Source organism: Oenanthe melanoleuca, chromosome 1A (genome assembly GCF_029582105.1).
Source record: "Oenanthe melanoleuca isolate GR-GAL-2019-014 chromosome 1A, OMel1.0, whole genome shotgun sequence".
Classification (NCBI taxonomy): Eukaryota; Metazoa; Chordata; class Aves; order Passeriformes; family Muscicapidae; genus Oenanthe; species Oenanthe melanoleuca.
This window is the reverse complement of record NC_079334.1, coordinates 37,064,734-37,207,708: the sequence shown is the minus strand read 5'-3', so window position 1 is coordinate 37,207,708 and position 142,975 is coordinate 37,064,734. Positions and strand designations below refer to the sequence as shown.

The window sequence follows — 142,975 nt, the reverse complement described above, 5'->3', positions numbered from 1 at the left end:
TGGCTAAATGCAGCTCGGAGTGTGCCTGTTTTGTGTCCTTTCGCACATTTTACAGCGCGTCCTGCTTTGAAGACGTAGCACGGTGCTCACTTTTCAGCCGATAATTGGGATCTTTGGCTGCTGAGCACCCTAGGCGCTTTGACTGTGCTGGGGCTCCCTTCCTCGGAGCGAGGAGTGCGGCAACGAGCCCGCAGGCCTGGCACGGCACAGCACAGCCCCGCCGAACCGGGCCGGGCCGGGCCGGGCGGGAGCGTGAGGCGGCCCCGGCGGACGGGGAGCCGGGCCGGGCCGGGCGGGAACGTGAGGCGGCCCCGGCGGGCGGGGAGCCGGGCCGGGCCGGGCCGGGCCGGGCCGGGCGGGAACGTGAGGCGGCCCCGGCGGACGGGGAGCCGGGCCGGGCGGGAACGTGAGGCGGCCCCGGCGGACGGGGAGCCGGGCCGGGCCGGGCCGGGCGGGAACGTGAGGCGGCCCCGGCGGGCGGGGAGCCGGGGCGGGCCGGGCCGGGCGGGAACGTGAGGCGGCCCCGGCGGACGGGGAGCCGGGGCGGCGCGGCGCGGGGCGGGGCGGGAGGAGCGGCCCGCCGCCCGCCGGCAGCGGAAGCCCCGCCGCGCCGCCGCGGAAGTGACGCCGCGCTCCGCCTCCCCGCTCCCTCCCCCTCCCGGCGGCGGCTCGGGAGCCGGGCGCGGCTGGCGGCGGCCCCGGGCAGGACCATGGCGGACGGCGTGGACCACATCGACATCTACGCCGATGTGGGCGAGGAGTTCAACCAGGTACGCGAGGCCCGCGGGCGCGGCCTCTCCGCTGCCCTCCCCTCCCTCGCCCGCCCTCGTAGCCGCGCCGCCTGCAGGGCCCTCAGCGCGGCGGCCGCGCCGCCGCCATTGTTCGGGCGCTCCCGCCGCCGCCGAGCGCGGGGCTGCGCGGGGCCGGGCCGCGGGTGCGGGCGGGGGCCCGGCCGGGCGGAGAGCGCGCCTGGCGCTCGGAGCGGCTGCTGCCGGCGGGCTGGACGCGCCGCGGGGAACGCCTTCCGTCCTTCCCTCGCTTTTTCGCTTCTTACCAGCCTTCCTCCCTCTCTGCCGTTCCTTCTCTGAGGCCGCTCCGGAGGGCTCTCCCGCGCCGGCCCGGCGGACGGGACCCTCCCGGATGCGGCGGAGAGCGGCCCCTTCCCGCCGGCGGCGCAGGGGAAGCGCTGCCATTGTTCGCAGATGAATCAAAAAGCCGCCGAGCGGTGGCTGTTTCTCGGCCGCGCTTCGCGGGGGAGGCGGAACTAGTGTGGCTTTATTCTGTAGCACTAGAGAAAGTATCCAGCTTTTTATATTTTCTCTTTTTTTTTTTTTTTTTCTTTTTTTTTTTTTTTTTTCCCTTTATTCGTTATTATGTTCCGTTTTAAAAAGTGACGCAAGCCTTTTTTAGAGGGCGAGTTCGTATTTTATTGAGGAAATGTGGATGAAATAAGTAACTTCTCTGGATTACAAATAGTCCACTTTTCTAGTCCTTTATTTATTTATTTATTTTTGCCCCTCGTCTTTATCAAATAGCCGTGTGCCAGCTTTCCTACCGAAGCGCGATATTTGTATCAGTTTTGCGTGCCATCTGTCCTCTTAGTGAGCCCTGCGCTGTTCCAGGTTGAGTTGCCCCAGATTGCTTTGTTCCTGCACTTTCACGCACTTACGGGCCCCAGCTGTATGCCAGCTTGTCCTACAGAGAACTGGGAAATAGGTAATGGCTTTGGAATTCGCAGGTAATTTGTAACTTTCTCAGCAACTTGTATCTTTTTCAGAAGACTATTTCTTCTGATATGGATTAATACAGTAATTCTAAATATTAATAATCTCATAAAGGTATATTATGAAAGAATGCCATACTAAAAAGAGATGATAAGCTGATTGGCTGTTAGTTTGTCTGCATATGAAGGTTTCTCCCTTACTGTTGAATACCTACTATATGAATTTTAACAGGAATGAGCCCTAGGACAGACACCATTCAGCAGAAGAGTACATTTTTTGAGACTCTATGATAACTTGAATTTGGTTTCTCCAATTCTAGATAAAATTGATAATAGATCAAAATTTTTGGGGGAAAAAACCCCTTACTTGAATCTGGTAGTGTTTATGTAAATTCATCTGTGCAGAAGCCCTCACAGTAGAATAGTTATGTGCTGTAAGTATAGTGGAAAGAGAGAGTGCCAGAACAAAAGTGATGGGGATGATCTGTTTTGCTGCTCAGGTTGTCATTACTATTGATATTCTCTTTAGCCATGGTGGTAGGAATGAAGAGAATCTTTAACTTAATCCAGCAGGCAGGGAACCCTTTTGCTTTTTTCACTGTATTCGCCACAGTAGCTTCCCTGTTGGCTTTGCATTTCTGCAGTATGTTGCTTCAGTTCATAAATCTTGAAAAATATAGGGCAGAAAAGTGAGAACACGCTAGTGCGCTTTTTCCATAAGCTTGAATTTGGGCGTTTTGTTTGTTTTAGGGGGTTTTCTTCTGTGTTTTTCTGTGTCACACACCCCCGAAAAGTTGCTGTTTGTTCTCATCCAAATTTAATTTCTGTGACTTTATATTTAAAGTAATATTGTTGAATTGAGCAAGTCTTGGGACAATATGAAAGTTTTACTGTGAGAGATTGATGCCTCTGCACTTTCCCATTTCCTTCTGTCATATATGAAAGAAGGCGAGTTGTATTAGTTACTACCTCTTATTTCTGACATGAGAAAAGTTGTCTAGGAACTTTTTTTCATGAATTGCTGTTCCTGGTTTGAAGCTGACAGCTTAAATGGATAAGATGGAACATAGTTCTATGGAGGTGTGAAGATGGCAATTAAGAAAATGCTTTAGGGAGAAAGTGATTTGCATTATTAATTTGTTTATGTAGAGGGCATTTTACAGAACACCACATTTGTAAAATATATTATCTTTTATTGTCTATATCTGTTCAATGGACTTGGTTTTTGGTTTTGTTGTTTTACAATAATGTGACTTACTAATTTTTTTTTAATTGGACTGTAGAAACCCTTTCCACTGGTCTTGGCAGTAACAGGGACTGAAAAATATACTGTGGAGCTTGCTGTTCTGGGTGCAGTGCATAGCTGTATTTATACCCAAGCTGGGACAAAACTTTTGTGTACATCTGGAGTTAATCCTCCATTTAAGACTTGTGACTGGATAAATTTCCCTTGGTTGTTTTGTCTTGTTCTGCACCTCAAGGTACTCGTCCTTGAGGCTATTCTGGGATTTTTTAATGCCTTTTTTCCAAGTAGGAGGAGGATAGGGATGTTCGGCTTGATTGGTGCTAAATGAACCATAAGTTACAAAGCTGAAATAAAGACCACAGAGCCAGGGGTTTACAAGCTAGCTAAGATGGATGACAGCTGTAAACTGTCTTGTCTTATTTAGTGTTGGTTGCTGACTAGGTTGATATCAGAGCTTTTGAGTAAAAATGCATCTTTCTTATTCCATCTGAAGCTCATCATCTGCAAGTGTTGCCTCTTACTCTTTTATTAACTTATTGTTCATCATAAAAATATTTTTTGCCCTTGGGCTGATAGCTTCAGTCAATTTGTCTCTGACCAATTACATTTTTGTTTAAATTGTGGTTTCTTTTTTTTTTCTCTCTTTTTCTTGGAGAACTTGGTTGTGTAATTTTTCATTTTTTTTCTTTTATGCTGACTTCTCCATCCAGCAGTCTTTTCTATTTATTTAAAGTCTCATTTTGAGATGATAGCCTCATAAACATAGTACTTTCTGCATGCATTGCTTGTGCCCTGTTAGAAATAGGTATTGCATGGAATATTTCATCTTGAGCATCTCCCCACGTCACATTCCTTGCTTTTCAAGAGAGGGAAATCTGTGATGCTTGTTAGGACTGTTACCTGTGTACAAATAGCTGAGGATGGCATTGTCTCAAGGGCAGAAGACCCTCAGTAAGGTTGGGGTGCTTGGGCAAATATTGGGGTGTGGTTGTATACACAAAACCCTAGAATATTGCTGTGTGGTAACAGAGATAATAAGGAGCTTGTGCAGGAGGCCAGTTTGGCCAAACAAACTGGGTTGCTTTATTATGGTTATGCAGATTTGACCATGCATTGTCAAGTTCCCTGATGCTCTAATCAGCTTTGCATTTTCAAGCCTGGGGTGTTTTTGTTCCACATGTGCTCATGAATGCAGTTAAACATGCATTTAAAAACTTTCATTATATGTATAACAATCTTCCTGATCAGAAGGAGGATGCAAGAGAATTTAAGGATATAATATTTTAATGCTGTGGAAAAGGTGCTTGCTTTGTTTATACTCTCAATGAGTAAACTTGGATAGTTGCATTATTGATATGTCTAAACATGCCTGTAGTGTTCTATTTTGATGTTTAAATGCTAACAAATTATAACAAATTAGGGATGAAAGACTATTCACTTTTTATTTTGTAACTGGATAATAAAATGTATTTAGATGGAATAAGCAGTTAAGAGGCTAATTATCTGAAAACTACAGTGTATCTTAGGAATGTGTTAGTTACTGTCTTGACTTCAGATCTGTAACACAAAGGAAATTTTTAGTGTGTGTGATAAATAATAAAAGCTAGCATTTAGTGGCCAGTAAAAGCTAGTTATTAAAAACAGCCTTTATATTGGAAAGACAGGTGTCTTATCATGGGAGGGGATGGACACATTGTGGTATAATAAATTTCTACTCAGTAGGGTTGTCCTGGTCAGAAAAAGCATGAGCTGGCAGACCTGCATGAGTTATAAAATATGTCCACAATAGGTGATATGGTGATATGACATATGCATTTTGTCAGTTCTGTTGAAAGGGAACACATAACTTCTATATGTTGGTCAATATCAAACTCTGGAAAAACTTCAGACCTTCTTATGTGGCACCTCTTCACTTTGTTTTAATGTGAACAGTGATACTATGTATGTTTAGTTTGTATTTTTGACTACTTGTAAATTTTTAGTTATTCTTTGTAACTCTGTAATTGCTCTGTAATTTTTAGTTACAAGGGATCAGGTTGCTTAAATTTTAGTGCTGCGCTGGTTGTAGGGCCAAGATCATTTGGCCTGTAGAGTAAACATGAATCCTGTGGTCTAACAAACTTGTCCACTTCTGCCATAGGCAGTTTGCTATCTCAGAAGTATCAAAGGCTGCCTTTTTGGTTAATGTTCCAGTTTGTATGTTCAGACAGTTAATCAAGACCAGAAATGTGTTTGTTTGTGTCTTTAACTTGTTATTCTTCAGGACCTACAATTTTATTTTTTTTTTAAGTGAGGATACTAACGTGTTTAGAGTTTTTGACCACAAATATGGTAACTTGAGTGGAAAAAAAACAGTATGGGGGAAGCTGGATAGTTTAGTTTGTTTTGTTTTGGCTTTTTTCCCCAGAAGCAACAGTAAATATTTTTCATTAAATTCACCCCACTGGTGTTTTTTTAATTTGTTTTTGGAGGTGTAAGTTAGTGTTTAACTCTTAAATTAGACTAAGTTCTGCAGAAGGAGCAAGTTCTAACATACATATGGACAGCTTAAAGAAATTTTCCTGAACAACAACAAAAGCCGTTTCCAAACAGCATTGGTAAAGGAAGTAAGTGGTTCTTAGCAGCTCAGAGGAATATGACCACTAAGTTCCAAAGAAAAAATAACATGTTAAGTTTGTCCCTTCTGGACGTGAAGTTCTTTGTGTTCGTGGCTTTCATATGGGAATGTTTCACCCAATTCTGTCTATTAGCGCAGAATGTGAAATTTCAGTCCTGATTTTATGATCCAAGTATTTCAGACGGTGGTCTAGTTAAAACATGGACTTTGGAAATGCATTTCTGTCCGATTTGGTTTTAGAGGGGACCAGAACAGCAGTGCTCACTGTTTCTTAGCATGTTTATCTGCAAGATTGTGATGTACTAATTGAGAAGAAATAATTTCTTTTCATGTTTGATGTCTTTCTTGTAACTAAGTTAGAAGAGGTCAACTGGTTCCTGATACAGACAGAGCATTTGTTTAAATAGCTGAGAGTAGAGAAGTAACATTTCCTGTAGTTTTTTCCTCTTCTGCATCTGGGAAGGAAGGGTGTGTTAAGTCAAGTTCCCACAGAACACATATGAAGGAGAAAGGGTTGTTGGGTCTTGTGCAATGTCCACCAGGACACCTCTCTTCTGTCTACACTTAGAGTTGCTGATTTGGATAATTTGTAATCATCTATGCACACACCTTGCTGGTAGGTTGGTAACTGAATTAATTCCATGCTTGATGCAAAACCAGCATGATGTGAGAAGAAATTCTAGTGAACAACATCAGGTTTTCTCTTGTGTCTTTATTTATTTAAATTAAGAACTGGTGCTTATTGGGACTGCCCTGCCCCCCTCTCAATTGCATACAGGCTCTGCTGCCTTAATAATTCTTTTTCTCCACTGATCCAGACCTGAAAGCCTGTGTGATACAAACGATCTGTTTCAGAGGAGTTTGTTGCTAGGGCAGTGCAGCAGAGCTGTGGACTGCTGCGTACTCTGGTGTTTTGGCAATGCTGACCTCAGGCAGATAGGTTAGTGTGCATACATCTGCTGTAAGTTTGGTGTTTTAGCATCTGTGTACCGAGACTAAATTCTAATTCCCTGGAGTCATCATATACATATATCATTCATATACACAGATGACTAGAGTTACTGCACATTTAGCAGAGGACTTCTTTAACTGCCTTTTGGCATCAACCTTAATCTACCTAAGATGTCATGTTTAGGCAGTTCTATGAACCTGATTTCATTAGCTATGGTGATAGGAGGAATCAAACTGAGAACTGGATAGACTAGGTGAAATATGAAACCCTTCATTTAATTGTGATAAGCCTGCCTTTGGAGAGAGATTTTTTCTATTGAAGTTTATTGGGACAATGCAGTTTACTGAGGATTAAATATACTTGCCAAAATGCAGCTTACCTGTTTGTTGGATTTTAAAAAAATTAATATTATTTATTTTAGTTACACTTTCCTTGTATGAGCAGTAGTTGATAATATTTTTATATTTTCAAGACAGTGGATCTTTTGATCATGGCTGTGGATATCTTAGGTTTACAGCAAGGATTCCCTACTTTGTGGCCTGTATTTTGTGGAGTCCAGCTTGGTTCTCTCTAGCTGCCATATTCAAGTATTCTGTCTAGGATGCTTCTGTTAATTTCTGGATATAAATTCATAGTGGATACTGAAATACCTCTGATACCAAAACCTGGTGAGGCAGTTTCTATTCTGGAGCCAGGTATGAGAGTGCAGTAAACTGGGGGAAGTTGGCTCAGAGGGGCTATTGCTGCTTGCAGATGGACTGGGTGGGCATTTGGTGAGCATCAATAGTTATGCATCACTTGACTCGCTTGTGCATCATTTCATCTCTTTTTTTGTCTTCTTTTTCATCATCCCCATTATTATTTTTATATTTGACTGTATTTCAGTTATTAAACTGTTCTAGTCTCAACCCACCAGTTTTACCTTTTCACGGATTCCCTTCCCCTGTTCACAGGGTTTGGGTGCGGAGTGAGCAAATGCCTGTGTGGTACTTAGTTACCAGCTGGAGTTAAACCACACAGCCCTTTTTTTGTTACCCATCGTGGGGCTTGACAGGTTGAGAAAACAACAAATCTGACTAGAACATGCTAGAACAAAATTCTTATATGCATTCATTATATTAGTTCGGTAGTTGGACACAACGTTGATTTTATGTTCTCAGTTGTTCTGCTTGTTCTCAGAGCTCCATCATTTAACTCCTTACTTCCAGTGTGTGCTCCCTGTTGTGCTGTTTATCACCCGTGGAAACTGGTCTAAAGTTACTGTGTTGTGTTTTAACATAAGCAATCTGGTCTAGTGGAAGATATTCCTGGCCACAGCAGGGGCGTTGAAACTAGAAGAACTTTAAGGTTTCTTCTAACCCAAAGCATTCGATGATGCTGTGAGCATTTGTGTATGGTACAACAGAATTACTGGTTGTGAAAATAATCTGCTACTTGTACTCGGCTCTCCTGTCATCTTTGTACTTTGTGAGTGATCTGTTGGAAACTATTAATGATTACACCTTTTACCTTTAATCCTCTGAGAGTTCACCTGTGGAGGAGGCATGATCCTGCATCTTCCCCATCTCTGCCAGGCTAATGACAGTAGCTCTTGAAAGTTTTGAATATTCTAGGGATGTTGAAGCAAGCATGGCTCTATTGCCTGGAGCCATGATTGTGTGCCAAGTCTTGTTTAGGGTTAAACAAATATTTGCAGCTACTCAAACCTTGGTTGCATGTGCTTGTTCCCTTGCGATGGGTGATGCAGCTGAACCAGAGTACCAACCCCTGCCAGTATCAGTCACCCCTTTTCACCAGAAGAAATGGACGCAAGAGAGCTTGTTTAAGAAAGGAGAACCAAGCAGGGCCATCACAAGAACAGGAGGAAGAGGCAGAACAAGAGAACAATCCCTATCCCTGAGAGAGCTGTGCAATATGCAAAAGATTTCAGCCATCACCCAGGTGAGCAGGTAAACACCTGACTGCTCAGATGCTGGGTAAGAGGGATAGGAGCCTGGAATTAGACGATGGGGAAACCAACCAGCTGGGATCACCTTCTAAGGAACAGAGGCATTGACAAGGCAGTTGGCAAAGGGCCACAAGTCCTAAGCCTCTGTGAGGTGACTCCTGTGGAGAGCGAAGGAAAGACGTCCCTTCAAGGAAGATGTTCCATGTCACCCAAGGCCACTTGGGTATCCAGTACCTTTATGACCCAGACAGTGCCCAGTCAGCCACAGACCCAGAAGAATTCCAGTGCATGTGATCCTTGTGGCAGAAACTTGTCCAGAGCATTCCATTTTCATATGTTGGGTTTGTGGGAGTGTATGGATGTTGTGGCCTGGCATGTCAGGCCTGCAGGAGTGGAAGGCTCTAGTGCACAGGGTACCCCAATGCCATCAAGCTCTGCAGGAGCAGAACCTATTTCTATTTCTGGAGAGAGGGAGGGGGAACCCAGCATCTGACAGAACTGGAGGCTGAGGTGTGTCTGACTGGAAATGTGTGGCAAAAGCACCCCACCATGTCTGGCCCGGAGGTTCTGTGCATCCTTGGCATACACTGTTTTGGGAGAGGGTATTTCAAGGACCCAAAGGGGAACTGGTGGGTGTTCAGTACCACTGCGTTAGAGGCTCAGGAAGTTAAGCAGCTGCCTGCCTCGCCTGTTCTCTCTGAGGACCCTTCTGTTGGGTTTGCTGAAGGTCAGAGAACAGGTGCTGGTTGCTGCCACAGCATTGCAATGGCAGCAGCATTGCACCAACCGAGACTCCACGATTCCCATTCACAAGCTGAGTTATCAACTGGAGAGTCAAGCAGTGATCAGCAGGACCACATGGCCAGTGTGGAAATGTGACAGAGAGTGGAGACTGACTGAACTATGGTGGCCTGAATGTGTGCTGGAGTGCTGCTGTACTCGACATGCTGGAACTCCCTATGTGAGCTGCAGTCAATAGCTGCTAAGTGGTTTGCCACAATTGGCATTGCTAATGCCTTTCAATACCTTTGACAGGCCACAATTTTTTTCACTTAAAGGAATGTCCAGTAAGCCTGGAATCCAGTGCCCCAGGCATGGAGACATAGCACTACCAATTTTATGGACTGATCCAGACTGAATTGGAACAGGGTGAAGTTCTGGAAGACCTGGAATACATTGATAATATCATCATGTGGGACCATACAGCAAGAGAAGTTTTTGAGAAAGAGAAGAAAACAATCCAAATTATTCCAAAAGCGGATTTTACCATAAAACGTAGTATGGTCAAGGGACTTGCATGGGAGATTGAATTTTTAGGAGTAAAATGGCAGGATGGTGGTTGTCAGATGCCAATGGATGTGGTCTACAAAGCAGCAGCAATGTCTCCACCAGCTAGTAAGAAACAAACACAAGCTTTCTTAGGTGTTGTGGGTTTTTGGAGAATGCACATATTCCAGTTTGCAGTCTAATTTTAAGCCCTCTCTCAAATGAGCCAGAAGAAGAATGATTTCAAATGAGGCTCTGAGCAATAACAAGCTTTAGAACAAATTAAGTGGGACATAGTTCATGCAACAGCCCCAGGGCAGGGCAAGATGTAAAAATGTGCTCTATACAGCTGCCAGGGCAAATGGCCCTACCTTCAGTGTCTGGCAGAAAGCACCAGGGGAGACTCTAGTCCCTCTCCAGTCCTCTCTTTTGGAACTGGGCATACAGAGGCCTCCTATACTCCAGCTGGAAGAAATACCAGAGTCTAATCAAGGGACTTGAGATTTGAGCTGCTTTGGAAAGAAGCTTCTCCAGCTCCCCAGTGACTGCCAGTGCTGGGCTGGATGTTCAAAGTGGGGGTCTTCTCTGTGCATCGTGCAGCTGGTGCTACATGAAATGAGTGGGTTACAGTGACCATATAATGAACTCAAATAGGAAATCCCAGTTGCCCAAGAATCTTGGAAATGGTCATGGACTGTATAGAAGACAAAGTTTTCAGAATGTCACCAGGGGAGGAGATACCATGTGCTGAAGGGGCCCCATTGTATAATAAACTACCAGAAGATGAGATGCAATATGCCTAGTTTATTGATGGGTCCTTCTGTATTATAGGAATGCATCAGATGGAAGAGCATGATGCCCAGTACATCAGCTGGTGGGGGTTGGGTGGAAGGGGCTGATTACTGCTCAGGACTGGCAGTTTATTTTATTTCAGTTTTTAAACTGATCTTTGCCCACTGGTTTTACTGTTTTTCTGATTTTTCTCACCCATCCCATAGAGTGGTTGGGGAGGGAGAAGTGAGTGAGCAACTGTGTGGTACTTAGTTGCAATCTGGGATTAAACCATCACACTTCTGCATTCTGCTGTATACAATTCTGGGAGTAGGGTTTGTGGATTTTTTTATTTCTGCTTATATTACAATGGCAAAAGTATTGGAATGGAAAACAGTGGCCAGAAGTGTTTTTTTCCACATAAGTTTAAAATATAATAGGAGTCATAAGAATTTTATATGTTTTGGTATGGATGAAACTGGCGCTTAGCTTTTCAGCAGGGATGTTGTGTAGGTGGTCAGTCAGACTCACTTTGCCTGTGGAACATTGCAGTTACCACAACTTTTGCTTCAATAAGTTTTAGGAATAATATTAATTATAATCAAGATGTATTTTTATTTCAGGAGGCTGAATATGGTGGGCATGATCAGATTGATTTATATGATGATGTAATTTCTCCATCTGCAAATAATGGAGATGCTCCAGAGGATCGTGATTACATGGATTCTCTTCCACCATCTGTTGGGGATGATGTAGGTAAAGGAGCTGCACCAAATGTTGTCTATACCTATACTGGAAAGAGAATTGCCTTGTACATTGGAAATCTCACTTGGGTAAGTATCTTCCTGCTGTTTAGTTGTAGACAGGAATTTAATTACAAGTGTAACTATTTGTAAACTTTTTTGCTTTATGTTTTATATAATGTTTTATAAAATGTTTTATATAAAATGAGTATCAAAAACAGGTTGTTATTGTTTTTTTGTTTGATTTTCTTTAATTTTTATTTGTGGTTGTGGTGTCATTTTTCCTTTTACCTGAAATTCGGAGAGCCGGTCTGGATCTATCATGGTATCGTAAAAATCAGGAAAGTCTTCAGTAAATATAAACTTCAGAATTTCTGTCATGTTTTAAGTGTTGTGAAAGGAGACTGTGTTCTTAGGGTTTTCAGAGAACCGAATGAAAGAAGAGAACAAGTTTAAACTATTAAATACTTTGTGCCTGTAAATACTTCAAGGTTACTAAATAAACTCAGTTTTTAGTAAACTCTTGCTGAAAGTTTTAGTTTAAAAGGCGGTTGAAGGTTCTCTGTGATTTTCTTGAAATTACTTTTCACATTTTTCCAGGGCCTTTTCCATGGGCAGTGACTCTTTCAGCATAACTGTTTTCAGGTATTTGTCTTGAGGTTTATTTCTCTGTCCAAGAAGAACAGGTTTATGATAAAACTCACTAAACTGCAGTCATCTTTGGGACAATTACCTTTATTAGAATTAAAGCATTTTTAGATCAATTGCAGTTAAACAGTGAAAGAGCTGGTCAGTAGCTAAATTAAGTGGAGCTTTTATGTGTTTACATGAAATCAAGTTCTTCAGGGCCCACATATGCAAAATTCTAGTTTAAAGGATAAATAACAATATGAGGTTTTTTTGTTTCTGATAATTTCTTACTGTAGGTGTTTTTTTCATTAGTTATTACAGTATTTCAGGAGCTAATAGGTAAGTAAAGGACCTGACTGTTGACTTAAGTTGTTCCATTTTGAAGTACATGAATGGAATCAGTAAAAGGTGCATGAATTAGCTGAACTAATTGTTGAATTGTAAAATAAAAATGACTGCTCCAAAAGTCAGAATATATTGACAGCCTGAATAAAGTATTTCTCTGGATCAATTTCCCGCACACACACACTCAAAAATCCATGGAAAATTTACTTGCCATTTGCCTGGTGTTTTAGATAAGCTCTCATAGTTGAATATTAAAAATATTTTTCAGTGGACAACAGATGAAGACTTAACTGAAGCAGTTCATTCACTGGGGGTAAATGACATTTTGGAGATTAAATTTTTTGAAAATCGTGCTAATGGCCAGTCTAAAGGGTAAGAACTTGTAATTTGTTTTTTCTATAGGTGGACTGAAGTTTGGGAGGGGAAGAAGTTCTCAATTTTCTTAATTGTCAGTCTTTGAACTGCTCATCTTAGCTTATTGATGCAGAAATTATTTGGCATATAATTTCATACTAATGACTTAAATTTCAGGTATAAATTTTTATGATGGTATTGCGTGTCTCATTATTTTGTGGGTTAAAGCTTGTTAGTCATCTTCATTTAAGACTATTCCTAGTGGAATTCCTATTTAGTTGGTGTGGTGGTGATGCTTGTTTTTCTTCAGTGTAAATGCTGTTATCCCAATCTTCATTATTAAATTCTTCTATACATCTTTATTTTCCGTTAGCTGTTTAAAGTAAATGCTTGAGCCCATTTTTCACTGACAACCTAAATTTCACTGCGTGAATGTGCCTTTCTGTCTCTTGGGCAGCAACGAGCACACAGTTTATGCTTAATAACCTGGTCATATGCATTCATTATGTAATCTGTTGATACTCTACCAAAAAGCTGCCTTTGTTGTGATAAACTTTGATGCATCTTGTACTTGCTCTTTTGTTTCCTTCTTTTATGGCCTAGGATATATTGTTTTATCTGTTCTGAAAACTGCTCTAAGACCTGTGGGACATTTTCAGTGTCTAGTTGTCAAGTATTCTTTTGCTTACTGTGTGTAATCTTTTTCATGAGGCATCAGGATGTCAGAAAATGAACAAATTGTGGTGTGACTTCTTTTGTTTCCTTTCAGATTTGCCCTTGTGGGTGTGGGATCGGAAGCATCTTCCAAAAAGTTGATGGATTTGTTACCTAAAAGAGAATTGCATGGGCAGAATCCTGTTGTAACTCCGTGTAATAAACAGTTTCTGAGTCAATTTGAAATGCAGTCAAGGAAAAGTAAGCTTTCCTTAAGTGCTGTCTTGGAAAAGCAGAAAAAGTAGAATGGCAGGTTTTTAGCACAACATCTTGTAATTTCTACGCAGTTTAAAACAGGCATAAAATACTTAGAGCCCAGGTGAATGAAGTTGTATCTTTGTTTAAAGAAATCACTTCATACACTGAAGAGCTGCTGTATTCTGAAAGAAGGTTGCAGCTTCGTGCAGCTCTTGTCTTAACAGCTGGAGATGCTTTCTCAGTTTCTTGCAGATGTAATTTAAAAAAAAAAAAAAAAGGCACCAGAGCATTTAGAAATTTACCATTTGTAGACAAACTGGACTAAATTCTAATGTGTGGATGGTCTGTATTTATGATAGCAGGGGGAAGAGAGGTTCCATGTAGTACTTTAACACCATATCTTATGTTTCCCAGTGTGGCCTTGGGCTTCATTGAAGGAAGGACTGGCAGTCTCTCCAGATCCTCTTCCTTTAGTATTAGGCATAGTATTTTAACAAAGAATCCTCCCCAAATGTACTGGGTTTGGGTATGGGGAGCAAGTTGGTACTCATAAGGTCATGCTTTAGCACTGCATAAAGCTTTAGACCAAGTGTTGAAATACTTCTAACCTATTCTGATCTATGTAATGACACTTCTGCTTTTCCATTGCAGCCACACAGTCTGGCCAGATGTCTGGGGAAGGTAAAGCTGGTCCCCCAGGAGGAAGCTCACGAGCAGCATTTCCACCTAGTAATAGAGGTCGAGGCCGTTTTCCAGGTGCCATTCCAGGTGGAGACAGATTCCCTGGACCGGCAGGGCCAGGAGGGCCACCACCACCTTTCCCAGGTAAAATTTTGCACATATGGAGTTCCAATCTTAATTGTGTTTCCATGTGGCATACTTATTTGGGAAAGGGTAAGGATCAAGGCAATTCAGTTTTGAGCTATAATTAGCATTCACAGCTAGACTGTAGGATTTGACTGTTCCTTTGTTGATATTCAACAGGAAGTTGTACCTAGTAAATTTAGTAGGAAGACAGTAGTTTTTTTAGATATGTTATTTATACTGTGTCAATATACATATTTATGAAAAAAATTAAAATAGATTATGTTAGCAAGTAGATTTGGCTTTAGTGTAGTGTAGTTGAGATTTTCTGATTTGCTATATGTGCTGAGAATGCCTGTGTTGCAGACTGTAAAGTAGCTGATTTTCTTATTGTAGTACAAGTTTGCACATGATCAGAAATTCAACTTTGATTGATGCCCACTGACAGGTCAGTTAGTAGGCACTTAAAACACCAGAAATTTGAAGAGGAGGTCTTCGTGTTTAGTTAGGTATCAGATGTAGGAGAAATATGTTAAACAATTAGGTTGGCATTGTAGTGAAGTTCTTCTTTCAGCTGACATATTTTTTAGAAAATGTAATTCAGTAATGGATTGTCTACCAACAGTCCAGGGGATGTAATCAAATTTTAAAAACAATAATGAGAATCTAAAAGAATGTTTGGATACTGCGTTTACATTACTTTCTCCAATACAGCTTCTCTATATATTTTTTTATAAATATCTTTTCTTAAGCCCCATATGAAAGAGTAGCTGCAGTAAAATGCAACGTTTTCTAGCTTTTGTAATATTGTTGTGGGTTTTGGAAATAACAGCAGGTAATGAAGTGATTTCAGGAGGGGAGTTGTCAGTGTTCAAGATAATGTTGTTCTTTTAGGTATCTCTGGATATCTAGTATTAATAGATACAGATAAGTTAAAAATTTTCTGAGCTACTGGACCCGAAGCAGGAACGTACATGTCTTGTGCATGTTGTGTAGTGTTCAGGGAGGGAGGGTTGGTTTATTTTTTGTCTTTTTTGTTTTTAAGAATAAAAAAAGGAAGAATTTTAAAGAATTTTATTTCTTTGTATTTATTCACTCAATTTTGTTTGTTTGTTTTGTTTTTTTTAATTTTAGCTGGACAAACTCCCCCACGTCCACCCTTAGGTCCTCCTGGCCCACCAGGCCCACCAGGCCCTCCACCTCCTGGTCAGGTCCTCCCACCTCCATTAGCTGGACCTCCTAATCGTGGTGATCGTCCACCACCACCAGTTCTGTTTCCAGGACAGCCTTTTGGTCAGCCTCCACTCGGGCCACTTCCTCCAGGCCCTCCACCACCAGTTCCAGGCTATGGGCCACCACCAGGTCCACCACCACCTCAGCAGGGTCCACCTCCACCTCCGGGTCCATTTCCCCCTCGTCCGCCTGGCCCTCTTGGGCCGCCCCTGACTCTTGCTCCTCCTCCACATCTCCCTGGGCCACCGCCAGGTGCTCCACCACCAGCACCACATGTGAATCCAGCTTTCTTCCCCCCACCTGCCAATAGTGGCATACCCACTTCAGACAGCCGTGGCCCACCTCCGACAGATCCGTATGGCCGACCTCCACCATATGACAGAGGTGACTATGGGCCACCTGGAAGGTGAGTTCTTTTCGTCTAATGTGTTTGGGTAGCAGATTTTACTCCTCTTGGTGGAAGCATTTGATTTTTCCCTTTTAATGCAAATGTTAGGAACAATTAGAAGTAGGGCCAGAAGGGATCCCACCAATATTGTAGTTTGTCCCTTTTAATTTCTCCAAGGGAATAAATCTGAGAAACATGTTTGCAACAGGAGGAAAATCCTGAAATGCAACACCAGTAATCTCACTTCCCTTTTCAGTTCTGAACTGTTTGTCTTCACTGTATTTGACAGTGTCATCATTCCATGTGGTCTACATGCAAACTTATGTATCACTTCTTACGCAGCAGCTTCTGGTTGTGCTTCTGTCTTAACTTGGAATTCTGACTTTTACCTGTATCATCATGCTTTGCAAGGTGCCTTTTAAGAATGCTCTGGAGTTTTCTTTTTCATGTATGTTCATATGTTGAGGTCATACCAAGATCATACCATTTTCATCTTTCAGCAGCATTGCTTGTCCCTTTTTTCTTGAGGATTTAATTAAAACTTGGTGTTTGTCTTAAAAGCCAGGTGTGAATTTACTGCAAGACTTTTACCTTCCTTTGCTATCAAGATGTTTCAGGATGCTCATTTGGTGCAATCTTGCTGTGTTTGTAGCAGTGGCTTTTCCTGTGGTTAATCCTGTCTGCGACAGAGTTCTTAAGTCCCTGACTTGACTTGCCAAGTTTTTCACATCTTGTTTGAAACATCTTTTTCATCTGTATTTCAAGCATCTCTGTCTTGCTGCTGTTTCTTGATTTTCACCATATTTTATATTGGTCAAAAATGTTGGCATAAATTGTAAGAGAGATGATTTTACATAGTTAGATTTGAATTTTTCAATAGTTATTTTACTGCTAGCATGAGACACACTTTTCTGGCTTAAAATGTTTCCTGCAAAGATGTTGTGCTTTGATTCTTTTTTTTACCACAAAGTTTAAACCCCCCCAAGCATTTGTACATGTGATGTTCATACAAAAAAAAAAAAAACCTGTAGAAATTCAAGAATTTGGCTTAATTGCCGGAAATATAAGACTATAAGGTGTTGGGTGTTTTTGGATGGACAAAATCAAGGTTGTCTGCAGTTTATAGAATGTCTGGGGAGGGAAGGAGTGGGAATAGGACAGTATAACTTACTGTCCAGTATTTTCATTAATAATGTTGAAGCTATCATCCGTAACTATTTAAATTGTCATTAATTATATATCATAGGCGTTTCACTGGAAATAACATGTCCATAAGAGAAAAATTACATATTCCATTCTATGGGAGGCACACGAAAAATAATACTCAAAACTCAGGGAGGTATGAATTTTTAGACATTTCCTCTTATGCTAAACTGGCTATAGGATCTTGTTCCACTTCTTGCAATTAAGAGGATAGCATTGCTTATTATTCTGCATTTTCTTTCTACCAGAAGAACTAACACTGTTCTAGAAATATCAAGCAGTGGGCCAGTTTGACAGTCTCAGCATTTATCTCTTAACACATTTATCCAAATTTTCTATATTACACAGAGACTGGCTAATAGGACACTGCAAAACCTTTGGGAAAATTTAGGTTTACTTCTGTTACTTTGCAAACCCTGTATAGGTAGCTGATAATTAAAGTGCAATGAGTATGAGGATTCTGCTTTGTTTCCTCCTTACTGTGACTAGTAGGGAGATTAAATTGGACTACTGTGAACTTGACCAGAAATTAAAAAAAAAAAAAAAAAATTTGCTGTAAAATGCTGACAAATACTGTAAAATATCATTAGAAAATTGAGTGTTTTAAAGATGATAACTATATTTGTTTTTCAAAAGTTGCAGCATTCTGGTCTTAGTTAAGATCTGGGAAACAGGATCATATAGTTCTGATTCCAGTACTGTTATGAAAATTTTCTCTAATTTTGCTCAAAGCTGCATTGCCTAGTACATGTATTTCCACATCCATTCAGTTGGGAATATCTATTTTTGTTTCTTGAAGGATTTTACAAAAATTGTAAATATTTGTCAAGCACAATATTAAGTGCTGCTGAAATAGATGGGATGAACAAAGAAAAAGTATTTATACAGCAATGTCTTAATTGGGTTTTTTTGGGTTTTTTGTTTGGCTGGTGTGTTGGGGGTTTTTTGGGGTTTTTTTTTAAGCTTTCAGGATTTTATACTGTAATGATGGTCCTTAACAAAAGCCAAAACCAAACCCAGATCCTGCTTTCTTTTCTGTTTGTCACTGCTTAAAGTTGCAAACTTGGATTGTTGAAATTGCAATGATAGCTTCTGAAGTTCTTCTTAACCTTTTAAATACTAGTTTTGTTGCTTGCAGAGAAATGGATGCTGCGAGGACACCTCTAAGTGAAGCAGAATTTGAAGAAATCATGAATAGAAATAGGGCGATCTCAAGCAGTGCCATTTCAAGAGCTGTATCAGATGCCAGTGCTGGTTAGTAAAACTCAATGTGTTTGCTATTCCACTCGACTGAAAAGAGTTTATAGGGTTGTTTTTTTTTAATTAGGAATCTGAAAGGTTTGAAACCACATTTTCCTGATAGGATGCTGAATTTAGGTACAGCTTATGACTGATTTTGTACTGTGCTTCAGTTAGTTTCCAAGAAAGCCTTCTTATTTTAATATTTGGTGCTACTGTAAATTATCTAGATGGCTGTTTAAGAGAAGATACTCAAAATGGTAATACTGTTACAGATAAAAATCTATATTTGCATAATTTTCTGATCCTGATCTTACATCATTTTCAGGGGACTATGGAAGTGCTATAGAGACCTTGGTAACTGCAATTTCCTTAATCAAACAGTCCAAAGTATCTGCAGATGATCGCTGCAAAGTACTTATTAGCTCTCTTCAGGACTGTCTTCATGGAATTGAGTCCAAGTCTTATGGTTCTGGATCCAGGTAAAACTTTCCTCTTCCATCTGCTCTTACTTAAAAAACAGAAGGTGTAGTGCAGGACTAGTTTACATAGAAGAAACTGAAGTGTGTATGAAATTACTATGATTTGCTGAGTTGCACAGGAAATACATGAAGGAACCAAACAAGGCTTTTTTGAACCTAAGAAGCTGTCTTTTAATTAACCCTATTTTCAAAATTCACCTGACTAGCTTCAGTTTAACTCTTAGTTTTCATTTAGTGGTTTTGGCCCACATTTTCCATATGCAGATTAGTAGCCATGTTGTAGTGATTGTTTGAGATGAGGTGCATTTCCCTCAGCTGGTTTCAGTCATCCTCCATTCTCAGTATGTACTTTGACTTTTCCTTGCTACATTAGAAAGTGGGTGCCCCTTACTACCTGTAGCTGAGTTCTTAGTCACCAGTGTTTGTACCAGATATCTTTAATGTTATATCCAAATATACACCTCAGATCTTTCCCTCATATCTCATAAGCAGAGTACAAAACTGGCATGGGGATGACAAGTATTTTGAAGAAAAAGTTTAATGAAGTAATTTCTTTTAGAAGACGTGAGCGATCCAGAGAGAGGGACCACAGTAGGTCACGAGAAAAAAGTAGGCGCCACAAATCACGTAGCAGAGATCGTCACGATGACTATTACCGGGAAAGAAGCCGTGAGAGAGAGAGGCATCGTGATCGTGACAGAGATCGTGACAGAGAACGAGACAGAGAGAGAGAATATCGTCACCGTTAAAGGTGAGCATTTCTTTCATCTTCTTGAACTTTACTGACTTACTAAAATAAGCACCCTAGGTTTGAGATTATTTATACCATTCATGTCTGTATTTAAATGATCCTGCAGTATGTACTGAATCACTTTCTTCTTGCAGCACCTGACATGAACGTAGGTAAGTAACAACAGGTAATTAACTGGTCTTGGGAGGGAGCAAGTATTTGTGCAATTATCTTCTACATTCTGCATGCCATTTCTTTTATTTTGGCTGATAATAGTGTACCCAGTTTTATGAAATGTGATTTAACCACTTCTTTAAAAGGCAATAAGTCAGACTGTTCTTGTAATCTTAAAAGGTGAATTTTATAGTTTTATTTCTTAATTGTAAATAAAAATACTAATTTTGTATTTTAAAATATACTTCTGTAAGGACTGCAGCATTTAGCCCTTCATAGATTGTGTGTGGATTATTTCAATGTCCATACAGTTATTGTCCTTGCACAGGTATGGTGGTGATTTTGTGGGTTTTGGTATTTGTGGGTTTTGTTGTTTTGTTTTGTGTTGTTTTTGGTTGTTTTTTTTTTTTTCCCTGGTGAATTTTAATCAAATTCAGGAAATACAAGCAGATTTTGCTCTTTATTTTATGAAATGTGACCTGTCAGTATCTTCTGCCTTCTAGCTAAATCCAGGTATCAACCTTAAGTAAAATTTATTATCAGTTGTTGCCCACCACTCTGATTTTTCAGTCTGTCACCCCTTCTGGTAGTAAAATCATTTTCCGAAGACTAGCAAACGAACATATGCCACTATAATAGATTATTCTCTGCTTGTTCACAAACTAATGCACTTTTTATTCCATGGATCTGAAGTCTTGTATGCATCAGAAGTCTAGACAGCTAGAGTAGGATGCTAAATAATTATTTTTTCAATGTACTGCTTTAAAATACATAGAAGTGTTTACATTATGTAATGTACCTTTTTGAGGGTTGGGAATTAAAGCCACTCATGACTCCTTACATTTGACAACTGAAAAAAAAAAAACTACGCCCTACCTAATAGTGGCTCTCTAGTGGTCTTTTCCCTTTTTGAAAGAACTTCCACTACATCTAGACTGAAATTGAAGCTTGCAGATGCGCCTGTCTGCCTAGCTTCCATTTCTTACATTTAACCTCAGATTTAGTTTCCAGATTTGCATGTGTTTTTTGTTCATGGAAGTTCATTTATAAATGTTACAGAGCAAAACTTACAAAAGTCAGATAAATGCAGTGTAGTCCTAAGAGCAAATACAGTTCTGAATGTGTTAAATGTCAGTTTTTCAGTCAGGCTTTTTGTGTCACTGGCACTCCTCTGGGAGAGAACAAATTATGATAGTAAATGCTCTAGTGGGTTGAGAATTAAGTGGGATGTTGTCTCAGGTTCATATACCAGCAGGAGGCAAAAAGAAATAACTGACCTAGAGAAGGGGAGTCAGAGGCTTAAATAGGAAGGTGAAACATGGCAGCTGAAATAAAGTTAGCAGTATATTTCTGTTAATTTTTTTGCCATTAAAAATGGATTGGTGGAAATATTTCTGGAATTTAGTAAAAATATCAACTCTGGTTCTTAATTGTAAAATAAAAGAACGTAAAAATATATAACAGAAGTAAATGTAATTTCTTTTGTTGAACTGGGCTTTTACCTTTTATAATAACTGCATATTTTTGATATTTGCAAATAGTTGTTACTAGTTGCCAATAGAGGTAACCATTGAGCTGAGTAATGGATGCATTTCCAGAGTGTTTTCCTTCTGGTGGACATGAGCAAACCTTACTAAAAATTGGAAATAGTCTGGAATGAAAGAATTTTTTTAACCTTTGTCATAGTTTACTAATCTAGCTTTAATTTTTTTGTATTTAGTGTTGTGCAAGTAGATATAGATTTACTGTGCCAAGTACAGATTTCCTTCTCTCTTACCCCAAGAATATGTATCAGACAGCATTAGGTTGCATTTTATAATTTCCAAAGCACTATTTACACTGAGGCTGTGATTTCAGTCTCAGTTCAGGTGGGATTTATATTTGCAACATCCTTCAGCTTTGTTGTGTGCTGGGACTTCTCTTTTCTTTCAAAAGGGTGTCTTGGTAAGATTCCCTTGTGCAAAGAAAATAGGTCCTAAGAACTTGATTTAAATAGCAAATTTAGCATATTACATGTAAATGAAAGCATTTGGTATTTTTTTTTAAGTTGTAAGCATTTTGTCTTGTTGCTGTCTTTATGAAGAAGAGCTTTATTGTAGTTTTGTTTTTATATATTTATACACACACACATATAAAAGAAATACAGTTATCTCTTGGTTTGTATGTTTCATTTTCACTAAGATGTATGTTCCCATACATTTTGTTTCATTTTTTACATTGAATAATATTCATAAACTGATTTAACACTCAGTCATCTAATAAATATCAACAGTGCTGAAATGAGTTATTCCCCATATTACTGTGTTTTGCCAGAAAACATGAAGTTGCCTCTGTGCCTGCACTTTATGAATGGCACCTATATTTCTCCTTATTGTGTACTTATAGTCATGACTGTGATACTGTACTGGCATTTTTTCCAAAGTGTTACACGTCTAGTTCAGAAGGATTCTAAGGGTCCATTGTGAAAACTTTTGTAAACAGTGAAATTCGGTTTGTACTGTATTACATTTATAGAGATGGGTTAAATTGGAATAACTTACAAAATATGTTCATAACAGTAAAACTCTAAAAGTTTAGTTGTACCGTATCAGGTGTTTGCACTTCTGTTTGTACACTTCATGATTTAATATTAAATTGTTGCAATATTTTTGTGCCTTGACTTAAATGTGCATTGATAATCCATTCTCCTGAATTACTATAAACTGAATGCTTCCTTGGAATATATTGCCTTTGCTCATAGAAAGCCTGTAAATACAAAAGATAACAATGGATTTAAGACAAGTGTCTAACCTGTATTAGTCAAAAAAACTGAGAACCCAACAGAATGACATTTAGAAGAATTAACAGCAAAATTAATGTGTACAAACAGAATATTAATTTAACTTTCAGCATGAGTCCTGACTTACTAGGCAGCATTTTTTTTTAAACTGATAATCAGTAATGTATTTCTAGCTGATACTTTGTCCCAGTCTTAATCTGTCTGAATTTCTATAACTGCTGAATGTTAAATTTTTCATTTTATGTTTTTGTTACTGGGTTGATTGATTATTTCCTATTTAAACTGGATTTGGATTGAATTGCAAAGACAAAACCACAACATTGTAACAGGTGATATGTATGTAGACTTTGTACTCCTTATTTCATGTTTATTCTCTGATTTTTCTGCTCTCAAACCACTGTAAGCAAAATAATTTGAATTCTGAGGCTTATATGCTTCTTCAAAAACTGCTCTCAGATCACTCTGAAATTACTTTCACCTTTTGAGTGATTCAAGAAGTAACACGGTTGGAATTGTTTGTGTCAGTAGGAGGGGAAATGTTACTGATGGCTTACATAGTATTCATTATATTATTGCTTCTCTAAATTCTAACAGTCCTGGAAGTGCGCTGTTAATCACTTTAAGTGAAGAATGAAACTAGCCTTCTTAAAAACCTTGTAATAAATTGGCAAATGCCTGGCTTTAGTAGGCTATTTTAATAATGAGCTTCTAGTTAATAGTAAGTGAATCGTGTGGTAACATTGTTCAAAACCTGGGTATATATACCTGTCTAGAATTATATCTTAGTCTTAAATTATTATGAATATTGTTTACCTAGTATTTTTTTTTCTCCAATTGTGTGTTTTGTGTGGGGCTAGCACTATTCTGTATGTAGCATTCACCAGAGAAATAATGATTTGTGCATCTGATTCAGTATTTGAAATCCGGCATAGCATGATAGAGGCAAGCAGTGCCACTGGTTTATGTGCTTCTTAAAGTCAGTTTTACCATTACTCTGCTGCTTTGCAGAAACATAGTTTGTCTGTTAATGTTCAGTGTCGAATCTGATTTTCTTGAGGGTGAAACAAGGATTTAAAAAATGAACGGAATATCTTATGCTACTTATTTTCAAATGCGTAAGTTCTATTACTTTTTTGCCATGAGTATGTTGCTGTAATTTTATTGACTTCTGAGGGGTCTTTAAACACACTTGTATTTTTTTGTTCCTCATATCCTGGGCTTTTCTATTTGTGAATTCATTAGTTTTTGCAAATTTGATCCATGTGAAAAGTTCCCCAAGAAACTTTTAGGCATATGAAACACAGAAGTGAAATTGTTGGTTTGATGCAATTGTTTTTCAAAGAATGAAAAGGAAGTCACTTTTTTACTTTTGCTCATTGTGGTTTGAGAACTAAGATTTCTTTCTACCAAAAAAAAAAAAAAAAAGGAGACACATGAGAAATCTTCATTTTTATGTTTTCCTGTGGCAGCTTGATCTACCTTTTTGTCTCTTCCTCAATTATGAATGTGAAAAATACTTGCCAATGATTCATATCTTTTTAATTTGTAAACTAAAGATTAAATTTTCTGAACACACCTCTCTGTTCATCAGTTAGTTTTGGTCAATAGACAGGCTGGGATAATAGAAGAAATATACCTGACAAATGAAATTAGTTTAGGAGGATTTTCCCCCACATAAAATTATTTATAGAGTCATGAAATTGTTGTTGTGTTGATCTTAAATTATACACTAAGACTGAGCAAAGACAGCAGGTAAGTACACTCATAATAGGAGGTGGGAGCAGGCAGCAAATGTGAGAAGATTGTAGTGCTGATAAAATATTCTGTATGTGGATGGTGAACAGAACAGAACCACACATGTATCTCTGCTTACATGCTGAAAGACAAATAGAAAGTCAAGCTTGAAATTCCTTCTTTCTCACTATGTTATAGCTAAAGCATCAGAATATTTGGGGTATTTTGTGATGTTCTGGAATGTAGGTTAACTTAAAAAGAAGTTTTTGGCTTTTAAGCTGATACTTTCTGGGACTTTTGGTGTTTCTAGGATATAATAACAAATGTATATTGTGCATTTTACTGAAATGTGAACATGTGGGATTGAAATTCAATCTCTGAAGATAAGCTACTATAATAAAACTTGATGGGTATATGTATATGCAGCTCTAAGATTGCTGTAGAATTTTCAAAATTTTAAAGGCTGTTGAAAGCTTTTATGTGAATATTTGGATAATTGGAATTAAAGTAAAAAAATAAGAGCTGCTATTGCAAGATGCTATTCACATATATGAATAAGAAATCTATTGGGCTTTTGTTGTAAGAGTGTGTCTTTGTGGGTGAAAAAGTGCTCCAGTTGCATCTTGCATAAATACAGAAATGTTTGATCACTCAAGTTCTGGATTTCATTTGTGAAATGTTCTGGCATAAATCCCTAACTTTTAAACCAGAAAGTTTCTATTCAACACCTAAGTCTGAAATTTGGATAGATTTGGTAAATTTTAATAGAAATACTGAGAAACTGATTGCTGTCTGGTGTTAAATTGTACAACTCTTAACACGTGCATGGGACAGATAGCTTAAGTATGAGCTTGAGGCAGATGGAAAGATGCCAAGAAATACTGACTAGAGATTTAATTTTTTAAAAAGTTTTTTTGTTACTTCAGTATTCTACTTGCTTGTAGAATACTGAAAAGGGCTGAGTACGCAGGTATAATCCATACAGATTTTTTCTTTTTGGAACCATAAGAGTTTCCAGTTTTGCCAAGATGTAATGGCAGAATACTTGGAACCAAAATGTGCACCACTTTGGATTTTAGTTGGTCATGTTTTTAAAAATGAAGACTCAGTGTGATACTGACTATCTTAAGAGTCCTATATCAAAAGGCATTAATCCTAAATTCACTTTATTGTGCATTCTTTAGGGTTCCTGTAGTTTTATAAGTACCTTTACGAATATAGCAAATTATTCCCAGGAACTGAAGCTTTTTTATGGTAGTATTATAAACCGTATATAGGGCGCTTTGGATCTGGTAACTGTTGACATAGAATAAAGATCCATAATTCTGGCTGCAGCAATTGTATGATGAGAGCAGCAAATTCTGATGTGCAGTCTCACAGCTGTCAGGTACTGACTTCCTCCACTAGAAAACTGAGATTCTCTCTTGGCTGTCCTAACTTAGCTCACATCTTCAAACATATTTTTCTTGTGGGGGTTTGCTACTAATTAATTTCAAAAGTACATAACTCCTATGGAAACATTGGCCTCTGGAGAAAGAATTTCCCCAAAAGTAGTTACTGGTTGGTGCATTCAGGACCTGGGGACAAAATCTGTGAATAAGAGAAGAAATTTCACTCATTGATATGGATTCATTTATGTGCATACTGTAGTGTATAGGGTCTACTTGGTTATATTTTGGATTTTTTTTCAAGTTATTTTTACAATCCCTTTCAGGAAGTGAAGAAGAAAAATCACGTATTTAGTTTTCCCAGCCTTGAAATTATTGTACTAGTAGAAGAATATTTGACAGCTGTGTACTGATGCACGTTCATGAAATTGCTTCTCTAAATGTCTTGGTTTTCAAATGAATAATTTAATGTGTTGAGTTTTTAAAAGAATTTGATTGAAACTATTTTGAAATTATTGAATGTTGAAATTGTGAATTATTAATGAAATTAAGATAGCTAATTGTTTTGTAATGGAATTCAACTGAAATCCAGTGTATGGAATTACACCATCCCAAATATTTTGTGAAATCTTACAGTAATTAACTTTGAATTGTGTGGTTCCCTGATTTGCCAAAATAGATGAGGGTAGAAAGTAGAACTTGGGGTTTTTTCAAGGGCAAGTAAGTGAGGAAACCTGCAAATCTACATTGTATTAATTGAAAAGTGGGTTCTTGTGCATAACTGCAAGTGTGTATTTTTAGATGTGAACCCCATCCAGCTTGCCACTAGTCTTTTGAAGTACTGGTGTCAGATTCTGTGTGCTTTTAAATGTTACTAAGCTATGAGCCATCCACTTCATTATACAATCAATTACTTAAATGTCAAACCAGCTTGAAACTTATGTAAGTGGGCAGGTAAAAATGTAAAAATCTAATTGTGGTTAAATTACTTTAAATTCTCGTTCAGTTACTCTTGCAGAATGCATACTTTAGGAAGTGTTATATACATAAAAGTTTTGCAGACAGTCACAGAAGCAGTAGTTACTTCTTTCTTTATCATCAATACTTTAACTATGAATTTTATATTCTTTAAACTTTGTTGTACAACAACACTAATCTTATTTTGAATTACTGTAATAGAGAACTACTTCAAATGAGTAACTACTGCTTCTGGGTGTTTTGTGTTAGTTAACATCATGGTGAAGTAGATGCACGAGTTGTGTATGTATAGATAAGCCAACAGTTTTCTGTGTGTTTTGGGGACTAGCAAAATCTACATCACAAATTTTGACACATTACAGCTGAAGGAAGAGGAACAGCGTGCAAGAAAAGATACATTCTTCAAGGAAAGATGCTTGTCCAGCAGTTTGCTTCATGTGATTGAACTGAGCCTGTAAGGATTCATGGATAATATGAACAGGAATAGATCTGAATAAAGCAAATCTGCATACATGGTAACCAGTAGCTCTTTTACTTTTTTATGTTGCTTAACTGTTTTATTTGAGGGAAACCTGTGTGATTTAAACCTTATAGCTTTTGCAACTTTATTACTGGTTATATACATTTGGCAATTATAATGTGCAAGCAATTGAAAAAAGTCAAGTAAATGCTTGTTTTTATAGTAGTTTGTTCATGTTAAACTGTTCATATAATGTCTGTATACAGCACCACTGATTACAGTAGATGTAGTGTTGTAATAAACTGTTTAATGGGGCTGATGTGTAAAGCTGTTCAAGTTATTTGATGTTTACACCTCAGGGAAAGTCATGTGTTCAGCAATATTTAAAGATAATGTTACAATGAAAACATTGATGCTGTCTTCAAAAACATCGCAATAGTTCTTGCATATGCCTCAACCTAATCTTGCATTCAGCGAGTTAAACGTACTAATGTTGCGCTCTCCCACTCAATTTTGATACAAAAATAGGTGGTTACGTAAAACATTTAATTCTGTTTTGCTTTTTAGCAGTGTTTACCTAGGTGGCTTGTGAATTTGCTAATTGACTTATAAAACTGTAAAAACTGCAGCTCTCTGTGGTCAGTTACTCTGGGGAGAGATAGACCCAGGTCTGTGATTTTTAGCACACTGAAAATTCTGTCTCTCATACAGCCTTGATCCTGATTGACACTACAGTTAATGTAAACTTAAATTGTTCATATGAACTTAAACTGCCCATAACAAGGGGTAGAAAATGCTGCAGTTGTTTACAGTTTTATAGTAATAGTGCTTGTGTGTGTTCCCTGTCCACCCCCAAGGCCGTAGCAGTCTGTACATAGTTGTATATTAGAAATGTGCCAGAAGAAACAAGATGTTACCATTTTTATGACTTCATGGGTTTGGTATTTTCTTAATACTTCGGGGTTTATTCACACATGCATATAAAAGAGAAGGTACATTTGTATGTCCTTGTACACCAGTAGGCAATATTTAAATGTCTTAGCAAAAAATGGCACTGATGAAATTTGTCAGATGAGGTTTTGTAAATTTACCTAAAAACAAATTAATGGAGCACTCAGTGCAAGTAGGCGTCAAATTAAAAAATTTGTTTTAAATTTTATCAAGTGTGAAATGCAAGCTAATAGCAGTTTTGTCAAAGCTGCAAAAGCTTTGTTTCCGTCAGCCTTGCACAAAGGCTCACTTTTAGTCTATTGCAAAGCATTGTGTAATAGACACGCTCTTGGAGTTGTCACTCGTTCAAATAGCTGCACTTAATGTTTTAAGTTAAGTTTCAAGACCTCAGATGGCTTTAAGAGGCAACTCTTAGAAGCCTCTTGATTTCTTTTTTACCAATTTTGAAGATTTTACAGCTGACTTAAAATGTTACCCTGTTCAGGAGAGCATTTAAATCTGTTTGGTTGGTTTTCCAGCACATAAAGCATTGCTTATATTTTATAGATTTCAAGGAATGTAAACATATGCTTTAAGTGTCCTATTTGCATACATGAGTGATTTTTATGCTTTACTGAGTTGGGACCAGTAGCTTGTGCAACTGCAAAAGTTTTGCATAAGCCTGAAATGCTCTAATATTTTTGGCACCTACTATTCAGCCAGGTTTCCTGCAGCCAGGTTGATGCTGTTGGACTTGGCTACAGCTTCAGACTCTCCCCTTTTTCCTTTTTTCTTAAATTGTGTACCTCAATTCCTCACACATGGGATCACTGGTGTTTATTGAACTATTTGCTACTGAGAAGATATTTCACGTGTTTGTTTATCCTGTTTGAAAACGAAAACTGCCTTTAAAAATTTTGTAAAACTGAAAGTTGTATCAAGCAAGTCATGAATCACTTCCTGCTTTTTTTGTGAATAGGTATTGGTTACAAACAGTACTGTTGTAACTTTTTTTTCTTTACTTAAAAACATTGTTTACTACTGTGTGTAATAAGTTTAAGGAAGAAATTACCTGCCTGTAGCAGTTAAATGGGGAATAGCTAATACTGGAAAAGCAGCAGGTAAGTAATGTTCCATTGCATAGATATATTAAATTTTAAAAATAATGTTACAAGCATTTTATGTAGGATCTGATATTTTAGTCCACATTGAAATAGATTTGAAACTGTTGCTCTTTTTACATAGAGTGTAATTTCTCACTCATATATTTCCATTGCTGGCAATGGGAATAGCAGGAGGTAAATAACATAAGTTAAACAGAATGACCATTGTGACCTGAGAGATGAGATCCCTGTATGAAGCCCATTATTTCTGCCTGTTCTGCAAATTCTTACTTTTAACTGATAAATGTACTGTGTTGCAATTTAGATAATACCCTCTTGTTGTTGTGAGCTTTCTTTGTTAGATTTTTTTTATAAAACTAAAAAATGTACAGAAAAAATCCAAAGACCCTAATAGACACCAAAAAGGAATATACCTAATGTAAATCATGTATAACTGGATCTGTAATAGAATTTTTACCAAGTCTTGGTTTACTAAAGGTTCCTGCAATTTCCTGTGCACACAGAGGAAATGGCAGTTTGGAAACTTGCTGTCTGATGGTGATGCCATGATGGCTACTGCTGTTTAATATTCATTCAGTTGTATTCCATTTCCTTTTGCTGATGAAAGGATGAAATAATCTGTGAGGAAAGACTTTTTTTTCAAAAATTTTTTTCAAATATTGTGTTTATAAGTAACCTTGAAAATATTATCTTACGGCTATGTCCTTTATCTTGAAAGACAAAACTAACAAGTGGTGACTTAGATGTGATAGTGTTTTACCAACAGAACTTGTTTTGGTGGTTTGTTTTTTAGAAGTAGAGGGTGGTTTTTTTAAAGTAAAATTTTTACAGGACTATACGTTTTGACAGGTCAAAGTACTTAAGAAGAACATAGCATTTTGGAAACTGTACAGTCTTTTTTTTTTTTTTTCCTCATTCCCTTTTTGCTTTCTGTGCCAATAATTTTTGTTCTGATTGCATTTTGAGAAATGTTTGTCAGAACTTCAAATTTTTATTTACAGTGTGGCTTATAAGCTTGGATAGCTGTTGTTTTTCGTGTTAAACAAGATATTTTTATGAAATTTAGACATTAGCTTTTTCTTTATGGACTGAGTACTTTCTGATTTTGTTCCTTTGAAACTGGTGAGGCTTAGTTTTTCTAACTGTATTTTTTTACCTGATTGTTTAGTTGCATACCCAAACCCTTGTAAATGTTTTTTTCCTAGTTGTATGTGGATAATTGGAGATTTAAATGTTGTATATACTTGTCATCTGTGTTTCTAGTAAAATACATGCCATTCTTTGTAGAAATACTTAATTCCTGATTTTTCTTTCCTTATCCACTTGCTCTTTGTGTACAGGTTAAACAGACACTGCTCCCATATTTATTTGTGGAGTTTTATACATAGCCTGTTAAAATTGTCTTTGGTTCTTGTGTGAACTGAGATGCAGCCTTAAATTTCCTAATACAATGCTCACTAAGATACTGTCAGTCATGGAGATTTCAATATAAAACATGCACGTTTAGACTGGTCCTCTTCAGAGATCTGAGACATTAAATTGCTTCTGCGTTGACATATAAACCCTTCAAGATTTTAGAGAAGGAAAGTGCAGGTCAGTGTCCATATTGAAAAATGAATTAATTTGGATTCTTTCCAAAATAACAATTGCAACATAGAAAAGAAACAATGTGATTTCAGTTGAGATTCAAATTATTTTGGTAATTGATTGCACAGGTCTTGAACATAATCGTTGCAGCATGCTGATGAATCATGATGTTTATGCAGAAATACTGTCTCTTGCAATTATGATGCCTTGCAATTAATACTTCAGACTGGCTTGGGGTGGATGGGAGTGTTGAATTTGGGAGTTTTTTGGTTTTGTAGTTGTTTTTCCACCCTCCCCTTTCCTCCCCATACCCTGTTAAGGTCTGACATCCCATGTGTTTTTAGATTTCCATTTAGCTTTAGAGAATAAATTTACTAAGGAGCAGTTTTGGGGTATAGAAGTTCATTGGTTTGATATTCTTATGGGATTTGTTTTCCCCCATGTTGGAGAAAATACAGTAAAGCTCCTTATTCCATTTGTATATGATACATTTGTTAATTCTTGAACCCTTTCTGTAGTCCCAGTGATTGCAGTGGGTTCGGGGATGATGCCTATGCTTAAATCTTCTAAATACATTAATTTTACAGAAGTCTCTTGAAAACAGTAAACAGTATACCTTTGATCCTGATGGAATGGAGCACTTAAGTTGTAAAAATTCCCATCTATTCATACCATGTGATGTGATTTTTACATGATTTCAGAAATAACATTTTAGAGTATATTCAATAGACTTCAGCCCCACCCTCTTGTACACAGTATTTTGTAATAGAAAATATTTTAAACTGTGCATATTATTATCACAATATGAAATTGACATTCCTTTGATCTTCAGATGTAAGAAAATGAGGAATGTTTGTGCTTTTATAAATATAAGTGGTTGCAAATTCATATTCCTTACTACTGCAGTTGTCATTTTTTAAAATAATAAAGGAAAAAAGCAAAAAGCCAGGTGTTTTAAAGGTGAAATACATTCCTATTTGGTAAACTGTAACATTTTTATGATGATTACCAGCACTGCTGACTTGCTAAACAAAAGGCTGTATTGTCTTCCTGTACCATTCGATTTCCTGGTTCCTGGTTTGCACAAGGGTAAAATATTCAAGAAATGGTTTGAAACACAAGAGAGGGGTTGTCCAAGTTGGAATGCAGGATTGCAATGCAAAATGTAAGCAAATGGATGCCTGTCAGAATGCCTAACTCCAAAGGATTTTATATATATAGTAAACAGTTCCCTGATGCTGGCAGACCAAAGAGTCTGTTGAATACTGGAGTTTTTTGAGACCTATGTTTCTCCACAAGGTAAGATGGTATCCTAGCAAATGTGGTTTTCAATACATTTTCAGCAGAGGTACTTAATCTGTAAGTTTAGGGATAATTTCATTTTTTTAGATGTTATACTTGAAATATTGCACAACTTTAGCTTTCATAGGTTTCTTTTTTTCAGCCTTTAGGAGACTGTTAAGCAATTTGCTGTCCAACTTTTGTGTTGGTCTTAAACTGCAATAGTAGTTTACCTTGTATTGAAGAAATAAAGACCATTTTTATATAAAAAAATACTTTTGTCTGTCTTCATTTCAGCTTGTCCAGTTTCTTAGCAATCCTTATTATTACCAGACTTCAAATTTTCAGACATTAAAACTTGGAGGGTGGACATTCTAAGATTGTTAACAGCTAGAGTCTATGCTGTAATTAATACTGAATCTGTAAATAATTTATACTAGCTCTTGTCCTTATCTGGACTTTTTGCAGAGTTTACAACCAGTGAAAAGTGCAGACTTTTTTTTAAAGCTAATATTTTTTTTCTGTAAAATACAGTGATCCACACAAAGTGTGTTAACTGAAGGCAATAAAATGAGCATGTACATAAAGCAATTTCAGTCTCTTAATATTACATTTTCAGACTCAAACCTCAGTGTAGTAATGTTTGGAGCTGTGGGCTTTCTCTGCAGGAGACATTAAACTGCTGATGATAAACTTTTTAATTTGGTTTCATTCTGGCAAAAGTTAATCATTGCAAAGCATGTGAGTGTTAAACGCAGCGGCTGTAAAACAGCTGTATGGCAGGTTGTACAGCTGTCAGCTCATTTCATGCAAAACATTGATTTGGTGCTAGTGACAGTATCCATCCTCTGATAACTAGAAACTACTTTTGATACTGGGGTTATATGGGCAAGCATTTTAACTGCTAAAGCAGAACATCTAAAGCAGAACATTGTGTTCCATAGAAAGCATCTCTGTGTTACATACACAGAGCCGCTTGCATTGCCATACTGTGCCATTCTAGTGGTGAACATCCATAATTCTTAATATTTGTCAAAGTTCATTCACTCTGGCAAAATGAGCTGGGTCCATTGTGCCATCTTGGATTTACTGGTATCATTTTCTGTGCTGTTTGCTCCACCTTTGGCCTGTGATGAGCCTCAGCAAACCACGTTTGACAGTTGTAAGATTATGTGAGAATGCTGGTGTTCATTTGGGTAAAAATTATAGTTTCAAAAATAAGTCTAAAATTTAATCTGGCTTGGAAGAACACAGCATTCATGACTGTATTTAAACCAAATGTACAGGTCTCTGTAGAAGAAACATAATGTTCATTAGAAAATTAATTTGAATTTCTTTGAGTAGTGCTCCAAACCTGAAATAATATTCACTTACTCTAAAGGGCTCAGACATTATTTGTCCAAATAGGAAGCAATAGGATAGCAAAATCAACTTTGCCACTGAGTTTACTGTACTGTGTCAGAATTCACCATAACAACCCGAGTTTTTAACGTGATAGTGTGTTAGCCTGGTTTCATTGGCCACATGAAAATTCAGAGATGGAAATCGTGTTGGGCTGTGGCTGGTGGGATTCAGGGGACTCCAGGCTTGCTTCTGGGTTAAGATCAGAGGGTAAAATCATTGCAAAGTCTTGATTTTTGAAAGTATCTTCCTGCAATTTTCCTCCAGGTTAGGGTGCTCAGCAGTTCCAATTGCTGAAATATGAGACAAGTGTAAAGCATCCTGTCCCCTAAAACATGGGATGTATACTGTAAGATAAACACAGTGAGGATTCAGTAGTACGTGGATGAACTCGTTGTGGAGGTGTTCAAGCATAGGTCAGCTAACCAGGACACAAGACCATCAAGGTATGCTTTGAAATGGTATTAGAGAATGGGGAAGGTAATATAACAAGTATGGGGTTTGTTTTCTTCCATGAGAGTTCCCTAGGGAAAATAGCATCCTTTGAGTTGCAGACATGGAAATAATTTGATTATTCTTACTGGGAAAATGTTCTTGCTCAGTTGTGCTTGTAAAGACCTTGCCTCCAACCTCTTACAGGGTCTTCTTCATGACTGCTGCAGACTGTAAGGCCCAGAGCCCTAGGTGAGCAGGAGGTAGAGATCCTGGTGGAATCCAGGCTTCAGATTATTGTCCTTGCTTGTTTCTCTCTGACTGGAGAGTCTCCAGTGCTTAGCAATGTGGAAGCTGGTGCAGAAACTTTCTCTCTGCCACCTCAGCAAAGAGAGCTAACTCTTCCCATCTATCATGTCTTCTGATGGTTGGAAACAAGGTAAAAATGCCAAAAACTCAAAATCACCCACACCAGGATAAACCTGTTACTGAACATGGCTGTACTTGGCTGAGTAACCTCATTGTGTGGTCCTTATTATTGACTGTTAGTTTTTTGGGAGGAGAGGGAGGTGGAAGGCATTTGTGAGGTTTGGCAGGGGAGCCTAAAATAGTCAGTTCTGTGAGCCTTCTGTTCTTACACTAACTGCAGTTGAAGATGAACTTTTTCTGTGAGAAAGCTCTGGAGTTCCTGTGGACATCTGTAGGTTTTGTGTGCCAGGCAATGGGACAGCTGAGTTCTCCAGATGTTTTACAGGAAGAAGTCATCTTCCCTTTTGCTGCTGTACCTTTTCTGCACCAGCCTCACTGAAAGCATTACTGAAGTTTCTTCTCTCACAAATCTGGCATTTTGATTTATTTGCTGACAGTTCAGGAGTTACTGATCAGAGAGAGGCTTTAGTTTTAAAAATCTGTCTCTGTGGAAGTGAGACATCTTGAGCACCTTCAGGGAAGCAGGCACTGAGTAAGGAGTTGGAAGTGTCTTTTTTAACCCTTGTTTGGGCTGCAAAGACATGCTCGGGTTTGGAGTATTAGTGCTGTTCTCTGCCTTTTCATTTTCCTCTGGTTCATCATTCAGACAGTTTCATAATACTGCAGCTTGTCCAGGAAAAATGGTAAGCTGCACAAGAGGGGAGCAGCAGAAATCAAATCAAACACCCAAACAAGCAGAGCAAAGTCTATGAAGCTAGAAAAGGTAAGTTTGTCCAGTGCAGACTGAGTAAAGGAAGACAAAGGTATATATGTGTATTTCATGGTTACAAAGATGGCTTTTTTACAAACATTATTACATGAAGTTCTGGTGCAGGCATCTGAGTGTCTGTAGCCTGAAATTCTGGACTCTTAACAAATCATGATACACAACGTGAGGAGAACCTGGTTTAATAATTTTGGGGCCAGACCTCTGTTTTGCATTGGGATTTAGCTGAGTCCCCTAGAAGGCCTGCAATATCATGTTCCTTGATATAAAGTAGTCAATTGAGAAAGGAGATTTGCCAAGTTAGCATTTTTCTAAAGATAAACTCCTGGTCAACATAGCATATTTGTTAAAGGAATGTAGTCTGCACACTTAACACCTCTGACAATGGGTTTAGCACCCAAGTACTTAAAGCATTGCTTTCTACATGTATCTTGACTAGCAACAGGGGATTACTTCAGGCATAGAGAAGAATTTATGACGATGCTCATTCGTGTTCTGTGAGTATAGGTAAGGCTGCAGCTGCTCAAGAGACTTTGTTATGCAATAGATGGACAGATGAACTGGAACTAAGTAAGAAGAAAAACTTACCTGTCACATTGAATATCTAGCTATTTTATCTCTTGGAAGATACAAAAGCAAGTAATGGCATCTGTAAAATGTAAGTAACGAGGAGATGATAAACCTGCTCTGTGTCCAGGTAAAGTAACTTACTGGGAGAGGTACAAAAGAGACAACAGAAACCCATAAAATGAGGGTGAGGTGGGCATTTATTTCCTTTCTTAGCCTGGAGAAAGAAGGGGTTTGTGAAAGGTGCAGAAGCAGTTTGTGTGGAGTGACAGCTGGGGAATGCAACACATTGGTCGAGTACGTTGCAAACGAGAGGTGCGGTACTGTCCTTGGGATGAGAGAGGGAGAAGGGCTGGTGCAGTTAAGCCCTTCTGCTAGACAGATTCTTAACAAAGTTGGAGCATGAAGTGAATCAGAGAACATTGTAACATAATGTGTAATATTATAGAAAATAAATGCAGATCAGCTTTTAATGCTGAAACATAAAGTATATGGTGTTCAAGGAACTGATGAAAAATTTGCTAGTTTTTTCCTCCATTCTTTCTGTTCCTGGAGAGACACTGTGAAAAACAAAGCCCAGTAGAAACAGAGCTCTTTGCTGCAGACAGAAGATTGTTGTTCCTTTCAGTTAATTCAATCTGAAACTGTTTATGCATCTCTTCTGAACAATTTGCAGAAAATTTTTAGCACTTTGCTTCCCAATGTAAATGGGAAGCAAAATTAATTTATTCTCAAACAAGGCTTCTTAGCTTTACAGAAAGGACCCAGTTTAAACAGATGGTTTTAAAAATTGTAATTTGCTAAACTTTTTTTTTTCCAAAACTACTTGAATCTACTTAGCACTGGCAGTCATTAAGTAGATTTTTTTCTTTTATCCTGCATCTTAGTAGTGAAGATAGGCCCCTAGGTATCTTGTAAGGGTACGTTCAAAATGGTGTAATGTGATCAAGGAGTGTAAAAGGGCTCTTTCTGCCATCTAGTGGCATAAAAAAAAAAAAAACAAACCTCTCCACTTAATTAATAATCTCATTAATTGTGTCTGCATGTATGTGTAATAATCCTGCAACTATGTGTAATAATCCTCAACTGTCCTAAGTTTAAGAAGATAGCAGTTACTTTTTACTCCCCTTTTCCACAAAACAAACACGCTGTATTTTCCGTGTCTTGACACCTCATAAAAAAGTCCCTGTTTATTGTCTGAATACCTTTTGAGTGCACTGCTCTTAAATTCCTGTGTGTGTTTCCCTATATGATACACTGGTACTGAAATACTTTAAGGCTTAGAAACCTTTCTTTGACGCTAAAGACACAGGAAAAATATATTGTGAACACAGGTAGATAAAATGTTTCCTGTAGTGGCTTCTGAAGATGTGTGGGTTCCCCTGTGAAACAGGCAACATTTGCCTCTGAAGGAGCAGTGGGCTCTATGTAGTTACTGCATTTCAGAATGGTTACTCTTAAAACTGATTTCTGAGGCTCACTGGTGTCTCATTTCCCTGTTAGCCATTTATTACTTCTTGTGACAGGCAGCTTTTGCCACCTTTTACAATCTGCAGACTGTGCTTCTCTTAAAAAATGCATGGCTCTGCTTGGATGTGTTACAGCTCCACACTGGTGGGAGGGGATAGAAACAGAGACCATTCATGCCAAACAGAATCCTTATTCATGGGTTGAGTTGTAAGGGACTTGGGCTCCCACCTCAGAAAGTTAATTGGAGCCTATGTGTAATTAAAACTGCAGTTCTCACTTTCTTTAAAGTGATTTTGCCTGGAATATTTGCAAGATGAAGGTTCATAGCCCCTACTTTCTCAAAGACCTGTAGTGTAAGGGTATTGAAAATGGTGAATAGTGTAGAATAGTTAACAGAACCCTCCTGAAGAAACTGTTGAAAATAATGTCTAAATTGTTTGCTGGGTTCTTTTTTTAGTACATAGAGCACTTAGAATAAAAATAGTCAGAGAAAGCCAATATTTTATTAGCAGCTCTGTATTTTGAGCTTCTCTGTGTGAGTATAAATTCTCCATAAGATTAAAGCTATCTCTTGGCTGGCTTCCATCTCAGAAGGAGTCCAGGAAAATTTACTTGGTGTTAATTTCACAGTAGTAACAGTATGATACTTCAGAAAAATAACTTATTTTTGTCATGTAGCATTCCTACTGTGCCCTCTTAATTCCAAGTTATCTCCTGCCTGTTCCATTTAGTTAAATTTTAAATTTTAAAATTAGTTTTATGTCTTTTACTCAAAAATAATTTAGAAATAAAATGTAAATTCTACATTATCATCTCCCCTTTTTTTTGAGTTATAATTACAGCAATAGCTAGTTCAGATTTTTAACTCTGAGGCGCTTGGGTACATTACTAAAGAAGAGAAGATATTTCTAAAAATGCAACTCTTTATTTGGGGGGAAAAGGTAGCAACTTGCCAAAACCACATTACCATCAAATTAAATTAGTAGTCTGTTAAAACAGTTAGGGTTAGTGAGAGAGATGGAGGTATATCATTCCTTCCTGGAGCCAGGTTTGTGCTACCTCCAGATGCACTTGATTCTTGGAGCAGGCAGCCTCTTCACCCACACAGTTTATTTTATTTTAGGATTGGAAGAAGTTTGAGGAAAGTCTTATGTGACACTTCTGCAAGGTCAGCTCCTGTGAGATTGTATGTAATCCCCTTACAAAGAATACGAATGTAACCATCTCTTTTGAACTTAAAAAGAAAAGAAAAAAAAAAAAAAAAGGAAAATTAAAACAATACAATTTTGGAATAAAATCTTGGAATGCTGAGGAACCTGGTAGTTTTGTTGAGAATCTGGAGTTGGAAGTTGTTCTTTATTTGTTGTGTATGCCAGTGTCCAGTGTATTGTATGCCATCTGAGAACAGCTGGCAGGTGAGGGGCTCAGCTCTGAGGAGCAGCACCCTGTACGTGGCTCTTTCCTTTCACAACAGTGACACATGAAAAAAAAACTTCCCCTAAACTGCACTCTTGGACAAAGGCTGGGCCCAACAGTTACAGCACAACGGCAGATCATGTGCAGCAGCTCCCAAAAACAGGTTGGTAGAAGCAGATTTCAGCACTTATGTTCTTCAAGGGGCTCCCAGCCCTTTGCTGCAGACAGGAACCTGCCTAACATGGTCTAGTTCAAACAATCCCATCCATTTCCAGTCTTTCCCATGTCATCTTGTTATGCAGATTCTTCTCATTCCACATGTTCCAACAAAGGTTTCCCCTCCATAGCCACAATCTGCCTCTGAAATTCAGTGACTACCTTGAAGTCTTCTCCATTTGAGATTATTTCCTTTTTCAGTTGGCACAGAGCACGTGTCCAGTCCCAGTTTCTCCAGTTCTGCCACTTCTTTTCTTAGATGTGCTTCCATCTTGGTAATAATATTCAAGCCTGTGAATATTCAGATAATAAATCCATTAACCATTTTTTGGTCAACAAATCTTTGTATCAGGTTTAAAAAAGGAATTTTTTTCTTTTTCTATCAACCTATAGCTCTATGATTGACCATACTTGGAGGTAAAATGTTGGAAAAGGTGTGGGTGTGTTTTAACCTTCCATACTTCCTTGCAAGGGACACAAGAAAGCAAAATAGCAAGAAAGACTGGAAAATGCTGCCTAGGATATGAAGCTCAATCTTGTCCTGGGGCAGGCAACTGCATAATTTAACAACTTCTATGATGTATCTTAAAACCTCAGAGGGTCTGTCTGGGATATTTGCTCCTGCAGTTCTTACAGGACGTCTATCCTGCTCCTCCCATGCTCCAGGGGTTACAAAAGGAAATTGCTTCCTGAGTTTAATCTTGGCTAGATTATATTAATCTCATTTTTGTGCAGATACTGCTTGCCCTCTTGTTATTTCCTTTCCCATCTTACGTAACCCCCTAAGGCATTTGCAACAACTAGTTAGTACTTTCTCTACCTTTATTTTGGCAAATTTGTTTAAGGAGGCTCTGGCCTTCTTTAGGGCACATGGGGCTTAAACCAATTTGCCCTGTTCTTGCATATTTGCCTTTCAGGTTTTTTTCTATAACAGGAGATATTGCATTAGATATTAAGAAGGAATTTTTCAGTATTAGGGTGATGATGTACTGGAATGGGTTGCCCAGAGTTTTGGGTGCTCCACTCCTGGAAGTGTTCAAGGCCCAGTTGCATGGAACTCTGAGCAGCTGGGTCAGGTGGAAGGCGTCCCTGCCCACAGCAGGGGTGAGGGTGAGAACTAGGTGGTCTTTAATGCTCCTCCCGACTCATTTTATTATATACTCTTTTAACAGAAAGGTGCACTCTTTTTCAGATGGGGCCTTAAGAGGGTTTCTATGATAGCTTCTGATGAAGTTTTTGATGCTCTTAAATCCTGTTCTCTTTCTGACAGATTAACAAAGGTTCGTTACACCTCTGTCTTTAAAAACCAAAGCAGAAATGTTTGAGCCCACCCTTCCCAAAGGGAGATGTGTAGAGTAGTCATGAGCATGTGGGAGGAAAAGGTTTATTTAGATCAGGAACTGCACCATTCTCCTTCTTGTTTATCTTGTTCATGGAATAGTCAGTCTTCTTCAGAAGCCAATTATTAATTAGAAGTTAGATTAACCTCAGAAAATTTTTCTTTGAAGACAGAGCTTGATGACTTGTAAAAGACTTGCCCAGCTGCCAGTCTTGCCAACTTGCTTTAACAAAAATAGCTGTAATGTTTCAGAGCTGAGCAGTGCTGCTCACAATCTAGTTCATACAAGGAACAGGGTAGGAATTTTTTGCTCTCTGGGAGAGGGTTAGGCATGATGTTCATTGTCTTCTTGTCCGCCAGGAGTGCCAGCACAGGCACTGGAGGTTCAAGGGAGGGGGATGCTCTGCAAAATGGTTTGCAGGATGGGTCTGGCTGCAGCTCCCGAGGGGAATTCTGCAGTCCATCACAGGGACAGGCAGAGCTGGGTCGGTCAGAGGCTGCAGCTGGGACAGGGAGCAACTGCACAGATTAACAGCCCCTCAAACCCATCTCCTGAGCCAGCCGGGCTCAGCCTGCAGGAGAGGAGGCTCCGGGGAGGCCTCAGAGCAGACCTCCGCTACCTAAGGGCCTGTGGGAGAGCTGGAGAGGGGCGTTCTGCAAAGGCTTGCAGTGACAGGCCGAGGGGAAATGGCTTTAGAACTGGAAGATTTTAAATTGATCTTGGGAAGAAATTCTCCCCTGTGAGGGTGCAGAGGCACTGGAACAGGTTGCCAGAGCAGCCGTGGATGCCCCATCAGCGGGAGCGTTCCGAGGCCCGGCTGGATGAGGCTTTGAGCTCTCTGGCGCAGCGGGAGCCGTCCCCGCTCGGGGCACGGGCGCCCCTCACGGTCCCTCCGCGGCCGTGCCCTGTGAGGCGGCGCAGGCCCGCGCCCCGCCCCGGAAGCCGCGGGGGATGGCGGTCGCGGGGCGGCGGCGGCGGGAGCGGCGGCGGGGCCGGGCGGGGCGGGCGCGGGCGGCGGGGCCGGGCGGCGCCCCCGGGCAATATGTTCAAGAGAATGGCAGAGTTCGGGCCTGACTCCGGCGGCAGGGTGAAGGTGCGGCCTCGGCGGGGCTCGGGCCGCGGCGGCGGCGTAGGCGGCGCCGCTCTGAACGCGCCGTGCCCGCTTGTGTTCTGTTCCTGCAGGGCGTTACCATCGTGAAGCCCATCGTGTACGGGAACGTGGCGCGGTATTTCGGGAAGAAGAGAGAGGAGGATGGTCACACTCACCAGTGGACGGTGTACGTGAAGCCGTACCGGAACGAGGTACGGCAGAGCCGCTTCCCTAGAGGATGCTCAGGCTTTGGATCAGGCGGGCTGGGAAACCGGGGAATCGCCACCCCTGGAAGTGTGCAAACACCTGTGGATGTGGTGGTCTTGTGTTAAGGGTTGGGCTCCGGGATGTTAGACAGCTTTTCCAGCCGAGCAGCACCGGGACATGGGGATTCGAGGAAGGGGCAGGAGGGTTTTGTGCTGTAAGCAGAGATAACACATAGGCTGATGGGTTTCCAAAAACCATGGGAAAGGCACGCTTCCATTTATGTTTTTTGGAGTGATCTTTCCAGTTTAGGGGAAGACTGGAGAACATTCACAGGGATGAAATACTAACAGACCTGTGTGCCAGAACTGATTTTTGGATTTGCCGTTTTGCTTTCCTTCTGTGCTTAAAGTCAGAAGAAATACTTTTTAAAATCAGAAGGAATGTTGGCATGTAGAATAGATGACTGAATAGTAGCTTGGTGTGTGCTGATTAATCAGAAATAATAATGTTTCTGTTTTAGGACATGTCTGCATATGTGAAAAAAATTCAATTCAAGTTGCATGAAAGTTATGGTAATCCTTTAAGAGGTGGGTTTTGCATTTTGGCAGTTCTTCCTAGAACTAGGCTTTTGTTCTGGCGTTATCATGGGATTAACGCTGCTATGTTGCCTATTGCAGTTGTTACCAAACCACCGTATGAAATCACCGAAACAGGCTGGGGTGAATTTGAAATAATCATTAAGATATTTTTCATTGATCCAAATGAAAGACCTGTAAGTATATTGAACTTTCAACAAAGCTTAAATAATTAATGATGGTGGCCTACAGCTCCAGGAAATTAAGTAAGGAAATTAAATAAGTCTCATTGACCACGGAAGTAATAGAAGTCTGTTCTTGTAGAAAATTAATTTAAGGATTGGTCACATTTTCCTCTTTCCTCATATTCATGACTGTGCTTGGCTTCTCTGACATTTACTAATATGTGACCACATATTACGCCTTACCTGGGTTGAGCACACGCTGAGCATTTCTCTTCCATGTAGTTTCTAAGTTCTAGGATATTTGAGTGTTTTAATTTTTTTTTTTCTGTCAGATTGAAATCAGTCAAAAAACAGCAGGTTACTATGCTAGCATAAGTCTCTGTCTAAGAAGGCCAGGTTAAAACAACTCTGTAGTTGGATAAATTACTGGAATTAATTTCTTTCTTCCATTCCTCTCTTTTAGACATATCTTGTAGGTTTGTTTATTCAGGTTTAGCTAGGAAACTTGATTACTCTCTTTTAGGGGGAAAGGGCATTTATTTCTGTAAGGACTGAGTTCCTTCTGTCACGTGAACAATCCTTTTTTATACCTTTTTTTGCTAAATGAGAGTGAAACTAAATTTCATGTTTTTCTTGAATACGTGGCAATTGGTAACAATGGGTTTCCTTTGCTGTTGGGCTGAGTAGCATCCTGACTTGTATTAATTCCATTCACAGCTTGAGCAAGCTGTCCTAAGGTTGGTTGGGTGTTTTTCTTTGCTGCTGTTCTTGGAAGGCTGTTTTGGAGCCTGTCACGTTCTTCCTTTCCAGGAAGTCCCAGAGGGAGTCAGGTACTGCTCTGTTCCACCACTGCTCCTGAGCCTGTTTGGAAGGGGAGAAGTGTGGGCTGTGTGTGCTCTTCCCAGGCCACAGGCCAGGTGGTCAGTGGCTCCTTGGTGCTGTACAGAGGGCTCCAGTCCCCTCCCCACCCTGCCATTTGCACTGCAGGGATGGAAGAGTAACCCCATGGAGATTTCAGTGAAAAGCAATTCGCAGCCCCTCTGGTGCTTCATTTTCTCAGGAATAGAGGATAAGGTCACAGAAAGGACTTCCTAACTGATTAATTGAGAAAGTCAGTTTGAATTAAATCACCCATTTGGAAATGTTTTTAGAGAAGGTGGTATTAGTATTTTTTATATACCTTTCCTAAACCACTAAACTTTAGTTCCAAGAGGCTTTGGCTAGTTGGCATATTTTAACAGGTAATGTTAAATTTAAAGTAATTTTACTGAAGCTATATGACATTTATATTTGCTTTCCTAAAATATCTTTAAATGCTATACAGTTATCTTGTAGGAACAAATACTATTTGTTGACACCTAGAACAAGATTTCTATTTCCCTGCAATTTTCAAGCTAATAAAATTCTGTCTTTGCATAGGTAACTTTATATCACTTGCTGAAGCTTTTTCAGTCGGATACCAATGCCATCCTGGGGAAGAAAACTGTAGTTTCTGAATTCTATGATGAAATGGTATGAACATTCTTAATGTAATCCTCACTTTATTTTGAAGTGAATTAGTGATACCATGTGTTTTTCTCCTTCATTAGATATTTCAAGATCCTACTGCAATGATGCAGCAGCTGTTAACAACATCTCGTCAACTAACGCTAGGTGCTTATAAACATGAAACAGAGTGTAAGTTGAAAATGAAAATATTTTAATTTTAGAAATAGCAATAGTTGGATTTGCTTTTAATGTGTTGTTTGTTTTTTTGTTTTTTTTCTGGGCTGTAACAGTATAATGGATTTAGATGTTGCAAAAAAAGTATAATTTTGCATTGAATTTAACTTCAACTTTTGCAACGATATTAATACTTACCTGAAAACTTCTAAGATTTTTTTTATCCCTATGACTGCTAAAAAAAAAAGGAATTAGGAATTACTTGCTATGAAGAGTGATGGCATAAACTACACCTAGTCTGACATCCTTGAAATTAATTAAAAGAGAATAAATGAAGGCCACCTGGTGGTACAGTTCTGTTCAACACTGCAAGCAAAGGTCACACTTGAAGGCCTGAAGTACAGGACAGTTAGTGATGCTTAAGTCAAAGCAGCAATCCTTTGTGGATAAAGAGAAGTGTCCAAAAGCTCTTTTTCCTTTCTACTTTTTTAACTGTTGGGAATTTCATAACATACTTCTTCAGTACTGCGAAATGGTTTTTGTGTCTTTTTTATCCAATTTGTTTCCAAATATAAGCAAAAATATTAAGGGAACTAAGATGCATTGGTTCATAAGTTGTAATGCATTTAGTGATTATTTCTGTTCTGTATTTCATCTCTCATTTGCTTTCTGAGAGTAGAAGATGCATTTGTTGAGCCAAAATCCTGCCCTATTAATTACAAACTTTAATCCATTGTAGTCCACCTCCCTTAACCTTATGTTCACGTGACAACAAATGTCATCTATTTTTTGGACATCAAACCAAGACCTAGAGCTAAGAGTGGTGAGTTATTATGAGTTTGAACCTCTTCAAAGTTAGGGTTCTTATTTGCCTTTTGTCTGCTTGTATGTGTGAGCTACTTGTTCAGTAGCTGCCTCAGTTCAGCCTTCCTGTCTCAGTTCAGCCAGTCTTGAGGTGGATTTTTGTTATTTTTGCATGTTACAGAAATTATAGAAATTGTGTAATAATATGATTTGTAAAAACATCCAAATTTAAACTTTTTTCATTTAAAATTCTTGGATATTTCTCCAGAGAGTATGTAGAAACTTTCAGTAGGCAGTGGTTTCTTTGTATAAATATTTCCTTAAAATGTGCTAACAAAGCAGATAATATTTGCCACAGTTATATAATGTATGGGATATGAGTGGTCTCCACAGCCTTCATAGACTTGTTGGCTTTACAATCTTTGTCCTAAGAGTTGAGCATGAGAAAATAATAAAAAGTAGGATACTTGATGTCAGTATTCATAAAAACAGGGCAGCATAACCAAAACTTTCAGATACGTAGAATTAAACTTCAGTTAGACATAGAAAATGGTTACAGTACATGGAGAAGGAACCACAGAATGGTGGAGGCTTGAAGGGACTTCTGGATGCATCTTGTCCACCCCCTGCCCCTAGCAGGGCCACCTACAACTGATTCCCCAGGACGGTGTCCAGATGGCTTCTAAATGTGTCCAAGGATGGGGATTCCACAACCTCTCTGGGCAACCTGTGCCACCACTTGGTCATTTTCACAGTAGAAGTTTCCTGATGTTCACAGGTTCAGTGTTTCAGTTTGTTCCTGTGGCCTCATGTGCTGTCAGTGGGTGACACGTATTCATAGTTCTCTGTAATTTCCCATGTATTTACTGTCACCGTGTCAGGCTTTATTTTCCTCACCTAATCCTTAAAAAAAACCTAGAAAATTATTTTATGAATTGTATAACAATCTACAAAACTGTTGGGCTGAGGGCTGAATGAGGCTGCAAAATGTTTTGGGTTTTTTTTAAATCCAGTTTGTTATGTGGATATAATTTTGATTACAACCATTGAATCTAAAGCTAACAGTAACAGACTTTTTTTCAGGACACATCTATCCAAATTACTGTTTCAATTTTTTAAAAAACGCAAATTTCATGGTACTTAAAATACATATTTTTCTTTGTCACTCCCACAGTTGCAGATCTTGAAGTGAAAACCAGGGAGAAGCTCGAAGCTGCCAAAAAGAAGACTAGTTTTGAAATTGCTGAGCTGAAAGAAAGACTAAAAGCAAGTCGTGAAACCATCAACTGTTTAAAGAGTGAAATAAGAAAACTTGAAGAAGATGATCAGTCTAAAGATATGTGACAAGTGCTGACTTGAGTGTGTACTGAAAATGGAAAGACTTCAGTCATGGAATTGTATGAGTTCTCTTCAGTTCTGTAACTGAGACTATGAGAATTTCACTGGCAAATGATTGAAGTTTGTGGCAATCAACTCCATAAATGGAAGAAAAAAGAAAGAATGTATCCTTGTTTTATAGTTAATATCTGTGGGTACTTAACAATTTGTTTCAAGTGGAAGTGGTCTTGAAGACCGGACTACTTTTTCTTCAGAAACTGCATTTGAGTGGTGTATGAAAACTTTGTATTCAGTCTTGTATTAGTTACAAAATGCTGGTGTTTACTTTTTTTACTTTTTTTTTTTCCTACTGATTGTTTAGAGATGCATCTTTAAAGCTAAAAATAAAATACGCAGTTTTTTATTTTAATGGTTTTTTGTCTCTGTCCAGCTGGGTGCTTCAAGAACAACTGTAAGTAGTATACCCTGATTTAAGGCAGAGGTTGAAATACAAAGGTATGCAAGTTGTTTAAGATTGGTTACAGTGATTTTTGGCATGTCTCTCTGTGTTATCAGCACAGTGAAACCACTTCCTGAAAACAGGGTTTAAAATTACTTGTGTATCTACAGGTAAGAGTTTCTAGCCCCAAAGTTGCTTTAACACATATAAATGCATCAGTGCTACCACCTCTGCTCAGAAGCAACAAATTAATTATTCCAGTACTACTGTAGGATTTTGTTTCATATTTGTGCTGTATTACAGTCACTTAATCAAATGTTATCTCTTCCACTTCTTCTTCCTCTCACTCTTGCCCTGCTCCACCTGGTATCCCTCCCACAAGAGACAGTCTTCCATTAATTCCTCCAGTGGAGGAATGGGCTACATTACTTCACAAAGTGTGAAGTCCCCCATGGGGTCACGAGTACTGCCAGCAAACCTGCACCAGTGTGGGCTTCTTTCCGTGGGGCCACAGGAGCCTGCCCAGTGCAGGCTTCCCACAGGATCACAGTCTCCTTTGGGTGTCCCTTTGCTCTGGTGTGAGTCCTCCACAGGGGCTGCAGGTGGATCTCTGCTCCAGCACCTGGAGCATGTTCTCCTTCCTCACCAACCATGGTTCTGCAAGGCTGTTCCTCACATCTCTCTCCATTCCTGTTTTCCCTTCCCAAGCAAGTTTGGTTCTTTTTCCCCTTTTTAAATCAGCAGCCTGTTGGGCTCAGCCTTGGCCAGTGGCAGGTCCATCCTGGAGCCATCTAGCATTGGCTCTGTTGGACATGGAGGAAGCTTTCTGGCACCTTCTCACAGAAGCCACCCCTATAATCTCCTCAGTATCAAAACTTTGCCACATAATTCTTCAGTCACTAGCAAGTGTTCTCCCAAAAAATCAATTTTGATTTTATCACTCCTTTGAGAACAAAACACTCATTTCTTCATATTTGGAACAACTGATGATTGATGGGCTCTTATATAGTTTGGTAAACTGAAGTGAAAGTTTCAGCACTCAATGTGTAGACTTCTGGTTTTCATTAAGAACAGCAACTTGGCATACTTGGTTTATGGTATTGTGAATACACATAGGTTGAGCAACAGCTTGTACTGTGGTGTCCACGCAGATCCTTCCTAGCAGTGCAGAATATCCAAATTTGTCAATTTTTGGCTACCTAAGTGCTTTAGAGCTGTGCACTGAGAAGATTTGCATGAGCCACAGTATGTTGTGCATGCTGAAACAAAAATGGGAATGGAAAGCACAATCTTTGGTGTATACAACATTATTATTTTCATATTTTTCAGTTAAAATAATAGTAATGATGACCAAATGAAATATTAAAGAGGTTCTGCAGGGGCTGTGACTAACATGAACAGGTTTGCCAAAACAGACTGGAACAGACCAAAAAATAATGGAGATGTACCTTTTGAATCCAAATTTTTTGTGGGAGCCTGAAATTTTTTTCTTTTTGTTTACATCCAATAAACAGCCTAGTGTCCTAGGATACAGGAGCAATGATCTTGGCTCCACTGTTAGTAGCCATCAGCATGCTAGACTACTGATGCAATTTCTGTTTGGAGTTAGTGGTCTTTTTTTCCTCAGTTTTTCTTTCAACTTTTGGGTTTTTTTGTCTTCTCCTTTCCACTCTCTGTGAAGATCCTAGAAGAGTCATTAGGTTCCTCTCTCAATAATAAGAAAATAGTCCTAATTTGCTAGCAGAGTTGTCTGTGTTGAGTAGTCACTGTCAGAAGACAACAGGAAGAGCACCTTCTGCTTTACAAAGTTCCATGTTAGGATATGTGTTTTCATTAGAAGACACATTTTTCAGATGCTCAGAAAGCAACTGAGCCCTGTAAGTGTTGATTTCTAGTGCATATAATTTTCAAAGTTATTAGAACTGAAATGGAGTGGGGCACCTAAGGACACAGTTGCATTTGACCTCCATTGCCTTGAAGAAAATGACAAACCCAAATGCTACACTCCACTTTATTTTTGGCAGCCCTACAAAGATGTGATTCCAGAAAAACAGTTGCAGTTTGTGCTTGCCAGGGTGCAATAAATGCTGTTTATATTGCTGTGACTGATCTTAGACTGTGGCTTCATCCTGAGTTATTATTGGGACACATAGTTGTATTTAAATCTTGCTTTGCAGAGGAGGATAAAAAAATCTCACTGTGCTATAGGTACAGTTTGGTATCACTGAATTGCACAGTGGTTTGTTCAGTTGCTAACACTAAAGCTTTAGCCACCACTTGAAGCAACCTTTTGCTAAAAAGATAAATATAGTTTATCTCAGTTTACATGCTTACTGTTATGACTTTTACCAGTGAGCATTAATATCAAGTATGCAAAACTATTAGTTAGTGTCACTGCCATTTCCACTATAAAGACTTGGGCATTTTAAATGTTTTAGCTAAGATTAATACTCATCACAGTAATTTCAGACAATGGCTTATTACTCAGTACCCAGTATTATATATCACTAGTCCTTTTCTTACCTAGCTCCATCTCATACAACTCAGTTCTTGCCTCTGGGTTTGGCACACTGTAGTTTACAGTCAGACTGTGAAGTACTGTAAGGCTGTTGCCCAGGATGCTTCTCACCAAAAGTGCCATTATCTGACAGGAGATGTGTAGATGCAGTTAAAGAATTTTTGTAGTCAGTAGGGATGGAACTGGAAGCAATATTAAAGTGCCGTGTTCATTCTGTTTCTGAATGGACACTGGTAATAACACAAGCCTTTTGCTGCTTATGCATTTCATCTGTATAAAATACATCAGTGTGTGTTTGTGTCTTAATGAGAATACAGATTTAAAAGCATTTCAGGTTGTTTCAGACATTATGTTTTCCAAACACCAGGTGGCAGGTATGACCAAAATACTCTCCAGTCTCTACTCTGCAGCTTAATTACTGGGATTTTGGCAGATCTGTGACACCTTTGGTTGATCTCATTTGCTTTGAGACTTGGTCATCTGATGAGAACACCTGTATTTGTTTCTGTAGAGGTGACCAAATTATCTCTTGCGTGTTACAGAACTGTTCAGCAGCCTTGTCAACAAATCAAGTGTGCTTGGAAATCAAGGAAGCACAAAATAAAGCATGGATGTTTATGATTTTTCTTCATTTGGGAAGGGAAGGAGCTTTCAAAATATAAATCTCTGGGGTTGCTTTTAGTTGGCTTTTTTTCCTTTTTCAGGCCAAGATTATGTGACAATATGAGTGCACAAAACATAACTTAGGCACTCTACTGGATTGCATACTTTGCTTGCACTCAATGGCAGGTCCAAAATGGCAGGATTTTACACCAGTAAAAAGAATTACTTTTTTACAAATTAATGTTGATAAAGTTCATAAACTTCTTTGACTACTTACTGCTTAATGGATACTACAAATGAATCTTTAGCTTCCAAGTGTGTTGGAGTTTCTAATTTTCCTGCATACAGCAGGGAAGAACAGTTTCACTTAAGAGGGGAAAGAAATGAGAATTAGGATGGTAGAAAAGAATAGCAACAATGAGAAATTCATGTTGTGTATATATATATGTGTGTATATATATATAGTTGGGATTTACATAACATTCACCTATGTTATATTCCTACTATTTCCAATTTTTCCATTTTCCAAACTGTTTTAAGCTAGCACATGAAGTCAGGTAAGTTTCTAGTGAAACAGTCTTGCCTACACATCCAAAATTAAAATTTCTGTCTTGACTTTCATAGGAAATATCTCTTGAATGTCAGTGATATGACAGTGATTAGCCCACAAAAAGAACTTCATTAACATTGCAATATACAGTATTTGTCCTACTCCGCCCCTAATAATGACTATTTTTAAGGTGTTCATTTGTTAAATGAGAAGCTGGCCCTTCTTATTCCCACACTTGTGGGGAATTCTGTATTTTAGGACAGAGAGCAAATTTCATCTGATCTATTACTGGCTTCTGCTTTGCAAATACTTTCAACTGAAGTGACCAATAGCTTTTTTTTCTTCTTAGTATCTTAATTCTGCTATGTCTCACTTTTTTTTTCAGTCTACAAACCAGCTTTTTTCAAATTGCACATTTTATTTAACTTCTGATCTAGAATGTTTGTTAATAAAAGCATCTCTATTTTTTTAAAAGTAAGAATGAATCCAGGTTATTTTTGTTTTAATTACTGTCCTGAGTAGAGTGATAACTGTGTTCCACCTAAAGCTCCATTCAGGTCCCAAGGCACCTGAACTCTGAGTAAGTACAAAGGAGAATGTTGAGAAGTTATGTTTGAGGAGCTTGCAGTTAACTTTTGGTGTCATTTCCTGGTGTCTTCATGGAAGTTTATGTCGTAGGTAAAGCATTTACTTGATAAGCTAGTAATGTTTTATATTTCATGATAGTTAAGACTTTGCAGCATTTCTTTACAAATATTAAGCTAAGGCTTTTAGAAATCTGAAGATACTCTATGCATAAATTCAAACAAACCACTTGTCAGTTTGTCGCTATTCATTGCTACTGCATGCCTTCTTGTTGACTTTGCAGTAAAATTATTTTTACACTGTATTTCGCACAATTGCCAAAAGTTTTGCCCTTTATAAGTTCCATCATTCCCCTGTGTTCTATGCTACAGCTACTTCACCACTCAATAAATACTAGACAAATGATCTGTAAGACAAAAAGCAGTGTAACTTGGTTTTGCTCCTGCTGTTACCTCCTGAGCTTTATCTGACTTTGATGCTGTAGTGTCTTCAGTCCAACCTTCACTCTTCAGTCTTACCTAAGTCTAGAGACAGTTCGTGTGACAGCTCTGAATACATTGTGATCATTGAATAGCTGTGCACACTCAAGTGTGTTGAACTAGGTTAGCAGCCATTATATACCTGCATCACTTCTCTGTGGCCTTGTGTAAAAATACCCCTAAAAACCCAAAATGCTGGGGCTGAACCTCTATCCTAGTATCCCTGATACAAAAAGATAAAATTTGCTGATCTGCTGTATTTTAATAATAACATTTTGTAAATGCCATGTAATGCTAAATAATGGATGTTTCACATCAGATGCTTGCTATCATTACAGCTTTGGTTGGCATTTCTGTCTAAAAAACACCACTACCACATAAATCAACTCAGTTATTTGGCTTCATTCTGATCTCTTTACTGCTCCATAGTCATACCTGTTTTTTTGAGGATTGACTGTGGTTTACTCTACTGGGGTTAGAATTGCATCCAAACTAACTTCAGTGAAGACAGTTTGTAATTGTGAAGCAAAACTGGGTCTGAAATAACATTCTCATGATCAAAGATTCCAAGAAGCTTTTGTAGTAATTGGAGAATAACAACTATATAAAATGTGTTTGCTTCTCATATTTAAATTAAGCATAAAGATAAAATGCATGAAAGGCATATTAAATGAACACACAGATACTTTATCTGATAAGACCAAAGCAATTGAGTGGGATTTTAATTTAGGCTTTTGACTGACTTTGTGAAAAAAGAAATGTTTTTGAAGTAATGCTGGCCTTGTTCCACAGTATCTGAAAGGTTCACTCAGTTGTGGATTGCCCCACTGGGCTATTCCCTTCACTGATGATATATTATTATTTACATTGCATCCTGAGAATTCTGCACATGTAAAATGCACAGGCAGAGTTCCAGGCCTGAAGGCCTGCAATCTGACTGGGCAATATAGGATGGGTGGTATAATAAACTGCAGTTCTTTACTCCAACCATAGCAATGTCTTTCAGCTCTAAAATTATACCCTTCATCCCCTTTGATCTGAAGAAGCATTCAGTACTGCAGAGTTCTCATCCTGTGGCAACACAACTCAGTCTGACCATAGTGGGTCTATGAATTCACCATCTTTAACAAATCAGATTTATTCTTTAAAAAGTAGTATTCCAGGAAGTCACTTGCATTAAAAATGTTGTTAAGGTTTTAAAAAAGGAGAGATGGAAAAAAAGCAAAAATATTCTGAAAATCTGCCATTTGTAGCAAAAAGGCTGTTTGAGGGTTGAAGTGGATACACATTTGGTACAGAATTGAGTAGCCTTTGAAAAAACTTAAGAACAAAAGCTCTAAGCATCTTGCTTCATACTTTGATGAAATAATCCTGTACCCACTAATTTTGAAAGCAGAACAAAAAACCCAAATACTTCAGGCTGCTTCACAGAGGTCTGCACTGACGAGTGGGTCTCATTTAAAACCAGGACCTGCAGTCTACCCTGAGCTCTGACACAAACAGCAGCTAATTGAACATCTCAGGAAAGGCCAAAAGTGTGACAGAGAGAGAAAGGAAAGCTCATCAAAGCTCATCTATGGTCCACAGCTACCAGTTTGGCCCTCCTGACATAATGAAGCTCTCTGCTGTCATTCTTAGCAGCCCAATGAACTTCCCCAAGAGGCAGGCTCATTAACTTCACCTTTTCTCACTTTATCTTGAAGGTCTGTTTCTTTGGGGTTCTTTAATGTAAACACAACACTTTTTTTAAAAAAAATGCTTAATTAAAGCAAAAACTGTTCTGTCATCTTCCATTTCTCCTTCAAGCAGTGAAGCAGTGGGGAATAACAAACACAATTGGGCAAATCTCTATTAATAGAATTAGTCCCACCTGAACCAAACTGCTTCAGGAAAAATCATATGAGCAAGACTTCCTTGGTCTCCATCCTTCCCCATACTTGTTTCTGCATGAGGGAATAATGTTGGTATGTATTTTGATTTTGTCCCTAAATTGCCTTAAAATGTTAGCTATTATATGCTACTGAAGGGAAATCTAATTATTTCTGCTTGAAATAATTATTGCTTAAAATATTATTACATGAACAACTCTGCTTTTATTTCCCTTGTTTCAAGCAATTATGTAGTTTGCTTCTACTGGCTTATGTGTGAGCTTATGCAGTCCTAAAAGTGAGAAATAATGTGCTGGCTGCAAAATGAGGCAGTGTAAAAACAGCTTTACGTTTCATTACCAATAATTCTGCTTTGCCACAAGTCACCTTTTCTTCCTCTATGCCTCTTCTGAGGGAACATGCCCAAAGTTATTTCCACAAACTTTTACATTGGCTGTCTCAGCTCTAACTTTAAAAGTTATTTTTTTCAAGGGCTTGGAGTAGTTCATCCCTTTGGATTACCTTCACTTGGTGGTTTCTGCCCACATGGTAATAAGGTTGTTTTTTTCCTGAAGCCCACTCCTTATATGTGGAGGAGAAATGAAAAAACCATGGCATTTATGCTTCTCTTAAGAGATCAGTATTTCAGCAACAGCTTCATAAGCCAAGCCTTTCCCTGAGCAGGGGTGAGACCCTTCCAGGGGAGGGTGGGTGATGCCTTTTGGAGTGCTCCAATTTCCACCTGTCTGTATAAATCACAATGCTTAGTTATCTGCTGGTGTCCAGATGGATTTTGGAGTCTGTGGGACAAGGGCACATGAATGAGGGAGAGGGAAGCCTGCTCTACCAGTGCTCAGAACAGCTGACCTTGCACTTCCTTTGACCACTGCTTTCACTAACAAATTATGATTAAGAGGCAGAAGCCTGCCAGTGTGAGCTTGGGTTCTCTCTGTAGATTTACTGCTGAGTAGGCAGAATTGTTTTGGAAGACAGAGAGTGTGTTTTACTGTTTCTCAACATGATAATTTGACTTCTTCAGGGCAGCTTTTATGTTCTTCCTGAAGTACTATATCCATCCCAGAGAAACTGCAGATTGCTGTGAGTCAAATTTATGTCATTACTTATATAAAAGTTAAATTGAAGTAATATATTTTATTTTTTCTACTCCAGATAGGAAAAACACAGGATTAAAACAATCACCATTACATCTGATTTTGCTAAATCAGTTCTATCACTGCTAGGAGAAAAAAAAAAAAAAAAAATCAGGTTGCAACTTTAAATGTTCCTTTAAACTTCTTCCTGGGCAATTTTCTAGGAGAAGTCATGGTATCACTCTCATTTGCACAGAACACACTAATTTGTGTGTAAGAGAAAGGAGTTTTGGAAAGGCAGATATACAAGTCTGGTATGTAATGTAGATTAGAAGTTAACATCGAAAACGATTTTCCAAAGACAGTTAAGTCATTCTGCCAACCATAATGTCCCTTAGCTATGCAAAGGACCAAGTAGAATGGTGATTATCTGCCTGTGACAATGCAGGTCTTTCCACTACTGCTAAGGAGAGTTTTTTGAGAAGGTACCTGCTGCCCCTAAAGGCACTGGGTGCCTGAGGGTCATTTCAACAATATTTGAAAGTGAAAAAGTTTCTTTAAATGGAGTCCTAGAACCTGAAATGCTTCATTCACCCATTCATGAAAAGTTGTCTGTAAGCTGATGCAAAATGCATACAGGAGGAGCAATCTAGTAAAAGTTTACATCAATTTGCCAGTTTTCTTCCCTCACTGTCTCAGATCCTACATGCTGCCATGTTATCTCCTGAATTTCTGCTACTGCCCTCCATTTACTGAATGGAAACCATAGCAGGACATATTCTTATAACAATGCAGACCCAAGGAGAAAGTTATGTTTTCTCTCTATAAGTCACAATTCATAATTTATAATATACACTGTGAAAAGACTGAAAAAAAACATTGATTAATTTAAATCTGCCTTAATTTTTGACCAAAGGCAAAAACTCCACACACTGGTGCTTAATCATACTTTGCATCAAGTACAAACATGCAGTTTTCCATACAAATTCCATAAGGTGTTTAATCTGCTATTGCAAAAATACTTATTTGCATACAATCACACCCTGCTGTGGTTTTAAATGTTTTTTGAGAACACATTTTGAGACTATTATCTTAACCTCACTGCCTTTCTACCCACATACAGACCAACAGACATGCAAACCCTTTAATTTTTATTCAGGCCTGACTGTAATTAAGTTGAAATACATTTGTTCTTTAAAACTATAGGACTCAGCTTATTCTGTAAGTATTGCTGATGAATACATAGTTGTTAAGTTGCTGAGCTGTAGCAGGATCTTCAGCTTACAAATAAAAGTTCTTGTTACAGGAGAAAACAGTGATGGGCAGTTTAGGGTGTTGCTGTAGTCTGAATTGTTTGTTCATGCCATGAGTGCCAGGTGTTAAACAGAAGCAGTCAGCCACAAAAAGCATTATCTTACCTTTCAAAGATCTTAACCCAAGTACTAAGAAGCACTGACCCTAGTTAGACATATCAGGGTGAAGAACACCTTTTTACTGACTTTCTTGTTGGAGACAGGTTTGATCCAGATGCAGGGAATATGTACCCATACAAGCACATCATGTGACATGGCAGCACATGCTGTGCCAGGTTAACTCTTCCCCATTATTCAGTGCCTGACAAATGAATCATTTGTTTAAAGAAGACATTGGCAGTAAAAAACCAAAAACCTTAAGAATGGACAGCAATATTCTTACTGACTCCTGCTATAGCTGCACCCTGACAATCAACCCCTCTTCTTGACATTTTATAAAGTATTGTAATACTTTGTCAAGCCACTAGACAGAAAGTACCATAGTTGACTCTTGATGCCAAATCCAAAGGGTCTTAGTCCCACAATGTTCTTGAATTGAGTTTTAATATGTAGATGTTAACCTGGAGCAAATATATTCCAGTCCAGTCATGAATATGCTATCTGAAATAATGTATAATTAGGGCACAAGCACATGGTAAGAGCCCATCTTGAGAAGCCAGAAGCCATGGGCTGCAATGGGCCTCTGGAGGCCACTTAGGACAAGCTGGGGTCAAAGTGGGGCCAGTCAGCCCAGGTTGCTCAGGAACACGTCTAGTCAGACTCTGGATATCTCCCTGGAAGGAGGTCACATGCCTCTCTTGGCAACTTCTTATGATGTTTGACCACCTTCATGATAGAAAGACAGAGTTAGAGAGACTGAAAAAGAGAAAGAGAGCAACAAAGGGAAATAAATAAATCTCTCAATCCAAGCAGAGCTCAGCAGGATGTATCCATTCCCTCTCAGCTTGTCACTGGGCACCTCTGAGAAGAATTTGGTACATTTTTCCATGTGGGCAACAGCAGTTTTTCCTGTGAGTTCTTCCTGTAGCTGCCTCTTCAAGGCAATACTCCATTTTTCAGCCCCCTGACTATATCCATGTCTCTGTCCTATATTAGCTGCCAAGTGGCCACACTGCATCAGACTACACAAGTATCCCTAACTTGCTTCTGGGCTCAATGACCAGGACTAAACAGTTAAGGATAGAAAGAGCAGGTCAGGTACAGCACAATCTATTTTGATATATATTCGCTTTTTGTAAATCGTTGGCTAGGGAAAACCAGAACCAATGGCCACTGTATTTAATTCAATTTACTAGCTGCTAATGCACTGCTTTGCTTACATTTCTTTTATTGGTTTTGCCTGCAATACTTTACAGTTAGAGACCAAATTTCCACTTCTAGTCTAGCACCCATGCTGTTCAGCAGAAGGAGATCCTTTAGAAACTCTTGCTGTCAGCTTCATAGTGCACTACTGCACAGGATTTTGCATCAGCAGCAAATTGTGCTGCTGCTTTTACTCAAGTCTCTTTCCAAGACCATTTCTGAGTATGCTAACTAGTGCAGGTCCCAGCATGAATCCCTGTGGGAGTCCAATCTACTCTCTCACATTGTAAAAAATGACTATTTATTGCTGCCTTGTTAACTCTTCTCTTTCAGCTAGTTACTAATTCACAGGAGAGGCTTCCTTCCTAGCCTGTGACAGCTAGCACTCTTCAGCAGCACTGCTGAGAGACTGTGCCAGAGGCTCTTTTGAAATCACTACAATTAATGTATCACCCTGGTTTATCAGTTTGTTGATTTCGTCAAAGAACTTCATAATTATGACAAAGCTCCTCTATCTACAAAAACCCATGTTGATTTTTCCACAGTCTGACGTATTTGTCTGTATGCTAAAGCCTCACCCCACCTCTCTGTCACTGGTTAGCTTCTGTGACCTGAGACAAGTCTTGCTGACTGTTCCAACAAGAGGGCTCAGATGCTGAAAATGAGCACTTATGTTCCTTAAATCTGAAAATATGGTCTCAAAAATTCTCACTCAGTTGTTTTCCAGCTATGAAGGTGTTTGCCTTCTGTAAATTCTTTCTTCAGTGATGTTCCCAAAATATCTCTGATTGCTGTCACATGTACCTCCCAGCAAGCTAATTCTACTCCTAAAGTCCAGCCCAGATGATCAATTAAACAATTTCAGTGGATTGATTCCAGAGCTTAAGGAAGCTGTAATAACTCTATTGTGGCTGTAGCACACCCTGAGTATGTGAAAAATACTAAATTATAAATTCACAGATTGAGGATTAAATGAAACCCATGTCCCCCACAAGCAAATTTCAGGTTTTCTAATCACTGAACTACAGTAAAGGAGAGGATGGCTTCTCCTAGCCTTGGATGTGCACATTCTGCATAAAAGGTGTCTAGCAAAAAGAATTCACTGACATGAACTCCAAGTGCAGCAAGCATCTCCTTCCAACTCTGTTATTTTGAGGGACACACTTTTGAGTTTTGTATCGGTACTAGCCTGGCTGTTCTGCCTCTGCACTGAAACACTGAAACACTTTCTGTGTTGGCAAAATGAAGTATTTGTCTGTGTCCTGATCATGAACTCTCAGTGTGGACTTAACTAAACATTCCTGAATTAGCACTGTAGTGGCTGAGGCAAATGTGCATAGTCCACCACAAGTTTTCCAATCCAAAAGCAGTTGCAATACTGGCTCATGGACACAACTGACACAAGCCCAGCATCTGTCAAGATTATTTAGCACTATTCCCCAGTCACTGTGATTTCAGTCACATAAATGTCATTTCACAGTGAAAAGTTCAGCCAGCATCTTTTTCAGAATGGATCCCAAGTGTCCTGTTTGTCCACTTGCTTCCATCACACACCACATAGGAAACCTGGACAGAGAACCAGATGCAATTGAATTCACCAGCACCAAGGTTCTTCAACACTAACTGCCACAAATCCCAGCTCTGCAGTACCACGACCTGCTGCAGACCTGACCCACATTTCCTTGTAAGCAAAATGAAACTCTATTGCTTCTCTTGCAAAAGAAGCACAGACATAATTCCATTAATGATGCCATGAGAATATCTAAGTATGTAGTCACTAAATGAATGAAGCAAAGGGTACTTACTGCATGCAGAGATTTACAACTGTTTCCTCCTGTGAGAGGCCTCTATTCTGTCCCCCAAAAGGCACAAAATAGAAAAATGCTATATGATAGACAACCTAATTCTATCATATGTGGTGCCCACAAGGAAGTCAAAATCACAGCTGCACAACTTGCCTAATTTTTAAAAGTCTGCTAATGTGATGGTGTTCTTTGGACACTGTTTTGTACATAGGACATAGTCAAGTGTACACAGTTCTGAGGTCCTTAATTAGATTTATATCCCACTTGTTTATTACAGGCATAATAACCTGGAAACAGATGTGTGTACATTCAATAAATTGATGGTTCTCCAGGGAAACAATCACCAAGAAGTTACAGCAACTGCATAGGACAGCCTTTTTTAGGAAAATGAACCCAGTTCAGTTTGGTTACAATTTGGTGAGAAGAACTGAATTAGTATATATACACTTGTGAGGCCCAAAAAGCAGCTTCACTTGCAAGGATGTTTTTTAGGCTTTCAATATTCAAATGATAAATGGCCAAACATCTAGCATCTCTAAGAATAAACTACATAATGCCTCAGACAGCAAGCTCAGACTAAAATGAGGTCAGAGGGGATATCCAAGTTTAAAATTACATTTTTGCAACTCATTGTTTTATCTTTAAAAGTTTAGTGACAAACTGTCACAACAACTACCCTGCCCTTCATAGACTATTAGAACCATGGATCCTTTGACCTTGTCAGCAGTTCATTTGTACAAGGACAAGACAATTTATAAAACTAAGGAAAGCCAAATTACAATACAAATAGCCATCAGAATTCCTGAATGACCAGGTCTACTCCACTTTTCCCTATAAGAGCAAAAAGTTTGTCATATTCCAGAGTCGTTTCAGGAAAAAAATCCCTATGTGAATTAAAACGTCCAGCTGCAAGACATCTTTATTTACTATTGGATTTATACTTCCTTTTTCACTTTTAAGTGAAATCACAACTAATGACAATACTCTATGAAGCAGTAAACTACTGGTTTAAACTAGCTCAACTTTGCACTTCCTTCTGAAAAAAAACCTAATATTAACTGTACTGTGGAGGTGTGCTTTCATAAGGAGGGCAGGATCTGGCCACAAGTAGCTGCTGTATGGCCCTTACTGTATGCAGGGGGTTTATTTGGTTGTGAAAACAAAAACTTCTTGATGTGATATACAAAGGGTTATTCTACTTAACGTGCCACACATGAGGGGATACAAAATGTGATGTGACTGGAGTTACTCTGTTCAGCTAGCACACTAAATCCAATTCTCTCTCTTTGCAAATTTGTTCTCCAGCTTCTGAAATGTTGTCATAGTCTGAATGTGTGAGTTTTTATTTAAAAAAAAAAGGTTTTTTAGTGTCAAATGGATTTTGGAGAATGTGGATCAGAATACAATCATTGTAGGTAGCCTCCTATAGCAGAGAAAGTACACAAGATTCTGCACTGCATTTCAACCAGAAACATGGTTTCACTGCAGTCATAAACCAGGAGAGAATGTTTATAGTACAGCCCTCACCTATAGCTCTGTTAGGTGGTGCCTACAAGAATATCAAAGGCCTTCTGTATTACAAAACAAAGTGACTGCAAAGTTCTTCAATTTGTCATGAAGCTGTTGCTATGAGTTTATTATTAAGAGAAACTGTATGTTCTCCCATGTTTACTGCAAGAGTAGAAGTTATAGTTGAAATGTTAAGGATCTGAGTCCATATTCATCTCCAAAAGCACATCCAGGCTTTGTGCTGGTGTAGACATATTTCACACCAGTCAGAAAACACTTCCCTGATGAGAAGACAAAATGCACATGAAATGTGAAAGGTTCCAAAGTTCTTGAAAAAATGAGATATAAGTCATGGCCTTGAGAATTTGTTGCCAGGAATCTCTGAACAGCAAATGAAAGGAAACTGCAGAAACACAATGTGGAATTTGGTGTTCTATTCCACAAGAGTCCTCTCTTTGTCAGGTCCAGATATTAAGAAAGAATACAAAATAAATAAGAAAATACTGTTTTAATCAGATAAATTATAGACTCAATTAGGTTGGAAAAGACTTCCAAGATCCCTGAGTCCAACCTGTAACCAATCACCACCTCGTCAACTAGACCATAGCACGCAGTGCAGTCCCTTCTTGAGCACCTCCAGCAATGGTGACTCCACGACCTACCCTGGCCAGTCCATTCCAATGCAACCCTTTCCATGAAGAAGTTCTTTCTGAACCTTCCCTGATGGAGCTTGAGGCCATTTGCTCTTGTCCTGTTGCCAGATGCATGTGAAAAGATGAGCCCCACCTTACTACAGCCTCTTTTCAGGTAGTTGTGGAGAACAAAAAGGTTTCCCCCTCCCTTTTTCCAGGCTAAACAATTTCAGCTCCCTCAGGTGTCCCTCATGTGACTTACCCTCTAGGCCATTCCCCAGCTCTGTTGCCCTTCTCTGGACACACTCCAGCACCTCAATGCCTTTCTTGCAGTGAGGGGCCCAGAGCTGGCACAGGTTGGTTGCACAGAACAGCCACAAAGTGCAGCTCCAGTATCTAAACACTGAATCGGTCTGTCAGGAAATCTGGGCGAGCTAGGTAAGGTAACACTCAGGTAAACAGTAAGGATGACCAATTTCACACATGAACAAACACAGCACTTCACCTTTGATGAAGATGTTGAACTTGACTGTCAAAGAGATGCTGTGCTGTCCTAATTTAATACAAATCCTGACATCATTTAAGTGCAGCCATTCAAATGGACTGGCGAAGGTGTGGTGAGAGCTAGAGCAGAGAGAAAACAAATAAATGATCCAGAAGAAGAGACTTTGTTCCTTGATCATCCACACAGTGCTGAAAAGACTAGGGAAAGAATGTAAGGCACAATACTTAGTTGAATGTGCACTCACAGATCGGGACCAACAACTGCATCTGAACAGACTTTAGGGCAAGTCCTGTGACCTGAAGGTCACAAGGAATCCTGCAGATGTTCAAGAACAGCCTATTGCTTTGTAGCAATATTGGTATAAATTGGTATATTATGGTTTATATGTTGGTATACTATGTTTATGGCATACCAGCACATGCTGTACGTTAGATGACAGTGTTTGCTACATGACTTCACCTATTACATGACTCAGATACAGGAAAATCCCATTTGCTCTGCTTTATCCATCTAGTCCTCTGAATCCTAAATCACTTGCACAGGAGCCAACAGCTGCAGTGGTACAAATGCTAAACCACAGATGTGCTCTCTCCACCCTTCTCCTTCTAGGTATTATCACCTTTCTAGCATGGCCATCTGAAGAAAATTTCTGCATGGACTTGAGCTTTTCCAGCTCTCACACAACCTACAGATTAAATGAGTATTAGGATAGCAGAGTACTGTGATCCATTTAGTTTCAACATTTCTGCTACAAAGCAGTAACTGTCCAGGAAAGGGAAGAAAGTGAGTAACTGTGAGAGCAAGATTTACTATTCTCCTTATCATGAGGTAACTGAAACAGAGTCGAAAGAGGAGTTGCACAACCCCTGAGAAAGTCAGAGATATAGACAGACCTGTTCTGTGAAGCAGCTTGGTGCAAGGCACTGCTGGTGAAGAGTTCAGAAGTTAAATTACGGCCAAAGCAGATGGATAACAAGAAGAGACAAAGCTGAATTTCATGCAGGCTGCTGGCTGTTCTAACTCTGAGCAGTGTTTCTGTGTATGTTGGGACAAAACCTGCACGTTCAATGTTAACTGTAGATGACAGTGCCTTCTGGTCCAAGACCCGTCACACGTCTTGGTCTGTAGCGGGAACAGACACGGTGACACGGCAGCGAGAGCACGGACACGCGTGTGGGGTTTTACACTGGCTCACAGGAGTGTTCAGCGTTTCCACAGACCTGCACAGGTGTGGCACCTCCTCTGCTTCTTGTTTCCCACATTAATCGCGCCGTATCTTTGTTTTCAGCGTGTGCAGCTCCCGCCTTTGCGTTCAGCCGCATGCAGCACAACCTTACCAACACAGCCCAACTCCGAGGGCTGCAGCGAACCGAGCCAGTCCTCCCAGAGCCGTGCGCGCAATTACAGCGTTAACGTTTCATGTATTTATTTATTTATTTATTTAAACCCGAGGAACCAGTACGACACGCTCCGCGGCCGCCCCCCTCCCCGCCGGCCCGCGCCGCTCCCGGCGCGGCCCGTGGCCGCCCCGCCGCCCGGGCCGTGCCGGCACCGCCACCCCGTCCGCCCGCCCGCCGGGCGCTGCCCCGGAAGGCGATCGCGCCGCGCTCCGGAAGCGGAGCCGGGCAGGGTCCGGCCCAGAGCGCGGCCCTGTCGCTGCCGCGGTCGGAGGCGCAGCCGTGCCCCGGCCCGACGCGGGGCCGCCGTCTCGCCCGTCACAGGCGGCCCGGCCCGGCGGCCAGCGCGGGGCTCATGGCCCAGGTGGGTGCTGCTCCTCGCCCCTTCCCCGGCTCCTTCCCGCGGGGTGCCTGGCGGCTCCGCTGCCGCCCCCTCCCAGCGCAGCTCCCCGGGCCCCGGAGCAGCCCGTGTGTGGCTCCTCCCGGGGGCCGGGCTGGGACGTGCCCGCGGTGGGATCTGCTTCTCCTTCCCCGTGGTCCGGCGCGGGCCCCACGGGCACGGGGGGCTGCGGGCCGGGCTGTGTCTGGGCGGGGAAGGCCGGGCACGGAGGGGATCGCTGCTCGCTCTGGGCTGCCGCGGGAGCGGGGCTGGGCGAGCCGAGTGCGAGTTTAGAAACAAAAGACGAGGCGGTAAATTTGTCGCTGCTGTGGCTGTGCTGGAGGCAGGTCTGGCGCGGGGAGCGGTCCCGGCCGCCTCTCGTTGCTCGGCGTGTCTGATGGTTGTGTCTCGTCCCGTGTCACCTGTCAAGCCCTCGCACCTTGCTCTAGGTCAGCTGTGTCCGTCACATGCCTGCCAAAACAAGCGTGTTTGCTGTTCCACGTTGCTGAGCGGAGCCGGGGGCTTTGGGGGTGCGAGCCCTGAGACTGACTGAGAGCTCCGTGGGGCCGGTGGGCTGGGGAGGGAATCCTCCCGGCTCTTGGAAGGGGTGCTGTGTGTATGAATGAAAGCCGTACCGAGCTCCCTTCCTCGTCGTTTTAAACTGCCCTTCTGTGACATACCGCTACACGTAAATGTAGCAAGGGGAGATCTCAAGACACTCAGACGTCAAAATGTGTTTCAGTACTGATTTGGCTTGAGTGCTCATCTAAACTTGAAATTTTTGAAGAAGGATGCATGTTTTTTGCATCTTCCTGGTCACTGCATCTTGTTCGAAGTCATTGCATAAGATGTGAAAATCACGATTAGAAATCACTAGGAATGTTGTTGGACTGTGAGTTGAAAGTAATGCTGTTATTGCAATGAAGAAATAGAGTAGAAATCAAGATAGATTTCTAGTGTTGAAAAGGTTGCCAACTGTGGTTTGATATTAATATTTTTAACAAGTATTTTATTAGTGACTTTCAAATAGTCCTGGATTTTTTTCTTAACTTTAAGGCCTAGTGACAAAGTGATGTTTAGTGTAATGAGCAAAAAGAGTTCTCTGAGTACGTCTTTGATGGTGTTAACATTAGCAATATCATGAACCTGTATCATTTAATCTGTTCTGCTAATTCTGCAGTATATTTGTATTTAGTGAAATGAAAAACTAATTTTTAAAGATTTATTGCTCTGTTAAAAGTGGCTTGGTATTAAGATATACAGGTTCAGATGCAATAAGCATTCTGGTTTTTTTTGTTGAAATCAGCAGAACTGCCAGGGAAATTCATTGTATGTTGTCCTTGGTTAGTAAGTGCATTTGAACAACACACCTGTCTCTGCATGCTTGGAAGGAAACCTGTATCAGTATAAATCACCAGTTCAGGTTCAAGTACTGCTAACTCCACACTAAAGAGAATGAAATTGACAATCTTATTCCTTGACTGAGAGTCCCTGAGTTCATTTACTTCCATGTCAGGAATGCCTTGGAAATGCCAGCAGTTTGAATATATGGTTAAATAACTTTTCAGGATTTTGCTCACTTTCCAGTTTAGTGTTTTGTCTCAAGTGTTGGTGGTGAGTTGTAGTCAAAATAAACTGTTCATCTCTAAAATTTTTGTAGGCAGAGTACTTTGGAACACTTTTTCATCATAGAAGAAATTTCTGTTAAAGAGAAGATTAGTTGTCTTGAAAAATGCTGCCATAGGCAGGTGGCAGTCTGTGGAAGAGTCTAACTTTATAAGAGAGTTTCATTAACTGGAAAAATACAATGTGTGGCACTTGGGAAGACTGGCTTTCTGAAAAAAAGCATCTGGTTCTGCACTTCAGTTCTAGAACTGTAATGTTGATATGTCTTACCTTTTGAATTTATATGATTGTTTCTTTGTGGACTGGATGAGCATAAACATACATTTACTATGCATGGAAATAGTTCTCTGCTAAATTTAACAATTCAGTTATAAATCCCATTGTTTATAAGTTAAACAATTGTGCTAACAGTCTGTACTCCTACTTAGAGTACTTAGTTGTTCAAAAGTTAGCTTGAAAGTAGCTACATCCAGGTATCTGATTATGACCTCATTGAAATTAATTTTATTCATTTCTGTGATCATTGGGACTTGTAGTTTAAGCAAAACTACAAAACCAAGTTTTTTAATAATGGATGAAATTCACACCTGAGTAGAGAGCTGTGTTAGGTCTATTGACTTTTATCATCAGAACCATTTAAATTCCTTGTATGTACTAAACTATGGTTAAGATGATACTTAACATGGCTGCAGTGGTTTTGTTCCATGTATATTCTTCTTATGCAAATATCTGAGGTCATTTAATCAGTGATGTTTAGAACAATTATCTGGTAAAACTATCATTAAGTCAGAGAAACTAAACTTTGTTTTATTGAATATGAAGGGTGGTTGTTATAGTGAACTGGCCTCACTTCTTGCTTCTTGTGCCCAAGTAGACTCTGGCTGCTTAGGTTCCTGCAAAGATTGGAATAAGGTTTGATCTTAGGAAAAAAAATTGAAAAAATAGTCCCATTCAGCTGTGCAGACAAGTTGAAATTTAAAATGTGGTGTCTGAGTGTTTCCACAGCATCCCAAGCTGATAAAAATTGGACCTCCCACCTTCCCAGCATCCTTCCTTCCTTTTGTTGGTGAGGATTGCAGTGGGAACTGGTTCAGGAACCTGCACTGGCTGAAAATTAGCAGCTATTTGTTTTCTTGGTAGAGTTAGTTGACTCAGGCACCCTGAAGGGACTCACTGGGCATTGCATAGCTGTCAGTGCTGTGTGAGTGGAGGGCTGGGATCCCAGGAAGGAAGGGCACGAGTGGCACACCACAGGCCTGGATCTGTGAGGCTGCTGTTGCAGGACTCCAGCCTTCCACCTACTCCTGCTTTGCATTGGCATACAGCTGGCACAGAGCAGCTCCACCATTGAAAAACATGGTGCTGTTTGCTTCCACCCTGCTCTGCTGCTTCCTCCTTTGTGCAGGCAAATACTTGTATGGCTGTGTGGTGAGCTGGGCTGAGGGCTGAGCTAACCTGGGGGAGGGGCAGGCAGGGAAGGGTTCGCTTTGAGCTGGATCAGTTTGCTGCACAAACATTTGTGCTGGCGCAGAGATGGGGATGGAAGCAAGCAGCAAGGGGAGCAGGGTGTGTCTGTTTCTTTGGGTGACAGTGACACGGTATGCCAGTGTAAAGTATATTTGATACTGGCCTGGTTCTGTGAAGTTAGGATGGTACAGGTGCATTTGAAGAGAGTTTGGTTATGGTTCACGGGAATATTTGCTTCTAAGACCCCTTCAACCAGGGTACTGTGTGTCTGATTTCATTATGTGCTTTGAAGGGATTTGGGGGTAAGAATCTGGCCTTTGTATAGTAACTAATTTAAAAAAAAAATTTGGTACCTATTGTTTCATACAACTGGTGTTCATCAAATTACTGCACAAATGAATTTGTTTGGCATGTATATTGAATTTTCGAATTTAAAAGACTTAAATAAGGAAAATTAGTGATCAGTGTTTACTAAGAAAATGGCAGTGTATTTTGCAGTAACAAGAAGATAAAGACACAGAACAAATCTATAAAAGTTATTAGGCTGATGTAAGATACACATTCTAACTTCACAATTTCTGGGGAGGCCATCTGTGACTTCTCTTCCTAAGTAACTCTAATCGTCAGTGGCTTGCAAAATCTGTCTTATTCAGCCTATCATAGAGGTTGTAGTAAATGTTTCAGGATATGGATAGGCATTGATTTTTATCTTTCTTTTTTCTCCTCTAAAATCTGGGAAAATTGTAGATACAGTGTCCCCTATCCATTTCTCTCTCCTCTGCCATAGATTACCATGTGTAATAATCCTTTCCACCAGAGAAGCCATATGCTTTGTGGCTGAGTGTTACATGCTTTAGGCATAATCAGCCATTAAATGGACAGTATTAGCTCAGCCTACCTTCTCTGGTCAGTTACCTTGATTAATTTTTCCCAGAGTGGATTAGTGTGCTTTTACATGATTCACTCTGTTGCAAGTCTGTATGGGTGGTAGTGTCTCTTTGCTCAGTGGTGATGAGTAACTGGGCAGGAGCTCCTTCTGGAAGAGATGACCTATCTGCAGCTTTTAAGTAACGTTTTCTGTAAAAATGTGATGGGTTTCCTTTTTGTCTGCTACTGTTTTTTTTTGTTTTTGTTTTTGTATTTTTTTTTTTTTTAATAAAAATTATTTGAGGAACTGTTGGCTGAAAACTACTGTCCAGAGATGTCTAATTTCATGTAGGGCATGCAGATGGTATTTTGGTTGTGTAAGAGTTGTAGAACAGCAGTTGTAATAAACTTTCAGTTTTCCCCTCTTAAACATCATCTTTTGTTGTTGGCCCTTCTGTGTAATCAGTGCTAGATGTGACAAATCTTTTTAAATTTGAGCTGGTGATAAACAGGTGTGTGGTGCTTTCTCATATAAGTATGTGTGCATACAAATGTCTGAGTATGTATGTCATGGATTCTTCAGCTATAGTGCACTTTTCAAAGCTTCGTCTTCACTGCATCTGGCAGGATGGCAACAATCATGATGGTGAATTTAGTTCACTATTGAATTCCCTCTTCCTGCAACCATGGGATTCTCCACAATTTCAGTTTTCCCCTCAAGCCTTAAATGACAACAGAAATAATTACCTCTTGGCTTAAATAAAAAGAACTAATAACTTATTTCTGATGTTTATACAATAAAAATTCATGATTATTGCATGCTTGGGACTGACTATATGCATTCTTTTCTAATTAGTGGAAATGGCATTGTGATTACTGACTGTTTCCTTCTCATGTCTCAGAGTACTTTAATTCATGTTTTATTTTGTTCTTTTTCTAAAATGCTTTTACATCCATATGTGGAGTAGTGAGATGAGAAGCTCCTTGTCACAGGAGTGATATGTAATCTGTCACTGACTTCTCAGGCAGTCCAGGGTAATCTCTGAACTTTTTGCTTGAATCTCAGTCAACAAGGTAATACTAGTATCTGTGTTAGGCAGTGTGTTCCTCTCAGATACTGCAAGTGTAAAGTCATTGTGTTGCATGTCATTGCAATCGTACCTGACCATGCTGGATGGCCTTTATTTACTTCAATTTCTAGAGTCAGCCAGTTACTAGACCTGCTGTTTCTTTTCATGGAACTGGGGGCTTTTTGTTTGTTTTGTTTTTCTTTTGTTGTTTTTTGTTTTTGTTTTTGTTTTTTTTTTAATAGATGTTTAGGTTCTGTTTTGGCTGTAGATAGAAACACATGTGTTGGTACATTTTTGGACCAGGATTTTAAAAAATACCCCAAATGTAGGTTTTAAGCTGATTCTCTTTCTTTCCTTTATTTATGATAAACATGTGTGTTATGGAAAAGATGCTCAAATATATCTTGATATTCAGCTTTTTCTTGTACATGTATTGTTTACTTTTCTGTTGAGAAAAATCCAACTCACAAATGCTGTATTAATTGTCTGTGCTTGTAGCAAATGTAAAATACTGTCGGGCAGTTGGCATATCTGAGATGGTGATAGTTTTCCTGTATGTATGCCCAAGTCAGGATAGACTGGAATCCCATGTTGTTCCTTGGCCTTTCTTCATAGTGATTTTGGTCCTGGCAGGGTTGAGATGCTGCTGCTGTCATTCACACGGTGGTGATGGTTTCTGTACTGATCTGTACTGGGTGCTGCTGACTCTGGTGAAAAGTTGCTTTAATTTCCTGCCTTTCCAAGGGTAAAATAAACTCTCCATCACATATACCTGGATTCCTGTGTTTCTAATGCAAGATAGAGATCTTTGATCTCTCATGAGAGAGATCAGTTTAAAATAGTGTTGTTGATATTTTCACTGTTCTCCTGTCACTGCTGTCAAAGAAGTTAAATGCATAGTAATTCTTATCTTCTGGGATTGCCCACCTTGACACAGATGAAGCATTTGTCTTTCATGAAGATTTTCTTAAATGCTTTCCACAGGGATATTACCTTCCTGTGTATGACACCTGGCACAATATACAGGTGGGGGCATTTCATTCTTACTATTATTTACTGGGCAAATGTGATTGTAGTACTGCTTGCTGACAATCATAAAATATGATTTGAGACAGATCCAACTGTGTGGACATTGGAAAGATATTCATCAGCATAATACTAGGTGAATTTCTGAGATGAAATGTCTTTATTTCATTACTTGCAAGATGTTCAACAGGGTGGAGAGTTGACTAGATTTGCTGTGCTTTAGGACAGTGAGACATTTTTCCCTAATGGGGAGATGTTGAAGCAGTTGCTGTAAACAGGGAACTCTCACTATTTCCTCTTTTTCTCCTGCAGAAATGCAAACTTTAGTTTATATTTAAACTTGAAGTGAGAAATGACTGACCTAGTGCTGTGTTCGATCTTGGTAGCAATGTATCAATCTTATGCTGAGCTCCTCTGAACTGACAGCAGTAGTTTTTTGCTTAGCAGCGTGGCAGAGCAAAACTGAGTTGACTGTGCAGCAGTTATCCTTCAGACATGGCTAAATTTTTCAGTCTATTTATGAGTATCAACAAACACTTTGTGCATACTTTTGCCATGCATTGAATGCTTCTATTTTCTTTTAATTTAGCTTAAAACTAGTAATGGAATTCCTGAGGTTTTGAAAGGAATAGCTCTTGGCAAGCCTAGGGTTTTGAAACCAAAGGCAAATTAAGATACCAAGCAAACCCAGGGAGGGCTACTTCTTCAGGGCAGTATGCTAAAATTCTTCTGACATCGTAGCATTTGTTGTAGGGCTTGTTCTTTTTTTTTTTTTTTTTTTTTTTTTTAATCTCTTTGAATCACTCCTTTAAAGCACAGTTGTTGTTTTTCTTTTAAGAAAATCTTACTGAAACACAAGGGGGCTTTTTTTTTCTGCTTTATGTCACTCAACAAGTTTAGCCTTTTCAGGGAACCATTACATTCTAGCTCTCTGTATTTTTTAATAACTCCACACTGATTGAAGCATGTAGTTAGAACACAAACTTTAGTTTAAATAAAGTATGGTCTTGCTTTTAAATCACCACAAAAATCATAATTAAAAGTAGTTGCTTTTGTGCATCTGTCAGGTGGTACAATAATACAATTAAAAATTAAATTTAAATTTTCAAAGTGTAGTTGGGCTTTTTATAAAATGTGTAACTAAGCTGCTAGCTTTTTGGGAATGAGAGGACATACGATGTAGGGAAACTTGCCTGGCTGTCACAGCCTTGACTCTCTCCTGCCTTTGAAGGCTCTTTGCTGCAAGCATCTTCCCACTTCTGCACCCTCTTCCCACTAATCCCAAAGTGTGCAATTTTGTAGAAATCTCTGCATCTCCTATATTTAGGTTGCTGTAAACTTTGTAGAATTTCATGGCTTTTTGTGTGTCGTCATTCAGTCCTGCATTTCCATTAAGTGTTTTTTATCATCATAAACTTTTTGAATGTTTCAGAGCTCTTTATCTTTTCTCAAACTCAACTCATTTGCCTGCCATTTGCAATGCTGCTGACAGTGTAATAATCCTCCCTCACCCAGGGAGGGCACTTGTTTGGGAATAGCCCTTTCTTTTTATTCTTCTCCTTGAGTCTGCAGTCATGTTTTATTCATATACTCCTTCCTTGTCCAAATAACATTTTCAAGACCAGATTTTCTTTTTCTGTCTTTGCAAATGAAGTTTCTGTATCTGCCATCTGGAGTACTTGAAGTACCTTCTCCCTCTGCTGATATTCCTATCTCTGCAATCTGTTCAAAATACAGCTGCTGTGATTTTTCAGTAGTCTGACTGCTACTTTCCTCATCAAGCTAAAGCTGGCTTATTGTATTTGAATACAAAGACCCGCATCTTGTATTTCTGCATCATAGTCTTTTTCCTTGCTACTTTTGGCACTTGTATCTGTCATGTTTTCTTCCCCTCTCCCCTCTCCCATGTCTTTACTAATGTTCCATGTCATACTTTGATTTACAAAACTTCTGAGATGTTATATATGTTAATACTATTACAAGAGAAAATGACTATACCTTTGACCTTTCTTCTTGGGTATTAGAGCATCCTGTTGTCTCTTTGCTTATACAGATAAATAACTTTTTAAACTATATAAGCAGACAAGGATACATGTTACCTTTGGATCTTTTCTTATAGGTACTTGGGAAATGTATATTACTGTATATCTGTTAAATCTGATTTATGTGTCCAGTGATTTTACTTTGGAGTAAAGTGCACCAGTGGCATGCTTTAAAATCTGTGGTGAATACAGTGTCATATTTTGTGGGCATTCAGTATCATGTGATTTCAGTTAGTAAATACTGTTTTCTGCACTTGGCAGGTTTCTTTGGTGATGCAGATATAATCTGCAGCTTTTACTGAAATAATATAAGAATTGAATTAAACTGGCAATCAAAGTAATATTAACTGCTATGTCATATACTTGACCTATTGCAGAACTAATGCTAATATTAACAGAGGTAATACTTTTTTTTTTTTTTTTTTTTTTTTGTTTGTTTGTTTGTTTGTTTGTTTTTAAGGAAAGCCAAGTCACTCTTAAATATGTTTTTCATGTTTCATGAAGTTTTGGTCCCAAGGTTTCTGTGGCATTTTGTTTGTGATTTTCAAAAGTTTTTTATTTTGGAGAAAGGTAAACTGCTGCGGCCACTTGTAATTTGAGTTTTTTTGGTGAAAAAATAAACTAATTATAAGAGATAAAACATGCTGTGTGACTTAGAAATGTTTTAGGATAATGTAGTTAAAACATTGTGAATCTCTCCTGTGTCATGGCACCTGCCTTATGTTTTTTATTCTCTTAAAACCTGATGAGTAGACTTTCATAGCATTAAATTGAGAATGCAGTGTATGTGTTGCTCATCAGTTTGTATTGCCATAAATGTAAAAGGACCAGGGTAGTGATGGTTAGAGTGTTCATTCTCTCAGGTGTACCACTGTTAGTACTAAAGTAAGCTCGATATTTCCTGTCAGACTATACTGTATTTGTGCAGCTAGACTGGACAAGTCTTAAATTCTTAAATAGTTGTCTGCTACTTTAGGGCTACAAAAAGCACTTAATTTGCAAATGTTCAGATCTCAGTATGAATGTGAATCTTGCCTTCTTATCTCTCTGACAGCTATCTCTTTCTTCATTTGCTGTACAACTTTCAGGTGATAGTATTCAGTTCCTGAAAGAGCTTCCTCTGCACTTACAATTTTCCTAGGAAGGATGCCATTATGTTAATCTTTGTTATTAAAAGGCATTTAGTTATGACTTTTTAGATCATAAAACGTAATGAAGAAACTAATATTAAATCTAGTCCAGTAAATTGTTCTCTAAGCTTGAGCCTTGTGGTATTTATTCATTTATTTTATTAACAATATTGTTATCCCTATCATTAGAGAAATTCTGAGTAATACATACCAATTGGTCAGTTGCGCTACTCCATTCCTAAAAATTGCTGGACTAGAAAAGGATGTATAGAGGAAATGAAAATAATGAAAAGAGAAGGTGCTACATAGACCTCAGACAAACTTTTTTATACTTTTATATTTTCTTCCCCTTTTTTTGTTTTAGTAGCGAGGTGAACCTTTCTTGGTCAGTACTTACATTCTCCCTGTCTAAGTTCCAGAACTTTTTCTGATAACAGAGACTGGGAGAGCATTTCCAGCTTGTCCTGTGGCTCTATAGTTCTAGAGCAATGTCTGTTTTGTCTCAGAGGTACAACATATACCAGAAACTTAGATAAGCTTCTAGTTTCTGTAGGACTCTTTGGGTTTAAGTGTACATTATGACTCTTATTTTAAGATACTTATGGCCACTTAGGGCCTTGAAATATTTCTACTAGTAAAGTACAACAAAGTGCTCTTCAAAATCTAAAGTTCAAGTTATTTGTCTTGGATTTTCTCTGCCTACAGTGTTATGTTGATCATCTGACCTTCACAAATGTGTTTTCTTTTATAATGATTTTAGTCCCTAAGTGTCAGTGCATTTGCTTAATAAATATATATTTATTTCTGCTTTACAGTTCATTATTCTGTTAAGTCCCTATTCACTAGTCCTGTAGAGCACAACTTCATGTACGTCTGCTAAATTTAAATTTACTTGTCTTGAAGGGTTCGTATTTCTTATTTCAGTTGTAATATAGAATTCTATTTGTTAAATGGATGTAACTTATTAATTGTAAATGGTATGGTTTTAAAATAGTTTCATATCAAAGTGAAAAGCAGTTTAACACTGTCAGAAGTATCACATTAATATTAATTCTCTGAAGGTTTGATTGTGCCATTACAATATCAGTTTAGCATTACTGGTTATAAGCTCTCCATAGGAAGGATGCTTTTTTGAAGTTGTAGAATGATGTCTGAAGAGAAGAAATGGGTTCAGCTGAAGCCTTCAGGACAGACTGAAGTAGTTAATGATGAGTGGAGTACTCTCTCTAAATAAATGATTAAAAGTTGACCAGCAGGAGATACTTTATGCTGATAAGTAGAGATGGAATCAGTTGTTATGTGACATGCCAGACTGCTCTTGAATTGATGACTGGATGCAGTGGTACTATTTCATTGGTGCTGACTTCTGAAGCCAGCAGTGCCTTAAGGAGGGAGGCACTGGATTCTTCTCAGTAGGGTCCTATCATACTGTATTAGTGAGCTTGTAAAGTAGTTACTCTTCAGGTTTCTTCTGTATGAAATATTATTGCTTGAATGTGCTGTACTAGGGAAATGTTCCTTCTATAATCTTGACTTCAAATCGAACAAGGATGTATCACAGAAGAATACTTCTGATCATGGAATAATAAAGTCTAGCAGTGGTGAACAACAGAAGTGGGTTTTTTACATAGTACTTCAAACAGTGATATTGTGGTCTGACAGTGATTTCAGGAAGATCTTGGTTTACATTCTTTAATTCCAATACCAGACTATTTCACCAAAGTCACATAATTGATTACCTTTCTGTGTGAATCAACTGTTTTGAAGTGGGTAGTTGGAGGAAACTTTGTAACTACATAGCGACAGGTAAAAAGAACATAAAACTAGAAAGAATGAGGACGTGCTATCTTTGAAATACAAGTCTAGAGTTGTGAATAAAATGCAACTAAAATTGTTACCAAAAATTATAACTAAAAATGTTTCATGCTGAATTTTGTTTGTTAAAAGCTATTTGCTGAGATACTGATAGGCTAATCCTAATAACAGATTTTATTTAAACTTTTTTTGGGCTTCAAATCTGTATTTGTGAATATATTACTCTTATGTTAGTAGTGAAAGCAAAACCATTATTAAATGGAAATTTGGCAAAAATCTCAGAAATCTAGAAGCTGGATATCCTTTATTCTTTGCTAAATATTAGATAATTTGGGACTTTTGCTTTTTTTAAATATTTTAATAGAAACACTTTATTTTCAAGGCCTGAAACCTTTTTGCTGGTGCAGATACGCAGGGAGTAGCTCATTCCTCCTTTCTCTAACTATATTTTTAGTTTATTTGAATAGCACAGTTCTGCCCAGCAGCTGTACACTTGGCTGAAGTGTTAACAGTTAAACTGGATATCAGTAAGTTTGGGTTTTTTAAGACAGAAATGATGATGGCATATCTTGGGACAGGTAGTGCACTTTTTTGTACAGTTAGTTTTGCAGTCCTCTTGCACATGCATGATTAAACTGTTTGTAAATGAGTTTACAGTATGGCCTTATGGTAATTCTTGTTTGTTTGCTTTAAGAGGCCATTAAGGTGTAAACTGCAGCAGTTTAGCAGCTGATTCCTGAGTGGCTCAGTGCTTGTCTCCTGAATAAGGTGGGGATTTTGGTGGGGGGCTGGCACCTAGTGAATACAGTGAATTTATCGGTGATGGTGGTTGCTATTTCCCAGAACTTCATTTTATTTCCAGGAAAACTGTAAAAGCTTCTCTATGAAGTGTGTGCATTTCCAGGCACACATTAGACTGTGCCTAATGTGCACATTGTGCTAGTGGGTTTTGTGGTGCTTTTCAGCTTTTCATATGGATTTTAAGCATTAATTATAAATCTATTTTAGTGCTTTTTTTAACTAACAAAGCTACTAGATGTGCTTCAGCTAAGGTCGTATTTCACAATTGATGGCATAAGTCTATAGCAGTGACTTGGCAGAGATTGTAAACACTTAAAAATGTAATGAGACTTCTGAAAAGTGTCCACTTTAGAAGATTCCCTAGGGAAACTCTCAAATGAGTAATGTACGGTACTACACAAGTAGCAGACTGAGATTTTAGAATCTCATGATTGCTTCTTGTTCCCTAGGCTATTTGATGAGCATCAAGGAAGCCTAGATTTGCTCTTGCTTCGGTATATAGTAAGTTACAAAAATGGCTGAAATTAATGTAACCATACAAATAACCGTGCAAATTTGTTCTATCCAGTTTGGTCATAGTTCAGTGAATGTAATAGACAAAATATATTGCCTCAGCAGTCAAGAATTAATGCAATTTAGGTTGAATAATAGAAAAATTACACCACTGGGGTTAATTGATAAATGCTGCTGCTGTGTGGGGCTGTTAGAAAGGGCAAAGTTAACATGCTCATGGTCCTGTTTGAAGGTGTAATAGGACTGCCTGCAAGAGCCACTGCTGCAGCAGGAGAATTTATATCAGCCTGCAGCACTAGGCAGGTTTCAAAATTTTACAAGCAGCCCTTCTTGCATCATACTACAGGCTTTTACTAGCAGGCACAGCAGAAGCAAGGTATGAATATAATCTTCTTGTGGTTCTATCATGTATTATTTAAAAGTTTTCTAACTGCTTCTGTTCTCTTCTGCACTACATTTTGCTTCCCTCTCGAGATGTTACAGGTATATACCAGATACTGAAATAATGTAAATTAGAAGTCCTCCTTGTTAAAAAGTATTGACTTCCAACTAAACCAAACAGTTTTCTCCTGCTGTAGTTTAGGGGGTAATGTACAAAAATTGAGCTGCATATTCAGATAGTTAGCATAAATGGGTTGGAATTTATGAAGGAGTGTGGGGATGTTTGTTTACCAATATTGAAAATGATCAGAGTTAAGTAATTTACTTGGAGTTGTACAGTAGTATCAAAGCACATAGGTTTACAAACACAGTAATAATTAGCTTCTTTTAATGATCAGCTATTAGAACACATCCAATTCAAATGTAGAACTGGACTTGTGAAAACTTGCAGTATTTTGCATAGGTGAGCAGCCTAAAGGTTGGTGAGTTAATACAGAAGTTATAGGAACTGGTCAAGATAAGGTAAGGCAATGAATCAGCACAGAAATGTATGGGAAGATAAAGAAAGGGGACATGAAATCAGTTGGAGAAGCTTGATTTTTGAGAATTGTGTGTGCTTGCTTTAATTTATCTTACCTATTGCATATAGAATTTGAATTACAGTGTTTTACTGTCTTAGTGTTAGCTAATTATCATGTTTCTTAGTTCTAAATTGCTTTCAAAATACCTGCAGTGTTTTTAGGCAGGGATAAGTGAGTGGCTTCTGTGCTTTTGAGTGTCTTCCAGTATATACAAGGGGGTTACAGTAAATGGGTAGTATATCTGGGATTGAAGTACACTGTAAGTAGCATAATGATTATTCCACACTGCTTCTGTAACTGCATCTAAACTTCCATCAGTTCCTTTCTATTTCTGTTCTAAAAAATAATGTAACTTTTCAGCTTTTTTTCAGTTTCTGTAACATACTCTTGTTGACTGGTTTCATTATTGTTGGTAATATGTTGCTCTGACAGAAACTTGTGTTTTGTTTGCTTGTACAGTGTTAGACACACCATTTTAATTTGCTTTTGAATTTTTATATTAACTGAAAAGTACAGAGAGAAAGAATGGGAATCATGGTTTATCTTGGATATCCAAACTTGCTTTGGGACATTACTGCCAAAGGCAATCACTCTTAGTGATTATTATGTTTATGAAGTTGTTGTATTTTCTCAAACCACAGTTCTTGTAAAAGGATAATTAAGTTAAAGTTTGGGCAATTCTTTACAGATTCTGTGCCAGTGCCAAAATATTTTCAGACAATACGTAGTTATAATTTCAAATATATCCTTTTAACTTGCAAGTTAAAAGCTGAGTAGTGTAATAAGTTTTTAAACTGGTATTCAGTAAACTAGGATGGTAGTAACTGTAAGGAGAAAGCAAATCATTTATCTTGCACTGTCATTAGAAATCAGATATGAAATGTGAAGGCTTAAAGTTTATGTTCTTGCTCTGAGTTAATTTTTCTCCTATTTATCTTTCACAGATGGGAGGACAAAATTCTTTCAATTTGTAGCTGTGCTTGGTGAATACTTTAGTGATCAGGCTTAGAAAATGACAAACTTCCAAAGGTTTCATGCTGAGTGTTTATGTAATTTAAAACTTGATATCCATAGTTGACTTCTTGAGAAATAATGGGAATGACTTCCATCAGTCAGCTGAAATGGCTTAACTCTCAGAAGCTTAATCTTAACTTGTACACTTAAATGAGGATTTGTGTTCTTATTTTAAGCAAAATGCAAAATTAAGTGCACTTCTGTAAGAAAAAAAATATATACTGGCTAAATTGTCATTAATCCTGTTCTTAAATATTTAGGAATTTTTGAAGCTATATTTGTGCAAAATTTTTGACACTTACACTGCAGTGTAAATGGAAGTTAGAAATAACACTGTTAGAAGTTTTAAAATACCAAGAAGCTGCATGTCTAAGTCTAGATTTAATAAGTCTTATCAATAAAATTGTTGATGCTGCAAGTGAAATACTGTACTTTTTATGTATAAAGCTTCCCAACTTTTAAATAGATTTACACTTTGCATATAACTTCACCTTTATATGAACTTAACTTTGCATAATGTATGTTAAAAGAAAGCAGTTTCAGAGGCTACAGATGGGTTTCTTTTCCCTTAGATTTTCTGTAGCGTTCTGTAGAATTGATACACAGATAAATTTATTTTAGCAAATTCTGGTAGTATCATTTTAGATTATAATGATACACATACAATTATTTTTCTATACATGTGGGGAAATGATACACCCTTGTTATGAACTAACTTTATATTACCTCAGGAACATAGGCTTGGTTTTAAAATGATGTTTTTTTAAATTACTTCTTACCTCTTATTATGTCAGTTCTAGTAGACTAATTGCAGTAGAGAAAACTACACATTTTGAAAATAATTATTTTTGGCATTTTTGGGCTTCAGTGTCAACATATAAAGAAGAACAAGTGGAGCAGGACATAGGTATGTAAATATTGGTATTGAGTCATTTGGATTTCCCTGTGATTTCACAACACTGGTAAAAAATTAGTTGGTTTTTTTTCTCAGGCAAGCAAGCAGAAGTTGGCAGTGTAAAAATTTATGGAGCAGCCCAACTTAATCTTTAGTGAGTGTTACACAACTGTTTGATTACCAATATTCATGTTTTGGCTTTTTTTTTTTTCTTTTAAAATTGTACAGTCATCTTGGATTACTCCCTATATATAACTACAATCAAACACTGTGGTTAAAGTACTTCTTTTAATGAAAATTATATTGAGTAGAATACAACTGAATTTCTTCTGTTTATGGAATTTTTTTACATCCTTCTTCCTACCTCCCATTCATTCCTGTATCACAGGTACTTAAATATGGCTTCTGGGACACATTTAATGTCATGTGTGTGTTTTTTTTTTTTTTTTTTTTTAAATTATGAAAGAGAATATTTAAAAGAAACTCAACTTTTAAAAGTTTAGCTTTAATCTTCAGTATAATGTCAAAAGAGCTTTCACAGTTTCAACTGTTTGAAAGCTGTCTGGCTGTAATGTTCAAATCTTTGACAAAGAATTTGGCCCTTATTAACAAGAGCTTGTAAGAGTAGAAGACGCACACATTTTCTTTTAATCTTTGTATTTCCTTTTCAGGTTAAATACTTATTGCTACCTGCAGAATAATTTAAATTTTGAGTACATTCTGCCAAGATTAGTGTTGTCCTTGAATGTGCAGAATATATTGAAATGCAGAATTATTTGGGATTTCTCCTCACTTTTAAATTTAGAATGATTGAAAGATTGCTACAAGAAACTTAAATTTTTAATGGTTAACCTGTAGCTTTCCTGAATGTGAGGGGTATTATTAGACACAGCTGTTCTCTTATTTTCTCTGTTCTTCCCAGAAACATCCTATCCATCCTTGTTTCATGAAAACACCAGAAACCCCAGGTTTCTGGGGTTGCAGTGAATCAGTAGGAACCTTGTGGTGTTAATTAGATGTTATTAACAACATGTGGCTTCGCTATTTGTACTAATTTTTTTTTCTGGATAGACTAAATAAGCAAGACTACCTCAGTATTTTGAATTTGGAAGAATCAGTTTCTGGTAATTGAAGGTGTGGCTTTTAAGGAATGACTTGGGAATAACTTTAAGGAATAAATTTAAGGGCTGACTTGGAAAATACATTTAAATTTTAATGGCATCCCTTAATGGTTTATATTGTATATATATGTAAATTTTTATGGGAAAATGCAGAGTGTGATATACATGGCTGTGCTATTGTTAATTTGTCTGGTTGTTTTTAAGTGGTGGTTTGAGGGGACTGTCTCTTAATTCAGTACAAAATGGTAATCTTTCTCTTAGTTCTCACAGATCTGATACAACTTTTTGGGGGTCCATCTTGATTTTTATAGGTAGGAGGATTTATCTAGCTAGCACAGGCAGCAATAGCAGTGGTGAGATGGAGGCATAGGCAGGCAGCTGGTGCCTTGGAAGTTTATAGAAATCTCAAAGAGGCTGTTCATTTTTATGAAGTGAAGACCAACAAGCTATTTGAGAGTTAGGAGAGCAAATACTGGATTTATGTATGGTAAGACCACATGTAAAATCTGCCCTGCTTGAAATCAGTAACACTGGGTAATGGGAGGTTCTGGTGTATAGTAAAGCTTCGGGAAAGAGAAACTACATGCTCAAGGACTCATCAATGAGTACAAATGAACACATCCTTCTGCTAGTTTGTTGTGTAGTTTGAGTAACAATTGAACTTCTTGCCTTAGAGGCTGTTAATTGGAATAATTCTGTGTATTATGGGAGTAGGTAATTAATGGATATTCAATACAAGTAATGACCAAAGTTTTTTGAACCGGTCAAGTACACTTGCTGGTGTGTTTCCAAAACATGCCTATATCCAAAATTGCAAGATTTTTGGACCACTTGGGCAGATTGTTGAGATAATTTTCGTGCATTTGGTAGAAGTAAGTCATCCTAAAGACTACTCATTAAAGCTCTCACTAGTTACTTACAGTGTAATCAATACTGATTAGTGCTCAACTTCATTTGCCATCCAGTAAATTTTTTGAAATGTTTGATGGGTGCATATTCTGTTCACTGACCTTTTCTCTTTGCTACATAGACTTTGTTTTGTTAAGCCTTCAGATTGTAAGGAAAGGTGACTTTGTGAGAGGGTGCTTCTTTTACCTTAGTATGTATGAGCAAAGCTCTAAAAACAGTTACAGAAAATATTTAAAACACTTTATTAATATGCAATATTTAAAACAATTAATACTTAGGACATGATTGAGTCTCCTAAATATGGATCTTTGGACTTGCTAGTTGTATTATCTCTAAGAACACAGTTTCTGTAAGAAAAATAAACTAATTGGCACCACATGTCTTGAGAGTCTCTTTATTTCAACGTCTTCCACCATTATATTTTCTTCCCTCGTGAACGACTGCAGACAAAGTTTTTAAACATAAAAATAAGAAAGTGGATTTGTCAGCACTGTACTGACTGTAAATGAGGTGTAGCTGTAGTTTCTTAGGAAGCTTTGTTTAAGCCAAGTTTACTGACAAGCTGTACACTTTCCCTTTTAAGTCTGTACCCATGAAATGTGTGTTTTGTGTCTTTACAGTTTAGGCTTAGAAGGCTTATAAGCAGTACAACATCAGGTAATACCTCTGAAGGTGTAGAATTGCACATGAAACCCCTTCATAACTTGTACACAGATTAAGGTTGAAATACAAGGCACTTACACTGTATTATAAGCATAACAGTGTTTTAACATATTGAAATCAATCTGCTCATTTCCAGTTCTTGGATGGAGAATATTTTCATTGCATGGGAACAGACAAAAGCTGTGCTATAAAATGAGGATGCCAGTTTAGACTGGTAAGAGGTGTTCCTGCCAAGGAGCTGTGGCTGGACTCAAGAGGTTTTTTGTCTCTTACACTGTGTGTAATGATCAGCTACAATCACATCTGCTGCAATAGCTGCAGTATAAACCAACTGTTTTTTAGAGTACAGTCTAAATGGGTGAGATAGGCATGCACAACAAGAAAACTACATTATATAAGTGATTGTAGATGGACAGTAATGGTGGTAGCAAATTCCCTGGTATGTGCAAGGGACAAACTGAACAAAGAAGATGGAGAAAGAGGCAGATAACTGAGATGAGGTGTCCTGAGACAAGAGGGTGCAAGGAATTGAGATGAGGACTGTGACGGAAAGAAAACCTCTCAACAGCATAGGTAAGACCATCAGTGAGTTGTTCAGAGATTCTTTCCAGTGTCCTGGAAACAAAAGGTCCTGGCCTTAGTTGCCTCAGGTCCTGCCACCTGGCTCCATCTGATCCTTTAGCCACCTGGCTCCATCTGATGCTGTCTCCACCTGACAGAATAACTGGCAGTGTGATGATTATTGCTGATCACCCTACTGATTTACTAAGCCCCTTTAAGTTGGTACAAAAGGGTAAGTTGTTATTTTCGGGGTGTTTGCCAGCAGAGGTGTATGTGGAGATAAAAGTGCTGTAGAAAAGACAGGAAAAAGTAACTGAGGTAGACAGAAAAGGAACAAACACTATGTTCAGTAATCATGTTTTATGAGCCAGTTGTCATATAAAATTTGTTGTCTGAATTGTTTGCTGCTGGAAAACCTCCTCCTATGGAGTCCAGTGACATTTTCTCCTTTAGTGAATAGGTGAAAGTCATTATAAAGAATACCAAAGAAAGTCACTAGAAAAGATCAGAAGTACCAGTTACATTAATGAAACCTAAAAGTTTACACTTCAGGCATTGTAGGTTTGCTACATAGCAAACATTGTCATTTTCCTATCCAAACATCCACATAGTTTCAAAGTATTGATGTTTATTGTTTTTTTTTTCCATGGTTCCATTTTTTAAGATCCTCAATAATCACTTCTGTAATTTATGTCACTCTAGTATGTCACATGATGTTCTGCTATAATTTAGTTCTTACCAGGAATATATTTTAGCACCAAGTTCAAATGTAGTTTTTATTCTGAAGCTGCTTTGAAAGTGTCTAAATATTGGAGAAAGGGATTTTTTTGTTGTTGTTTGGTTGGATTTTTAATGCCAGTGTTTATTCTTTATTATAAGTTGCATAAGACCAGCATGCATGAACCTATCTTGACTCCTTTGTGTTCTGATAAGAAGACAACTACATCTCACCCATTTATTGCAAGCTGTTAACTTTCTACCTAATTATGTATTCCAGAAAGGTTTTTAACCTTGATCTTGGAGCTCTTCAAGACATCAAAGCTCCACCAGTTTTCTTGTCATCTTATTGCAGACATTAATTACCATGTATTTATTCTCTGTTTAATTATTTGGTAGTTTTTATAATTAATGGGTTTAAAAGGTTTTTTCATTTTCAAAAATTCTATCAAGTTATCTCATCTTGAAGTGTAAACTTTTTTTTCCCATGTAGCCAATAATTTTTGTGTGTAAATATTTATTAACTGTAACTTATAATCCTAGAACTTGTTTAAGATAAAACAGCTCAGGAATCTGGTAATATCCCATGTCTCTTATACACAAGAGAGCACCTCAAAAATTACTGCATTTCTTCACACAATAAAATACATGGGTCTCAGGCGGCAGGGTGTTCAGCAGAAATTACTTTTGAATTATTATATTTTCTTTTGGTAACTAGTAAAAATCCTCTCCATGGACAGTGGTAGTTCAGTGTTGCTGGTTTAGCCTTTTTGTGTATCATTCCTTGGACTTCCCTGAGCAGTTGAAGTGTGCTATAGGGAGTGAGAAGATCCTGTAACTACTTCGCAGGAGTTTGAATAGTAAATATTTTTTTTATTTCAAAAAAAGCTGATAAAATATGTAGTTCACTGCAGAAATGCTAATAAGCTGGAGTAGAGAAATGCAACAAGGGAAATCAGTACTTTATGTATGTTACTGCTTTGAGTTTTCACCTGGACAGTAAATCTGTAAGGGGCTTAGTAAGTCAGTTATCTGTTGGATTTGGTTTTTAACTAGCATTCCTCTGTACTTGAAATCTAGTTTAAGATGTTGAGTCATGTATAAATACTACATTTAAAATACAAATCTAATTCTTAGAATTGAGCGAATTAGAATAGGTTTTGTTTTCTTTCCACTCTTTTCTAAGTAAGTGCCAGCAAGCTTTATGAGCTTGTTATTTAAATGGGATTTGTGCCAAGTCATATTACATTTCATGTTTTTAAACAAGTGGTGCTGGTTTGCTAGAGACTACAGAGTTTTTACCCACAAAGGGCTATAGTTTCAGCATCTGCGAATGACTGGGTATTGTGTCCTTTTGGGGCAGACTTCTAATGCTCTGAAGCAGCAAATTGGCTGATTGAACTATCTAACTGAACTCACCTGTCCTCCTCTAGATAATTGTTGTGTTGGACTGGTATCCATTTTGCTTGTTGTAACTGCTTTAAAATTAAGCTCCAAGTCCTGTGGATTGGTCAGAACCATAACTTTATTTTAATTATTCTGTTAAAAAGAACCTGCCTAAATCTGAATTCTTCTTTATTCTGTCTGTTCTTTCGTTTTGTGACCTTTCATTGACAGTAAGATGTGACTTATTACTTAACTGAAACATGCAATAAATAACTACAAAGACATGTCTGTAGGCATGGTTTCAAAGAGCATTTCTCTTTGTGGTGCTGTTGGTGTAAACAGTGCCAGCCCCTGACTTGTGTTTGAGTGTTCAAGTGGTGAACCTGATCAGGAATCTGGTCCAGGTTAAAAAAATAGCTGAGCAAGGAAAACAATGATTATTTTTAACCCAGAGCAAATACGAGTTATGAGTGACCCACTGATGTTTGGAAGTGATGGGTAACTGAAAAAATATTTCTAGAAAGGAAAACCTGAGACAGCTGAAATTCAGGTAGGTATGGGCTTTTATTGTTACTTTGTATTTCATTTCTCAGTGCCAATAAATAGTATTTTGCATACTTTTAGGTAGAGATGTATTAGCTGGAGGAGGAACATAAGTCAGTTTATCCCCTTGCAATTCTCCACTGCTTCCTGCAAAGAGCTGCTTGAACTGCAGGGGAGAATAGGAGCGATGGGAAGATAAAATGAACTTTGACATTGTGAGCTTCAGTTTGAGGATTGCTGGTTTAGGAGATGGTGGCTAACTTATGAATAGGGACTCTTCATGAAGGAGACAACTTGTCTGCTTTAGCCAGTAGTACCTCAGAATCGACAGCTCACATGGAGGTCTGCAGAGTTTTCAGAGCATCAGTATTCCGTTTGTTTTGGTTTCTTGTTTGCAAGGCCTTTTTGAAGTTCAATAATAAAAAATTAACAGCAGAGCTACTGTTTGGACCTTATATGCTGATGTGCTCTGCCAGGTGGTGCTACTTCACTATCCATTAAATTGCACAGCTGGCATACAGTAATGAAAGTGTGACTGGTTTGTGCAGTGATTTGTGAAAGAGAGTATCATATAAATATGAAGAATTAATGTAGTGTACTCTGCACATGCTACCACCCCTGGCTTCAAGTGTATGTTTTCCACTGTGGAAGTTCATCAGGAAAAAAGCACAAACTGTGTAGCTGTGGAGGGTAAATTCTGGAGACTTCAGTCCCAAGTAAAGACAAGACCCTGTTGTGTAACTGATAGAATTTTCTGTGAGTGCTGTGAGTGCTGCTTTGATATAGTCATGGTTAGTATGGTAATAAAGTTTTGGCATCTCCAGCAGTCTCTGGAATTAATTCTTTATGAGAGAAAATGGGCATTCAATATAGCCATCAGATGCTAACAAAATGGATGGGCAAGGGGCAAGCTTGTTCATTCTAGCTGATATAAATCAAATCAGTTAGTTTTCCATATGCAGAAGTCAGAGTTTTAGTGTGGTATTTTAAAACTACATCAACCTCTTTCTTATTATCTAGAAGTTACAGAAATTTGCAGCTCAAAAGATTGAGTCACAAAATAATACAGAAACATAGCCAGCATGAACTCATATGCAGAGATTATCACTGAATGCAATTGTAGAGAAAAAAACATCTGGATGGAGGGTTTGAGGGGGCTCCAGTGTTTCAGGTGATATTTGACACTCTGCAGTACTTGGGATTCCCCATGGCCAAGGAGAAGAGAAGGTGTCTGAGGTTTGTCAGAGGCTGAAACTTAAGGCTACTGTGCTTGCACTGGGAAAGTTCAGGGCACTTCTTTAGGCCTTTCATTTTTTTGAACTGAGTTGTGTCACTCTTGCTTATTCAGTCTTCATAGGTACTTATGAATCCAAATCTTGGATATGACTGCTTTGTGAAAGCATGTAGTGCACACATTCTGGCATCATAGTTGTTGATTAGAAAACATGCATATGTTATGAAAATGAAAATCCAAAAAGGCTGATTTTTATCCTTAAATATTTGCCACTTCTGGCAATAGATCATTTCAGTACAAGAAGTGAATATGATTTTTCTGTATAGTCAAACGTACCAGTGCTTCTAAATGTCATGTGACACACAAGATCAACTGTTTAATCCTAAAAACCTCCCACAGAAATTATTTTCTAAATTATACCTATTCAGACTTGTTAATAGAAGGAATCCTATGGAAAGACTTGTTTAAACAGAAGTGTATACATATATTTATATACACACATGCACACACACACTTACTTCTAATGAATATCTATATATTTATTTTTTTCTCTCTGGTGAGGAAAGCTTCATTTTGTTGTAAATATCCTTTCTTCAACATGGACACCTTCACCGTACAAACAGTCTTTCAATCTAAATATATGAGACAGTAAAGTGTCTGAAGATTAAGCTGCAGTAATGTCTTGGGAAGAGCTAAATTTTAAAAAAAGAAGAAAAAAATCAGATTTTCTTCCAGGAAATAGAGTTGGTAATAGAAATTCCGAAGGGTGATCCAGGAAAAAAAAAAAATTGTGTAAATAGTAGCAAATAATGAGGCTCACAAGTGATGGTATTGAGGAATTCTAAGTAGTGGCTGGGTTTGCAAGCTATATGTTAATTCTTATAATACAATTTATTATGTTGAAAAGTAAAAGAGAGCAAATGGTTATTCAGGCTAACTTTGTAATGAAACCAGTGGTTCTATGACAGTTATTTTTCTGTAAGAATCAGAGATTTATTTTTATCTTTTTAGGAAGAATGGCATAACAAAATTCAGTGCAAGATCCTATGGTAGGGCAACATGATATTTGTTTCTCTGATATTTAAGCTACCTGAGGTGCATTCTCTGACAGATTTAATTCACTTGCACTCTTGTGTCCACTTGTTTACCATGCAGCCAGATTTGTGCCCAGGTGGCTTAGCCAGGATCCCTTGTGAGTGACACAGGACAAGAAAAAAGCTATAAAATCTTATTGACTGGTAATGTCAAAATTATTTTTGCATGATCATGATGTTTTAATTATCATGAGATGCTGTGATATGCTTTTCTCAATCTTCAGCTTCCATGAGTCATAGGAGGGGCATCTGTTAATTTTCTGTTTTATTTATTTCATATATCTTAAATATGTGTTAGTAGTCTGTTTTGGGGATGTGGTAACAGGAAAAGGAACAATGTACATAGTAAGATGCAAACTTGTGTTAGGCTGCAGGCTCTTCCACTGGTGGCTGTTCTGATCAGGACTTGCTGCTGGGAGCACTCCTATGGGAATGATGCTCTTCCTTACCAGGGCAAGCTAAGCTTTAATCTTTGTCCTGCTCCTTGTTCTGCTGTGTAGATATTGACATGCACGTACACACACTGACATCCACATTTCTGTTGATACACATTCTCCTAATATTACTTTTATATCTCTTTAAAATACTAAAAGGACAGTTATACAAAGCAGACAATATGGATTCTATAAAAAGGTACATATATTCTTTGTTAGAACAAAATGTGGACGGCAGTTGTCAAATGTGATGTAAATCACCCACAGCAGAATAAAGCTTTGTAGGGCTCTGTATTGAGAGAACTAGGCTAATACAGACTTTTCTGTAGTGTTTCAGCAGTGATCAAGAAGTACACATTTTATAAGACTCTAAATGGAGTTTCCTAAAAACAGAAGTATAAGGAAGACCTTTTAGGTGTGTTAATTATAGGGGACTATGACTAAAGGTGGTTTTGCTTAATGAAACTTCGCTCTCCATTGTACAGGTAGATCAAACTAGTTTTTAGTAGTTTCCATCTCAAATAGGAAAATAATTTTCAGGGCATGGATCAACTAGACTAATGGGGAGGGTGTTAAATCACTAACAAAGAAATATGTAAAGATGTAGTTGTTTATTTATGTAAAATTGACTGTAAGAGATTCAACAATGAAAAGAAGAAAATAATTGCTTGGATGCACAGGTTTGATTATAATTGGATTTTACTTAAATCTGTGTGCACATCCTAACAATCAGAATTTTAATGAGTTGGTGTAGCTCAAAGCACAGACAGACATCTATGCAATCAAGTTACCATGATTTAGAAAATCAGCTACATTAACTAAATGTTTTTATGCCCTTCTTCACTGTGAATACAAAGAAAATAAATTTAATTTAAATCTGCTTTTTGGCAGATGTAGTTCAGTGGTGACGAAAGATACCCTAAGACTGTGGATTTTACTTCAGTGACCAATCTGCATAGTTTTGATTTAGAGGTGTAACTAGCTGCTATTAATATTTCTCTTTTATGTAATAATTTGGGGCCACAGGGTAGCTAAGTTTAAATGATTATTAGAGTGTCTCCTTAATGTGGGAAGAAAAAAATGTACCAGAAGCACATGAGGAGATATGTAAACAGAACTAAGAAAATGGTGAGCCTTTCAAAAGTGATGGGAAGAGTTCTGTGTGGAAAATGGAAAACTGGTAAATGAAGAAGGCAAGCTGTTTTTTTTAATAACTTTCATGAGATCTTGGAAGGATTCAGTTGTCAGTTTTTTAAGAAATAAAAAACATATATAAAAGCTTGATGTTCAGGTAAGGCCAGATTCCTTGTATCCAAGTGCTAAGAAGTTGCTGATAGTGGAACCAATGAAGAAGGGCACATATTGTGAATACATACTGAAATTTTATATATATACTGTGTTTTAATAAAACAGAGTGGCATGGTCTCAGTTTTGATAATTTCTTACTGATTCTGCTTAACATTTCAGTAAGAAAGACCTGGTAGGCTTTACAGGGTTGTTTCTAGTAATGTATTAGAAAATTGTGTGTAAAACATGTCGAAAAACATAAAAGCAGAACTTAACCCTTCCTGAAATGTTAGAACAAACAGTATTTCAAAGATTAAAATACTACAAAATATAAACTCAATGCCATTTACTTAATTACAAGATTTGGTACTTTTACTGGCTTTGAAAACTTGGCAAGAGCTGCAGGCCTCAAGTTGTAGGAGGCATTTGTGGTTAAATATTGGAGAACTGACTCACTATTTAAACAATTTCAAGTCAGGCTTCCTTTTCAAGAATTAAGCTAGATTCTCTTTTCTTCCTTGGCCCCATTACTTAATTAGCCTTCTACTATATTTTCCTATCTCCTTGCCTTACTCCTTGATCCTGTATCTATTCAAAAAGCATTTCCATAGCACAGGTCTTAAAACTTCAGTCCCATTTCTGCTGGTTTATTGTTGTGTAAAAATGATGCTTGCAGTATATTCTAGTCCTTAGAGGATGTTTTAAAAGAGATTCAGATTTTCCAAGAATAAAAATAATTTATAATGCTTGCTTGTTTAACCTAATGCCATGGTTTGGAGTTTGATGTTCTGCTATTTCTTTTAAAAGGATGCAGTTAATCTGGCAGACATTCACAGAAAACAATATGGTGGTGTGGATCTGGAGAAATTGTTTTACTAAGAAATTGAAAAATATTTGCATGTGTGTAAGTTGTTTTAAAAATGATACCAAGTAAAACATAAGTCTTGTTTCTCTGGAAGTTTAGAGTAAGAGGATCATTTCTTGGAGAGTGATTAAAGAGTAAAACAAGCAATGATGTCCCACATCCTCAGAGGGATTAGCGGGGACGGTGAAGCAAACAGCTTTTGTACTTCTGTTCAAGATTCATGTTCATTAAAGATTTAGAGTTTTCAAAATACACTGAGGTGAAAATTTGAAACTCCGTTTAAGGCTGTGTCCATGTGCACTTGTTGAATAGAACAGTTGTACCAACCTAGTACCTGAATGAAATGTGTGATTACCCTTTATATTGCATAGGGACAGGCCAAAGTATGGGGGTACCACACCTCAGGATGAGAGAATGCAGTTCTTAGAATTCATGCTAGAGCAGAGTGGAGAGGTGTAGGATTGGTGTTATATAAATCGGTCTTGAACGCCATGACGTATTCAGTGTTGGCGCAACAGTGCTGCCTGCTGCAGTTCTCTCTGCTCATCTTAGCTCAGCTACTTGACCTGGTCTTTAATCTTCTCTTCTGCGGTAGTTGTGGTGAATATAAGCACTTTTCTGTCAGAATGAGCATGTTTTTTTAAGGATTTACTGTTGAACTGTGTTCCTGCAAATGTTTAACTGTCTCACCTAAATTTGAGCATTTTCCTGAAATGAACACTTTTAAGAAGAGCTGTAGAGAATTAATTTAATAGTAGCATACCATTTCAAATTTTTGCATAATGACTGTTCAAGATCAGTGTCTAGTTCTGAGTTTAAACAAACAAGGTTCCAAGTTTGCCTTTCCTTATGTTTCATTTTATTTCATTTTAGTTTTATTAAATGATATTGGCTATTTTTTTTACCACTAACAAATATGCAATAAAAAGTTGCTGTTCATTTTGAATCTAAATATATGGAAATGTATACAGCAAAATAGGTCAAGTTGTGAAGTGATCTGAGTGTTAAAAAGCAGGAGCAAGAAGAAAAGAAAAGAAAATGTGCGAGTTTGAGGAGCAGGCAGTTGGCAGCAGCAGAAGGTGCCGGCAAAGGAATGCTGCTGAGAGGGCAAGTTCTGGTGTGATCCTGCATCAGCCTTCTCGAGATGTGTTCAAAGAGGGCTCTGAGGGCACTGCACTGAAATGGCAAGCTGGTCTGCTCAAGCTGGTGTGTGGTTGCAATAATTTTGTTTTCACTGGAGCCAGAAAGCTTTTACAGTTTAGCTTGGATTCTGTCAGTTTTGTTGTTTTGTTTTTGTTTTTTTCCTTTGGAAGGGGCTAAAGAGAGAAAAGGGGTGTACATTTATTGCTGTGTTTTAATCATAAGTCTGACAACATGCTCATTTAATAAAAATACTGAGGGAGAACTCCACCTGTTAGCATAAGCAAAGTTATAAACTAGACTCTGCAACTTCACCTCAACCCTTCATACTTTGTTTTCCCTAATTGCAGCCAGCGGCACCAAACTATTTTTCAGCATGTTTAGTTTCTTCTTGGATTGCCTTCATTGTAGTTTTTAACTCTGTTATGGTTTGTTAGTACTGCTTTTTTCGTCCTTCTAAGGTACTGAGGCACCTTCAGTATTAATTTTCTTAGTGATCACTGCCAAGTGGATGAAGGGCAAGGACTATGTCTGACCTTAGTTCAGTTTGCTTTACTATTAAAGCGCCTTCTTCCCAAAATGCATTTGCTTCTTGGATCTGAGTTGTTATTTTGTTGTTTGTCACACTGTGCAAGGCAAGAGCCTTCCAGAACACCTGAAAGAAGATGGTGGCAGGCGTGGGCAGGCAAGGAGAACATTTTATGCTTCTTTTGCTGTATTTCTCATGGGTTTCTCCTCGTTTTCTGAATACTTACATGCCATTAAACCCCTGTGTTTACATGGGAGAACATTCCAACTTTGGCACCTCTTTTGTCTGTCGTGTCTTTGCTGATGTACAGATTTTATTTATTTTTTTCCTTTTGGTAATTATAAAGCAAAGAAATCCTTTTTTTGACTATTGGGGAAATAAGGCTCTTGGATTTTAAGTCCACACTCAATAATTACTAGCTTATTTTGGTGCTTCATCTCCTTTGTGCATGGGAGTCCCGTGTACCAGAAACGTTTTGTTTTCCAGTTGAAAAACTTGGCTTCATGGCAGTGAAGGTATGTTAGCCAAAATAAACAGAAGGTCAAAGTATGGGTTATTTTAAGTCCGAGTAGATACCAGGATTCTTAAATCATGTAGAATTTGCCAGTATGGATTATGTCACGACTCTAAAGACCCAGGATATATCACATTAGGTACAGAGGTTATCCGTTTAATCTGTGTCATTAGCCAGTTGTGAAATGGGCAGTTTTCAGCGGCCAGCAAAATTCAAAGGACTGACTGCTGTAGCTTTCAGCATCCTTCACCTATATTCTGAAATGAATAGCATGCCAATAAAACAGCTGTCTTACTAAATAACATTTTTTTAGATGGTAAATGGGTTTCTCTTATTGTCTGTTTGCTGTTTTACATTTTCATGTGACGTTTGTTTTGTGTGAAAAGCTGAAAGCGGCTTTGCTGTAGTGACTACTCTGGTTAATGAGCAGAGGGTGTAATGAGTTACTTAGAAATTTTCTATGTATAACCTGAAATGTTCAGATTATACTCTCATTTTCAATTTAATCTCTGGAGTAGCACTTTCTACCTGCTGTAGAAAAAACATAGACATCAACAAGTGCTCAAAAACTGAGATGAGAAAATTAGTTATAATGTATCTGTAGGGATTTCGCTGTGTTTTCTTCAAATATTTCTAATTTGCGTGTGAGATTGCAGAATGTACTGGGCAGGTGTACTGATGGTCATCATAATACTACATTTGGGATGCTTCTCTGAATCCCTCTAGAAATATAAACATCCAAATTCTTGAGAGCCAGGAATTTTGAACTTTGGGAGGAAGTTATCCAAAGTATTTTTGCCTCCTTCAGTGTGTTCAATGTCTAGCACGTTGTGATATTTACTCCTAGTGTCCAGTTTAGATGTAGTTTAGTCAACCAACATTTGGACTCTTGTTTCTTGCACACTAAATGGAAAGATATAACAGAGGACCTAGCACAGTGGCAAGCTAGTGGTTTGGAAGTCACTTTCTCATTTGAAAAGACTGCAAAAGATGGGTTAACAGACAAGGCACCCTTGCTTCTCCCTGCCATTTCTGAGTTTGGGGTTTTTTCCCCACCCTGATTTTTAGGAGGTTTGTAACAGGAATTTATGTGTACAGAAAATATCTCCCAAAGTTAATGTTTGATTCTGTAACCCAGAGCACGCAAAACTCACGTTAAAGCCAGCTTTTAGATCAGCTTTGCACCATGAGCTGGGTTGAATGGGGTGACTGTGAGCAAATGAGGAGTATGACAGCAGCATGTCCGTGTGGCCTTTCTTGCGCAAGCGGAACGCACACCTTGTTCCCATCATTCCCAGCCTGGGGAGACTGCAGAATTGCAAAAGTTAGAAAATCTACAAGCTTTCCATTGTGTTCTTTTTAAAGTATCTACTTTGTTTACACTGATGACTTGATTTCCTCGACTTCTGAGAGATTAGCATAACTTGTTGGCCCTGCTTAGTCTGTGAAAGAAAGAGCTTTTACTTCACAAAGCCAAGTAATAAATTTTAGTGGACTTACAGCAGTTCCTACCTTTCACTCCCGTGCTGCTCCTGGTTTGTCTTGCCTGGGATTTTTACCTTGCAATGCAGTAATGAACGTGTTAGGGAGAAGCAGAAAATGTTCTCCATCCCTTTCCCCCTCCTTACATGGCTGCACCAAACCACCACTGATGCTTTGTGATTGGGAAATTACAGCTACTAAATTTGACATTGTAGACATAACTTAGAGTTGTGACTGTGCAAATGTCTACTTCTTCTTGTATGTTTAAGTTAGGGTAAATATTTTGCAATCTGGGAAAATTTAAGAAAGTCCCGAACTGAGTAAATAGCCAACTTGTAATTGGAAGCAACTGTTTGGAGAATTTTATTATTACTTTACATTTAAAAGAAGTTAGGTGCTACAAATTTGTGTGCTTTCTTTAATCCATTATAAAACTCTGTTTAGATTGTTTAAGAATCATTCTTAGGTAACTGAAATAGACTAGTCTGCTTTAGGTAGCCAAACCATAAAAAAAGTTTAAAACTGTGCTAGAAAAAACCAAGGTAAAGACCAGTGCAAACATACCTGCATTAGGATAGCTTGCCTATGAACATTTTTGTTTTAATTATTTTTCTAATGACTACCTCTTAAGATTTCACTGGAGTGGGTGGGTCAGTTTTTCTGCTCCCTCTTTTCATTCTGCTATTCTGAAAATTTTAACAGGGAATTTGGTAAACTTTAATCCTAGTATTAGTGAAGTAGCTAATTTTTCTGAAAACTTAGATGAGTCTAAGGCTATGATTCTGTCCCCAGCTGACCCTAGCACTTGCTAGACTCTCTGCTAGCTGTTCTGGTACACTAAGCCAGCAGAAATCTAACCTGACCAAAATCACAGTTTAATAACAGCAGCTAGATTGGGTAGGGCCATCCCATAACCAAAGCTTGAGCTTGCAGAGGGATAGGTACACAACTGTATGCGAAAGTACATATCCATCAACCAGTTCAATAAGTTTACCTTTCAGTACCTTTGGGAAATCTAGGGTTTAGTTTCAAGTTAAGTTGTTAACTATTTCCTGTTTTTAACGTCTTATGGCAGAGCGCTCACAAATTTATCCTGGGTTGATGTCATCCATATATGTTAATTAAAATGGCTTTATTGGGTCACATCTGAAGCATCCTGTTTCTGATAATAGATAGTAAATTCAGACAGCCAATAATAAATAAATAGGGAAGGGAAAAGTAAAAAGAAACATTTTATGATCATTCCTTAAGACCCTTCTAAGTATCTGCGCCCTAGAGACTTTTTGAGCCAGATATGACATCCTTGAGTTTAAAAATTCTTCATGGAGCTTGCATTTGTCCAGTTACTTCCTAAATCTTAAAAAATTTGGAATTAATTCCTACAAGACATTGCAGATCACAAAGTTTAGCTACAAACCATGTGCAAAAAAAAAAAAAAAAAAAAAAAATCTGTCTTTGAACCGCCCCCTTAATAATGGGGCGGGAGTCAACTGCTGTTCCCTAATGGTTACACTTGGAAAGTAGTTGTGCTTTATTTATTGTCTCTTTGTCACCTATAATTCTGTACTCATTTTTTTCTGCTCTGTGTTCTCCCTTTTTTCAGGCTGAGCCATCTGAATAGCATATTTCTGCTTTTACTCTTGTCTTTTTTGACAGGGGAGGTCTGATGGCATACATTACTGCATCTGTGGGTACACTATGGATTCATACAATAGAATTGTATTTTTGGTTTTGGCACTTTTAAGTCTTTCCAAACAGTTTTGTTTCATTTGCTTTATGTTAACTATCTACCTGGAGTTTCTGTTGGACTGCATGACTGTGTGACTGATCTTTCCTAACAGATAGAACTCCTTTGCTAGGAGTGTTATTTTTGCATTTGCCAGTGTTGAATTTCTGGTAATCTCTTGCACAATCCCTTCACAAGTAAGAGGGTTCTGCAACTGGTATAATCATGCCTGCGACCTGGGTTGAAATTAGGACTACATTACATGTGATATTATGCAAAAATGCAGAGTGCTTTGGTTTGCCAAAATTATTTTAATCTAGGGGCAAGACAGGGGACAGCTGATGAGTACAAAGAATTGCAGCAAAAGATTTATAAGCAAAGCTGTAATGGTCTCAAAGAAGTTTGCAGAGACATAATAATAAAGTATTATTCTGCGAAATTAGCCTTTCTATTGAGTTTAATAAGCAGCATCAAAGGAAACATCAAGTGCTTGTTTGGCAGTTTTAAAAACAGGGAGCAGAGACTGCCAGCTGCTAGCATGATGGAAGTAGCAGTTAGCTTTCAGTGTTAAATGTGAGTGGCTAGCTAGTGTGAGAATAATCTGGTGGGTGGGGAAGTAAAAGCAAGCAATTTATGGTCAGTGGCAAAGAGCAAGAATCATGGAGGGAAGCAAAGAAAGGTGATGTGTTGGCCATACAAGTCAGCATTTGTGTATGTTTAGTAGGATAAGCAAGTGGCAGTTGTACATGTTCTTCTGTTTGCGTGCTGTGGTTTGGTTTGGGTTGGTATGCACTGAGGATAACGGGAGCTTCACATCTGTCATTTCCACACCAATTGGGTGTGCAGTGACTGGAGAATGAATGGAGTCCCCAGTGTGACAGGCTACACTGCAGAAAGGAATGCCAGATTATTTTCTTCCAAGGCATTGAAATGCCAGAGCAACTCAGAGATCAGTCTTATCTAAAACATCATGAAGACTTTACTTGACATAATACTCACAAAATAATTATAAACAAAAGCATTGTATTTTTGTTATTTTATTAAGTGGCATCTTAAAAGCAAGAAGAAAAAAAATGACATTTTTATTTACCTTTCTAGTTCTAGGTCCAATGATTAGTCCTGTGACAAGACAGCATGACACTTTGAGTATGACAGAAGCCCTGATGCTGCAGCAGAGGGTGGGAATATTAATGGCCAAATCTAGGTGAGTGATTTTTGAATTCTGCCAGTTCCCTAGCTGTTTAGCTTCTTCCTGATAGCCTTGGTTCACATCTCTCCTTTGAAACAGCATTTTGGTTCTTGGTTTTCTGAAATATTAATATATTATCAAATACTACAGCTTTCTTCTTGCAACTCTAGTGATTTTTTTTTCCTCCAAAGTGCTTTGCATTTTAAGTTCTGGGTTTTTTTTTAAAGTTTATTTAGAGAAGCAATCACCTGTCTTCAACAGTCTTGGTCAGTTGTTTCATGCTGAATGCATAAAAAGTCTGATACTAACAGCATGCAGCTATATAGTTCTGTTTGCACTACAGAACATTTGAGGAGGTATAAATCTGGGCTTTATTAAGCACATGGATTTGTGCCTGAAGTTTGCTAGAGACATATGCAACTACATTGTATGGACCAGAGTATTCCCTGTTAAACTGCACTGAGGCTATTGTCACCTGTTGCTCTTCATAGCACGGGATTCTCAGGGTAAATTGCACAGTGGCACAACATCTGAACATTGCTGTAGTGAGGCACTGTGGGTGCCAGGGCAGGAAACCAGGAACGGGTGTTATTACCTGTATCTCCCTTTCTAAACAGAAGAGGAAGAAGAACTACTGCTGCTACTACTACTACTACAACTACTGCTGCTACTACTACTATAAAAATTTCAAAACTTCACCATGCAAAAAAAAACCAAAAAATTTGTTGTGTGTAGCATAGCTGCTTTCTGCAACAGTAGAAGCAAACAAGCAACCCCCAGTTTCATTTAGAATTGGGGAAAAAATCTTTGTCAATATAATGCAAGTTACATGCTATGGCCAGAAATTACATTAAAGAATCTGTGATTTTGATTAGGTGTGTGGTATTTTGCCTCCTTATGACTGGATTAATTGGAGCAGTGTTGTTACTTCTGCAGGGGGTCTTGGTGGCTGATTTATACAGTCTTTAGAGTAATAGTATCTCTTTTGGGTGGCTTTTCTGATCAAGAAAAGTGGAAGAGTTAGCTGCTCTTCTGTGTATTCTTTGCACCTCATCCCTTAGCAGACTAAAGTGCTATACGGGTACTACTGCTGCATGCTAATAAAAATGCCTGTCTAGAAACCAAGTCATGGTTTTCCTAAGATGACACTGAATTTTTTTTCCTTCTAGCCAAGAAAACTTATCAGCCCATTCTGTCTTCTTTCCTCTTGATTTCTAATGTCATATCTCTTCTTGACTTAATACCTCTCTTCCAGAATTTTGCCCCATTTTTCATTTGTGTAGTGGAAATTTTAGTTCCTGTCCAATATAAAGATGATTTAAATGGGTTAAGTTTTCTTTTGTCAGAATTTCTTGTATTTAAGAAAAGTGAGACTTAACCCCTGTTTCATGGTGGTAGAGGGTGAAACAACAAGTTGTGAGACTTCATTCTGTAAACATTTTATCATACTATGTAGTGAAAGTTTTGCCATACACACAGAAATCTTTAAATTTAAATACCAAAAATATCAAGGTGATTTTCTGGGTTTCATTGCTTTTGCCATGCTGTTTAGTGTTACTTGAGTATTTTAGTGTTTTAAAGTGGATGTGTAACACAATCCAAATAGAACTTAACAGAAATAAAAAAAACCCCAAGTTTTAAAATATTTATGTTGAATGTGGTGTTTTTTCCTTCCCTTGTCTTTGATTACATGGTTTGGTATACACTGCTATATGGGAAGTTTTCAAAATTGGAAGCAGAAAGTCTCTGTGTGGCTGCCAGCACAGGGCTCCCTGCAGGCCTGGAACGCCTCCACCCAGGAGCTGCCAAAGCCAGGGCAGCCTTTCAGGATTGCCATATGGGCTCTTTGTGTTGCCTGTGCCTGGTAACCTGCTACAGCCCAGGGCTTCTAGGGGCGTCTCTAGTGCTGTGCTCCTGAGCCAGGGAGTGCTCATTTAGGTGGAACTGGAATCCAGATAGCAGCCTCGTGTAAAAGCCTGGTTTAAGAAATGAAAGTCTCACACAATAAGTGGTTGGGTTTTGTTTTCCCTCAAGCTGCTACCATGGAAATTAAAGTGACAAATCAAACGACTTTGTTTGGTAGTAATTTCAAGTTGAGTTATTGGTAGGAATTTAACAACTCAGTGTTGCCACTCCTTACTGTCAAATCTAAATTATCGTATCTTAGTATCTATGTTGATTTTTTTATTACATGTGACTGGAAGATTCATCATGAAGGATTGTATGTCAGAGTAATTTGCATTTGGTTATTTGTTGATGTTACTTCATTTTTACTTCAACTAAATGATCATTTCACTGGTTGTTTTTTTCCCCCTTTTAGAGATCAGATGGTCTTTTAAAGAAGTCATGGGTAGCTGTTGTAGCTGTCCAGATAAAGAAACTGTCCCAGATAACCACCGAAACAAGTTTAAGGTATGCAGCTGGTGTGATATGCTGTGCACTATTTTGTTCTTTTTCTACAGACTAGGTCTGTGATTTAAAAAAGGTAATGAAAAGAGAGTGCAAATTTCTGAACAGTTGAAACATTGCAAAGTTGCAAGTGCCTCTGGCTACAGGTTTTTCTTGTGCCTTTGAGAAACCCTCTCTCACTAGTGGTGACAGGAATTCCCTAGACAGGATAGGCTTTTTAGGACAGTTTTGATCTTCAGGAAAGAGAAGAAGCCCTGTGATTTTCATCCATCTCTATTTCAGTTGGTAGAGCACAAGTAAGTGTTGTTGCCTATGGAAGTTTATAAGAGGTTAAGTTAGAAAAGGAGTCCTTAGCATAAGGGAATAAACATCTTTTGGGGAAGTGTGATGATGAACCTGAATGTGGGGTCATCAATAGAAAATTTTGGGACTGCTGATTTTACTTGAAGGTCACTGCTGATTATACATTTTGAAAACTTTTGTCCTTTATGTGGAGAAATTTTATTTCTAAGTGCCCTTTTATCTCACGTATCTCTGGAATTTGTAAGCTTGTGAACACTCCTTCATGTGCTTGATATGCTAAGCATGAAGCAGCTGAAGTCAGTGACTGTAAGTCAACATACCTTTGCATAGGTCACACAAGTCAGATTTGCTTCTGTGCTCCAAACTGTCTCTGTGAGTTGACAAAGGAATGTAATGTTTCCATAGTGAAAGTTGATTCATGTGTTGCCTTTGGGCAGCAATGAAATGAGCTTTAAAGCCGTGGGAATTTCTGGAAATGTTTAATATTATCAGTTAAGAAAGCTGAAGGATAAAATATTTTTCTGTTTTCTTGCTCTTTATGCATCACTTTGTGTAACTAGTTCCTATTTTTTTCCTTGTAGAACTTCTCTATTGTTTGTTTAGCAGCGGGATTGGGGGAGGTGAGGGAGGGAGAGATGAAAGAATGTAATCTGTAAAATGAGGAAAATGGGCATAAGCCTCACAGACAGATGAAACGATTCCTAATTCTTTTCAATTAACTAGATTTCAAGTTGAAAATGTATCTTTAAGGAGTAACATTAATTCTGTTGGGAAATTTTTTGGTAGCTTTTTTATTGATTAAGAAAGAATCCCACTAAAAGCAGCATTGTGAGGTATAATAAAGGGGCGTATTTATTGTCTAAATTCTATAAAGGATGCAGATGACCTCAAAACTGGCTTAAAAGCAGAAAGAATGAGACTAGCTTTATATACATTTTTTTCACACAAGATGACTATAAGGCATTTGAATTATTTGTTGACTTTAAAAAGGCAGCAAAATATCTGAAACTCTCGGGTGATTCAGCACAGTGCAAGGCTATACATGTATGTGAGGGAAGCTTTATCTTGGAGCCACTTACCCTTTCTCATTCCTTTTCCCAACTGTAAGTGGGGTTATATGACAAAGCAAATATTTTTTTTTTTTTAGAAATGGGGCTCTGAAAGATTCCATTATCTGAGGTATGCCTTATCCATGTGGGAATACTAGAATATGTACATAAACCCAGTTTAAAAAAATATTTAACTTACAAATCTCTTCTACTTTAAATTTCTCATCAGATTTTACAGTAATGTTAGGCAGCCTCATTTGTATTGTTTTTAAATGGGTATTATTTTAATTTTTTAAATTCTAGGTTAGGGTAGCACAGAAACTAGTTTGTTGATTTCTTTTTTTGGTTTTTTGTTTTTTTTTTTAAACATTCACTTCAAGGATTACAACTAATATGATAGCACAGATGGAGTCTACCAGTCAGACATCAAGATTATTAAAAGTGGTGTTGTTTCTCAAAAAAGTAATTACCTAATGCTTTTAAATTTCTTTTTTATAGGTTATTAATGTGGATGATGATGGTAATGAACTGGGTTCTGGCATAATGGAACTTACAGATACTGAACTAATTTTGTACACCCGTAAAAGGGACTCTGTAAAATGGCACTACCTCTGTCTCCGTCGCTATGGCTATGACTCAAATCTTTTCTCTTTTGAAAGTGGTCGAAGGTGTCAAACTGGACAAGGTATGTGGAAATGTTGTATAGAAAGCTTTTTGGAAATTTATTTGATGTTGGAAGATATTTTTCAGTCCTTTGGCAAGAGTTATGAAAGTAATTCGTAACTGTAGTTCTATATGTGAATTTGGTTTCTGGAAAAAAAATTGCCTTATGAGGAATGGTCTTCTGGTAGAATGAGGATTTGAGTTGCACATAGTTTTTGGCATTTGTAGCTCTGGAGAACTTCAAGCTTCTATGTGAGTATTCTTTTGGTTGACTTAGGAGGTGGTTTTGACAGGGAACTTCTGCCTCAGAGTATGACTTGACTTCAGGAGGAGGCAGTAGAATCTGAAACTGTGGAGGAATCCCCTCAGAATTCAAAGAATTCTCTATTTTTAAGATTTTAAAAGGCTGGAGCACTGATACAAACAGGATGTCCCCACCTTATTATTGTCTTCAGTAACACACTTGTGTTTCATCCTCTTCCTAAAGCAAATGCCACTTTCATTAATATCAATGACTTAATTCTCAAATTTTGATGTTTTTGTTTGAGGTGTGTATACTTCAGCTCTGCTCAGTTATTTTTTAAGTGGCTTTCAGAAAAAGATGGTTACCTTTCCAGTACCCAGACTATGCCTGTCTTGGCCAAGGTTGGCTCCCTCTGAGAACATTCAGGTGTTTCTCTCTTCCCTGCATCAGTCCCCAAGAGAAGAGCTGTATCTGCTGAGCTCTCACCCTCATTTTGCATCTGGCTGCTCTAAAATAGCTGTGTGTGATTGGAATTCCTATGCATTCATATGTTGTGAAATTAAGTTCCAATGTTCTTCTGGATTTTCGGCATTTACCAGTGTTCTTATCAATAATTTTAGGCATTGAGAAATTGCAGGTTTTGTTTTCTAATTTCACTGTTAAAAAGTCAGAAAGATGGAAGAACTGGATCATAAATAAACCTACTCAGTATTCATTCTCCACGCAGAAGTAAAGGAAGACAAGTTTTTTTTAATGGGAGTTTAAAAGGCACTCTCAGTTCTTCTCCTATGAGAAATGGAGATATTTTCAAACATTGAAGTATACTCTATACTAAACTAAATCTTCATAATTCTTAAAGTAATAAACTTTGTTTTGAAGATAATCACTTTACTGGGTTTTGCAGGTTTAGTTTACTACTTCTGAACTTTGAAAACAGATACTAATAATACTTAATTGAAAATACTAATTTGAAGGTTGTTCTCTACAGTCTACTAGCAAGTCTGCAAAATCTTACACCAAGTCTGAATGACTTCTCTGCTTTCCTTCTAATTTTTCTTTTTTTTTTTTTTATAAACAAGATTAAGCAGGCTGTGTAAGCAGCAACTCTTTCTTCCCTCTTTTGTTTCTTGCCTTCCTTATGTAATACTAAAATACTGTGAATACTGAGAAAAAAGAAATCTGGCAGAAAATGTTTTCTGCTGCCCTTTTGCAATGGAACATTGTTCCTGAGACCTACAGTGGGTTTTGTGGGCACAGTTGCAAAAATTAATCTTCGCTTCATGGGATGACCAAGAAGTTTTTCATTTGAAAATTCCCTGAATACTGCCCAGCAACTTCTTATATTAGTCAGTATTCTTGTTTCTGTTTTTTTTATTTAAATCAAGTTATTTCTGTTGATAAGTTGTGAGAAGCAATGATGGTGAAACATGGAGTTTGTGCTAGGTATCAAAAACCTTGCAGTCATGTCTTGGGAGCACATCTAGCAGAAAATTCAGGATATAAAACCTGGAGAAGTTGGTATGTCACCATGTTGTGTGACAGATCACATTGTATTTAATAGGAATGTATTTAAAGGCAGCTGAATTTCTCAGAAATGTACTGGGAGCTTTTTAAAGTTTGTAAATCTGGATTTTTAAAAAATCCTGGGTTTTGCCCATTAAGATTTAAATATGCACTGTGAATGTTCAGAAATATACAAAATATTAAATATGGACTATTGTACGTGGCTGTATTAGGGGCCAGGGACATGCAGTAGTAGAAGCTCTATAACTGCAGTGTTGCAAACATGAAGCTTATGCAGTGCAGCAGCTGTATATTAATAGCTAAACATCATTCCTCATAGCCCATTTAGTGTATTCCCTGCTGGGGTTGTGTGGTCTTCTGCCATGTGAAGCATTTCTGGTGTTCTGATCTGTCACAGCTCTGCATCCCTAAATAAAACATGATGATAGTAATTGCCAGCATATTCGCATAACTGCACTTGCAGAAGTGGCTATATAGGTAGGTAGTTTTCAGTAAAGAGTGTTTTAAGATTGTAATACTCACTTTAAAAAATGAGCACCTGCACCCACATTTAACAAGCATGTCAACTTTAACTTCATGCTTTCAATGGAAGAATAATCCAAAGCTGCGACTTTGCTGGTGAGGGTAAGTTGGGAACTCCCTGCTGTTCAAAGGCAAAGTGGCACAATACACACGCAAAATACATGGTATTGCTGCTAACTTTGTGTTCTGTGTCTATCCTTTAGCCTAAAGCAATTAGTTTGTTACTGTCTGTTTCACACAGTTTGTCTTACTAGCTTTGCATTTTAGTCTTCTTAAAGAAACTAAACTTTTATCTAGTGTTTAAATCCTTTTCTGTTGTGCAGGTATCTTATTTTTATGGTAGTTTAATAGAAATCTGATTTAGAAAATACAACTTTGTAGCACCACTTTAGTTTCATTTAATGTTTTTAAAAATATATATTTATTTAACAGGTATCCTTTCATTCAGCTTTAAAAAGGAAACAAAACCTTATTTTTTCCCCCTCATTTAGCACTCAAAACTTAGTTTTGCTCCTAACTGAATCAGTTTTCTGTTCTGTTTTAACTTTTGGTGCATGGGAACCTTATCCTTCTATTAGATAACCACTTTAAAGGTTGTCAAAGTAATTCTGTGTGTTTTAGTGCAATAAAAATTTCATAACACTTTTGCTCCTTTAACAGGTATTCATTATGTGGATTCCAGTTCTAGTTCTTGAAAGTTATATATATTGCAAGGCACGTTTCTAAGTTAGAGGGTTTTGATTTTTTTTTTTTTTTTGGTGTATTTATAGGAATCTTTGCCTTTAAGTGTGCCCGGGCAGAAGAGCTATTTAACATGTTACAAGAAATAATGCAGAATAACAGCATAAATGTGGTAGAAGAACCAGTAGTAGAAAGGAATAATCATCAAACTGAGTTGGAAGTACCAAGAACGCCTCGAACACCAACAAGTAAGTGTGGTTCTACTGTCAGATGACATACCTGAATGTAATGTGGTACTTAGCTGAAAACAGCATTTGATTTGAATTTAATCTTTAAGTAATTAAAAGGAAGGCTAATTTAAAGCTAAGAGGCTAATTACCAGTAATGCATTCTCTTGAGATACTTGCTGAGGATTATCTTAAAGAAAAAAAGTTTTAGGAGCTTAGTTATTGTGTAAGAACACTTATGAATACACCTTTTGAATTGCTTTATGATATATCAACATGCTTTACCTGTAGCATTTCAGAGAAATGTTAATGTTGGGCAATGTTTCAAACTTGTTATTAGGGGGGAAAATACTATTTAAATCAATGTGCAATTGGTTTGGAATCTTTCTTTTGCTCTGAGTAGATGAATGGGTGAGTGAAGTATTTACCTAAAATTTTCTGGTATTTTTGAAATCCCAGGCAGATGGTTTGATATTTGAAACAAGAAATTGATTTTTGCTCTGATGATTTCAGAGAAGTGGAAGCTTAGGTAAAGGAGTCTCTGTTTGTCAGGGAGAGATGTTAATGGGCGAAAGAGAAGTTGGAGGGAGTTTACTGGGTGTATAATACACCTGGGTTTCAGTGGTTGCTTCAGAAATGTGTTCCAGTAAATACTGTGATGCTGTTCTGTTTTCCATTTCCTTCCTCCAAGCAAAATGGAGCTTTGTGAATATTTAATATATTTCACTTTCTCTTTTGAAAATTAAACTTAAGACACAAAGTATCTTATTCATATACAGTAAAATGTTCTATTTTAATATGGTTTTCTTGTTCTCTAATTGAATCAGCTCCTGGGTTCAATGCACAAAGTTTACCCAACGGCTATCCCAGATACCCATCTTTTGGAGATGCTTCATCACACCCTTCCAGCAGACATCCTTCTGTCGGCAGCGCACGCCTCCCCTCTGTCGGTGAAGAGTCAACACATCCTTTACTTGTAGCAGAGGAGCAAGTGGGTGTTTTTTTCCTTCATACTACTTACGTTCTGCATTACCTCAGATTTTTCTAATGGTTGTTCTGTAGGCTTTCACTTGTGTTTTCCAGTAGCAGGTGTAACGTATTCCTACGGTATTTTAACTACCTCAGAAAAGTGTTGCCTTGCCTCTTTAAAATCATATTTTGTAGAATGGCTTGCTGAGGAATGAATACTTCATACAAAAATAAAGATACAGAAAGTATGTGTTTGTGTTATACTCTTCAAAAATTTCAGTAACTATTCAGTAACTATCTTTAAGCATAAGTAATTGTACATTATAATGAGAGATCCTGGTCTCTTTATACAGGAATTTCTGTGTACAGGAAAAGCTTCTTTACAGTAAGTCTTCTATTTGCCAAATAGAAGTCATGGAACAATTTATGTTAGAAGGAAGCTCCAGTCCTCTAGATCAAAGTTTTAAGTTACAGACAGCTGCACGGAGCCTTGTCCTGGACGTGTTTTGAATACTACAGGCAAGGGGATTTCACAGAATCTGAGCCATGTGTTCCAGTGTTTCACCACTTTTTTTGTGAAATCATTTCTCTCTAATATGTTATCAGATTTTTGCCTGTTAGATCTGGTGTTGGTTGTCCCTTGGCCTTTTGCTGAACATCCCCAAAAAGCGTCTTTGCTTTATCTGTTAGGTAGTTAAAAACAGCTATTAGGTGGTTTCCTGCCTTCTCTTAAAATGGAGCTCACATAAAGATGGTGTCTTCAGCTTCTCCTTGTATGTGATGTGCTCCAGCTCCTCTTTAGTCAAGGTCCTCCACTTGACTTGCCTCAGTATGGTGCTGTCTGTCTTGTACTCTGGAGCTCAGGTTCAGTCTCCTGAGACCTGAATTGATGGTAGCAGTAACTTTCCTTAACTTACTGGCTGTGCTATTGCTAACACAAATCAGTGCATGTTTGGTTTTCATTGCTGCAAGAGCAGACTACTGACTCACATTCAACTTACCATCCACCTGGACCCCTGAAGTTTTGCTGCAAGGCTGTTTTCAGTCAGTTGGTATTTAGCCTGTTGGTGTTGTTTCATACCAAGAACTGGATTTTCTATTTGCTGTTGCTGAACTTAATAAGGTTTCTATGAGGTTGGTTCTCCAGGCTGCTGAAATACCTCTCAGTGGAATCCCTACAAGTCTGATTAGACTTGTAGGTTTGAAAATGTCATGTGGTTTAGGAAGACATTCATGTGTGACAAGAAACAGCATTAGAAACCAGAGAAGGTAGCCAGAGCAGTGTTCTGAACTATCTTGTGGGAAAGGAGTTGTTAAGAGCTCTCACAGAAGAGCTCAGGTGTTATTATTGGAGTTACTGAATAGTGAGTTTAAAAAATCAGTGGAGGAGTCAAGTGAGCTAGTAAATGACACTTCAGCTTGCAGAGCTTGACACAGAGACTGGCAAGCTACATGACTGCTGCTGTAAAATACTACTTTTGCTGTTTGGATATCCAGAGATAGAATGAAAATTTAGAGAAGGAATCCAGTCTTTCCCATTCAGCCTTGTATTGATCCACTGTGGAAATTGGAGGGATATAACCTAGGAGTGTATTTTTGCCTTTCTTAGTGACATACAGTGCCAAGTCCTGCTTCTTTTTAATTCTGAGTGCTGCACTTTATATGGAATTGTATATTTTCTACTTGAGTTCCTGTTCTTAGGAGGCAGTTGGCTCTTGAAGAAAGAATGCATAGTTCTTCCTGTAGACCCAACCTATATTTTTGTTCCTGGAGCAGTACACAAGGCAAGAGGCCGAGGGTTTTCTTAGGTCTCTCTGGGGTTTTCTTTCTGTTTTTGTTTTTTTAATTATACTTGTATGGACAGTAGATTTCCTTGCAGTTTAGAAGTTATGAACATTAACTTTGCGAAAGTAATTGTTGGTCACAACAAAGTAGAGCTCTCAGTGATCTGCCTAGGTCAAGTAATGATCTAAGCTGGAGCAGCCCAAGGTGGTCTTGATTAGAGCCAAGCTCTAGAACTAGAGCACAACTGAGATAAAGCATCAAATAAAAATAATCAGTGTAAGAGATAAATTCTGTTTTTTCGTTAGAGGAACATTGACATAACTAATAACAAAATTTCAGGGAAAAAGCCTAAAACAGTTCAGTAAAATGCAAGAGAGGTGACATTTGCTCTTAAACACCTGCCATCACAAGTTTTCCTTTTCAGGTATTTTGATTAGAAAAGTGGGGAGTTAATACATTTGGAGGGGAGAGAAAGGCACAATAGTATTTGAATTTCTTCACTTTTCTTTCCCTTTTAGGTGCACACTTATGTAAACACTACTGGAGTACAAGAGGAAAGAAAAAATCGATCAAGTGTGCATGTGCCACTGGAATCAAAACTTTCAAACACTGAAACAACTAAAATGAAAGAAGATCAGATGTGTACTGATGACAGAGATGCTCAGGTTCTCCTGGAGCCTGAAGGAGTGAAGTTTGTTTTAGGACCAACGCCTGTTCAAAGGCAGTTAATGGAAAGAGAGAAACTGGAACAACTTGGGAGAGATCAAGTTAGTGGCAGCAGCACAAACAACAGTGAATGGGACACTGGGTACGACAGTGATGAACGAAGAGAGACACCATCTGGTAATAAATTGGTGTATGAAAATATAAATAGGTTATCAATCCCTAGTGCCTCAGGGGTCAGGAGAGGTCGCTTGACATCAACCAGTACCTCAGACACGCAGAACATTAACAACTCTGCTCAGAGGAGAACTGCGCTGCTGAACTACGAGAACTTGCCATCCTTGCCTCCTGTTTGGGAAGCCCGCAAGCTGAGCAGAGATGAAGATGACAGTTTAGGACCAAAGACCCCATCTCTGAATGGCTACCACAATAACCTAGATCTAATGCATAACTATGTCAATACAGAGAATGTAACAGTACCAGCAAGTGCTCATAAAGTAGAATTTACACGACGTCGGGACTGTACCCCAACAGTCTTTAACTTTGACATTAGGCGTCCAAGTTTAGAACACAGGCAGCTCAACTATATACAGGTTGACTTGGAAGGTGGTAGTGACTCTGACAACCCTCAGACTCCAAAAACCCCCACCACTCCACTTCCGCAAACTCCAACCAGGCGCACAGAGCTGTATGCTGTGATAGACATTGAAAGAACTGCTGCTATGTCAAGCTTGCAAAAAGCACTGCCCCGAGATGATGGTACTTCTAGGAAAACTAGACATAACAGTACTGACCTGCCTATGTGAGCCTGGGGAGCATTGAATCATTTGCACCTTTTGTGAAGTTTATAAAATTGAAGATGCGAGTACTTTGCATTTCTTAACACTAACGCCTTTTATAGACTAATAGAACTTCTTCTGCATACTTCATGTACTTGTCTTACTAAAGGGAATTAATGTAGAGCAAGTATTCATTTTAGGTAACACTATTTCATTCTACAGTAGAAGTAATTACTGCATAGCAGCATCACCACCTTTCACAGTGCCTCTTTAATTGATTAGAATCTGAGTGACATGCCAGTTTTGAATTTATAAATATTCTGGTCTGGTGCCTATACTCATTAATGGCATTTATAATACTTTTTAAAGCCTCTTGATATGTGCATTATTAGCAGGTAAACCTAGTCTTTCAGTATACATATCTGACGTTCATTCCTCATTGAAGTGGTTCCTCCAGAGTGAAATGTATGTAATGTGTTAATTCATTCAGTTTGACATACACAAGAGATATTGGTTCATCTCAAGGAATATAAGCACCACACTTTTTTTTGTCTGTGGGCAAGAAGGCCTCTAATTCCTGACAGTTTTCTAAACTTGTGTGATATTTGAGAGGTCACACTGGCAATTGTTGATCAGAGCTATAAACACATGAAAAATCAGCCTTAAGCTCCTTCTGTTTGAATAGAATTCCAAGCGACATATCAAATTCCCTCTGAAATCTGACAAAATTTTAATCTCATTAGAGTTTTGGGTTTTTTTTGTGAAGGAATTCACAGGTGGGCTGTATGAATTAAGGCTCTCTTGTCGTTTCTTAGTTCAGTGTGCCTTCTTTTCTTTGCATTTGTGTGTTTCCTTTTTATTTGTTCCATAATGTCTTGTTTTAAAAGTCAAAATTTTGTACATAGCTTTAATTGTTCAGGGTCACCTATGTATTTGTCTTACTCTCTGCATTTGACAAAGCGAGACTCTTGAAGGTCAAATGGTTGTCTTCGTCCAGTGTTCTACTTGTTTATGCCTGACAGAAATATTCCAGCTCTCCAGCAGCATGCATTATTGCACAACTGGAAAGGTTTATTATGCAGTTATTGTCTTCCTCTAAAGCATCAGACACAGGTTACACGGGAGGCAGGGTACTGGACTTGATAGTTCTTTATAGAAAGTTGTACCTTCTAGAAATGTGCATCCATAGGTGATAGTGTACTTTTAACTTAAAAGGATACGTAGTAAATTATCTGAAGGTAGTATTATCTATGAGCATACTTGCTTTCTTTTTGCAGTTGGTGAATTTGGTTACAGTGATGGCTGTTCAGTGTTACAGGTACATCCAGGTAGAATGTTGTTTGTTGAATATGCCAGAGGCACTCTTAGAAGTTTTTTTTTCTGTTTTGTTTATTAATACTCTGAATAATCTTAGAATTCTGGCAGTATTGCAGGTGCACCTTGGTACTAGCAGCAGAAGAGATTGCTCTTGAGCCCATGATTGCAAAGGAACTGACACTTGTGTGAACTGGTATGATGTAAAATAACCCTTGAACTGTGAGGAAAAACATGCAAGAAAAGCCATTTGGAGATCTGAAAAAGCATTAAGGGTCTCCACGCAATATTTGAATTGAAGTTTTATAAAAACCAAACTACAATTACTTTCTGTCTTTTAAATTGGTGTGTATTTGTGTTCCTACAATTTTTTCTTTGGTCTTCTCTCATTTAGTAGTGGCAGCAGTAGTAGCACCTGAAATATATGTCTCTTGCCATACCACTAGGTGGTATCAGACCACCTTTTCACTCTGGCTTTCATTATTCTTTACAGACTGTATGGTACTGCAATACCAGATGGACAAAGAACATAATTTGCTGAAGTAAAAGATGGGAGTCATTGAGACCATTGAGAGGAACTTAAAAGAGATTAAAAAAAACCAAACAAACCCTCTAATAATTATTTCATGGTCAGCCTCTGCTTACTCTTGTAAGAGACTTGCTGACTTGTGAGGAGACATTGGTACTCAAGAAGGTAAAGACTGCCAAGAGCTAGGCATTTTAAATGTTGTAGCCACGTGGGGGTTGGTCTCTTCCAGTCAGCCAGCAACAGGACAAGAGGACATAGGCTTAGGCTGTGCCAGGTAGATGTTAGCAGGAAATTCTTCACAGAAAGGCTGATTAGACATTGGAATGTGCTGCCCAGGGAGGTGGTGGTCACTGTCCCTGGAAGCATTCAAGGAGAGAGTGGACATGGCAGTTGGTGCTGTGGTGTGGTTGACAAGGTGGTGTTCGGCCATAGGTTGGCTTCAGTGATCTCAGAGGTCTTTTCCAAGCCTACTGATTCTTTGATTCTGTAACTGCTCCCTCGCATCTTTGCCCTTGCCTCCCCTTATGGACCTCCTGGTCTGTACTGAAGAGAAATTACCATGTATTGCAAAATACTTACTGGGTTAATAATACTGGTGTGATTCTTGTTCTTAGCATACAGCTCACTTAAATTTGTGAGCTGAACTAATGCTTCAGCATATGTTTTGAGGCAAACCTGTTTGATCTAGCTGGCTGCTTAGAAATATATGGTCCTCATCTGTATAGTTTGGACAAATTAACTGGACCCTTAAAACACACCTGTGAGGTACGGAAGTAATAATATTCTTAACTACTAAATAGGGAAGCAGAGGCTTTGGGTAGATCGTAAATGACCTGCTGAAATTTCAACAACCAGCCATATCCCTCCTTTGTTCCAGTGCACTGTCCTATGCATTTTTTCTGAATAGTCTCAGATAAAAAAGAATGGTCTGAGCAAATTTTTTACATTGTTGCAAGTTTCAGAATGTTTTCTTAGCTCTGGTCCCCAGAATTGAGAACATACTGAAATTTCAACTGTCTGTAGCCTTAATTATATTAACAAGTCGGATGACATATTTTCCAGGACTACTTTTTTAACCTGTTACATTTTACAGGTGGGATAATGCTTTCTCGTTTTGTGTACGCTGCAAACATACTGCATAGTCCCTGTCACCCACACTACTCATCTTTAGCATTCCTTATTTTCTGCCCCTTGAAGTAGATGCAGTTGCAATGCACTTTACCCTTTGAGACTTGGTAAATATTTTTTTCAATTCAGTCTCTTTTAAAGTCTGTGATGTTAGATTTAGTGTCTGTAATATAGGATTCAGTTTTCAGCTGAAATCTCTCAATGGAATTTAGATCATATTTATTTTGGGCCCACAGGTGTATAGACTGAGAAACTAGAAATGTGTAACCATTTTCTTTAGTAAATGTGGCATGTTAAGTTTACATAAACTAGGTCCTGTAAAAATGGTAACATCTCCATCAATTCTACATTTCATCCATAATGTGCAGTTGGTTGCTGCCCTTCAAACTCATTTGACAAGGGGAAACCTTTAACTGTAGGTATTCCTTTAGTGCAATGATTTGGGAAAGACATACTTTACTGTATCTTTTAAACAAGGAAATGGAGTTGTTAACACAAAAAAGTGACCAAAAGTACATAATAAAGATTGTGCTAGAAATACAGGGAGTGAGAATTTATTCCATTGTTACATCAGGAAAATAGTATTTTCCTCAAAATGATGTCAGAAGGAGGACCAATTGTTTTAATTTTTGTGGTGATTTTTGCTGACTTCCTAAAACAATATTGAAAAAGACCATTCTGAAAACCATGACATTCATTAGAACATCTTTTGTTTCCCCCAATAAGTATGTTTTGCATTTGACAGGGGTTGAATCTGGTGATGTGCATTGAAGCACTAATTCTATTAAAGTCTTCAGAGCTTTTATAGAAATTATAATTGTTGAATTGTGAGAGAGATTCAGGAGAGAGCAGATTGTTCTTGTTCATTGACGGTGAAGTAAAAATGGAAATTCTGATTAATGTCAGTTACTATTTTGAGTATATAATGATGTATCTGATTTGGACTTCTGTTTTTAAGCAGTATTCCTTGCTTCATGTAAGGTGAGATCCATGGTGAAATTCCATTTCTGCACTGTACTAATTTATTTAATGGCTGCAAATAAGATGAAACTAATGGAGTAGGAACTAGTAGTGAACTTAAATCTGAAATTCTCCTATTTCCCGTAAAGGAGTCTGGTCCTTCATTGTGATAGATAGGAGTTAGGTATTTTTGGAATTTAATGATATGATCTTTCCCATCTCTTCCTTGAGGTAGCAATTCAGGCATTTATATTTGACAGTATTTACTTAATATAAACCTAAGTTCTTTTATTATGTCTTTATTTTTAATTCATATACACTCCAAGGAAAAAAAACATTCAGAAGAAATTCCACCACAAAAAACTGCGTTAAGTTGGAGTCAGATTTGCTGATGTCCTTCTTACAGAAGATTATGAAAAAGGAAATCATGTTGAGGTTCTTTCATGATCTTTAGGAATTACTTCCTCTTTTGGACAAGATGAGTGAATCAGAAGAGAAAAAAAGAGTAACTTAGCATCTGCTACTCTGACCACGTATACATTATTTCTTGTGATGTGCTGTAAGGTATGTGACTAAGTCTGTCAGATGTCTTATGAGGATGTTTTCCTAACACGGTGTTTACTCCAGATTAACGCAGTATTTTGTTTGGAAGTATGTAGGTGTACAGGTAGAAACAGAGTATGAGAAATAAGGTTGATGAAACAAGTGTTGGACATTTCTATATTTTTATACATTATGAAGGGCATTTTTGAAAATTTTCTTGCAGTTTTAGTAATTATTTAGTGTGGTAATATACATATATTGTGACAATGTTTTCCGCTATATCCATTACTTTGGTGTAATTCTATTTTATGTAGCAAATATGTGTATATAGAAAGGAGATTATGTAAGAACTATGATTAAAAAATAGGCTCAAGACCTTCAGAACAGGGACCGTCTTCCTCTGTGTCTACAAAGTACTAAATGCCTTGGGGTCCCAGCCAGAGCTCCTGTCTGAGACCTGTAGTGACCGAATTGCCAAGTGAGGAGTTGGGGGAAGCAGCTCTTCTGCTTTCCACGGGAAGCCTGAGTATGAAAGGTGCCATGAAGCTCACCGTGCCAATCCCCGGTGCTGGGGCTGTGCTGTGTACAGCTGTTCCCAGCACCACCTGCCAAGCGACCCAGGGAGCCCAGGTCCATATATCCTTTGCTCCAGTCCTTCCCCTTGGCAGTAGGAAAGGAAATCTGACAAGGAGCTTTAATGTCAACAGGAAATCTTACTTGTTAGCAGGGTGACCCTTCCAGAGCTTGCTTGGTCCGCATGCAGTGTCCTTTGAAGCCGAACAAATGATTCCTGTTGACTTCAAGGGCCACTGGATGTGCTCCTGCAAGATCAAGTTCTGCTAACGTAACAGCTCTGTTACACCTGAGGACCTGGTTGGTCAAGTTCTTCAGGAATGGTCTAAAAAGATGTAAAAATATAAATATATTTAATTACATGTACTGAAAACCAAATCCTATTTGTTGTGGTCAGAGTTCAGATAATTATGGGAATTTTGATTTCTTAGTCATACTTGCAAATATATTGTTTTAACTATTGTGTATGAAAGAGGAAGTGATTCTAAAATGTGTGAAAGATCAGGATTACACCTGTTTTTTTAATGGTCATGTTATTTAGGAATGGATATCAGTGAATTTAACTCCATAATAATGCAATTTTTTTGCATTGGAATATGTGTGTATATCATACACCTGCATTTTATATATAATATATTATATATTTGGTACTAACTTTGTATTTTGAAATTTTGCCAAATTGCGAACACAGATGTTCTCACTTGTAAGACTTTGGTACTTAATAACTGAATGTATAAGAAATGCTCTAATGAGAGTATGAGAGGAAAGAGAGTTGTATGGTGTCCCACAGCCCAGATGGCTCGACCAGCAGGCACGTTGCCTTTTCCACGTCTCACGTCATTGCAGCATCACCTTTGGTCTCCTGGAAGCAGTCTGTGTGCCGGCTGCCGCCACGCCAGTCACAGCTGACTGGCAGTAGTGATACAGTAGCCACCAGTGTGCCACAAACACCTTCATTAAATGCAGAAATAGACATTTCTACAAAGGCCAAAATCTTGTGTTGTATGTTCCTTTCTTGTCATTACATTGTATCATATTGTAAGATTATTGTATGTCCTAATTTGCATTATAAAATGTTTTTTCCTACTTAAAGGCATAAATATAGCAACTTTGTATAAAGGTAGCTTTCTAGATTTTTATTTCTTTTATATAAAAAAGTCTAAACAGTGGGAGTACCATTGCCAAATTGTTTATAAAATTGCAAGTAATTTTCCCTGTTCAGTGAATTTGTTTTTACAAACATTCCGTATTTCTTATACTATGCAGAAAAAATGTATTTTTATGCCATTCCACATTAATCTTAAAAATAATTTCATTTCTTTTAAGCTGTCATTATTGAGAAAGCTTACCAAATGTGCATTTAAAAACAATGTGTTATGTACATTTTTCCCCTTACCAGTGCCAACTTCATTCGGAAAAAAAAATTGTAGCATGGCAATAAACTATTGATTTTACATTAAAAATTGTCTGTGGGTTACTTCAGTAGTTTGCAGTTAGCGTCACTGTATTGTGTTTTGTCTTTTATAATTTTTCTGCTTTTCTTTATAAATCATTGCTTCATGTAACTCTCTCTGCCCTCCTCCCTGCCTCCATATTCCAGTCATTACTCAGTAGTAAAAATGCCCCAAACTGATCATGGTGATCTGAAGTCTGTAAATTCATTGCCAAGATTTTGTTTCATTTCTGCTGGTTTTTCGTCACATCTCTGTCATGCACATTAAGATTTTCTTTTAAATGAGATTTTTTAGATGGGGCATTTTTTTCTTCACATACAATGCAACTTGAAAAATTGCCCTTGGCACAACACAGGTGAGGGCACTGCACAGCTGAGAGAGGCAGGAACACAGAACCAGCACTGCTGCTGTGTTCTTCCTATTCTAGTGTCACTACTTTCACACATTGTGAATCATAGTTTAGCAATGGTCAAAAGCCCCTCAAACCAAATTTACTAACTTGCTGTAGTTTTTCTGTGAGCATTGGATCTTTCAAAGACCACAGCTTCAATAAGTCTGAGGCATTTTAAATCTTTTTTCTCCCAGCTCACCACAGTAGTAGCAAATGTGAATTAAAATGAATTATTCAAATCTTTATGCATGCTGTGATTCTGAGAGAAGCTGTTTACATTATTTCAGTTTTATTTGCCCTAGCAAAACTTAAACAGTTTTCTGCATGACTACAAGGAAAACTAAAGATAATTAAATTAAATTAGTAATTTAGTTTTCAGAACAGGGTTGTGGAGGGAAGTGTATCTAACTCAGTGAAGAAAACAGGACAAAAAGCCTAACATACTCAAGAACTAATACTAACCAGGTATCGATAAAATTAGCAATACAGGTGAGAGTTGGCAGAGTTTTAGTCATGTTCTTTTTTGCCATCTCCATTGGGATAGATTTCTGTCTGGCCAGTTTGAATCTAGAACAGATAACTTTCCATATATCCCAAGAGCTTAGTATCTAGTAGCAAGAAGAGGGATACCAACTGGAATTAATTCTTGAGGATGAGTCAAACAAAATAATACAGGTTGGTTTTGGTTTATTTCGTATGACCAGGTAACGGGCTTTTTGTGTAGAGGAAAAGCAGTGACAAAGGAAGTTTTAAGCGTTGTCTCACACTGACAAAGGGGAATAGTTACCAATTTTTCTGTATTGGATGGGATTGCGCTGGGCATCTCCTGTTCACTGTTTGTAACTGGAGCCGTGGTCTAAGAGCAGCCCTCTGGTCTGTCGAATGCACTGGAGGCCATAAGCAGTAACTAGAAATGCTTTTGACCTGTCTGAGAATTCCTGACCTCCAGGAATATCACAGAACCGCAAAATCACAAAGTAGTTTCAGCTGAAAGGGACCTTAACAATCATCAAGCTCCAAATCCCCCGCCATGGGCAGGGACACCTTCCACTCGACCAGGATGCTCAGAGCCCCATCCCACCCGGCCTTGGACACTGCCAGGGATGGGGCACACACGCTTTTCTGGGCAACCCGTCCCAGCGCCTCTCCACCCAGCGCAAGGAATTTTTTCCTAACAGGTCTCCAGGTCACAGAGCCCACGGCAGCGCTGAGGCGGCGCGGCCGGACTGCGGCTCCCAGAAGGCCGCGCGTCCCGGAAGCGGCGGCGGCTGTGACGCCATTTCCGGGGGAGCTCGTGGGGCTGCGGCGCGGCGCTGCTTCTCTGCTGAAGGAAGGGGCGGACGGCGGGTCCGGGCGGCAGCGGCACCATGGTGAGCGGCGGGGCGGCGGCGGCGGCTTGGCCCAGGGCAGCGCCGGGCAGGGCCGGGCGTGCGGCGGGGCCGGGCGGGCTGCGCTCCACGCGGGCGGGCCCGCGCGCCAGACCTGGAGGCCGCGCCCTCGCTTTCCCCGCGCGGCGCAGGGGGTGGGTGGCGCGGGGGCCCGAAGGTTCTGGAGCCCGGGCGGGGCGGGGCCCACGCGGGGTGAGCCCCGCATCCCCCCACACACCCCGCCCTGACTCAGAGAGACCTGATACGGGTGTTCGGTATTTGGTCATTGTTCATTTAAGGCCTTGGGTGCTTTGCGAATGTTGGTCCTTAAAGGCGGACATTGGTTACTGCTATGATTAGTTTGCATTGATATGAAAAAAAAAAAAAAAAAAAAGAGACGAGTTCAGCTGAGGTATCAAAATGCTAAAGCCTTAATATGGTCAATAAATAGACTTCTTGTGGCTCCTGCTGGATGTGCTGCCCTCGGGCTGCACGGCTAGTGCGGCAGAGCAGCAGCGCACACACGGCCATGAAGGGATGTGCTGGTAGCAGCCTGGAGTGCGCTGCTCGGTCTTGTAATGCCTCACAAGACAATGACACTGCAAGACAGATTTTTAAGAACCTCGACTACTTTTTAAATATACCTATTATCACACCAAAATGGGGTATGGAAGTAATTTTATTAATGAAAACCTAGTTTAAGTTGGTAGTGTCAGGAATTTGCTTTTAAAACACATGGCTTTATTGAAGGTAGAACAATATTCTTACATTAACTGTGTTTTAGGCATCCATTTCCCTTGCTCCTGTGAACATTTTCAAGGCAGGCGCAGATGAAGAGAAGGCAGAAACAGCTCGGTTGGTAAGTTTAATTCTCAAAGAAGCTGGTAGAATTTGAGGTAATTAAACTGTCTTTTCTACTACTAAAAATACTTTCACTATATCATGGTGTGGAACTTCTGTCTCTGACTGGTTTTTCTTGTTGCATGTCTGTGAACAGAAGGGAGGAGGGAGTGTATTTATACTGAAAATTGGAGAAACTCTTAATTGTCAAAACCAAAGTCCATCTACAGGAGCTCAGAAGATTGGTGTTCATTGGCATTTCTTCTGGCTTTGAGACAGATGTATGGTTTGTGGGAGATTTCAGTATATTTGATCTGGTTATCAAAATTTAGCAGTTAAAAAACTTGCCTTAAGTTCTGTTGAAAGAGGTGGAAGGGTTGGTTAAAATGTCAATAGCTGTGTGATAGCATATAATTCATGTATTACACTAGGAATAAATTGTTCCCTAAGGTATATTTATTTCCATTTCAGTCATCCTTTGTCGGTGCCATTGCCATTGGTGACCTAGTCAAGAGCACCCTGGGGCCTAAAGGCATGGTAAGACAGCTGCAGGCTCTCAGTAGACATACCTGTTAATTTAGCTTTAATAGTCACAGTGTGTTTTCAAGCAGTATTCTCAATCTCACATCTTGTAGGACAAGATTCTTTTAAGTACCGGGAGAGACAGCTCTGTGACAGTTACCAACGATGGTGCAACCATCCTGAAATCTATTGGAGTTGACAATCCAGCTGCCAAAGTCTTGGTTGGTGAGTTCTTAAAGGCTTGATATTTTTTAGTTTGTAACTCTATTACAGAATTTTTATTTGTTCTTAGTCAAGTGTTCTTGAACTGCTGTGAAAAACTGAAGAGAGAGGGAGCTGAAATCCTGAAGTAAGAAGGGCAGGGTACTGCAAGAGTTGTGGCATTCAGCACAAGTAAAATTGTCGTGTATGCTGCTCGTCAAAACTGTTTTTTAATCTCTTTTCCCTCAACCCTGGTTTGCCCCAGGAGTCAGAAGGGACGAAAGACAGCTTTGTGCCCTCTTTTTGCAGTGGGAAAATTTGGAGCAGAAATCTGTTCAGCAACAGAAGTTCTCTCTGTTTCTCCCAGGTTTAAATCTCTGTCACTCAGTGAGCACTTCTGTACAGAGTTTACCATTGTGAGCAACTGTTTTACTTTGGCAGTGGTCCACTAGTGACAAGCAGGAGCCTGAACTATAGGGTGTCATGTTTCCTAACGATTTTGTGTTTGCCTCACCCCAGTTTATCAGCAGTTCATGCAGCAGACCTGTTATTATAGTTTCTGATATCTTAGAGCTTCTATCCAGCTGTACTTCCTTTTGATAGCCATCTTTAGGATGGGGAACAGAGGGGAGCATCTTGACCGTCACCAGGCTGAAACTGGTGTCTAGGTTGCAAATAAAGAGCAGGAATTTGAAGGATGCTGAATTTAATTTGCATTTCGTTTTTCTGGTTTTTTTCTCTTTTTTTACAGTTCCCTCTTTACACAAAGAGTAAGATCTGTTATTCTCATCCAAATTAATGCATGAGAAAAATAGCATTAATACTGTGCTTTCATTCTTCAGATATGTCAAAGGTTCAAGATGATGAAGTTGGCGATGGAACTACGTCTGTCACAGTGTTGGCAGCTGAATTACTGAGGGTGATGTGTTACGTTTTTTCAGATGTTTGTCAGTGTACTTCTGTGATACCACCAGTAGGAGGTGTGTTAGCCTGTGTTTGTGAAAGGGCTCCCAAAGCATAGAGAGGAATAGCTTGCTCTGTTGTTATTGAAATTGCATAGGGGGAAAAAAGACAGCCCTTAGTATTGCATCGTCATTTTTTGGGTATTATTTTAGACTAATATTCCTTGTGCTATTTTTTATAAACTCTCAAGTATTTAAAGTTGACTTCTACTGCTCACTTCCTGGCTATTGCATTGAGCAGCTTGCAGCACTGCTTAGTTGTCAGGCTCAGTCTTCTGAAGTCTGTTTTCATTCCTTTTAGCGCGAGAAAAGGTCCTGCTAAATTCTGTTCTTTGCTCAAGACCTGAATTCATACTGTTCCTTTAAACTCTATATGGATTTTATACTTATGGAAAAATTTACACTGCCAAATTCTAAGCCTGAAATTACTATGAAAGAGCTTTGAGAAATGAGTAATTCTTCCCTGTGTCAGAAAGTGTGATGATCTCAGGTCCAGAAACTAGGATCCAAGAGCATCTTAAGGAATGATCTGTCAGCTTGTCTTCATTTTTCATCAGAAAAATGAAGATAGTTTTTTTTCAACTACGCTTTTAAGTTGCATCCATAAATGAACATGTCTTTTCTAGTTAGTGTAGCTGTACTTTCTTGGGGGGAAATAATTATTTATTTCATTTAAATAGGAGGCAGAATTACTGATTGCGAGGAAGATTCATCCTCAGACCATCATTGCAGGCTGGAGAGCAGCCACAAAGGCTTCAAGAGAGGCACTTCTGAAAGCAGCTGTGGATCATGGGTTAGTAATTCCATTTGCTCTAACTCTTCATAAAAAACTACCTAAGATCAGAACATCAGTGCAAATTACAGTCCATTGGTAAATTCTTCACTCTTATTAAAACAGTGGGAAGGCTGAGTTAATAATTTTAACTGTTGAGAAAGAAATACTGGTGGTTTTTTTTCAAATGAGTTAATGAAGCTTTATGATATTCAAAATTACTTATGATGTGCAGAAATGAAATACAATGTAATTTGCTCCCTGGAACAAGGATCTGAGCTGTTACTTTAGATTTTGTACTCACATTTTAAATGTAACTATTTCCCATGCCCAGCACTTCGAGAGCATAAACTTTCTAATGTGTGTATTGTGAAAATTCTCCTAACAAAATGTGTATTTCAAATAGAAGGTTGTGTTCTGGGGCAGTGGGGAGATTCCATATAGCATTCCTCAATAGAGAGTATGGTACAGGCTAGAAGGAGTGGGCAAAGACTCGTGGTGATAGCTAGTGGTAGTTAAGGCTTTCAGACTTTCCATTTTAACTGAGCTGTCTTTATTTCAGTAATGATGAAGTGAAGTTCCGTGAAGACTTGATGAACATTGCAGGAACAACTCTTTCATCAAAATTGCTTACTCACCATAAGGATCACTTTGTCAAGCTAGCTGTAGAAGCTGTTCTTAGGTTGAAAGGTTCTGGTAATTTGGAGGCTATCCATGTCATTAAGAAACTTGGTGGAAGTTTGGCTGATTCCTACTTAGATGAAGGTAAGTCTTTGAGTGTTGACCGTATATGCACTTGAGAAATAAAGCTGCTGAAGGTTACACATCTGTGTAAATTTGTTGTAGGAAACACTGTTATGTTATTATTAAATTGAATATTAAAGATGAGGGATTTTGTAACTAGTAATTGTTCTCCTTTTATAATTTGAAGTTTTACAAGACTTTTTTGTTACTACAGGCTTTTTGCTTGACAAGAAGATTGGTGTAAATCAGCCAAAAAGAATTGAAAATGCAAAGATTCTTATTGCAAATACTGGTATGGATACAGACAAGATTAAGGTATGTAACAGAACTACTGTTGAGAAACTGTTTTTGTAAATGGAATTTTGAGACTGACCTCTCTTTTCTTTGATTTAGATTTTTGGCTCTCGTGTTAGAGTGGACTCCACAGCAAAAGTGGCAGAAATAGAACAGGCAGAGAAAGAAAAAATGAAGGAGAAAGTGGATCGTATTCTTAAACATGGAATAAATTGCTTTATTAACAGGTATGTATTTCTTAGGAAAAGGGGAGCGTTACATTATTTCCCATGTTGTTCTGGTTCACTCTGCTAGAATAGGCAGTAAAGTGCCCAGCAGGCACTTAGGATCAAAGGACTGCCTGTGCTTAGTGTGATAGTAGTGTTTCTTCAGAGAAAGAGTATTTCAAAGCATCATAGTTTTAATTGATTTCTTTTTCTAAGCTGTGCATGTTTTCCTGTCACTGTGTTTGCTTCTGTGTTAACATTCCATGTATGGCAGATGCCTCACACATGGACTGTTTAGGAGCTTTCAGAAATCTGTCCTGTGTTCATGCTACTGAGAATCTGGTGTCTTTTGTTACTGTATTGTTTTCAAAGGTTTGTTCTGTGTGTGATGCTGAGATGTGTTTGAATTTTAGACAGCTGATCTACAACTACCCTGAACATCTCTTTGGAGCTGCTGGGGTCATGGCTATTGAACATGCAGACTTTGCTGGTGTAGAACGTCTGGCTCTTGTCACAGGTGTGTAGTGTATGTTGTTGTATGAAACTTGGAGTGGCACATTATTTGTTTGATCATTAGTAAATATTAAACTGACTTAATCATGCTTCTTTTTCTCCAGCATCTGTGAATAAAGGATTATAATGCAAGAATGGGATATAGTTTAACAAGTTAGTGCCAGTTAGTAATTTTCTTTCATATTTAAAAAATATTTTCAGTTAAGTTCCTGCTTGATGAGATTTTGAAATGTTTGTTTTCTAAGGAAAAGATTAAACTTAGCAACAGAAAGAATAACTTCATGGGTTAATCTTGATTCTGTGATAATAACACTTGGTTCTAAATGGTTGTTGTTTGACTGTAATGATAGAGTAAACTAAAGGGTCATCCTTTGTTAAAAATGGGGGCCTTGTTGACTTCAGGTGGACCTCAAATGACATAAACAATCTGGATATTTTGAGTAGAGATCAGCATAAATGTGATTCTGGTAACTAATGAAAATAAAACCTCTGGAATGCTACAGGTAATTCTCATTGCTGAAGTTAAGAGATTGTTAATTGGGATGTCATAGTTGATTTGAAAGTGATCAGGAGGATGAATTTGCTTGGCAGGAGAAAGGAAGAGACAGTAGCTTGTTTATCTTAGCAAAACTGAAGTAGCAATTGTGTATAACTGTCAGTAGGGACATTGACACAGACAAATGCTTGATTGAGAGGAGCACTGCTTACATTCTGGAACAAATTCAAAGCACACTTTCTATGCAGAGCAAATGGGCCTTATCAGATCACACTGGCTTGAATAGTATAGCTGAAAGACAAGTTTTTAACATACACAAACTCTGCTATAAGTCTTGGTTTTCCATGTAGTGCTGCAACTACACAGTGCTGCAAGCTACTGTGGGATAATTTGGCATGCATTGGAAATGCACATGCATAAAAGAGTTTTCTAATAGGAAGAGGAAAGAACTAGAATAAGAACTAGAACAGTGTGTGTTCAAAGATGTTTTGGTTTTCATAATGCTTGTATTGTTTATGATATGGCAGTTTACAGATCATGCACAGTATTGCTGCTACAGCATGGAATGAGACTTGAGATGCAAAAGAATGGTGGTGGCTACTGGTTCTCAGCCATCATCAGGCAGGCAAAATGGTGTCACAAACTCAAATTTTAAAGCATAAGAGACTTCATTTAGTATTTTATAAATACTTAATCAGTAAATACTGTGGAAACTTGAAACATACTGACATTTTACTGCTAGCAAAGATGAATGTTTATTCTGTTATCAGACTTAAGTCACTAGCATTTTAGTCCTTGTGATGTGAAACAAAACATTGGTGTATTAAGGATTTGTCAGCATTGGTTAAAGGTTTCTGGTGCCACATGCTGACATGAGAAGGTCTTGGCTTATCAGTATTGTTAATTCAGATTTATTTTGGGGCAGTTATGAAGGCGGTTTCTTTCACACCCAACCCTCCCACTCCCTTAGTTAGATCTTCCCTGAAAAGATGCTTTCGTTGTGAGCTCTAATTTCTTTATGGTTTTACATTTGTAGGTGGTGAAATTGCATCAACCTTTGATCACCCTGAGCTGGTAAAACTAGGAAGCTGCAAGCTTATTGAAGAAGTCATGATTGGAGAAGATAAACTCATTCATTTCTCTGGAGTAGCAATGGGTAAGTGTTTTATCATTAATGGTGTAGTGTAACATTTGTGTCAACCCTTGTCTAATGCTGTTCAGTATCCAGAAAGGCATAGGAATTCTGTGATGATTTATGTAACTGTTATTATTAAAGCCTTGCTGTTCAGTAAAAATCCTGCCCGGTTTCATGCTTGAAACTGTGGAGGTTTAATGTTATGTAAATGAACATACAATTATTTTTAAGGATGGGAACCAAGGTTTCTGCTTATGGAAATTCAATTGACAAGAAAAGTAGCAATATGTCATACTTAGAGAGCTTGATAGCTTGTTCTAGTAAATGCCAGTACTTTTAATTTTTCAAGGAGTTTTGAGGTGAGATTAGTTTTCTGTTAAATTAAATAAGGTATTGTGAAACCAAGGCAATAGCACTGTGTACATAATTGCATTATATCTTTGAAATGTCATCATCCCTTATTTTGCTCCCAAAATGAAGCAATACAAAACTTGACTGCAGTAATAGCAAAACCATTGTAAATGCTTTGTGATAGCCCATTTTTGTGTCCTGGTTTCTCTTTTTAATCCTTTTACATTTGTGCTTTCTAGGTGAAGCTTGCACCATAGTTTTGCGCGGAGCCACACAGCAGATTCTAGATGAAGCAGAGAGGTCTTTGCATGATGCTCTCTGTGTCCTGGCCCAGACTGTAAAGGACACAAGAACTGTGTATGGTGGAGGTAAATATCAGATTCTTTGAACGTGTCACACTGAATTACTGTATTACTGAATGTCAGATATATAACATCTGTGTGTCTTCTATGAATAGGTTGTTCAGAGATGCTGATGGCTAATGCTGTTGCAGAACTTGCTGTCAGAACACCTGGCAAAGAGTCTGTTGCAATGGAGTCCTTTGCTAAGGCTTTAAGAATGGTAGGTTTATTTAATCAGATTGCTGGATTAAGAGACTAAGCTTCATGAAGCTTACTAACTTGTGACATCAGATATTTGTTTTATTTTAAAAGTTTTGGTTGTCCGAAGTAAAAAACACATCTTGTATAAACAATGGGAAAAATGTTGGTTTTTTTTTCCTTAGGAAAAAAGTACTGACATTTTAGTAATTCTGCATGTTACAGAATTGTGACTGTTCATAGACTAGCCCTCCTCTAATTGGTTCTTGCTCACCTTATTTGCTTGTTAAAAGTGCTACAGAAATAGTACATAAAAATCCCATCTTATGCAATTGACAGCTGATTTAGAAAAGAGCAGTTCTTCTGTTGATGCTCTTGTGCTGTTTGGGTGTATTCATACTCTTAGTACTATCTACAATTTTCTAGTCTTGCACTGGAGGTTGCATCTTAGTAGGAAGTAAGAGTGTCACAAGAAACATTAATGGAGTTGTGCTAAAGGCTGTAAGTTTGAGAAAAAATTGACTTTCTGCAATTTAAGTTAGGGAAAAACTTTGTCCCAAGAAAATTAAATTCAAGAGCATAGTAACACTTGGCATTACCTCTTCAGTCAGCACATGCAAGTTTGCTGTCACAGAATCAGCAAACAGAATGATCAGGTTGTTAATGCTTACCAGCAGGCTTGTGCTTTTTAAATTAAAACATTTCTCCAGTTGTAGTCTGAAATGATAAAATTACAAGATTCTTTTTTTTCTTCTGTCCATGTGAAATGAACTGACAAATCTGCTAGCATGCTTCTGTCCTCTTAAGTACTTTCTTACAACAGGGTCTTGAAATTGTTAGAAAGGTAGTTTGGGTTTTTTACTTTTTCCTTATCACAGTGACAGATCATCTGCCATGTTTCTGAAGCATCTTCTTGAAATTTAGTTCTTAGCTAATAGCATCAAAGTATATTTCATGTTAACAATCAATGCCTGTATTAATTAAAAACAACCTGTGTTTATCCCCTTAGATCCCAACAATAATAGCTGATAATGCTGGCTATGACAGTGCTGATTTGGTTGCTCAGCTCAGAGCTGCTCATAGTGAAGGGAAGACTACTTATGGACTGGGTAAGGGGATCAGTTTTACTTCAGTTTTAATTGCTGTTTGGCAGGTCCATTTGGCTCATAAAAGTTGTTCAAGTATGTCTCACATATATACAGCAGGGAGAACTGAGTATGTTGATGTGGTTGTTTTGCATAGAACTTGGGTCTGCAGCACTGTGTTCCTATTCTGTTCTACCAGGCTTTTGACAGTAGAGTGAAAACCTTTGTTTCCTAAGTGGATGGTTTTCACCTCTAAAAACCACTTTCCTTATACTAAGTCTAGTTACAGGAAGCTTAAAAAGAAAAACTGTTTTAAAACCAGCAACCTCCTAAACACCCAGAAGAACCAAACATCCTTCCCTTTGTGTCTTCCTCCCCCCGAAAAAACCCAAACGAAACCCAACTGAACAACAACCACAGAGTTGTGGAGAAGAACCCTGAAGTTATTATACCTAAGGACATAGTGCTGAGAGTCCTGTTGGGATCTTGTCTCTGCATTACAGTGTATAAAGTTTTTGTCATTAATTGTTTGTATGTAATTGCAACATTAGGCTTAAATCAGGAGTCTTGAGGTAGATGACTTTATTTAGTATTTCCCTAACTATCAGTATAGTTCATTTGAGCAAGTAAGTTACTATGCTCTCAGCTTCTTGTAATTTCCATAAAAAAAAAGCTGAGTTAAAAAACAAACAAAAAAATCACCTCTTAATGTGTTTCTTCTTCCAGATATGAAAGAGGGTGTCATTGGGGACATGTCAGTTTTGGGTGTAACAGAAAGTTTCCAGGTCAAGAGACAAGTTTTGCTGAGTGCAGCTGAAGCAGCAGAAATGATTCTTCGTGTTGATGACATCATTAAAGCAGCACCAAGGTACGATCAGAGTATCTGCATGGTCAGTCACAGTGGTGTAGAGTAAACCTTCTGTGGAAGAGTAAGGGTGCAGAAGAATCTTGTTCTAAAAATGCTTGACTTGAAATGATCCTGATGTGTGACATGCTGATTTTCAAATTAGATAATTTTATTGCATTAACAATATTGTCAGGCCTTTAGAGCCATGAGCAAACTTAAATTGCTGTGCCTGAGTAATGTCTAGTTAATCTTAGGTCACCACTAAACATCTGCACAAGTGGGTGACCAAAATGTAAGGGATCATGCTTGCTTTTTTTTTTTGCACTGAAATGTCCAGCTGCTTCTGAGATGAAATCTGCAGCTAAAACAGAAACATGTTTGTTAAAAGGTTTGAGAAGAATTGCTGCTGATAGGCAGGTTATCCCCTGGGTGCCTGCTACCAGATAGTTTCACTGCGTTTTGAATCACAAGATTTTTTTTTTTAACTTGTCATGGGTGGTGCATTAACTTTGAGGTGGTACTGTTTTTTGTGCTGTCATATAAAGCTCTCCCTGAATACAAAATACTAACTAAAGATTAAAACTAAGGGTGGGTGAGGAGGGGGCTGGTGGACATAAGCATGGTGGGAATTTTCTGATTTTTCTTTTTCTCCCCAGAAAACGTGTGCCAGACCATCGCCCCTGTTAAATTTCCTTCAGTACCTGAGGATATGTGGACCAGATCTCACCTAGTAATTTTTTTTAATGGTCTAGTTTTTGTGAGGTTATGGAACAGAAGTTTGAGACAAACAGATCTCCATCAATGGCACTGTCTTCAGTTGGTTTTTACTTACTGGAGCTTTTATGTGTTGTGAAGAAGAATTCACTTTCAGGGGTGTATAAACCAGGGGTTTTATACAACCCTATTCATTCTGTTCCTTCCAGGTTCCACTTAAAATACACAGAAATAAATAAAAATAAAAAATTCAGATTCCCCAAAGTTGTATTTCTTTCTGTAGAACTGGGAAGGGCAGATCCATTAGGACAGCTGTAGTGCGCATCCTCAGGGCTTGGCTGCTTCAGGGAGTGACTAAGCCCTCGTGGCTCACAGCTTCGTGTTGAGCTGCTGTGTTAGTGTAAGTGGTGTGTTCCTGTCCTGGCTGCATAGGTTTGAGTTGGGGTCCTAGAAATAGGCTCTGAAGTTAGAGATTATCTTTTTCTAGTGACACTGGACAATCTGACTGGAAGCTCTTTTTTTATGATGGAAGAGAGAGTGGAAGGGTGCATCTGCCAAAGCAGAAAGATTAAGCTGAAAAAAGCAAGTATGTGTGCAAAGATTTTTCTCCCTTAGATTTCTTAAAATGAAAGGAATCTGCTTACAGAATCCTCCCCTTAACTCTTGACAATCTTCAGCTCTCCAGAAGTGACAGTACTGTGTGTAGAGGGCTGAGTGAAGCACAAACCATTGATAAGCCAGTGAAACCACGCTCTTCCCCATCCCCTCAGATAAATACAGTACCAGCTCAGTTCTGTGGGATATATATAAAACATTGACCTTGGATATTAAAAAAAGCACCCCTAACTCATGTCCTGCTTTCCTTTTTGTAGGAAGAAATTGGAACAAGACTAGATAAAGAATTTGCTGTTAATTCCAAAGAATTAACTTGGCAAGATGCTAGTATACTTTTATTTATTTGACTAGTAGCACACTACATGGGTGCCAGCCAGGTGCAAATTTAGATTTCATTTAACAAGACAACAAGTGCTAGCAGAGTCTGCATATTTCCAGATAATTTTTCAAGCATGTAGATGACATTAAGCAGTCATGGACTGGCATGGAATCAGACCTTTTCTGGGAAGTCAGCTGCCGCTTCTGCATGCTGTGCTGGTGAGACAGTTCTACTCAGAGTGTGCCACCAAGGGCTCTCCACTCTTACTAAAAAAGTTGTCACCTAAAGTTCAACCATGCTAAAGTAAACCAAGTCTAATGTTTAAAATGCCACTTTGAGCCAGATTTGTTACTCAATTCAAGCAAAGCTTAAAAAAAAAGTGCATTTTTAAGGGGATCTGAAGTAGTTCAAGTTGCAAACTCGAGAAATGCCCAGCTGAAATCAGCTGAGTAAAGTTTGCCTCATCAGATTATGTGCAAGCCTATAGTGACAGCTCACAGCCCTGGATTTTATTCATGCAAGTTTACCTTTGCAGCTCTTGTGCCTTTTCCTTTCTTTTCCTTTTTAGTCAGGCTTTGATTTTCTTCTTTGCTCCTGTGTGAAAACTTGTCCTGTACAGCTGCCCTTAGAGGCAGTGCTGTCAGTTACAAAACCCAGCAGCAAAGCCTACAGCTTTCCTCACCATCATTTGAATGCTGCTTGCCAGTACCAGAACAGCTGTCACAAATTTTGCAGGAAGAAAGAGGAGAGCCCCTGTACCTGTGTGCTGCTTCCTTGATAATCAGCTGGGACTCTGCTACCACTTCTCACTTAGCAGACAGGGATGCCTTCAAGATAAGTAATTTGAGACCAATGCTGTGGGTTGCATTAGAACTGTAGGTCTCAGCAGTGATCACCTTGAGCAGTGGCTTCCAGCTGAGCTGGGACACCTCAGCAAGGTGGGAGAAGAGAGCCCACAGGTGAGGAGCAGCAAGTCCACGTGTGCTCCATGCAGTCCACCCATGGCAAACATGTTAACTGAGTCTTCATCTCTATTGTAAACTGTGCATGTCCCAGCATGGGAGGAGCAGGAGAGGGAAGAAGTCTGTTCTAGGGAGAGTGCTGGCTGCTGCACAAAGACGGGTGTCTGTACAAAGTTTGCTGTCCCATTATCTCTGAGCTGGTGCACATACTCCTGCTGACTGCCAGGTGCTGTGGTGCTCCCTGCACACCAGCAAGCGAAGGAGAGGTAGAGGTTGGGCAGTGGTGGGAGCGTGCTGCCACCTTGGCCAAAAGGGGCAGTTGAGCATCAGCAGGGCTCAGCTTCTGGCTCGGTCTTGACAGCAGGAGGTAGCAAGGGCTTCTCGTCCAGCGTGATTTCTATCACCGCCCCAGATCGCTTGCGGGGCTCGGGGGTCTCCTCTGACCATCTGCCCACCCTGCGCACCCCTCTGGCCACTTTGGGTGCGTTCCTGCAGGGGTTGTGGTCATAGATCACCAGCTTCAGGCCGGTGAGGTGAGCAAGGCTGGGGAAGAAGCGGATGGAATTGCGGTCCACGTCGATCACCTCCAGGAAGGGCATGTCCAGGAGCACGGGAGGGAACTCTGCCAGCAGGTTTCCCGACAGCCAGATGGTGCGCAGCTCCTGCAGGCCCCGCAGCTGCGGAGGGAGGCTGCGCAGCGCGTTGGAGCCGGCGTGCAGCGTCTTGAGCAGGCTGAGCTCACACACCACTTCGGGCAGGTACTGCAGGCAGTTGGACTCGATCCAGAGGGTCTTGAGGTTCTGCAGCAGTCGGAGCTCGAGGGGCAGGCTGCAGAGCTTGTTGTTGCCCAGGTAGAGGATGCACAGCTGCTTCAGCGTGCACACGACTAGGGGCAGTGCCTTGAAGTTGTTGAAGTCCAGTGCCAAGATCTGCAGGTTTTGCAGCTGCTCCAGCTCGGGGGGCAGATAGTTCAGGTTGTTGTCACTCAGGTACAGCTTTACCAGTTCCCTAAAGGAGCAAATGTGCACAGGCAGCTGCCTCATCTGCCTTCCACTCAGATCGACCATTTTATCTACTGGCATCTCTTCTAGGTCTTCTAGGAGGTACTTCTGGCACTTGTTAGAGGGCACAAAAGCAAGTATGGCTTTCAGATTATTGCCCATCTTGGGATTTTGTTTTGGGGTGGCTGAGACTCAGGGACAGATCTTGCCTTGGTCTTCTGCTGCACACTGGCCTGTTGGTAACTCGTCCTTCCCAATATAAGGCTCTGTTTACATGGCACCAGCCATTAATCTCAAGGGCTCTGAAATGTTTCTGATAACTGAATGAGTGTTTGGTGACGGGGATTATAGACAGGGCGACTCAGGGCCCAGGTCTTCCTCTCTCACCCACACTCCCCCTGCTCATCACCTCTCCCCAAACCAACATTCCTTCTTTCCTTTTCTTGCGTACTGTAAATGTTCTCTGATTTTGCCCCAAACAAAATTAGAGTCGCTCCAATGCCGTAGCCCTTCACCTCTTGCTGCAGCTGTGCTGTCTGTGTAGCCAATGCAGGCAGCCAGGATGGGCTTGGGGAAGTAAATGCCACAGCAGACCAAAGTTTTAAGCTCAGATGTTTAACTTTCAGCAGAAATGTCGGATATAATCAAATTGTTGTTTAAAATACCTGTCAAGACTTGACTGACTTTTAAGGTGTGTGGCACTTTCAGGGATGTATTTTGAAAGGTGCCAGATACTTGGATTTCAGAGTGTAACTTGCCACCCAGTACTTATCTTAAAGCTTTAACACAAATACTTGGCAAGCTGCTATCTTGAGCAGTTCTAATTTATGTTCCTAATTTAATGGTATTTGTTATAGCCTCTGGCACTCTTGCCTGTATAGGGTCTTTTTCATTATGTTTTTCTACTTGTCTGTAGGGCCTTTTCATTACATTGTGTTTTACTCCTTGTCTCCCAATGTAATGTGCTGTCACAAATTGCCAAGGTTGTTCTTTATCCACTTTCCAACCGTGCTACTGTAGTTCCCATGTCTGTACCAAAACCTGTCAAGAAACTCACATGGATCTAATTCCATCACGATTCTCTCTTGTTATGAGTGAAGTCAGTCCAATTTTGAAAAGTTTTGGCTATTTAGATGTGACACTGTAAACTGTTCTCTCATCATTTTGCTATTCAGTTCTAGTTTCTAGGAGCATTCCCATGTATAGGAACCTCTGCATAGTTTGACATGTTGAGCTGCTGCTATTTCAAGCTTTCCTGGGGAAAGTGCTATTCCACCAAAATCCATGACTGCTGAGAGCCATGCACACTTGAAAAACAAAAGGAACAGCAAAGAGAAAGTTAAGGAAAAGGCACCACTTAGGGTGGCCTCTGGATTTCTGATAAAATCTAGTTATATAGAGCGCTCTACTATCACTTGCTTTCAAATGTAAAGCAGCTCTGAGCTATCAATTTGGTATAGGCTATAGGATGTTTATGAGCCTTTTCCCCACAAGATGACTGGCTGTGCTCTACAGCAGTGATGCTATGAAATGTATGGAGGAGAGAAATGGAGAGGGCACCTGGGAAACAGTATTGCAGCAGGATGGAGAACAGTGAGTGCTGAGATCTGAGTGCCATAAAATAAGTGTTGGAGGGAGAAGCTGGGCAGAGTATCAAGCCTGGAGAGCAAAGACAATGTCACAGTCATCTGTGGTGGTGCTGTGGAATAGAGGGCCTGAAAGTTCCCCCTCTGATGGTGGGACCTGCTGTGCCGGGCATCCCAGAAGCAGGAAGCCAGTTTGCTCTGTGTGACCATCTCCCTTTAGATGCTTTTTACTGCTTTGATACTTTGATACTCTGTGCCCTGTGTGGGGAATGTGTCAGCAGGCTGTTGTATTTGTTTTTAATTTCTAAACAGCTGTGGCTCCTTCTGAAGGCAAGGGTCTCTCCACTTAAGGCACTGTAGGCTACAAATGCAGAAAACCAAATACATTTGTCATAACTAACAATGAATATGCATCCACAGCAAAGCCTTGTCTTTCAGACAAATTTTTTCAGACAACCTATTAATCATAACAACATAAGAGCATAGCTAAGAATATATTAATGATATAGTTTAGGCATATTTTTCTCAATAATCTATATGCAGACAAATAACTTTGCAAAGTACCTTATGTCTGCACATACAGATATGGATATATTTTTTTTTTTCTACTTGAATTATTTCTCCCTAATGGAACTTTTAAGCTCCAGATAACTATTTCTTAGGGATCCTCTGCACAGGAGTTTAATCATTATTCCAGCTTATCAAAAAAGGTCACTATGACCTTTTGTTGCTGCATTTTGTACCTCTGTTAGCTAAATTAATGTCTGCTTGGAACACAGTGTGAGATCAGAGAATTTGGGAAAGAATAACCTTTGTGTGTGGATTAATAAAGGGCTACACTTGCACTAAAATGAATAATTGTGTTCTTTCTGAGAATCAGCCTTTCAGTGGAGGCACTAAGGCAAAGGCAGTCCTCACAGTAGACCCAGGTGGTGTTTTGAGAGTCACTTCATGTCTTCAAAGTTACCGTGGTGCCCTCCAACACGAAGATTATCGACTTCCCAGAAGCACTTGTAGCATTGGAGGAAAAGTTCAAGTGATAAAGGCACTCAGCACAGACAGTGTCTTGCTCTTGTCAAAGCAACACTGCCCTTCCCAAGGGCTTGACATCTGCTCTGCTGTGCATCAGGTGACAGGAGGGGGCTCCTTGAGAAATGCCTTTGCTTTCTAGAACTTCACAAATGGCTACATCTTTGCTCACCATTCCCATTTCCAGCACCCAGCTCCTGCATCTCAGTGGCTGGGATGACTCTGGGACAGAAAATGTGGTCGTTTGCTGATAACTTGTGTAAAACCTCTGAGTCCAGGAGAAATGGGGAATATTACTCAGATAATTGAAAAAACTTATAATAAAGTAGAAATCAATATAAAAGATGCGTTTTTGAGATTCTATTCTTCTTTAAATCAAACAATTATAATAGAGATGGTGCTTTTTCAGATCCAGAGCTCTGGCCACAGCTGTGTGATGACACCAGGCTCAGCCTTTGTTGAGTTTTTTTGGCCCTTACAATTTTGGAGAGACATCAGAAAAAGCAAATCATATGCTTCAAAATCCAGTGGAACTAATAAATAGACCTCTAAACTTCTTGATTTTAAGGCTCTTATACCCCTCTTCAATCAGTCTGACATGGCACAGGAAGTGGCTTAAAGGAGCAATTTTTTGTTTGCTTTGTGTTTATTTAAAGTCTGTGTCAGGCATTTAGACCTCTTTTTGACTCACAAGTGCTGTGTGTTTGGATTTTTCTGCTGTTTTTTCTTGACATTGCTGCTGGAGTAGAAGATGACAACTCCTGCCTCCTCCATGTCCTTTGACATTCACTCCTTGCTGTGCTGTTGCACATCAACTCTCTTTTATGAGAATTACTTAGTTCAGTTCACCTTTGCATAGTGAGCAGTTTATTTAAAACACACGGTGTGTTGCAAGGAAAAAAACATGCTCTTTTCCAAGCACCCTACCATAGCCTTTTGAACAAAAATGGCTGATTATTCAAAGTTAGCTTTAATATATGCTAGGCTCCAGTATGTGGTTGCTTATTGCTCTTCCCTGTGCAGAGGAAAGATTCAAAAAGTCTTGTAAATATATTGCAGACTCAGTGTTGAGCTTCCTCCTGGGCAGCTGATGGGTTGGGGGTTGTGCCCTGTCAAATCAGCCTTTTTTTGACACCATTATTTCTCTGTGGGCTTGACTTGAACCCAAGTGTCAGGCAGGGGTGGGAGCCACTAGCTGAAATGTGTAAAAAATTATTGCTGGTTTTTACTGTATGTTGCAGTATTGTACTGTTGTGTTTTCTACTTTGAAGATCCATTTTATGGGGTGGCAGTCACATTTATGTTTAGACTGGAGCTCTCCCATAAATAGGGAATTAAACTTCAGCTTTTAGGGGGTGACTTGTCACAAGCCCACCAAATATCTGCTCAGCCCTGCTGAAATGTCTCTGTGCAAAATGGAAATGGTTGTGTATTATGTCCTCCTTCTCTGCATTGAACACTTCTGAGCAACATCTCTCTAAAGCAAGCTTGAAAAGCAGCAAGTCCTTGGACTGCTTCCTCTTTCTCATGCCAACTGGAACCAAGCTCACCCCATGCATTATATTTATGTAAAAGACATTAAGGACTGTTAGTTAAATGTCTGTTTGGTCTAGACTGTGCCCTGGTTATCTGTGCCTGAGTAGCTTCACTGGACACCACTATTTGCACAAACCAGCATTAGTCTGAGTAAATTAATAAGTTTTCTGCCAAAGTACTGACCTCCTGCGATTGATTGACCTGGTGAGCTGCCCCCAGCTGACAACAGGCCATAAAAAAGGGATTTCTGAGCAAAGGAGTGTCACTGGACTCTGAGCACTTGGAGCCATGAGGGCAGTTCTGCTGGCTGTGGTTTGCATCCCACTCACCGTGGCTGTGGAACGGTAAGAAAACACGCCTGGCTTCGCTGGCACACATCTCAGCTGCCTTCACGGGGTGACCTGTGCTTGTTGCTACTTGAGTCTCAAAGAAGAAACATTGGTTTTTTTTTTTAAATGGAGTCTATGACAGTTCTAGAAAGGACAATCGGGGATTTTTGTGTCTTTATTTTATTTTCGTAGAATCCCCTTGACTCGATTCAAATCTATCAAGAAACAGCTGAAGGAAAAGGGAGAATTAGAGGAATTTTGGAGGAATCACCACCCTGATGTTTTTGCCCGGAGGTATCTGCATTGTTTCCCTGCAGATATTGCTTTATCAGTAGGAACTGCTTCAGAAAGGCTGTATGATTACATGAATGTAAGTACAGTTTTTGTAATGCAATCATTAGGACTCATCATTCTACTGAAGGCAGGATTTTTTTCCGCAGCACATTTTAAATCTAGTCTGTCAATGAAATTAAATGGCTTGTGGTGTCTTGTTGCTTTATGCTATAACTATTAGATCATAAAAAACCAGGTTGCAATCTGCAAAATAAAGCATATGTAGATCTAGGATAGGAAGGGATCTGAGTAGAAAGCTGATGTAGAGTAGCAGTGGTAGTCCTGTGACAAGTTTTATTTTTGTATAGATCTGTATTGGACTCAGTTGGGTCCCCCAAAAATATGTGAGGTTTGCCTGTATCAGTCTTAGCGAGCTATAGGGTTTTTCATAACAGAATGTGATTACATCATTTAGTCATATTCTATTTACCAGACACTTGGATGCTTCTGTGTTATTAAAAAAATCCTCCAAATCTCATTTAATTGATCAGGCGGAGTCATAAATCAGTGATGACAAGGACTTAAGTAGAGTTTTTTATTTTTCTGCTTTTATCTCTGGAGTTTAATATGTATGAAATATTGGAGACTGACCTGGGAGGATTTACCATCTAAACTAAAAGGAAATCATCTACCATCATCTAAAAAGGAAAAATATTAATTTCACTGGATCTCAGACAGGCAAGTCAGCAGATCTACTATTTTGTAAGCTGTCTTTTCTGGTTTTAGAATTTTGTCCATTTGGATGGTCTCTGTTTTCTGTTTTATTTGGTTTTTCTGCTATGCTTATCTCAAGGGAAGCTAAGCTGCAGAAATGTTGTGAAGTCTTCGTGGAATCAAAGGGAAGACCATATTAATTTAGCAAGAACTTACTGACACTTGAGGGCCATAAAGAAATAAGTATGTGAAGAAGAACAAAGGACACTGAAACATTTCAATCTGCTTATTTCAAAAAAGCTTATTTCAAGGAAGGATAACTCAAAATGTCAAAACAACAAAGCAAAACCCACTTCCCCACCATATTCAGGTAGCACCAGGAACAGTTTTACTGCATGTGTATGTGGGTCTTCTGGTTGTATGTTCTTTTTTTTTTTTAAAATGAACATTCCTTAGGTTTGTTTAATGCAGGAAGAAATAGAATCCTGCTGTATAGCTGGAGATTCTCTCAAATGTCATGCTTGCTTGCCTTTTCAAGATTATATCATTCAGACTGTATATTCTGTGGTCAGAAACATCAGTCTATTAATTAACAAGTATGCACTTAAAGGTACATATTCAAATACTTGTATTGCTGAAGAAAGTTTGGCACTAGCTATTGCTTTTCTATCTATGGTTGAATTCCAGAAATGCCTCTTCCTAAAAATAGGTCTCTTAATGCTGAAGTGCTCTTCCAGAGCCAGATAGGAGCACTTAGACACTTGCATACGGGATGTGGATAAGCTCTTCACTCCAGCACTCACGTGTTCACAGATTATCTCAGACTCGGTTGGTGTCCAGGGATGGTCAGGGCTTTCTTCATCTGCTGGATGGACTTTGTCCAGTGCATCAGGCACAGTTTGTGCAGCACAATACTTTTTGACTTGCTCTAATAGCTGTGAGTTACAGAGGAAAGAGGGCGGCCACACACGGCAGTGTTTGTGCCGCTGGTCGGAGCCCCTGAAGCCGGCAGAGGCAGGTCACTGATTTCTGGCTGACAGCAGTAAGAACAGCCTGCTCCTGTGAGAGTGTCATCCTGGGGGTGACCTTGCCACCTCTGACCTGTGCAGGAGGGTTTGTGGCTCCATAGGGAACCCAACTGAATGTTTGCTCAGAAGGCTTTAAAAATGCCACCCTTGTTGGTTCAGCTGGAGTGAAACCTGCAGCCTGCAGCCGCTGGTGGAACCAGACACACATCGTGTGGTGTGCATTTAAATAATATAATAATAATAATAGTAATAATAATAAATATAAATATAAATATAAATATAAATATAAATATAAATATAAATATAAATATAAAATTATACACATATAAATATATAAATATATAAATATATATAAAAATATAAAAATAAATAAAAATAAATAAAAATATAAATAAATAAATAAAACCAAATAAAAATATAATATAGAAAATATATAAAAATATTAAAAATAAAATATAAAAATAAATATATAAAAAGAATATAAAAATACAAAAATATAAAAATAAATAAAAATAAAAATAAAATAAATAAAAATAAATAAATAAAAAGAAAATAAAAATAAAAATAAAAATAAAAATAAAAATAAAAATAAAATAAATAAAAAATAAAAAAAATAAAAGGAAAATAAAAATAAATAAAAATATAATATAAAATAAATCAAAATAAATAAAAAATATAAAAATATAAAAAATAAATATATAAAATAATATAATAATAATAATAATAAAAGGTGCTCAGAGGCTGCTGGGGCAGCGCTGGCGATGCCGGCTCCCCAGGAGGAGCAGGGGGGCTGAGCGGGCTGTTCCCTGCAGGCGCAGTACTACGGCGCGGTGAGCGTCGGGACGCCGCCCCAGCGCTTCACCGTCGTGTTCGACACCGGCTCCTCCAACTTCTGGGTCCCGTCCGCCTACTGCATCAGCGAGGCCTGCAGTAAGGAGCGCTATCCTCCCTGCTGCTTCTCTTGTCCTGGCTCCGGACACCTCGCCCGGCTCTCCCTTCCCAGGAAGCTTGTCTGCAGGGATTCTGCAAGGGCGGGCTCTGGAGCATCCCTTAGTGCCGCTCTCCTCTCCCCAGGGTGCTCCTCTGTCCCTCATGGCACTCTGCAGCCTCTGCACTATGATGTAAAAGGCATGAAAATAGACCAAATGCCCATTTTTTGTTCTAGTTTTTTCTCTAAAATGCAAAATTGCCTCTCAGGTACAGAAAATCTGGGGTGTCTGCTGGGGAACTGAGGTGCCTGCAGTACTTCTTCAACACTTTTCACTGGAGAGAAGCAAAAATCTGGCTCTCCTATGTCTCATCTGGTTCTGCATTGGGGAGTGGGCTGCCAGGACCTCCCCTCAGTGTAGAGATGTCTTTTTTTATGTAGGAGTGCACCAGAAATTTATGTCCTTCAAGTCAGATTCATACGAGCACGGAGGGGAAGCCTTCTCCCTGCACTATGGCTCAGGACACCTTCTGGGCATTGCTGGCAAAGACACACTGCAGGTGAGTGTCCACTAAAACGGGTGTCAGCCTCCACATCAGCGATTGTCAGGTCAGTTCAGAGGCTGGTCTTGCCTGGAAAACCTTCTCTGGTTTAGGCAAGGGCAGGGTGAGGTCCCACCAAGCCAATGCTGAAGGATGTGGGTTCTGCTCCAGCTTTGGGCTGCCAGCACAAATGCCTCAGATTTTATTTTTCATTTCTGCTTGTCTTCTTGGATCCTCTTCTGAGCTTATGAAGAAGCAGACACATAATTAAGGCATTCTAAGGAGTCGGTTCTGCCTGTCTGGCAAAGGGGCATGTTGATGCAAGTCAATCACATATTTATAAACTGAATGAATCCATTGATATGAATCAGAAATATAGCTAATTTCTTGGTTTTGGTGGTGTCATTACTTTCAGTTGTGGTTGTTCTTTGCTTGGTTGTTTGTTGCCTTTTTTTTTACCACACAGATAAGTAACATCTCCATCAAGGGACAGGACTTTGGCGAGTCGGTGTTTGAGCCAGGAGCAACTTTTATCCTTGCCCACTTTGATGGTGTACTGGGCTTAGGCTACCCCTCCTTAGCAGTGGGCAATGCTCTGCCTGTGTTTGACAGCATCATGAACCAGCACCTGGTAGAGGAGCCAATCTTCTCTTTCTATCTGAAAAGGTCTGTCTTTAAAATGACACTGCTAAAAAAGAAATAAATCTACTTTAACTGTTGATAGAAACAACTGTGCATCAGTATAAAACTTTAACCCTAGAAATTTTCTCAGTTTTTTGATTCTTTGTGTTGTATTTTTGTTTTCAATTTGACATTATGGCATGAAAATTAAAAATGTTATGGGGAGGACCATGACTTTTTGGACAGAGATTTATTCTTCTTGCAGCTGATAATAAATAAAAGTTCCCACCTCAGACTCACCATGTCTGTTGCCAGAGGTTTCCCTCTGGCCCATGCAGATGAACAGAAGTGCTGTGCTACATCCATATAGCCACATTTCAGAAAAATACTCTTCCCTAATCTGGATCTAGCTGCAGCTCCACCTATTTCTCTAGAGTTTCTTTTGAGCTGAGAGCAGCAACTGGCTCAGCCTGCTCTCAATGCCTACCTTGGTGTCTACAGTAGATCTTCTCAGAGGTTGTTTGGAGGGTCTGAGTTGGAACACATACAGTGATAATTTAGTAATAATCCCTTTCAGCCATCCATACCAGAATTTAGAAAGGGCTGTGATTTGACTTTTGCTTTTTAAGTGTAATGTCATTGGTGCATGCTGGCACACTCCCATGTCTGTGTTAAACTGTTTTCTGCTTTCAGAGGAGATGACACCGAGAATGGTGGTGAGTTGATTCTGGGGGGAATAGACCATTCTCTCTACAAAGGTTCAATCCACTGGGTCCCAGTCACTGAGAAAAGCTACTGGCAAATACACATGAACAAGTATGTATGTATGTATGCAGAAAAAACCTGGTGGAATTCACCTCCCTGGGCAAACCCCAGAGACAGAAACACCTGGTGGCACAGGTGCAGGAGGACTCAGCTGCAGTCTTTTCCCCCTGAGCCCCTCAAAGAGGGGTTCCCAGCATGAGATTGGGGTTTGCTAGTTCTCTAAATCTGCTGTGACATGGGTAGGTGGTTTCTGGGAGAGCATATCAGTATATTTCAATATGATGCACCAGTGGTCAAGATGAGTCTTGGCAGACTGTTCAGTTAAGAGGTCAAGGCACCCAGGAATAGAATCCAGCTCTGGGTCCTGCTTTCATCTGTCCTGCTAACTTTGGTCAAAGTAGCCAGTGTTCCTTTGTCTCACCTCTAGCACACTGCCTAAATTGATAAAAACGCATACCTGTGGGGAGGGTAAATTCATCAGTAGGAAGGCACATTATTAGAGTTGTAGGAGTCTTGAGAGAGGGAAGTGGGTCCACAGACATTCTTGGCTTTAGCAAAGCTTGGCAGCTAATTTTAATCATAGAAACACAGAATCATTGGGGTTGGAAAAGATCTTTAATATCATGAAATACAACTGTCAACCTAGCACCACTACCAGTACATCACTAAACCATGTCCTCAAGTGCCACATTCACACATCTTTTGAACAATTCCAAGGATGGTAATACTACCACTTGCCTGGGAAGCCTGTTCCAATGCTTTATGATGCTTTCTGTGAAGAAAATTTTCCTAGTATCCAATCTAAATCTGCCCTGATGCAACTTGAGGCCATTTGCTCTTGTCCTGTCACTTGTTGTCTGGGGTTAACTTCAGTTAGTACTCTGGTGCTTTAGCTGGCAATAATATGGTGTTTCAGTCACAGTGTATATGCCATTTGCTTAAAGCTGGTTTTTTTGTGTTTGTTTTCATTTGCAGTATAAAGATCCAGGGCCGGGTGGCATTTTGCTCCCATGGCTGTGAAGCCATCGTTGACTCAGGCACTTCTCTTATCACTGGCCCCTCTTCACAAATCAGGCGACTGCAGGAATATATTGGGGCAAGCCCATCAAATGCTGGAGAGGTAAAAAATGCACAGCCAGAAAACAGCTAGAGAGGAAGAGAAACTGGCATGTGATGCAAGGAGCTGGAGAATAACAGAAATGGTTGCTTAGACAGGTGTCAGCAAAAGCCTTGTTTCCAGGACAGCACTGAGCTCTGAGCCACGCTGCTTTTGACCTATGTGCCTTGTCCCACTCCTCTTCCCAAGTGTTAACTTCCTCTTCTATACTGGTGTGTAAGGAAATAATGGGGACATCTGTTTGAGGAATTGATATGTACTCTGCATGGGAGACCATTTTCTTTTAGAAACTCAGAGGATTTTCAAGGTCCCCAGCTCTAGGTGCTGGCTCTCCCAAGCCAGGAGGGATTTGGTGCTGATGGCCAGCTATGTCAGCATCAGATGGAAAGGGAATGGTATTTTAATGACAGCCCCACAGTTGCTTCACTGACAGGACCTCTCACTGTCAGCTTGCAGTGGAGCAGTTGGTGTTGTGCCAGAGCTCCTGGGAGGGATGCACATCAGTGTCACTCACAGTGCTGGCTCCCTGCAGATGAGTCACGAGGCTTGCTGGCTCCTGAGCCTTGCTCCTCTGACCCTTTGCTGGTTTTCCTTTCTTCCCTGCTGCTGTCTCCTGCATTTCCCTTGCTGACACTCCTCACCATTCCTTCCTATCCCTGCCTCCAGCAAAAGAGCAGTTTATTTCTACCCTGCCTATTGCTGGTTCTTGTCTGACTCCCACAGGTCACCAGCATGTTGCCACAGCTCCAGTGCTCAAGCAAAGCTTCCATGTGTGGCTTTTGTTAACTTTGCATTTCACAGAATATTCTGAATTGGAAGGGACCCACAAGGATCATCAAGTCCAACTCTATTAGCACCATGTTCTGACCAACTGAGCTAATCTCAATTTGTCTGGATCCTGACCCAAAACTACACTTGGAAGAAAATTAAGAGTATTGCAAGTGCCCAGTGCACTGGACAAAGAGCAATGACAAAAGTGGACTCTTAAATCACTTTCATTTGTAAGATGAGGACTTGCAGTGATCGCTATGTAACTCCTGAGTCTCCTGATTCTTTCTTAATCACCTTTAATCTTGATTTTGTTCAAATTTTTAGATAAATGCCAAAGATAAATGTTCTGATAACTAGTTAATTCTACAATGGTTCATGCTAATGAACATAGATAAAATATGTATTTCCAATGTACTTATACTAGCCTAATACAAATAAGGAATGGGTCATTGCAGTGTAGGTTCATATATACAGCAGTGCTGACCTAAGAACATTTATCCAGCATCTCAGATTTTGCAAAAAAGCATCCTGAAAATAAGACTTTCTGTGACTGATTTTTAGCAATCACAGACAGACTGCACATATTGGCTCAAATTTACCCCCATAAAAGTGAGTGTATCCATCCTGGATTTTGCCAGAACTTTTATGTCTTTTCAGCAAGGATTGATTTGTTCTGGATGTACTATTCTGTAATAGCTATGTAAAAGAATTAAGTCTCACTTCTTGTATCCTAAAATCATTTTACTGGCTTTTTGTTCCCTTGTCCTCTGTATCCCATGTTTTGTTTTGTTCTAATGGTGTGACAGTTGGTAAGTGCACACAAGATGTAGGGCTGTGTTTTCATAAAATAGATTGTAAAACAGCAAAAAGCAGATTGTTCCTTTTAGGAAGCCTCTAAACAATGACTTAAAACACTACAGTTTACAGCAAAGATTCCTCTGGGACTTGGAGCATTCTGCAGTGCCATTTCCTGCACCAGTGTTTCATGAAATAACTAGAAAGGCCAGAGAATTATCTTTTCTGTTACTGTACCTGACATTAATGACCATGCCAGGGTTTAGTCCTTCTACTCTTTAAATTCCACTCCAGGGCAAAGTATAAGCACAAAGTGCTGTGTTCCTCACTAGGTTTTTTTTCCCCTGAAGTGATGGTATTATGGGAGCACCTGGGGTGAACTGCACCCACAGGGTGCTCCCTCTGTGCCTGGAGCAATTCCCTCTGTCCTCTCAAGGCCAGAGCACTGGAGAACTTTTGCTCAGCAGACCTTGCTGATATAGGCTGACTGGGTTCACACACAGGGAGGATATCAGAGCCCCTTCACCTCCTTTCTGTCGGGACTTGCGAGGATTTTCATCAGCCCTGGGTGATGTGCAGGGTGCAGTGGGCTGGGCTGGTTTGACTGACTACAGGAAAGCTGGAGGGCAGTGTTAGGCAGTAAGTCAGCCTGATGCTGTTTCTCTGTAGTGAATTCACTGTTTCCTACTCCAAAAGCCTTGAATTCAAAGAGAAATACTTAAAGAAAGACCAAGCAATCCCATCTCAGTCAGTGCACTGTGTCCAGTTTCTCGTAGACTGCAGAAGGCTGTCGAGCCTGCCTCACATCAGCTTCACGATCGGACACCGCGAATACAAGCTGACTGCAGAGCAGTACATCATAAAGGTGTGTGTCCACAGCTCCTCTCCCTGTTCCTCACCCCCTGAGCTGGGGTGAGCAGGGTGCTGCAGCACATGTGCTCTCCCTTCCAGGAGTCCATTGATGACCAAACCTTCTGCATGAGCGGCTTTCAGTCTCTCGACATCCCCACTCGCACCGGCTCACTCTGGATTTTAGGAGATGTCTTCATGTCTGCATTTTATTGTATTTTTGACCGTGGGAATGACAGAGTGGGATTTGCAAAAGCTGTTCACAGGAAGGATTACTATTGAGCTGTAATAGCATTTATTCTATCTTAAGTTAATGTAATGATCTTCAACTCACGTGTGAAGAAGAGCTTTCACTGAAACTCTGGACCTAAATGCATATTGTGTTGTCCCCCTCCAAGTTTTAAGGACTTTGCAGTGATCCTTGTCCCAGATGATACGGTTTCGTTAAATGCCTATATGTTTACAACAGAAAAACAATTTTTCCTGAGTAACTCACGGATGCTACAGCTCTCAGGATAAAGTAGCAGAGCAGCTCAGCACTCAGATTTGCAAAAGATGAGGAAGAACAAAATTGCTGAACTGCACCAGACTGAAAAGAGAGCAGCTGTGTGGGGGGAAAACTAATCCTAGTCCTGCCTGGTCTGGCTATCCTTTTTTTCTTGTTGTGTGCTAGTTTCCACCTCATTTCCTACAGCTTTCCTTTCCATCATTACTTTCCATGGTTTGAGTTTTGTTCAACTTTGTTTCCTGAGTGCCATGGAAACTCTCTTTAAATTAGCTGGCTCCAACCAGCCTATATAAAAGGGGATTGAACCGATGCCTGTGTGGCCACTAATTTTGACTACTGTTCCTTGCACGATATCCTGCTCCCTACACCACTTCTCAAACCTGCTTTTCCCCTGAGATTCCTTATCCCTTGATAATTCTCCTTTTTTGTGTCTCAGCATTTGAGGCCAGTGCATTAGGTCAGATGCTGCTTTTAGCACCTGACTCCTCTGTGTTTCAGTTACATTTTATGTTTCTTTACAGTGGTTCCAGTGCTGGGAGGAAGGGGAGTTGAGAGTGGAACAACAGTTGAAAATTCATGTTGCTCTCTGTCCTGGAGGAAAAAAAAAAGTCACGTGTTGATGTATTGGGGCTGCTTGTATCTTCCTAAAGCCAAAGAATGTCTTCAGTCTCAGCCATGTGCACAGGGCACGACCCCAGCAGGGCAGAGCCATGGGGAGGTGGAGACTGGCCCCATGGTGGCATCGCTGGGACAGAGGTTGGTGGCCCCCAGGCACTTAGTGCTATTGTCTGTCTGGGTGTGCCTGGCACAGACCAAAGGCAATGTCCATTTCTGGCCTTGGCAGTACCACAATCACAGCCCCTTAGATTTTAA

The 142,975-nt window shown here is 38.9% G+C and overlaps 6 protein-coding genes across 10 annotated transcripts; 5 read left to right on the top strand and 1 right to left on the bottom strand.

Annotated features, from left to right (window-relative positions):
- The first annotated feature begins 617 nt into the window (after nt 1–617).
- On the top strand, nt 618–27,414 carry CPSF6 (cleavage and polyadenylation specific factor 6). Of its 4 annotated transcripts, none has more exons than XM_056512697.1 (11): nt 629–770; nt 11,147–11,356; nt 12,510–12,613; nt 13,365–13,510; nt 14,159–14,332; nt 15,446–15,950; nt 17,179–17,271; nt 18,274–18,389; nt 18,703–18,856; nt 19,419–19,607; nt 27,002–27,414. In XM_056512697.1, the coding sequence occupies exons 1-10, from the start codon at nt 711–713 to the stop codon at nt 19,603–19,605; spliced, it is 1,749 nt and encodes a 582-aa protein (XP_056368672.1). In that variant the 5' UTR covers nt 629–710; the 3' UTR covers nt 19,606–19,607; nt 27,002–27,414. The 4 variants fall into 4 exon arrangements, with proteins under 4 accessions (XP_056368685.1, XP_056368672.1, XP_056368662.1 ...); XM_056512687.1 differs by having other exon boundaries at nt 19,416–19,607; XM_056512710.1 differs by lacking the exon at nt 17,179–17,271 and having other exon boundaries at nt 618–770.
- A 13,609-nt stretch (nt 27,415–41,023) lies between these two features.
- Nucleotides 41,024–46,328, top strand: YEATS4 (YEATS domain containing 4). 2 transcript variants are annotated; one of them, XM_056482195.1, is made up of 7 exons: nt 41,044–41,151; nt 41,241–41,360; nt 41,876–41,942; nt 42,033–42,127; nt 43,535–43,627; nt 43,705–43,792; nt 45,756–46,328. In XM_056482195.1, the coding sequence occupies exons 1-7, from the start codon at nt 41,101–41,103 to the stop codon at nt 45,923–45,925; spliced, it is 684 nt and encodes a 227-aa protein (XP_056338170.1). In that variant the 5' UTR covers nt 41,044–41,100; the 3' UTR covers nt 45,926–46,328. The 2 variants fall into 2 exon arrangements, with proteins under 2 accessions (XP_056338169.1, XP_056338170.1); XM_056482194.1 differs by lacking the exons at nt 43,535–43,627; nt 43,705–43,792; nt 45,756–46,328 and adding an exon at nt 42,833–43,528 and having other exon boundaries at nt 41,024–41,151.
- Nucleotides 46,329–62,747: 16,419 nt separating this feature from the next.
- Nucleotides 62,748–113,978, top strand: FRS2 (fibroblast growth factor receptor substrate 2). Its single transcript, XM_056482106.1, has 7 exons — nt 62,748–62,879; nt 95,426–95,531; nt 97,837–97,928; nt 99,776–99,962; nt 103,001–103,159; nt 103,966–104,129; nt 106,411–113,978. Exons 3-7 carry the CDS (start codon nt 97,863–97,865, stop codon nt 107,359–107,361), a joined length of 1,527 nt encoding a protein of 508 aa, XP_056338081.1. The 5' UTR covers nt 62,748–62,879; nt 95,426–95,531; nt 97,837–97,862; the 3' UTR covers nt 107,362–113,978.
- Nucleotides 113,979–115,472: 1,494 nt separating this feature from the next.
- On the top strand, nt 115,473–126,067 carry CCT2 (chaperonin containing TCP1 subunit 2). Its single transcript, XM_056482105.1, has 16 exons — nt 115,473–115,596; nt 116,378–116,452; nt 116,905–116,970; nt 117,069–117,180; nt 117,999–118,075; nt 118,799–118,911; nt 119,453–119,655; nt 119,849–119,949; nt 120,028–120,155; nt 120,548–120,651; nt 122,180–122,299; nt 122,869–122,997; nt 123,087–123,190; nt 124,178–124,277; nt 124,980–125,121; nt 125,757–126,067. Exons 1-16 carry the CDS (start codon nt 115,594–115,596, stop codon nt 125,785–125,787), a joined length of 1,608 nt encoding a protein of 535 aa, XP_056338080.1. The 5' UTR covers nt 115,473–115,593; the 3' UTR covers nt 125,788–126,067.
- A 678-nt stretch (nt 126,068–126,745) lies between these two features.
- On the bottom strand, nt 126,746–128,938 carry LRRC10 (leucine rich repeat containing 10). The gene has a single exon (XM_056482104.1). The coding sequence runs from the start codon at nt 128,871–128,873 to the stop codon at nt 128,037–128,039; it is 837 nt and encodes a 278-aa protein (XP_056338079.1). The 5' UTR covers nt 128,874–128,938; the 3' UTR covers nt 126,746–128,036.
- Nucleotides 128,939–133,121: 4,183 nt separating this feature from the next.
- Nucleotides 133,122–142,534, top strand: LOC130248380 (cathepsin E-like). The gene is made up of 9 exons (XM_056482103.1): nt 133,122–133,206; nt 133,384–133,561; nt 136,019–136,136; nt 136,576–136,694; nt 137,143–137,342; nt 137,991–138,113; nt 139,038–139,182; nt 141,512–141,610; nt 141,697–142,534. The coding sequence occupies exons 1-9, from the start codon at nt 133,151–133,153 to the stop codon at nt 141,874–141,876; spliced, it is 1,218 nt and encodes a 405-aa protein (XP_056338078.1). The 5' UTR covers nt 133,122–133,150; the 3' UTR covers nt 141,877–142,534.
- Nucleotides 142,535–142,975: the final 441 nt, after the last annotated feature.

Coding starts and splice junctions, on each gene's coding strand:
- FRS2 (XM_056482106.1), top strand. CDS start 97,863: ATGGGTAGCTGTTGTAGCTGTCCAGATAAAGAAACTGTCCCAGATAAC. Junction 99,963..103,000: donor AAGGTGTCAAACTGGACAAG/GTATGTGGAAAT, acceptor GTGTATTTATAG/GAATCTTTGCCTTTAAGTGT. Junction 104,130..106,410: donor TACTTGTAGCAGAGGAGCAA/GTGGGTGTTTTT, acceptor TTTCCCTTTTAG/GTGCACACTTATGTAAACAC.
- YEATS4 (XM_056482194.1), top strand. CDS start 41,101: ATGTTCAAGAGAATGGCAGAGTTCGGGCCTGACTCCGGCGGCAGGGTG. Junction 41,361..41,875: donor TGAAGCCGTACCGGAACGAG/GTACGGCAGAGC, acceptor TTTCTGTTTTAG/GACATGTCTGCATATGTGAA. Junction 42,128..42,832: donor TTGATCCAAATGAAAGACCT/GTAAGTATATTG, acceptor TTCCATTCACAG/CTTGAGCAAGCTGTCCTAAG.
- LOC130248380 (XM_056482103.1), top strand. CDS start 133,151: ATGAGGGCAGTTCTGCTGGCTGTGGTTTGCATCCCACTCACCGTGGCT. Junction 133,562..136,018: donor GGCTGTATGATTACATGAAT/GTAAGTACAGTT, acceptor TGTTCCCTGCAG/GCGCAGTACTACGGCGCGGT. Junction 138,114..139,037: donor TGGCAAATACACATGAACAA/GTATGTATGTAT, acceptor TTTCATTTGCAG/TATAAAGATCCAGGGCCGGG.
- CPSF6 (XM_056512687.1), top strand. CDS start 711: ATGGCGGACGGCGTGGACCACATCGACATCTACGCCGATGTGGGCGAG. Junction 14,333..15,445: donor GCCACCACCACCTTTCCCAG/GTAAAATTTTGC, acceptor TTTTAATTTTAG/CTGGACAAACTCCCCCACGT. Junction 17,272..18,273: donor AATACTCAAAACTCAGGGAG/GTATGAATTTTT, acceptor TGTTGCTTGCAG/AGAAATGGATGCTGCGAGGA.
- LRRC10 (XM_056482104.1), bottom strand. CDS start 128,873: ATGGGCAATAATCTGAAAGCCATACTTGCTTTTGTGCCCTCTAACAAG.
- CCT2 (XM_056482105.1), top strand. Junction 124,278..124,979: donor GAAGACTACTTATGGACTGG/GTAAGGGGATCA, acceptor TTCTTCTTCCAG/ATATGAAAGAGGGTGTCATT. Junction 125,122..125,756: donor ATCATTAAAGCAGCACCAAG/GTACGATCAGAG, acceptor TTTTCTCCCCAG/AAAACGTGTGCCAGACCATC.